At 38.5% G+C, this 144,179-nt stretch overlaps 1 protein-coding gene and 1 long non-coding RNA gene across 4 annotated transcripts; both read right to left on the bottom strand.

The window, feature by feature from the left end:
* Positions 1 to 9,338: 9,338 nt before the first annotated feature.
* On the bottom strand, positions 9,339 to 117,414 carry TDRD3 (tudor domain containing 3). Of its 3 annotated transcripts, XM_030475583.1 has the most exons (15): positions 81,445 to 81,451; positions 80,751 to 80,761; positions 67,361 to 67,447; positions 64,540 to 64,605; positions 56,714 to 56,874; positions 54,478 to 54,619; positions 49,700 to 49,771; positions 49,038 to 49,187; positions 48,183 to 48,323; positions 46,798 to 46,954; positions 46,326 to 46,451; positions 37,773 to 38,611; positions 35,629 to 35,754; positions 20,015 to 20,151; positions 9,462 to 14,290 (listed from the first exon to the last, which is right to left on the bottom strand). In XM_030475583.1, exons 1-14 carry the CDS (start codon positions 81,449 to 81,451, stop codon positions 20,032 to 20,034), a joined length of 2,205 nt encoding a protein of 734 aa, XP_030331443.1. In that variant the 3' UTR covers positions 9,462 to 14,290; positions 20,015 to 20,031. The 3 variants fall into 3 exon arrangements, with proteins under 3 accessions (XP_030331444.1, XP_030331443.1, XP_030331442.1); XM_030475584.1 differs by lacking the exons at positions 80,751 to 80,761; positions 81,445 to 81,451 and adding an exon at positions 117,163 to 117,404 and having other exon boundaries at positions 9,339 to 14,290; positions 64,540 to 64,601; positions 67,361 to 67,445; XM_030475582.1 differs by lacking the exons at positions 80,751 to 80,761; positions 81,445 to 81,451 and adding an exon at positions 117,163 to 117,414 and having other exon boundaries at positions 67,361 to 67,445.
* LOC115603607 lies at positions 58,198 to 60,611 on the bottom strand. Its single transcript, XR_003989906.1, has 3 exons — positions 60,601 to 60,611; positions 60,419 to 60,422; positions 58,198 to 58,283 (listed from the first exon to the last, which is right to left on the bottom strand). It is a non-coding gene; the product is annotated as an uncharacterized LOC115603607 (long non-coding RNA).
* Positions 117,415 to 144,179: the final 26,765 nt, after the last annotated feature.

The following is a 144,179-nucleotide window of genomic DNA, read 5'->3' on the forward strand; positions in this document are numbered from 1 at the left end:
ACATCTGAAGCACCAATGTCCCGATGTGCTGCAACTACCTGGCCATAGAACACTTCAAAAGCTTTCCAGGGTTTCATCTTATGAATGTGACCTTTTCTCCATTTTGACTCATTCAAAAAGCGTATTTAGTAGTTGACAAGAAACACCACCTGCAAGTGCGTTTCGAGTTTATCAACTGTCACATTTGAAAGAGCCAAAATAATTCTTTATGTCAAACTCACTGCTCTCTCAAGTTTTGATTACAGATACCCATGCACAAATCACCCGCCTCAATGCCCCTCAGCCTACCTCAGGACTTTATCTACCAGGCCTCTGTCCACAGCTACAAGTTGCTGCTCTCACAAAGCCCCAAGAGCTGTTCTTGAAGAAACACCAGCCTGGACTTCATGGACCATTGCAGAGCTTAAACTCCTCCTGCTACACTGGGCCATGTCACCTTGCAGGCTCACCACTCCTTCCCTTCTTTCTGAGGTAGGAAAAAAGCATGACCAGCCTATGGCAGGGATAGCTTCTAAGCTGCTGGCTCTCCTTATTGAAGGAGAAGGTATCTCTGAACTTGCTTCCAACAACCATATGGGGAAAAGATGCTTAGCCGGGGGGGAGAAATAGATGAGAAGGTCTCAATGTGTAAATTCCCTTTTCTATAAAAAAATGCCTCTTCTGGTAGTCTGCTGCCTAGGTACACTTTCAGCTCAATTTCTACCAGTACTGCTGCCATCTCTAGGCCATGCATCCAGTTTTAACAATCCCATTTCCAGACTCTGCTTGGGAACACCCAAGAGAATTGCTCTAGGGTCACTTATTTTGCTGTCTTTTCAGAGAAAAGTCATCTCTGGTTGCAGCTATGGGGTTCAGGAACTCTCTGTCTCCTTAGCCATTCCCATAGGGCTAAAATCTGAGCAACTGTATCTCCTGCTTAATCATCTCCAGCCTTCACAAAGGCTTCTTATCTTAATTTAAACCAAATTTTAATAGTTATGTAATCCTAAGCATCTCATGCTTCTCATTAGTTAATGATGTATCCCCAGATGAGTAATCCATTCCAGGGCTAGTTTATAGATATCAACAGAAGGAAGACTTTAAATTATCCACTGCTGTGAACACTCCCCCATCTGCAACAGGTTCCTGTGCCCTTGCACCCACTTCAGGTCTCTGTTTCCCAAGAGCTGTAAGGCAGAACAAGAACTGCTGATACAATTGTTACATAGGTCAAGAGTTACTATTCCTGTCACCAGACACTTATTATTCACTGCCCCAGCCATTTTGATTGCATTTTACTCTGCATAAATTGGTTCCATTTCCTGTTAACCACTTCAGTAAGAAAAGTTCCAAGATACTGTTTTTTCCACTCAAAAAGAGGGATGAGGGCAGGGGGGGAGAGAAGAAGAAAAAAACTCTGGGATTCCTACAGCTGGTTGCTCAGGACAATGTCAAGGCAGTTCTGAGTATCTCCAAGGATGGAGATCCACAACTTCACAGCTGTGCCAGTTATCAGCCACCCTCACAGAAAAAGTGTTTTCTGATGTTCAGAGGGAGTGTCCTGTGTTTCTGTCTGTGCCCATTCGCTCTGGCCCTGTCAGTAGGCCCCACTGAAAAAAAGCCTGGCTGTGACCTCTTTGAACCCTCCACTCAGATATTTATATACAGTGATAAGATCACCCATGACCCTTCTCCAGGCTTCACAGTCCCAACTCTTTCAGCCTTTCCTCATATGTGAGAGAGATGCTCCAGTGCATCAGCTTCTTTGCCCTTAGCTGGACTCTCTCCAGTATGTCCATGTTTGTCTTATACTGGGGAGCCCACAGCTGGACCCAGCACTCCAGGTGTGGCCTCTCAGGGCTGAACACAACTGAAAGATCACCTCCATTGACCTGGTGGCAAGGTTTTGCCTAGTGCAGTCCAGGATACTATCAATCAGCCTTCTTTGCAGCAAGGGCACATTGCTTTGCTTCAAATGACACAACAATGCACTCCAGATCTCCCTTCTCGACTGTCAGCCTCCTTTTTCTCAAAGATTACTTTATTCAGAGCTTACCTCACCTAAATGGAGAACTCTGAGACTTCTAAATTGAAAATAAGCACCTCTGGGCTGATTGCAACCAGCTGTACCTATTTATGACAGTCAACAGAGCCATTCACGTTTCCAAGGCTCATACAATATGTTCATATACTTTGTTCCACAACCCTAATTCCCTTCTATCATACATGTGAGGAACAGACCTGTAACAATCTCCTCCCCAGCATTACGCTATTCTTAGTAAATGGCTGTATCTTCTGTGAAGTTCAACAAGAATGCATCTTCCTCTTCACATAAATATGGAGTTTGCACATAGCAAAAGGGGCAACGGTAGAGAGCGAGCAAAGCAGAAGAATAAAGGGTGGCAAGCAGGCAGGTCCAAGCCCAGCACCAGGGACCTTGACTTCTCTCACCACAGAACTTAAGGTCAGGTGTAATCCTCACTTAATTCATACAAGAAAGTGAGCCTCTCTCTCTCTCTCACACACACACAGTCTTTCACACTCTTTCTTTTTTCATAATGCTCTCAGAAACTTCTCCCTTTACGCAATCATCCTTGCTGTAAGTCTCTTTAAATCATAATTGCATCATCTCCCAGTTCTGGGGGGCTCCTTTGCCACAGGAATTCCAGGGATATGGCTCCTATTTGATGAAATTCTTTGTATGTTTGTGTTCCTATATTTTATTTTCTGTCAAATTAGACTATGAATTTACAAACACTGTGATCTCTGTGTGTGTCACATTGGGAATTTGGATCTTAGCCCACGCACTTGCCACTCTCAACCTTAGAGATCCCAAGTGTCTACGCACTATTTGACCTAATTTCCAGTCAGTTTCTTCTTTTCCCCACTCTCTCTGTGTACATATGACCCTTAGTCACACAGAAGAGCCCTACGCATAATAAAACAATGCACTACTGAAGCCACCAGCACTGTATTAAACCCAAGTAGTTTCAAACTAATACAGCTGCATGGAGAAAATGTAAGATTACTGTCCTATTTTCATGGAACATATACATTCTTTGATTTATCCTTTCTGTATTTGCATTGTTACCTACTACAGAAGCAGGGTTGAACAGCTTTATTGTGAGGTGTATGGTCTAGTCCTTTCTCTGGTTGCCTCTATCAGGAAAAGACAATGTGTGCAAGGTGCTGCTTTGAAGGATGTGATACAGAGCAGCAACTGAGCCATTAATGTGTAGGAGTACTACTGAGCTAAAAAACTACCTTTCTGTATGTCCTCTCCTGTTCTTGAGAAGAAAGCCCAAAAGTTATTCCCATGGACTTGCTGACATTTTGAGCCAAAGAGAGAAAGTAAGCGTTAGTTGTGATAAGCATCATGCTGCCTGGGCAAAGGAAACAAAATCATGTATGTTTTTGGTATGTTAAGCAGCAGGGTGATCGAAGTGCATCTGTACATCCCAACTTTCTGTTCGAACCCAAGAACTCTATATGCTGTGTTCCCCAGACTAACAAGTATTGCCATGTGCAGATATATACACCTGCTCGTTGCCTTGATCCTGAGATGACTGTGTTTCTGAAAAGAAACCAAATTATCTGGTAGGGGAGAACCCTGGTAAGAAATAGAGGAGCTGAAGTTGAGCTCCAGCACATGGCTGCTATGGCCACTTCACAGAGCAGAAGACTATGCCTACAGCTGAAACGGGTATGCAGCTAGAGGTACTAATTAAACATCTGGAAACTCATAGCAATTTGTGATAGTCATATTGATACAACCAACTTATCCAGTCTTTTCTTTGTATTACTCAGTTTCATTTGCATGACTTGGTTCTGACTTGAAAATTTATTAAATTCTCTCCCTTTGAAAGCAGACAAAAAAGGTAAATTAAATAGAAGGTAAGGCTTTCCCTGCAATAGAAAAGAAAACTTGAACAGAGAAAACAATTTTTAGATGAAAACAAGAGAGACAATGAGAAGAGCAGTCCTCTGCTGTTGAACCTCACTCTATTTTATAAAACAATAAAAATACAGATTAATAGATTCCTTGTGCAATGAAAATGGAAATAGTACAGCTATATTTCCTCCTTGCAACCCATTTAACCAGAAACTTCTGCACTGTTCTGCAAGAAGTACCTTTTATCTAAGGACAGAAAGAGAAGGGGTGTAGAGGAAGGCACATTATTCAAACTGTGTATCAATCAGTCCTGGAACTAATAATACTAAAGAAAGAAAAACAGTCTTGGAGTGAGATATACTTCTCTATTGCTAGAAAAGACAGAGATCTTAAATACAGGGTTGATCAAACAACTAGCAATTACATTGGACTATACTTCCTTTACATCACTTCACAAATAGAGTCAGTGGGTTTGGTTTTGTTTGCTTGATTTTTTAAAGAAAATAAAGTGTTCTATGAAAATACATAGCGACCACTCAAACTGAGACCCAAAAGCAGTATTATATACCTCAGCTGGACATACAGACATTCCATTGCAGGTACTTACTCACCATTTTTTCCATTATTGCCTGCAACTACCATCTTGCCTTTCACAGTAAGGTACATCACTTTAAGAGGTTAAACCATGATGGAAAGCCAGTTAGCCTCCACTGCTTCATCTCAGCTTTCAGGCTAACAACTGGCTCAGTGACATGAACATGGGGAGTGGGAAGCAGAAAGTTCATCAAAATCTCTTGTAAGACCCGCCTTGTGAACGCTCAACTAGGACATTCTGCCCCACAACAGAAACAGCCAGGGAACGTACAGCCTCCAGGTGCAACCCAACTGCGAGTATAGTCTGTACCAACAGCAGAAGTCACGAACCACCATATACTTCCAGCGTCCCTGGCTGGACAGTCAATGGAAACCACACTGCTAGAGCTTCTTCTACCTGGAAATCCACAGAACTCTCTTAAAAATCTGAGCACTTCACTCCATCAATATCAGGTTGCTTATGATAAATTTATGTGAGAAAATCCAAGCTCTCCTCCCTAAACTCACAACCCTACAATCAGTCACCTCCACGTGAATGCTTTAAGGATTGTTTCTTTGTTGCCTGGAAGATACAAAGTCTTAATCACTGGTTAAAATAAACAGAGTGCAATTTTAGCCAGCATGGACAGAGGTGTGACACATTGCATTTATTAATGAAGACAAACGTAATTGGAATCAGAAATAAATGCAGTTGGATTTTTCTTATGGTTTTGTACCTTCCATTTCAAAGAAGTTTGCTCTAGAAGTCAGATGCTTTTACAGAAAGCCATTACAGAAATGTAACATCAGAGGTAAAAAGGAAATTGCTGTTGCCAGTCACGTTCATCTCCATCATTATAAGTAGCATCTGCTTGAAATTACCCCTAATGAGCAAGCTGTATTCTTAAATTCCTGCACAATCTGAAAAACTTTGATTTAGACATTTTTTCATTCAGAATTGGAGGGATTCAGTTTGAAAGATTGCCTGGATATTTCTCAAGGTAATTACCAGAGAATCACAAAACTCTGTCAAGAGGTGCTAAAAATCCAAGTAATCACCATAAGCACTTTGAAGAACATCCATCAGAGACAGCAGCTTAGGTATTCTTAACATGAATATCACTGAAGAATTAAAATCCCGTTTTTACTGACTCCAGAAAGTCCATTAATTCCCCTTCCCTCAAAGACAGAAAACTGCAGAACACTGTGTTGAGGCATTTGAGGTAAAAGCTATGTATTTGCCTGAATATAAGTGCTTTCTGTCCAAATAAATATGATTGCCCCTTTCTTCTACACGTGGAAATACGGGCTATCCTAAGCTCTCACATTAATACGACTCAGCTATCAAGCGCAAAGGGATTTTTCTCGTTACATGCAGATTCAGTGGTATTCATTATGCAGCAGTCAAGTGCTGTCACCCAAGGAATTTTAGGTCTGGATACTTCAAAGGGATCCAGGATCACAATAATTTTTCAGGTTTCCAATGTAACAGTGATCGATTAAGCATTTAAAAATGGGAGCTTTGCTGAAGACGCTTCCAAATAATGAAACCTTAACTGCATGAGGAAAATAAGTCATGCAACCTATAAAAGACTTTGCCATTATCCTAGCTCAGCTGTTTCAGGGGTGTTAATAGGAACAGGCAAGATTCCTTTCCAGTTCCTGGAAACCATACTTCTTGGCAGTAGGCAATGCATACATAAAGACATATGTTTAGTCTTCTTAGATATTTATAATTATTCTAGTCTTTAATACATACTGACATAGAATGGTTACCGAGAACAAGAATGAACACCATTTCTCAATTTCCTACGTATCTGAGGGAGAAAAATAAAGGAATTTTGTGTTTAGATGAACCACTCCCTAATTAAGTATTTAAAAAGAAATTGTCACACAATGCTTCTCATACGAACATTAATTTTGAATATTATTTTGTAAGTAGATTAGAGATAAAATATTTCTGTATTTTATAAGCTGATATAGTGAATCTGTCAGCATTGATAATCAGTGACGCTTTTTCACTGTGTTTTGAGCACAAACACAAACAGAAAGCTCATTTCAAATGCTTTATTAGAACACATTTAAAAAGCTACAAAGGCAAGGAGGAGCCACCAAAGGGCAATGCAGGAAACTGGTTTAGTTTGGTTTGGAGTTTTGTGGGTTTGGGGGGGAGGGAGGCTTGTTTGTTTTAGGAAAAAAGTTATATATTTTTTACTGCATTAGAGAGAGAAATGTGAGCAGAGGTAGTCATACCCACCATCTGAGGCAGGGTATCTTCTAACACTTCCTGAAGCTGGTGAGCCAGCCTGTTTCAAACATTGCCCAACAAGCTCTCAAGAGCAGGTCCTTACATTGCTCGTATGGCAGAGGACATGGACACATGATACAAGGACAGGAATAAAAATCATTCTACTTTGCCTATACTGGTACAGTCATAGTGTTTATACTACTGTAATCTGTTTCCCTGAAGGGAAAGGGAATGACTCTTTAAATGATCATACCTCTTCCAATAGGAGGACTTCTACCAGTATAATTAGCTCAGGAAGGAAAAAGTATACTCTTACATCATCTAGGCAGAGAACACAATGTATTTTAGGCCCAGGTTTACCTGTGCTAAGGAATTTATGAAGAACTATGTTCTATAAATAGTTCTTCTTTAAAAAAGTAAGCACTGCTAGGCTCTGAGTCATGCATTTCTCTAACAATGTAAATATTAAATGACAGGCTTTAGGTGAATGAACAACGATCTTATCAGCCACACTTAATGGACCACAGCATTATAATTTTATCTTGTTCATTATGTATTACTTGGCTTTAGATAAATTGGAAGTACTTTTTGATTTTGCCAAGCACAGCTGAGGTCCCTCCTCCATAACTCCTTCAATTAATCACATACAGATGTTGACTTTTATGTCGTATTTTGGGTTATTTATCTTCACATAGCATATCATAGTTTATAATAAATGAGTTCACAGTATAAATCTTCATGTAAGGGAAGTTTTAAATATGCTAACAACTTTCATAGTTTATACATTCAAGGAAGCAGCTAGAGGAACTGGACCAAAAAAGGCTCAATAAATGTAGACTCTTAAAATTAATTCTCACATAAATCCTCAGGTGATGCTTTAATTCTGCAGTCCATAGGCAAATATTGTGGAAGGGACATATTTAAAGTGATGGGGTAATCTAATAGAAAATAAGATGTTCCAGTCTTTCAGATTACTATTACCAGCACAGTCTATTCCAAGTTTTATGGGATAAACAGATACATGTTACAGCTCATGCTAGTAACTACTAGCAATAAAACATACTCATTGAGAGCAAGTCCTGGAGGAAACAAGCATTTATTTTTCATTAAATGGGCACTCCAAGATATGCCTACCCTTATAATTTGTACATTTCTTGGAGGCAGTTTGGAGACCATGCCAGGAGCAACCTGTTCCTCAGGTCCTGCTGCTGGGAATAGACACATTAGTTCAGCTTCCTTGTTGCCAAGTCCATGCTCGTCAGACTTCGTTAATCTTGTGCCGAAGGGTAGCCCTGCTCCTGACACACATTTCTATTCCACATCGGAAACACAAGTAGCTAGCACAGAGATTTCACTCTGACAGCATTTGACTGTTTTGCTTCTGGGTCCTAACATATCACACAACATATCACTGTCAGCAAATGGCTTCCCTGTCCTATTTCAAAGCATTCCAAACATCGTTTTTAAGATGAAGTTGCTTCATAATGGTAGTATCAACAACATAATAAGCAACCTCTTCTTCCCCAGGCTCAGTTACTACTGTCTGAGTGTGTGCATCAGGTGTGCTCCACTATCTGCCTGTCCTTATATTTAGGGTTGAGTTTAACAACCAGTCAGGTCAACACCTTGTCAAGAAACATCAGCAGGTTGACACAAAACTCAGCATCTGCTAGCAGAGCATTGTTTTGTTCTATTGAGTGACAGTCACCCAGCATACCAGGAGTATGAGTCAAACTATTTTAGAAACATATTAGAGCAAATTCACAGTAGCAGCACTAGATCAACCAGTCTTAGAGACTGTACAATCCAAGTCATTCTTTCTATCACAATTGCATCCTTATATTTGCTTTTAAGAAATGCTTTTTAAAATAGCTTATTTTTGGATCTTCCTAATTTTTTACAAGGTGTCATGAATGAGTGGTTTAGGGTCACTCAAAGAATCACCAAAGGTACTAGCAAAAGAGACTGAATGAAGTGCTGGGGTAAGTTGTTTTCAAATGCAATTATTCAATACCAGGAATTGTTCAGCTCTTTAATATTTGGGAAAAAAGCCAAATTCCACAGCCACAGAGTGCAAAGGTTCTCGCTGATCCACATAGCAAGTTTTCACATTTCAAAACTCTTGCAACTTTCTTTTTAAAGATGTGGTAGGCATCAGCTTCTTGTTTTAAATTTGGTCTCATTTTCAGTGTTTTATGTACAGCTGCAAGAATTTATCTTTTATTTTCCTTTTAAAAATGAGAGTTCACAGTTAAAGCAACTAAGTAAAATGGAGCAGCACATGCTAAATTCTGTTGTCGTTTCCCCAGCTGTACTACACTGAAACTCAGCTATATATCCTATTCCTGATTAATATCAGCATGACATGTCTCAACTTCGCCAGGTACAATACTAAAGCAAGTTCTGATACACATTTTAATCCAACCAATTGCAGCAAAACAACCACACTGTATCTGGCCATCAAGAATATCTGTTACTGGGAGCACTTGATCATAATATACCTAAAGAGACTGATACAACAGGAGCAGTGAAATGTTGGAGTAGATCATTTGTCTTATTCCATCAATTAAACTGGGATGAAACATATTTAATTAATAGGGGGAGAGGGGAATCAAATTATCAAAGTTATACATTTAAAAAAATCAATTTTGAAGAAAGCTATTTTACTTACTCAAATAGCACATGGAACACTGACTTTGTATATGCTATGCTAGTCCCCCAGTACAAAACCCCCACTATTTGTGGCATATCAAAATGATACAGCATTCCTTATTTATTCTGCTTTTTACTTTATTATTATTGTAAACAAACCAAGTTCCTTTGCTAAATAGCTACAGAATAATCAGGACAAAAGGGATGGTTGAGACTTAAGTCTGTGCCCAAGCATGTAAGATTACAACTATTTTAGCAAAGGCATAACAATGTAACAAAATATAATTGGGTTAAGACTGTTTTGACTATAAAACAAATCCAAAATATTATGTTCCTTAGCCTTCGCAGTTTACAAATATATGGTATAAAATCAAAGCAAAGCATCCAAGCTCCCATGACATACTAAACTGCCTGAAAATGACATGAGTATCTTCTGCACAATACTTACCTATGCATCTTTTCTAAGATAGAAATAGATTATTCAAGTTACATGACATATTACAAGGCACTATAATATGACTGCAAACATTTTCCTTAGAAGCAGCTGCAGAATTCTTTTTCATGCCATCTATAGTTCTCTGTTGCTATTATACAATTAATCATTTGCCTTCCCACAGTTGAACTCATGTAAGATTTATTTTTAATGTATACTAGATCCTGGTTTCATTCATACCACCATGATTTCCAGATTATAATTATGTCCATCAACAGCCCATGTGTTTGTATGGAAACTGACTTTTTATGGTGTCTCAATCTTGTGGGGAAAATTAAGTATTGATGCAATCGTTTTACTTTTTAAATTATTTGGAACCATTCTCAAAACAAAACAGTAATTTAAAGCCAGAACAGGCCAACATAAGGAATTGACATGAGATGAATATCAGAAAAACAAAAAAAGTAATGATGAGTCTCTACAATTGCTTTGAAGAATACCACAAATACACAAAGCTTTTCATATGCATGTCACGCTATAGGAAGGTCAGTGACTACATGTTTGGAGTACCTTCCATAGTTTAATATCAGGTGTGCTGATATTAGCTGCTCTCCTGAGAGCAGCTAGCTGCTCTCCTGCAATGGTTGCTCTGTAACATTTCAGAAAGAAAAAAAAAAACAAAACAAAAAAACCGGCAAAACCAAAAAACAAGAGAACACCTCAACAGTCGTACAGTAAGTAGAAACCTAAACTGAGTTAGCTGAATTGTGCAATTAGCCATTCTCGAGGCTTATACAGTTTTCAAGAAAGTTACGATTTTCCTGGAGTTAGATCAAGTTATGTGATCAAAGGACAGTCAAACTAGGATTCTTCTTCAAGAAAGCATCTATAGACAATTATTCTGAGCAATACATTCTTGTGTATGCACAAAAACACTGGAGACTTTTCTGTATGAAATCTCCTCCAACCATAATGCTGGAAAGGGACTGCTTACTCTACACTGCCAGATTCTTTCAGCTACATGGCTAACATGGGAACAACCTTCATTAGCTAGTTTTGCTGTTTGAGACTTCTCTTGCAAAGATCTCTTCAGATTTAGCTCAGACTAAATCTTTATCTTCCATTAAGCTTTTGCTCATTCTGTATCTAATGCCAAGTGCATCTCATGGATAAGATTTGTCCTTCCTGTGATATCAACCATTCACCAATCAATGACAATATGAGTTGTTAATATTGCCTTGGAAGGCCACATTTTCCACAAGTTTTATCTGCATAAGGCTCAAGTCATTACAGAGAGATTCCGCAGAGACAATTCCAGCAGTATTTCTTGGTAGAGTGACCTTGACAAGTGATCCTCAAAATGCTTTGTACAGTTGTTGCCAAAGACTTATTAACACCTGTTAGTGACAAAAGGAAAAGTTATATTAGTATATATATAAAATATGTGAATATCTATAAGATGGTGTTAGTCCAAGGAAGAATTTTAAATAAAACCATAACAACTTCAATCAGATTTTTTATAAAACTCTGGAAACATGCAAGGTAAAACCAGAACATTTCCACTGTTTGTTTCAAAATGATTTTATATCTTAACAATATTAAGGAAAAAGAATATATTCAGTGACAGGATTGCCAATTTGGCACATAACTTTTAGAATAATTTAAATCAGAAATTCCAGCTTTTTTTTTTTTTACTATTATTTATTTCCTTTAGGTAAAAATGTTATATACAAGTCCATGGCAAGGAAAACATCTCCTTAGAATTGAATTTCTAAATTCAAGACAGAAATTCTCATAAGCTGCATCTATAACCCTACTAGGCCACAGACCAGGGATCTACTGATTGACAGGTCCAACTGGCTCATGTCCAGCTTGCAAAGAGCAAAATTTCCTTGTGACATGTTTGTCTTTGAAACAGCTGGTGAAGAACACTCCGGAACAGAGTCAAAAATCAAGCTAGCAAATAAATAGTGTGGATGATCAGGATCCAGTGCTCCTTATCAGCCTTTTTTGTTTAACTACACTGATGTTGCCCTACAAAGTTCAGGAGCTTGCTTTTGCTGTTGGTTTTGACAAATCAGAAGTTAGCTTTCATATCAAAGACCTACCTAGTCATGGTAACATTTTCTGAACATAAAAGGTAAATAATGTTGTTCTTGTGTATGTAAACTTTACTATATTATAACTCACAAATAATTATAATTGTGGTATTGATGGATTATGCAAATCAGTAAAATAATTTAAATATATATATATAGTTTATCATCATGTTGCTTCCAGATATAGAAATCAATGAGCATAAATATATGAATTCTTGCTTTTCAGAACAGGTTGACACAAATGGTTTTTATCTACTCAATCACTGGTTCTTCACATCCTAAACAGGCAGAGCTTTCAAAAGAAGTATTTTTTCAATCAAAACCAAACCAGAAAAGAATCATAAAACACACAAAGACAACATGTCTTTTCAAGAAGACTCTCCACATGTTTGCTTACTTTGGCTTTCCAGTTCCTCAGCACCAGTGAAAAGACCAGGACATGGTCTTCACTGTTTTACAAACAAAACCAACATTCTCAAATATATTTCATTTGTCTACAGACAGCTGTACAAACATGTGGTAATTTCAGAATACCATAACCACTATAGAGGAATGCTGCACTCTATTTCCATAATCTCAGAATTTTTATAAGTAGGCATTTTTTTTTACAGTTCACTAAATCAGATGGCACTTTTCTGAATTTTAAGATTAGTTCACAACAAGAATGAAAGCTTAAAAGAACATAAAAGTTACTTTAATTTCAGAAATTACTTTGGTACACTGACTATAGGGTTCATTTAATGCACAGTCTATGTGTAAACAAAAATCAAAACTGATTCTTAAGAAAATGCCATGGCTGCGCACTGCTTTCTGAAGCTGAATAGCTGCCCTCAGTAGTTTTCGCAATAGTTCTGGAAGTAAAGTATCCAACATCCAATGTATTAGATCTACAATTTATTTATTTGCTGGTACAATTTAGCAGAACTGACCAGGATGATTTGTTATTTAGAAAGTGATTTCTAACTGAAATCTAACAAACTTCATAGAATTTGATGTGTGTCACTTGATAGTGAAGAGCTTCAACATTGTGCAGCTCATGTTTTAAGCTTCCAAATTTCAGAATTATTAGTGGGTTGCATTATAATTCTTAACAAGCTGCTTAGGATCCATTACGGGAGCAAAACATTTGGTTCCTTACTATTCTGCAAATATTTGTGACTGTAAGATTTGACTGCATTCGTACAGTAATACACATTATGTACTGCAAATACATTCAATTACATCTTCATTATAAAATAAACCAGGTTCTATCCAAACAGAGTATTGTATGAGCCCTCAGAGACAAATTCAGTAGAATTGTGCAACTTAATACCATTAATATATATCTCGGGTAAAATTCTGTCTTTACAGAACTACCTCTAAACATACGTGCTATTTCAATGTTACTTAAATGATCAGAATAAAGCTTAGAAGAGATTTGCATGGTACAAAGATCTTGAGTGTTTCTGAGTTAAAAGAAATAGGGAAATTTCAGATATTTGTCATAATCACATAAGATTCAAAGATACAGCTTAGAATAAGTAGTTTGACAAAGATTCTTTCAAGCACCAATGATAATTGAAAAAATCTAACAATATGAATCAATAAAAGCAGAGTTTCAAGCTACAAGAAAGAACCTGTTATTCAACAGGTTGCACATGTGAGCACGTATACATATAGTTACGTTTAAAATACTCCTATGCATCATTTGGTATTTCTTGTTTAAACTACTTTGCTGTACTTTCTAGAAATGTTTCTATTTCTGTAATATAAATATTCCTAAAAAGAAAATATTTACCTAAAATTATTTAGAAAATTACTATTGAAATTCATGACTTTTTCTTCCTCCCCTTTGACCTTTTAGTCACAGATCATGAAGAACATAATAGGCAAATTTGTTATTTGGCCTTCAGCAACTTTAGAAAATAAACACAGAAAAGAGTCAAAACCTATTCAGAATTTCTCTGTACAATAATTAGCTGTAAATTTTTAACATGGTTCACTAATGCTACTGAAATATAAATTAAAGGCCCAATCCTGTCTACTTTTGAGAAAATATAAGTTTTAATTTTATTTAACTAGAAACAATATTAGAACCAAAATCAATTCAAAATGAATAAAAATCATGATACATTAGTATTATGTAACTAACAATGAAGGCTCAGTAAAAAGAATACAAGGCAAAGAATAGAATAGTGCACTGTGGTTTTATTGATGGCAGCAATGACAATTTGCCTCTTTCATATGTAAAAAGTATTCAGCTTCATATAACTAAGAACTTTAAAAAAGTCTCTTGTGTTGTCAGGTCCAAATTCCTTCTGCTCACATGAGCTTTCTTTGTTCTATCCTGTTGGTTGGAAAAAGCCCGACTTTCTTCTAGAAGTCTTCAGCAAGTTGGAGCTGCCAGTGAATTTCCCCTCACCCCAAGAAGGTTTCTAAATGAGAAAAATAAAATACAATAGATAAGCATAAAACCTCTCTGCTCTTTGTGCAACATACACTTTACTGTTACTTCATTTTCTTCCTCCAAAAGAGCAGATATCTGCTTTTCAGCACTTACAGAGATAGAAGTCTTGCAAAGAATAAATCAGAAGGCTGCACTTCAATACAATAAGTATGATTGGTTTTATACAAGGAAAGAACACTTTCTGGCAATGACTTCTCACAGAAATGCAGTTTCTCCATTGCTAAGGAAGGACTTTAATACAGATTTTATAGCAAGTGTGACAAGGTGTAGATTAATTCTGTCATGGAGCAAAGGAAGACCCAAGAAACAGATAATAACCAAGCACTCAAAAGTTCACACTTTTAGGTTCTTTCAAGCTCTTCCAAAAGCTATGAGCCTTCAAAACACTCATTTCTGATTACTTGTTCCCCTTCTTCTTCATACAATCATGACATTCTATACAAGAAGTGTAAGCTCAGGATGTATTTTTATTATTGTTCTAGTCTAAATTCTTGTATCCTGATTCTCTAGAAGTATCTTATTTTACAAACCTGTTAAAGATAGTATTTGACTCATACCCTAAACAACCTACAGTGGGTTCAAGGGCTCTGAGTTCAGTGCTCTGATAAAATTCTGTGTTAGTGTTTTCTACCTCACATTGCTAGATATTCATAAAAGATCATTTCTAGGTCAACTGCAACCACAGTGAGGTACTGATTACCCCATACTTCTGTTACTTCACCTTAACATGACTTCTTTATTGCTCTGCCTTCAAAATAAACACCAGTTCAAGACTTCCTGCAAGTCTGTAGCAATTTTTCTTAATACCCGAAGCATAGAACAGTGTAGCAAGAAGGTCTTCAGAAGGACAGAATCACAGAATGGTTTGGTTTGGAAGGGACCTTTAAAGGTCATCTACTCCAACCCCTTTGTCCTGGTTTCATCTGTGATAGAGTGAATTTTCTTTCTTGTAGCAATGAGCAGGGACGTCTTCAACTATATCAGGTTTCTCAGACCCTTGTCCAACCTGACCTTGAATGTTTCCAGAGATGGCGCATCTACCACCTTTCTGGGCAACCTGTTCCAGTGCCCCACCACCCTCATTGTAAAAAATTTCTTCCTTATATCTAGCCTGAATTCCCCCCTCTTTCAGTTTAAAACCATTATTCCTCGTCCTATAGCAACAGGGCCTACTAGAAAGTCCCCATCTTTCCTATAAGCCCCCTTTAGGTATTGAAAGGCCACAATAAAGTCTCCCCAGAGCCTTCTCTTCTCCAGGCTGAACAACCCCATGGATCCAAACTCCACGTACAAAAAAAACAAAACAAAAAAACAAAAAACAAAAAAACCCAAACTTGAGCCTCCTCACACTTAAGACCCCATTATCCCCAGCTAAAACCTGCACAACTGCAGACATAGATTATGAGCTAGTATTTGTCAGTACTAATTCCAGATTCACAAGGGCAACTTCAACACCTACGTGCATGCTGAAAACTAATCCAGGAAGCAGAATAGCTTCATTTCTGCATTGTTATAATTGTGCTAGTAAGTCCTCTCTGTCTAGTGATGTAACACTGTACCGGTAGGTCTAAGACCTTTTGGGTCTGCAGTGGTGGTATGTCTGCTGCATGGACCTAATATTTCATCTTTGAGATGTCCGTGTGATACTCAGTATGGCCAGCAAACTTCACGTTTATAATTGTCTAAGTTGCCTTTGAAAACACAGCACCTTGGAATTTTAAATATTAAATACCACAATATTAAAATTCTCCAGAATGTATCGTTTTATAATACAAAATAATCATCACGGGCTCTCTGTCTTTTTAGGGGAAAAAAAAAGTTACTTTACATAATACAGGGGTACTCCCCCTCAGGAATAAAGGGTGTCATTAATCATCTGGTAAAGAGGTAAAGCATCCTTCTGTGGCAAGCTGTGGTAAAATTTTGTCTCAGTGGATCCCTTAAAACTTCCCCTAATAAATCATGTCTAACATGATATAAAAAACTTCAAATAAGAACAATATACCATGCTCTCAAGAGCTCTAAGGAATAAAAAGGAGTTAAAAAACATAGAAATCCACTTCTAGGAACTGACATTCATTATTCCTGAACTTTTACATGTCAAGACATTAAAGCTACACTGTTGTACAAGTCTGGGTAAGCTCAAAGTAATTTAGACAAGGAATATGATTGATTTTCTGTCTACATTTAAAATCAGAGAAAAACCAATACGTTCAGCACTTATTTTTGGAAAAGCTTAATAGATTTTCATTACTGGTTACTCTCTTCAACCAGTACCTCATTAGGTCAAGTGTAATGCATTTCAAAATGCAACTGAAGTATAAGACACATGGTAGCATGAGATATACAATGGGGAGCTATAAGCCATACCTGATAAATATATGCACCACAGTATCACAACAGACACCTCCTCACATCACTTTACTTATCAAAAAAAGCAAATGAGGGCAGCTACACTGGACTCTACATGAGCTTCAGGAAGCAAATCTAGCAGGTGAAAGCCTGTCTGTACAACACAGAAAAAGTTTCTGTGTTGTTCTCTACAATATTTTTATCCTCAAAAAGACTGGCAATAGAGCATTCTCAAACTGAAGAAGAATTTTTGACACTGTTCAGAGATAACTGCAAATGCCACACTCCTGAGGAGAAAGGAACAAGATGTTCAGTTTTCCAAATGTTCACTAGAACACAGTGGCAGAGGAAAAAAATCCCTATTACGAATTCTAGACAAAATAAAGGGTTGTTTTGACTGGAACTAATACAGTTTAAGTAACATCATCCAACCTCTATACAAAAGATATGTCTTGCCTCTTTATTTCCTTTTTCTACCTGAGTGATCCTAGTGTTTCAAGAATCTAAGAGCAACTGAATATCTTGACAACTTCTTTTTGGTGTTTACATCCAATAGCTGTTACATTATTTTATGGTGAAATGTAGCTGAGTTTGACACTGGAAATTTTCCAAATACAAGCCTAAACCTGATAAAGCGGCTAATTAAAACAGCTAGATTTAGCGAATCATTTTGATACAAAATACACAAATATTCTAATGTATTACATCTTATTCAGCTAGAGATACTAACTCCACTTACTTAAAGTTCAAGATAAATCAGTTATGGCAGCCAAAGAAGACGGCAGTGAATGTTTTGATCTAGAGGGATGAATCTTCCTATCAAGCAGTAAGTTGTATCTTCTTATAATGAATTGCTGTTTACAGTGATGTCTACTTAAGGTATGTATAACTCTTACAATATTTGCTATTTGTTTTGTAGAAAATAAGGTACATAATATTCCAACAGTTAGACTTACAGAAGTAGCCAAAATTTAGCAGGTTTAAGCTGCCACCGATTGTACATTGACCTGGTTTAATAAATTCAGGTTTGGATGACAAATTGGCACTATCTATATTGAGCAGATGCTGAATTAAACAGTCCTGGGCCAAAAGAGGACAGAGAAAATACCTTGTTTCATCAATTGAGGCAGAGAGTTTTAAATTACGGTGAAAAAAAAAGAGGATATATCTGCAAGTACTTTCAGTAAAAGATGTACTTTTTAAAGCAAAGTAAGTAGTTGCTGAAAAAAATATATTTAGCTGCATGACATATTTTCCAACATATATATATTTTTTTTTCCACCCGGATGAGAAGAGGCCATTGCTACTTGTTGACAAATGCTTTTAGATTTATTTAACTGACAGGTGACACCATTTATCACCTGAATCTAACCCCTTTACTTAGAGATGCCTGACAGAAAACTAAAGTATTTGAACCAGGGCAAGGGAAGGACTGTAACTATGTAATTTTTTTACGGTTTTGATACCAAGGATGCTGTTAGAATCGTCAAAGCAAGGTATAAGAATACCTGCAAGGAACAACCACCCATGCCTTATAAAGGTTGATCCTTACTTGCCATCACTCTCTCTGGATGTCTGCTCCCCCCCCCGCCCCGTTCTTCCCTCCCTCCCCCGCAGCTGACCAAGGCTAAATACAATTTTCCAGATTTATACTGTAAAATTAAGAGAAATGCCAAAAATATTATCTAAGGACAAAAAAAAACCCTCTCTCATTGCTGCCCGCACTGAGCACATTTCATTCGGTTGATCACACTGACACTCCTCTGAGCCAGCTGAGCTGGTTTAGAACTCTGCTCAGGGCAAATGCCAGAATTATTTCTGAATAAATTACCTGATGACATATTTATTGATAGTGATTGATACACATACTTAAAATAGAAAATTGAATGATAAAGGCAAAAATAGCATAATTATCACCGTGGCTAGAGCCAAGAATAAATTTTGCTCATATATTGCCAGTACTCTCCCAAATGAAAAAGGTATTTTAGCACATGATCGAAAAGTAAAATCATGCATTATTGTACATCAGAAATACCAAAGCTGCAGAGATCAGCAGCACCTATTAAACCTACTGACTGTGGAGGACTGGAGCAAGGAAAGGAACTAAAAAGAGCTCCATAAAAAAGTAAACTGGCTAGTAGAAAAAATCAGATTCAAGACAAAGCCACACTGTCAATGTACACCAAATAGCATGTGGCTTTACAAAGCCTGCTTTATTCAGGATTGAAAATTAAGGATTTAGAAGATCCCAAAGTAAAATGAGAGCAGGACAGCATACTTGATTTCTTTAGTAAAAGAATTACAACTGTTTTATCTGGCTGGACTTTTCACATTTCTGAATGTGCATGTGTGGTGTATGTTTTGAGGATGATATATAATCCCTTAATTTCTGCTAATTAAAAACGCATATGTGCATGTATACCCTCAAGATTCAGAGCAAAGTAAATATTCTTAGGCCTTGTACCTCCCCATTCAATGACAAGGTCACAGATTTTAGGTTTTAGTGTTGCCCATTCTCCTTCCCTCACTAAGTAAAAAAATAGAGTATTCACAAATGGCTCATAAAAAGCAGAATATGGGACCTTGGACAGAGACAGACAGTACTAAGTTCAGTAGGGACTGCAGCCACTTATTCAGAGAAGCAGCTGATCCAGTGTAAGTGAATGAGACACTACTGCTCTCAGGTGAAAAAGTAACAAGTAAAAAGCTTGCTCAGATGATTTCAGTCCTTACATAAAGCAAAGTTTAAAAGCTATTTGATGAAGTGTTTCTATTGCCTTCCCTCTCCCCACAGCTATATCAAGCCTCTTCCTACAGCCACAAAATCCAGAGAAACGCAGATATCCAACTTGTATTGTAAGTAAACCAATATCCCTAAAAAAATTTAGAAGCAATATGCCAAACATATCTTTCATGTAGGTGACCACAATAAGTGGTTTTTAAAACTAAAAAGATAGAACCATAAACTTTCACTTAAATGATAAGACACTGATTTAATATCAATAGTTCTTCGTAAGTGTAGCTCCTTATAAACAGATTGCCACTATTAAAACAAAGTAGGTCATACACATGCTGTTGCTTAATACATTTTTTTTTAAGTGATAAACAAGATGTTTGTAGGAATTTTAAGTTGTCTGTTTGCTTGTAAAATGGTGATTACAATAATTTATTTATTCAATATACTTATTACTTGCAATGCAATACTGATGATTCTTAAACAGCCAATTACTGGCAAAGTTGTAGAAAGTTCTCTCACAAACTTCACAAAGTACAGAACAATCCAGATCTACTTTTCTTGAAATCTAAACCCGTAAATAAAATAGCAGTATCATATATTTACCTTTTATTTCTTATTAATCAGTTTCTAGCTCTTGGAGGTTGATAAAATTGTTGAGTAGGTCGTGTGGACCGTCTTGGCTGACCATCACCTCCTCTGCGGAATTCTAGAGTTTGCTCATACGTTTCCTCTTCATCCTCCTGCAGGTATACAGCATTGTTTTAAATGGATGAGTGGGAAAACACATCATACATGAGTAGGCATATACATACATACACACACAACACAGACACACACATACACATGTATGAATGAATTCATGCATGCATAGCAACTGCTGCTTCTATGCTGATGACCACTTTAAAATAAACGAGATAATGGGAGTGGGTTTTTCAAACTTAGGAAAGCTAACAAAAACAAGATAGAGAATCTCAAAACTCAATCCCGAGGGCAGCAGCAGAAGTTATTAAGTATTTGCAGAAAAAAAACCCAAAAGCATATATATTAAAGCAAAATTATTTTCCAAGAGTCATACAGGCAACAAACTCAAGAAGTGAGATAACCTCGATAACCTGCCAGAGCAAGAGAAATATCAGCTTTGGGGAGTTTAGAAATGTGTGTGGAATGAAATATAAGAATTGGGAAATGGAAATGCAAGGAACAGCATCTGACAATATGCAGGCTAAAAACACAGATCTGAAACAGTGGATAAAAATCTGTGATGCAGTAATAATGAAAAAAGCCTACAAGTATAGTGGACAGCAATTTAAATATGAATTTGCTACGTGCAGCAATCATAAATATAACCTCTGAATGATGAGAGGAGAGGTAATTACATATTTGCAATAGTGCATTCAGTCCTAGGCATTTCAATACCAGAAAGGTATTGACAAATTACATGGAATTCAGAGGAAAAAAACAATAACAAAAATCACCAAGAGATTAAAATAGCTACATATTTACATTGGTCAAGAAATACTGAAAGGAAAAACATTCATCTGATGGAACATTTGAGTGTGGTACACATTAAAGTCGAAGAACAATTTGAAGAGCACTAGAGTTGATAATGAAGAGAAATAGGAGATAAAATTATAAGCTGAAAAAAATAAAAGAAGTTTTTGAACCTGAGTATGATTGTCAAATGGTGTCTCAGGGAAACAGTTATAATTTCATTTCTCTAATATTCTAACACTACACTATAGCAGACACCAGATCTAGAGGGAACACGCTGTGAGAAATCCTCTTTAGGAAAAAGTACTGAGTATGTAACTCTTAATTCCCTTTCATTCACGACATAGGAACATACAGGGACACAAACCAAGAACGTTGAATGATTCATTAAAAGTTCATCAACAATTTCAATACTCAGGAACTGTCTTAGAGTGCAGCACACATATAACAAAGAGTAAGCAAGCCACAGCAGTAAAATATTTCACTGTAAGAGACACAAAGGAAAATCTGCAGCCTAACTTTCTGTTGTAAAAAGTCAGATCTTACTCAGAAAACATCTCTTTCTGAATCAGCTTGAGTATCAATAAACATGCATTTTTAAAATAACAGACAACCACATTCCTTATAGTAAGGTCTCCTATTTATAAGGCATGTCTGTGGTCATAGCCATATTTCCAGAACAACAGATTAAGCCCTACTACAGAGAGTCTGCAATAGCTGTAGAAGAAAACATATTTTCAACACAATTTAATACAGCCTAATTGACTTATATCTTTTAGTTTCACTGTAGCCAAAGGCTGAGAACCATGGAATCCTGCCATGAAACTTTATTTTCTCAGTGTGTCTCTTTTACTGCTTGCGGCACTATCAATTCCCTCGTATAAAAAGGTTCAGAGACATCAATTACCCTAAGAAAAAAAATAAAAATAGAAAAGGCTGATCCCTTCTCCCAAGTAACAAGTGATAGGACAAGAGGTAACAGCCTCAAGCTGCACCAGGGGAGGTTTAGATTGGATATCAGGAAAAATTCCTTCGCAGAGAGGGTAATTGGGTATGGGAACAGGCTGCCCAGGGAACTGGTGGAATCAACATACCTGGAAGTGTTCAAAAATAGTGTAGAAGAGGCCCTTAGTGACACGGCCCTTTTAGTGACATGAGGTAAAGGTTGGACTTGATCTTAAAGGTCTTTTCCAACCTAGCTGATTCTGTGATTCTACGTCTAACCAAAAAAACCCCCCACACCATTTGCAATACCATTAGCCCTACTACAAAGCCTCAATTTAGTATATGAAGTAATATCCCATCACTGACAACACAAGCTGTACTGGCATCAAAATATTAAAAAGCTAGATGCCCGAAGTGGTCTAAATACCTCCAGCTCTTTCAGTATATTGCACAAAACATGAATAGCTGAAAACAGTTCCATATTATTTGCCAAAAAAGTAAAGATGTAATTGCAAGTGTTCTTAAAATTCTTTGCCAAAGCTTCGCTCTAACATAAAAGAGCTTATTCTTCAAGAATAAACTGATGAACTTTCATGTGCTCAATATCTGGATTTTTCCAAAACTAGAACACTAAATGGCAAATATGCATGATTGAAAATACAGCAATGCATAGTGGTGTTTTCAAGAGACTGTAGCAAATTAGACATGAATCTTTTCTTTGTAACCTTGGTAGTCTCAAAAAGAAAACATAAATTAAATAGTTCAGTGCATCACATCTCACCCATAATAGCCAACCTCTGAGGATAAGTATATCAGAGTAAGTTTCTAGAGCAGCAAATCTTCATAAAATCTCAACATTAATGTTGATCCTTTGAATTCAGTAAAATCAAATTAAAACTAGAATTTGTCTTACAAATTCTTGCATACCTATTCAGGTGCAGTTGTCTTTACACATAGAATTGAAAAGCTTCAGATACATGTCTTTCCAATTCAAGTATTTTTATTACAATAGGCAAGAATGAAATGTGAAATCACATTTCTTGAGGCTTGGAATGAAATGAAGGTGAGCAATGCAGCAGATAATAATAAGAACGAATGAGCAACAGACACCTTTCAACTGTTCCCTCATTACTCTCTCCGCACAGTAACACCCCACGCAGTTACCAATCATCTTGTTGAAGTCTGCCATCTTTACATCAGATGACAGATTATCATTTGTTTCTTGGGCCTTATATATTCACATTTCACCCTAATTGGATCTAACATTCTCCAAAAGAACAATTTGCCAAGCCATATCTTTATTAAACGTTGTTTCTTGTTTTCAAGTAATGGCATTTCCTTTCCTCCACCAGTTCTTGGCCACTGAACCTTAATCCATCCACCTCTGTTCATCTTTCATTCTTTTTCTATTGCTGTTTTTTTCTCTTTTTGCTGATTTTTTCCTGGGTTCAGCTTTACCCCAATTTACATTAAAATCTCTCCACCCCATGCTCAAAGCTGCCATCCCTCTTCTGGAACAGCATCCACCCTTCATAGACAAAACTTAAAATGTTCACATCCTTTATTTTTTTCCCACTTCTTCAATGTAAAAACTTCAGCTGTCTGTATTTCCTCCATCATAACTCTGCAGTTAGTTAGGCCACGCATCTTGCCACCAACTCTATTTTTCCATTCTTCCTTGCTGTTTGCTTTCAATTTATCACTTGCTTGTGACTCATTATAAATTATTCCATTTCCTACTTCCTTATCCATTTAAGATCTACATTACATTTTATAAAGCAAAGGCGGCCACAAATCTCTCTCAGAGCATTCTCATTCTTCTATTACCAGTAGAGGTTTCATATCAGTACACTACTCCAAAAAAGTATGTATTTTATTATCTCCATCCTTCGGCTTATTATTCATTATTTATCTAATATTCCAGGATCCAGGACTGAGTTTTCTAGTACTTGCACAATGCCTACCCTTGGGCTGCGTACCCTGAAACGAAATGATGCCACTAAGCACAACTACAAAAGATAGCAAAACCTGGCAGATCCATAGGGAAGGTTTACGAAGCAAACAATGGAATGCACAAAGAAACTATTGCAGTAACAGGTTGGAATGACACAAGAGAGGGTGGAGGATGTCAGCCTTCTTTTGGTATTTAAAAAAAAGATTGTGAACAGGGAAGCACAAGTCATTGGGAATTTCGGCTTCTCCTCAAAATTTTGCCATAAAAAGCTGCTGTTACTTTTTGTATTTTCATTCCATCACATAAGACAGACAGAACTGAACAAATGGGAATATATGCACACTCAGTGCTTTTATTTTGGACTAATATATTTCAAAGAGCCTGTACCACCATCATACTTTACCAGCTGAGCTTAGTGAATCAGTAACTTCAGTCCAGCCAAGTGACTACCAGCATGCTTTTACATTCAAAAACCAAAAATCAATGGATTTCATTGCTGCAGAATAAAGCTATGTTAAAATACTTTAACAACCAATTTACTCTTAAAGTTAACAATATTAGAGCAAATTTAGATTTCATTAAAAGCTTTCTCATTGAATTTCAATTGCAAGACTTCTTTCAGTGCATTCAAAATAACCATTTAGGAATTACTATTTTTTTTAAATGCAGTCCTTGAAGTGAATACTTTTTGTATAACTTCTGAGAACACTGAATAGGTGGATGACAGTAAAAACCAGGACACAAGTTATGCATTACACAAATGCTTTACTGAATTTTCTGCTCATATTTAGGACACAGCTGCAAGTCACAGCTGAACAGCTCCAAGTTTCCCACCTACAAACTAGTTACCTCTGTCTATTCCTGCTTCTGAACAGAAAATTCTGCTCTGTTCACCGGGCCCTTCTGCTAAGGCTTTTCGGTTATAGCTCTCTGTGAGCCATTTAGGGATGAGCACCAGAGTCTGCACAAGGAGGCATAAAAGAGTAGCATGGGGCCAGGAACCATGGGACAAAGAAGAGACAGAACACAAAGAAAGAAGATATTTTCCATTTCAGTAGTGTCAAACCACTGTTTCAGTTTAAGCTGCAGTTTTAACTTCAGCGATGTACTCAATGCATGGAAAAATTGCTGGACTCAGTACAAAGAGTACTTGCTTCCTTGCAAAATGAACTTTTCTTTCATGCACATTTCAGCTCCCATTTCCCAGTGCAGATTTAATGCCTCTTTGTGTTGCCCAGTATGCTGGCAACAGCTGTCTCCTGTTCTTCACAGACCAAGCGACCTCTTGTTTTCCAGGTTAAATTCCTTTCTCAAAACTTACTTCTTTTGCCTAATCCTCCAGTGTTGGTCTCCTTCAGTACTTTAATCTTTGGGGGTTTTTTGCAGTTTCTACTTACCTGTGCTTGTGTCAATCAAAAATAGATGTAAGATTTTCCAGAAGTATCAAAAAACAAGAAACCAAACAGAAGCCCCAACCATATTATGGCCATACTGAAAAATTCACATTTCCAAGAAAAAGCTAAACTTAAATATTTAAATTGCCATTTATTACATGTCTGTATCTATATAAAAAAAAAAATCATTGGCTGAATTGTCTACAGTATTCCCTTAAATTTTTACTTTATCTGAATACCTAAATAGACTATAACACTATAATGACTAACAGTAAACACAGTATTTTGTGAATAGCAGTGTTGTCATTTAATTAAAGTACAAGTTTTTAAGTTATATGATCTTGGAGTAGCTTTAGGGCATATTTTCAAAAATTGCTATCAAATAAGGTGTGAAAATTCCAAGTAAAATAGAAATTACCAGTAATGTAGATTTTTCAAGGAACTTAGCCAAGTACTAACTTTGTGACAAAAGCATTTTTGAAGTGCCTGTTACAGAACCATTCAACATATTTGCTCTTGGTCAATTTTCTTCACAAGTTATGCTTGTTACTTAAAGTATCAGTTCCTCTCACAGAATAATCTTCTCAGAGAGTAATCTTTGTAAGCCTGAGGATGCTCACAAGGGTTTTTTCACAGCACACAACACATATATATTAAATTGGGCCTATGGCCATACCAATTTCTGAGTTAAATTATGGGTGAGAAGGACAAGTGGGATTCAAGGTCAGACTGCTAGACCTGCAGAGAGCTGACCCCTCACTGCTGTCAGATACTTAATATCAACTCTGTGTGTAAAGGAGTGAGGATAGCATTACATTTTTAGGAAAATATACTTCTGGTATGCTCACACAGGTAATGTAAGACATTGCACTAGTGTTTCACTGATGACTAAAAATACACATAACTAATTGTAAATATATCAATCAAAAATGTTACTTTAAATAAATGTTATAAGGTAGTAATCATATGATAAAGGTGAAGGTTTTTAATTAATCTTTTAATATACCATTTAGAATTGTATATTTAGATACATAATTATTACTGTTACTTAACTCTTGCCTAGATCTTTTGCACCCTACAATTTTATCTTTTGTAATGAAGGAGGCAGCTATGTGACACCCTTAAATTTACAAGCTACTTCTGACAATTCATTAAAACAAACTTGCTGTAATATCATAACCCCCCTAAAAAAACCCTAAACACCCCCCCCACAAAGCAACTGAAACATACACAAACAATATTTTTCCTTTATTTATCCTTAGAAAAAGGAACTGATTCTTATGAGGGTATGTCTGTCTCCACTGAGCACACATCAGCCACAAATAAGTATATTCCTAACTATAGTGTGTAAAACTAGGTGGCGCGGAGCTACACTATAATATCTGTTGTTTTTTCATTCTCAAAATAAAAATGTCTCAAAATAAAAAGGCTTAAAAATAAGCCTTCCCTAGACAGTTTCCTTTAGCATCAAAAATAAAATAATTATATCTTTTATGCTTACTTTCAATAAACAAACATCAGAGGTCAAATAATTTTACATTTTCTTGGCCAGGACATGGACCTGTTTGAGCAAATCCAGAGGAGGGCCACAAAGATGATGGGCTGAAGAACCCCTCCTATGGAGTCAGGCTCAGAGAGTTTGGCTTGTTCAGCCTGGAGAAGAGAAGGCTCAGAGTACCCCTTAGAACAGCCTTCCACTACCTAAAGGGGGCCTACAAGAAATCTGGAGACGGGCTTTTTACAAGAGAATGGCTTTAAACTGAAAGAGGGTAGGTTTTGATTAGGTATTAGGGAAAAATTCTTCACTGTGAGGGTGATGAGGCACTAGAACAGATTGCCCAGAGAAGTTGTGGATGCTCCATCCCTGGAGGTGTTTAAGGTCAGGTTGGATGGGGCCTTGAGTAACTTGATCTAGTGGAAGGTGTCCCTGTTAATGGCAGGAGGGTTGGAACATCTTGAAGGTTTCTTCCAACCCAAACCATTCTGTGATTCTATGAATTATATTTATGTCACTTTTTCCTCTGCTAAAAACGTAAGTTGTGACAAAAGCTGATGAGCTTCAGAAACAACATAATGATTTAAAAATTGGCTAAGATAATATGCATCCTGAGTTTTGAGCGAAGCAATAACATTAGATACCAAGTGACAGAAACCAAGTGACAGAAAATTTGTAGATTCTTCAGAGAAGAATAATCATGGAATGAAAATAGATGGATGGACAAGGAAAAGAATTACATGCTTAAAACTGAGACAGCTAGAAACAGCACAACAGTTAACTTGGAATCAGACATTTTTGTACTTCATTGCTATTCTTCAGCTCTGAAAACAAAGCATTAATTTGTTTTCTAAATAGACCACATTCCAATTACATTTCCATAAAACTAGGATAATGTAAGCCTGGGGCACGATTATCCCACAGACATTTTGCTAGCTTATCTATTCTGCTTAAGGGTATTGCACAGGTTATTCATACTTACAGTCATTCCCTGTGGCACATATTAAAATAAATGTGCAACTCTTCTTGTGAGGTTTGTGCTTGAAATAATCATACTCTCCTGCAAGCTGTCACTATATTGTCAATACAGAAAAAATACTGAATTTCAAAAGTTCCTTAAAAATAGTTAAGCCATTCAAACCATATTCCGTTAGTAAAAGCTTCTTCAAACTGAGTAGTAGCAGTATCAAACTACAAATATTTAAAGGTTTCTTTTCAATAGTTTCTAAAAGAAAAGAAGTGAGATCTGCTATATGAACAACATACAGCCACAGGACACATTGAGTTTTCTCAATTCAGCAAGAAGAAAGCCACAGACTGGAAGTGGAAATGTTTTCAACAAAGCACAAATTTAACAACATGAAATCAGTTAACAGTAACCACTGTAAGGAGTTACATGCCATAAGGAATAATGTTACTATGAGGAGTAATTGTGCCAGTTTTCAGAAAAAAGCCACTAAGTTAAGGGTCCATCTCCATCCCCCCTCCCACATACAACTGCCAGCCCTTCCCTCACCCAAACATTTCTTTTTTTGTTCGTTTTTTAATAGTTTCCTTGCACTAAGTGCACTCATAAGCAAAACCATACACTTCCATATGGGGGGCCATGGGGAATTATTTGCTGTATTGCTGGACTTCTTGGATGTAGAAAATTCTGCCAGCAAAACCTTCAGAAATAAAACACTAAGTGATACTACGAGAATTTATCTATTGCTTTGCTGTTAGGGCATGAAACCACTACCAAAACCTAAACAGGGAAGCACTGAGTGACATGTTAGATGAAACAGAATGCACTGTGCACACACTCAACTCATGACAAAATTTGCCATGCAAATCTCTGACATCACACACAAGTGTACATCCAGTAAATAAATGCCTGTGAGATTTCACTTGTGAGTGACCAACTGCACAAAGTAAAACTAGAAAGTAAAAAACATGGCAAAAGGTCAACTGGCCAAGGCCAAAGGTATGAGGTTTAACAAGGCAAAGTGCCGGGTCCTGCACTTGGGCCACAACAATCCCATGCAATGCTACAGGCTTGGGGAAGAGTGGCTGGAAAGCTGCCCAGTGGAAAAGGGCCTGTGGGTGCTGACTGGTGGCCACTGAACATGAGCCAGCTTGTGCCCAGGCTGCCAAGGCGGCCAACAGCACCCTGGCATGTATCAGAAATAGCATAGCCAGCAGGGCCAGGGAAATGATCATCCCCCTGTACTTAGCACTGGTAAGGCTGCACCTCGAATACAGTTTCTCTCGAAATAAACAACCTAAGGAGCCCATATGCAGTCTCCAAATAATGAATTACCATTGTATGCAATTACATTTAGTAACAAGGGCGTGGGAAGAAGGAGAACAGTGCAATGCTCAGAGTAGCCTGCTTTAACTGTCACAAGTTGTTTCAGTAACTACAAGCTCCAAGAAGAATGTGTCCTTAATCTGATTGGTACAGCTGGCAATCGTTTGCAATGGTATTTCATAGTCTGAGGAAATGCTCAAGTGGAAGACTGAAACATATTCTGTGATGCTTAATGATACAGACAGAAAATTGAAAGCCATTGTTTTATGCCCACTTAGTATAAACTGCCTCCTCTCAACTGAGATTTGCCTGCTTTTAGTTTATTAAAAAGTAAAATGCAGTTCTTTAACCACCTTTAAGTGTCAGTTATTACATTTCAGCTAAGGGCCAGTAACTTTCATAGGAATATTTAAGTTGTCATCATCTGTCTATATTCCAACACGGATACACCAAGCTAAAGTCTGAAAAACTATGCAGTTTCTCAGAGGACAGAGTTGCTGAAGAAAAATACCTAGGAGCAGTTTATCAGGACAAATGCTTTCCACAATGCTTGTCTCTAAATACTGCCTCTAACAAAAAGGCTGGGAAAATAAATAAATCATATAAAGAATTATCCTTACAGAACCTGAATATTAATTCTGAACAAAGGCAAATATGACAGTGCTCTGCAAAAGATGTGACAGAATTTCAGGTAACATTTCCACTAAGTAAAGATTTGTCTTTAGTAAGAAAATTAAAAAGTTTAGGATAGACCATGAAAAGAAATTTTTCAGCCTGGCAGGACAGAGGCAACTGAAATCACCACTTATTGGTGAGATGAAAAATAAGGCACAAAATCTACAATGTTTTAATAAGGCAGAAAGATAGCTTTTTGTGGAAACTTGATCTACACTGGTAACTTTTGAGATTAAAATTAATTAATAGATATGCACCACCACTCAGGAAGAAGGTTAGTCCAAAATACTCAGCCTTCATTTAATTCATTTAATCAGTGAGTAATTAGGAACTGTAAAATTACTCTAGAAATTTTCCTAACAGTACAGAAGCAACAGAACTGAAGACATCAAATTCTTGTCTGATGCAACTATTTAGGGACTTGTTTTCTACAGCAATCTTAGAACTGTTCAAGTAGACCATACAGTTCTCTTAAGATCCTTGTTTTCAGTATAGTCAATGAAGAGAGAAGCTACATAAGAGATCCAACAAAGACACATTGATCTACTGCACCTACTTAATTATTCAATCTGAAAGACTTTTGCTTGATACGCTACACAAAAGAATCACAGTATGATGCTAAGGCCATCCAGGTCGAAGAACCATAAAGAAATGGCACCCAATCCTTCAAGTATTTGCCTGTGATAAATCAAGATACTGGAATGGGTTCAAAACCTCCATAAAATAGGCAGATAGGCAGAAGTCCTCTCTAGCTTAAAGAGGCAGCTGTAATCCTTTAGTGGTTTTCACTATTGCTTTTTACATGGCTGGAGAGAAGTTCAAACACATTCAGAATACTCATAGGAGTTTACTTCTTCATTTACGTGAAACAGGGGACAGGCATATAAGACAGCCCTGAATTATAGTTTAAGATAATTCAACACCTGTAGAAGCTCTTAGGGCACTGTGAGGTACAAGACAAAACTTTACCAAATTTGAGTTCTCAAATGTCTGCTGGTGTGAATTAACTGTAATCCCAAACCCTTTGCTATGTTCTTTTCTCAGCTCATTCGTTAATGGAGGAATGAGTTGAGGAAAGCTGCAGAGTGGATATTCAGCCTCCACAGAACAAATTACAGAAACACCAGGATTATGTATATATAATACTTATACCTTCATAATAATTTTTGCCTTTGTACCTCTTTAGGCAGAAAAAACAGTGCAAGATATAGGAGGAGAAAACTAAGATGAAATAAAAACTTTGTATTAGTATTTTTAAATTAATTAAAGATCTAGCTTGTTTTGAAAGCAAGCAGAATACGGTCATAAGATGTATAGGTGGAAAAGCTACACTATTTCTTTCACATAATAACAGAAAACAAAGAAGAGAAATCATAGCGTAAATGGCAGAACAAGGCCTATCACATGACTAAGGAAATGCAGAATGGAAAAGGGGAAGGAAGGATGCGTCTTTGGGGGAAAATGTCACAAGATAAGCACTTAAGCTACATATTTTCATAATTTATTAAGGAAAAAAATCCTGTAAGTTACAGAATAAAATTAAGACTTAAGAGTTTAAAGTATTATCTTAATTTTATTTATTTCTTTTCCCACAGCAGAAACTACTCAGGGAGTCAGGGAGGCCCCTAATGTTCCATGCTTTTCAGCTGTTAGTGTAATCTTACATATTTTACAAGAAAAACCAAGCAGTTTTTATTTCTACAATGACTTTTCAGTGATTTCTTTTTCCACTGGGATTATAATATTTTCATTAAGTAGCCCCAGCTACATTGAGGGAAAAGTATTGTAGTGTTACATACAAGATACTTAGATGAACTCTAAAACAGTGGAAACCACATGTAATTTTATTATTAAAAATATTTCAATTGCATACCTAAAACACAGTTTGCAAGCACTAAGAAAAAAAACCACAACCCAACCAAACAACAGTTTTAGTGTTATTACATATATTTATATGGGTATTGTATGTGATTATTGATCTACCTGACCTTTTTGATCTACCTTATGTAAAACACAGCTTTATCTTCTATGCTTGTAGCAATCAGAAAGATAAATAGCAGCATGCTAGGTGTCAGAGGGACTGAAAACTTGCAAGGACTGACTCAGGCAAACTGGATGATGGACAGTATACAATCAATTATCAAGGAGTCTTAAGATCACCTAGTAACAATTTTTCCATTAAAGTGGAAAGCATAATGTATCCTGAGAACATCAGGCAGATTCAATCTACGGGCAAGAGAAAAGTCCAGATGGTGACCTGGAGGATGATCAGCGGGCTGGAGCACCTCCCGTATGAAGACAGGCTGAGAAAGTTGGGGCTGTTCAGCCTGGAGAAGAGAAGGCTGCATGGAGACCTCATAGCAGCCTTCCAGTATCTGAAGGGGGCCTACAAGGATGCTGGGGAGGGACTCTTCCTTAGGGACTGTAGTGGCAGGACAAGGGGTAATGGCTTCAAACTTAAACAGGGAAAGTTTAGGTTAGATATAAAGAAGTTCTTTACTGTGAAGATGGTGAGGCACTGGAATGGGCTGCCCAAGAAAGTTGTGAATGCTCCATCCCTGGCATTCAAGGCCAGGTTGGACAGAGCCTTGGGCGACGTGGTCTAGTGTGAGGCATCCCTGCCCATGGCAGGGGGGTTGGAACTAGATGATCTTAAGGTCCTTTCCAACCCAAACCATTCTACGATTCTGTGAAAACAAAACAAAACCAAAACAAAACCAACAAAACCAGAACCAAACCCACAAAACTTGTACCAATGTAGTCCAGTTTATTATGAGACAGGAGGAGTAGAGAACAGAATGTTAACTAGCAAGGGGTGAAGAAAAAATAAATTATATTAAACCTAATAACAATGTAAATAATTATCATTAATTTACTATTTTTGAGAATTATAAAGGTTGCCAAAAGTAGACCAGAAGCTCAGGTACTTAAACAATAGGTCATGTCATCAAAATAAGGTCACAGTGATATTTTGTCTTTTTTTTTTTTTTTTTTTCGAGTGACTAGGTGAGCAACTTTGGTTTTCTTTTTTCTTCCTCCCAGAGGTTTATTTTCACCACTTTATATTTGTTGGCAGGAAAAAAAAAAAAAATAAAATTCCACACAAGTACCAAAAAGTGTGTTGGAGAAAACTGTAAAAAAAAAAAATCATCAATTTTAACACATAGATTAAATTTATGCCTTTAAGTCAATTCACTAAATCTTTCCTTAACATCAACAACTCTTTCAAAAAGGAGTCTGAAAAAATAGCAGTATTTGGACATCAGAAACCACATACAGTATATATCTATATTAGTAACAAGTATTCGGTACAGACAGCTAAGAAAGACTATCTGGAAGTTACCTGGAAGGTCTGAAATAAAACTTAATATAACACTTCTAATAAAACAAGGTCATTGTTGCTGATAACATCAAACAGTGAAAGAAAAGTAATTACTGCAGTCAGTTTAAAATGTTTTGTTCTCTTGTGAAGAGGAAATATCACAAAGTTACTTAAATCTTATGACAAAGGCTTAAGCATTAAGATCCTGCCCCTCTACTCTGCTCTTGTGAGACCCCACTTGGAGTACTGCGTACAGTTCTGGTGTCCTCAACATAAAAAGGACATGGAGCTGTTGGAGCGAGTCCAGAGGAGGGCCACGAGGATGATAAGAGGGCTGGAGCACCTCCCGTATGAAGACAGGCTGAGCGAGTTGGGGCTGTTCAGCCTGGAGAAGAGAAGGCTGCGTGGTGACCTCATAGCAGCCTTCCAGTATCTGAAGGGGGCCTATAAGGATGCTGGGGAGGGACTCTTCCTTAGGGACTGTAGTGGTAGGACAAGGGGTAATGGGTTCAAACTTCAACAGAGGAAGTTTAGATTAGATATAAGGAAGAAGTTCTTTACAGTGAGGGTGGTGAAGCACTGGAATGGGTTGCCCAGGGAGGTTGTGGATGCTCCATCCCTGGCGGTGTTCAAGGCCAGGTTGGACAGAGCCTTGAGCCACATGGTTTAGGGCAAGGTGTCCCTGCCCATGGCAGGGGGGTTGGAACTAGATGATCTTAAGGTCCTTTCCAACCCTTACGATTCTATGATTCTATGATTCTATAAGAACTTCATTTTGCATTTGTTGTGTGCTATGTAGATTTATGTACTAATACAAACACTGAGACAAACAAAGTGACCAGCAGTGCTCAGCTTAAAAGGCAAACCCGAGTATCAGAGCATGACTCCAGTGGGCAATTAAGAACTGCAAATACATAATGAGGATGAGGGTTAGCATCCAAACACAAAGAAGTGAAGAGCAAGGTCCTAATCAACTTTCTCCTGCAAAAATCCTACAGCTGCAAGGACCTTTTAGCAACAAAACTGTGAAACTTTGGAAAGAAAACATAAAGATGCTGTTTACTGTGAAGATGTTGATTCTTCCTATATAATTATCTAAATTCAGTTGTTTGAGTTTACACTATTCACCTAGGCTTCCTTGAGAAAGGTATCCCTCATTTCTGAATGGACTGAAAAGTCCTTGAAAAATCCTTATTTCTCCCCAGTAACAACTGAGGAAGCCTCAATGACTAGATCAGGATGAAGCACAATGTTAGAACTATGCTACTTCAGCAGCAGAATCCCCTATCCATACATTGTTCCACCAAGTTATGTCATCTTTAACAAACTAACTCTGAAAAGAAACCAAACCAACCTGGGGGGAACAAAAAGTGGTCCCTCTCATTTGACTCATCCTGTGGTTACATGACTGACAATCCAACATGGAAGGAGAGGGAAGAGGAAGACCACGAAGTTAGAGAGAGGCAGAAGAGACAGGAAGAATGGCCACTGCTTCAGGCTGGCACCTCACTACTAGATCAACTTATTCTTAACACCCAGCCAAGTTCTTAAGACTGTGATAACTAACTTTCAGAGGGTTTAAGTAAAATAAAAGCTGCTCCTCAAGACTGTAATCCAAAGCATGAAAAAAGGGCTGATTATTAACCCAGAAAAAGGGTCAAAATAAGTACAATCATACAATAAGAAACTAGCACCCTTCAGCTCAAAAACCAAAAAAAGTAAATTTTCATAGACGCAGCAATGCACCAGCTGGGAAAAGCTTCAGATATCTTTTTAAGTACAAAAAGGACATCTCAGAGGCCATTAAGGACATCTGAGAGCTACGGGCAACAAGACAGGTTAAAAGACCACTCGCAGTAGTTGACTGTTCAGCCTCTGCAACAGTAGTAACGTGGCCATATGACCCAGAGGTCAGAAATTAAAATAAGCACAGTCAACCCATCATTAAAGGATCAATATGCAAATACAAATACTTTTTGTGCAGCTCTTCATAGCAAGAGTAAACAGCAAAGAATTGTGCACTCCTGATTTTTTTTTTTTAATCAAAATGCAGTTCTATTTCCATGACATTCACAAATAAAGCCTTCTGAAATTTCCAACTTCCATGAGGCTAATACATTCTGAACCTCATAAAATAGATTGAGGCACACACCTCCGCCACAGCATTTGGCAAAGAAGAAGTAATTGAAATAAGAATAAAATCATGATACAAAATAAAATGATACAGATGTCTATTTTTAGCCATACATAAGTAGCAAAAACTTTCACAAAATAGTTTTTAAAATACTGTTTCCTTACCCTTACAGAACAACATGCAATGTACATGAAATAAAACAGAAAACTGTGTTGAATAGAGTAAGTAACACCTTTTAGAGAGAAAATATGCATAGAACTGTTTGGCTGACAGGTCAATTATTCAAACAATACACTTGAAATGTATTATACAAGAAGAATACTCCATGATAGTACACTTTATGAAGTTCCATATAGAAAACCAAAAGTTGACATTTTGTCCGTGTATTTGCTTAACTATTTTCCACACATGCAATTGGCATTCTTTGCATGAGTAGGTATTAGTTTCTGCAGGGTAACATATTTTGTACAGACTGCATAGTTTATATTTTTTAATACAATTTTTTATCACATACCCATGTGTCTGCATGAACAGGCCTGATGTTGCTGAGAAGCACCTCTTCATAATTTCCATAATCACAGAATTTAACAACTGCAGTTGTCCCAGAAGAATGGAGAGCTTCAATTTCTGCCCGGTAGAACTTAAAAGAGAAATTTTCAAAGGTCATAAAATACTACCTGAAATATCACAAACAGCTTAACAACTGCCTTTTCATATATATACATGTGTGTGTGTATGTGTGTGTGTATATGTGTGTGTGTGCGCATATATATATTTAGTCTTAGTATTATACTTTGAGTAATATTTGTACTAGTTATTAAACTAGTACTAGTTATTAAACTTCCATATGGTAGAGTGCAAGGACATCGTAGAATGTATTTAGAATACTTATTGAGAAAATACGCAATTTATCAAAGTAGACTGAACAGTTAAAAGACTTGTTTTAATTTCTCTGAAAGCACAACAAATTCATCACTAACAAATGCTACTGTATACAGGGAAGTGTTACTGTAAGACTTTTTCTTAAAAATACACTTATCACCAAGTGTCTATCAGCCATCTAGACTGTACATACTAATATATACCTATTTTAACACAATGAAATATGATAAAAATATGATAAAACTGCCCCTTCAGAGTCCTTTTTCTAAACACTTGATTTTTTGACATTTATACAAACACAGATCAGCTTTCTTGAAGACATTCAATCACTTTTATGCTACTGAACACAAAGAAATTACTGCCTCCTAATATGATTAAGCTCAGTACTATACTTCATCATCACATTTCAAAGCTGTCCTAGATAGGAGCAGCAGCACTTATAACTACCAAAAAACCAATAACACTCAAAAAAACCCCTCTTCTAATGTCATGAACACTTTTCAGGTAGCAGTCTGGCATTACCTCATATCTACTTATACATTCATGTTTTCCAGAATTTCAAAAACTCATCTCATAGTAATGCAAATGTGCTTCTGAAAACAGGAAACAATTCCACAATTTGCCATTATATTTCACACTAATCCATCCATCCAAGCTACATATTCCTATTTTAGAGAGCCAATACACTATATGTTGCCCCATCAAAAATTCTGCATGCCTTATTATGTTATAGTCACACAAACAAAAGACACAAAAATAAAGTCATGCTGCTGAGCTAACACTGTCTACTTCCTGTAAAAAAGACACCCCCCCTAAACATTAAATAAATAAACAAAAAGACAGAAAATGGTGTGAATAAAACCTATTCAAAGAAGAATATTTCAGATAGTTCTCAGATTATCAGAAAGGGTCAAAAACTGAAGAAACTACCCAAGAAGAGTGACAGAGAACTCCTGAACAGATAATAACATATCAAAAGAAGAACAACATCAAACTTTCCTAGCTAAGGAAAAGATGAAAGAAAAGGGTCTTGCTGCAAAAGAAACCTTATTAACAGGAAAAACAGCTAAAGAGGAAGTATTTAAACTTTCAACAGGAAAACAAAACTACCATGCAGCATAACTCACTTGTTCCACAAATCCTTCAGCTAATAGTCCACTCGTGATAATAAAAAATAAGCCTTTTGCTGTTTCCTTTTTGTAATGATTGAAATAAAAGAGGGATTTTTATCTGTGGTTTTTTTTTGTTTTTGTTTTTTTGTTTTGTTGTTTTTTTTTTTTTTTTTTTAAACAACCCCACTGCTGCAGACTCTGGCCTTGCCTTGCACTCGTATAGGTTGCACACTGACTTATTCTAGAAAAAGGCATTACACATCTACCATTACAGACTATTCTAGATGGCACAGAAACCTTCTATTGTTCCTTGGGAAAGAATATGAGCACCAAGATCCATACTCATACCCCCAGATTTTCATCACTTAAGTCAAATGCTTCTGTTAGGAGCTCGGTCATCCTAAACTCCCCCTGAATGAGAGAAACAATCACCTCCAAGATGACTTAATTTATGCACTTAAAGCTTCATGCAATGAATATAAGCGACAAATCTCCTAAATACAATTTAAAAATAGAACAAGAAATTAGCAAAGAAGCAAGCACACTAGACACCTGTGAACAAAGTCCATGTCTCTGTGCTAGCACCATAAATACCCACATGTATGTATGTAAGAAAACATTAAAAGGCACAAATTGAGGTACTTCTCGTTTTGCAAAGGCATACCTTGTTGTCTTCCCAATAAAGAGCCAAACATTCATCCCCTGGTCTCCAACTTTTCCCATACTCCACATGAATCGATGGTTCTAATATTTTCTCTGGTTTGATGGGCCCAGATCTCCTTTTGGGACCGGTGTTGTAATACAACATTTTATCATCAAAAGATGGGATCATAGTGGGTCCTGATGACTTGATAGGTCCTACTCGTCTACCTTTCTGATGATGCTCAGTATCTCCATTTGGTACAGCATTAAAATTATCAGTTCTACCAGGATTTTGGTAATCATTATTAACACCAAAATGTTGCTCACTTCTTACCATAAAGGCTTCACTACTTATTGTTCGTGCTTTCCTATCACAAAAATTTTCTGAATTGTGTATTTGGTTTTCCCTTTTCCCACGTTTCTGGTTATTGTTGTCTGTAGTATCTTGAGCAACAGAGTTCTCCTTGAATTCTGTGAACGACACCCCTTTTCCTACTCTGTTTTGCATATTGTTATCCCTTTTTTTGAAAGTAATATCACTCTGGTGAGTGGCTATGGGATAACCCAAATCCTTTGGCCTATCATTTCTAGGATAATGTCTGTCACTTTTATTTTTTTCATCTGTCCAATGTTCTAAAGAGCTGTGCCTTTCGGGACCTCTGTTTCTTGGTAACCCACCACTTTCCAAAGCCTGCCTTGAATTTTGAATATCCCTTTGAAAACGAGGGGGCTTCTCATTCCTTGGTTGTCTCATGTCATTGCGAGAAATGTGTCTTGAATGATTCTCTTTGATGCCATTCTGTTCTGTATTCATAACTTTATGCTGTACTTGATGTGGTGGCTGAAATGGCAATTTTGGTTCTACAAAGAAAAAAGTTATTTCAATTATTAACATACTTCACACAAACATATTTTAGAAATAGCGTTTCAGGCCCTAACTGATAAAGCAACAGTATTATTTAGAAAAAGTATGCAGTATTTACCTTTGTGATACAGAAATGGAATGGTACACGGAAAATTTAGCAGAGACATTTGAGCTGTAGTTCCTAGTTATTGGAAAACATACACTACTTTGGGCTATACTTAGAACCAAACCACCTACCAGTATGAGAAAAGCTGGGCATACATTTCCAGGAGGTTACTTATTTCTCCCTATGGACATCAATAGCTCGCTTGAATAAAAGCCCTTTAAGACAGAAAAACGTAATTCCAACATGAAGAAAGGAAGAGGGAGGAAAATGAGGAGAAAAAAGGAATACCTGAACTGAAACTTTCTGTAAAAATAACTTGTTAAAAGCTATTCAGTATAAAAGACAAAGGCAAGAAATAAAAGTGATAAACACAGCAGACAAACCGTAGATAACGGGAATAGTAAGACCAGAACTCAGGAGACCCCGATGAATGAGCCATAACAAACTGCTCAAGCATTACTTTCAAGATATTCAACCAGGACTCTAACTGATGAGAAGAAAAACAAGATTATCACGGATCTCATGAGAAAAAGCAAACTTGCTAAGGGATGCTGGGAGGAGGGGAATTGTGGGGGTCTCTGAAACTTCTTATAGAATTGGGGGTTTTTTTAGGCAAACGTGGAATTTTTAGCGGGATGTTCAGGTGAAGAGCCAAAGGAGGGAAAAGAGCAAGATGAATCCAGGAGGAATAAGCATGAGAAAATAAAGAAGGATGAAACAGAACACCTGCAAGCAAGCCAGCCCCTGGTCAATACACTTGCCAGGCCAACACCTGCATGTGATCACTGTACCCTGTCTCTTGTCCTTATTGAATTCTGTTTCTAAATATCTTCTCTGTGATTAAGTTCTCTATTGTGTGTGTGAGGGGACATGTTTTAAACCTGCTGGTAAACCTGAGATAGGATAGCTGCTAAGGTGGAGCAAGAAAGACCTGGCAGTTGAATACTGGAAAGACTATGGGTCTGAAGACCAGCTATCTGAGAGACCACAGGTCTGGGCTCAGATACTGGACAGACCTCAGTAACTCTGCCCATGTAACCCTCCTGCAAATTTTCAGGTTAGGCAGCAAGCTGAACAAAAGGTGGGTACCAGAGGTAAACAGTCTAGGGGCCATGAGAAACCCATGTGAGTATGTCCATGGCTGGGTATGAGATCTGCTAGCGGACTTTGAACTTGATTGAAAAGGAAAGCATAAACCCATCAGAGGGACTCATGTTTATATCACAGAACAGTTTGGGTTGGAAAGGCCCTTAAAGATCATCTAGTTCCAACCCCCCTGCCATGGGCAGGGACACCTTCCATTAGACCAGGTTTCTCAAAGCCCCATCCAACCTGGCCTTGAACACTTCCACAAGGGATGGGGCAGCCACAACTTCTTGGGGCATCCTGTTCTAGTGCCTCACCACTGATCTTTAAGGTCCCTTCCAACCCAAACTGCTCTATGATTCTATGACGCTACCATGTAAAAACAACTAGGGGAACAAAAAAAAAAGCCCACACATCACACTGGTGATATGACTGGTTTACCTCAAGCATTAACTGTTAAGTTGGAGGACAGAAATTCAAATCTGAAAGCATAGAAATGTCCTGTCTCTTTGGGGATCTCTGGGGCTGGGTCCCTAAGAGTTTTGGGGTGTATCCTTCTGCTTGCAATAAATGCTCACTTTCCACTGAAGTCCTATTCTGAGGGACATCTGCATGAAGATTTAATGAGACAGTATGAAAACCTCTGCCAAAGAAAATTGTTTGCAAACCCTCCTACACAGTCAGTACCTCTGGTTGTCACTTATCTCCTGCAGACAACACTGGCAATAGAGAATATAAGGGTAGCTGCTACTAAATTAGGCAAGATGCTCAGATACAGAGTGTGCAGAGGCAAAGAGTCCATGTGATACTGATATTATACAGCATCATTCAAACCACCACAAGAGTATGAACTGTAGTTATAGGTTGCACATTTGAAGAAGAAAACTGACAAATGAGTTTGCTGAGAAGAGAGAGAAAGCAGTCTGGGAAAAGTCTTTGATGAGCAGCTAGAAAAGCTCTGGGCCAATGCTCTAACCAAAACCATCATTTTGTTTCTTACAGCCTACCCCATTTAACAACAAATAAATAAGTATGATTAACAATTTGATCTTTACTTGAATCTTTCAAAAGCTTTTGTGGCTTTGGATCCTGAGCAGATGGAAACACCAGCCTGTTCTCAGTCCCAAAGAATTGAAGAGAGGAAGTGTCTGAGACATGCCTGGTTCGCAGTATTTTGTCCATTATTTCTTAATTCTACAGTCAGAGCTCTTGGCACTGTTTTGTTCTCCTGATAATCCTTGTGTTTACTTATTTAAGCTGGCAAGAATGGATGAACTGTTCCTCATAACAGAAGAAAAATAAGATGATGATTAATGGAAAAATCTTTTGTGTTCAGTAGCAGAAATAATCCAAGTGCAAGCAAAGGCGGATAGTTGACAGCAATTTTGCTTACTATGTCTGTTATCTCTCACTGTCAGCAGGTTTTTCTTGCCAACCAAAACTCAAAACTACTTAATTTCAACACGAAAATATTTTCATAGGTGTCACCAACCACTCACACTTAGAAAGAAGTATAAAACTATGGGTTTGTGTTAGTTCTTTGCATATCATTTAAATCAAGTATGTTTAGTATACACTATGTTTTACAACTAAAGAACTAGCAGATAAGGGGAGACAGGTATTTAATGCTTTTGACAGCTAGAATTACTTAACATTTCATTAACTGTGAAAAAAGGAGATGAAACAACTTGCTTTCTAATAACTAATTCATACTTCTTAAAACTAAACTAAATAAATAAACAAACATACATTTAAAACCCCCCAAAAGTTTAGCATGCTGTCTTATCTCTAAAAAGGATCAGAAGTACCTCCTAAACAAAACACAAAGGTATTTCGATTCACAGATGTGTTTCTTGGTCTAAATCCAACAATGAAAAGGTACCAAATCAGAGCTAACAAGTTAAACAACTGTTCTAGGTTCCTGTTCACAAACAGAACCACCTGCCCTGGTTACTGCAAATCCAGAAGTGAATTTAGAAATTCTCAACAGTACCAAGGCTTCAGGTGCAATTAGAAACACTAGATGAGAAAGCCAGGGAGAGATGCACAGAGAAAAGCAAATCAATCCTCTGCGTACTTGAGATGAAAAAAAAAAAAGAAGATGATTCTTCTTTTCAGACACTTTCTCCCCAGATCACGTCAGTAAACCTTGAAGAAAATGTGGCATGACACAGAATTAAATAAATATTTATCTCAGTTCAGCAAAACTGCCTTTTGTTTTCGCTTCTGCATAGACTGTCAGCCCTTTAGAAGAAATTACAGTTTGCTTGAAGTGTACAGTAGTCTAATGCTCACGATAATGATAAATATGGCCATTCCAGGTAATCATATCCATCAATGTAATAGTAGGGGTGTGCTCATTTATTCAAAACCACTATCCCTACACAAAGGTCAGCTCTCTGAATAGCTAAAAACAGACTGTGATTTTAGAGATATGGGATAGGAAGGGGGCAGAAATACTGCAGAACAATCAATCTTTGGTTTATATTGAGTGGAGGCTGTACTACGCTACATACAAATGCAGAAAAACCTGCCTGCCCTGGCCTTGCTTAGTACAGTTACTGTGCAGGAAAATCGATGAAGAGACCTTATACTTGGCTATGTAACATTACATATTTGAGTTGTTTCTAGCAGTTTCCCTGGCTTGCCTTTCAGTTCTGACCACTTCTTTTCTAATACTAAGAGAGAACTACATGTCTCTACTGCTAACAACTGACAGGAGGATCAAATGAAACAAAAAAGCAGCTAGTAATTTACATCTTGTTTTCTGCAAACACTTGGATGCAGGCTTCACGACTTACGAGAGTTCACAGTTTTAAGTATAATCACCACAGATACACCAGCAATCTGAAAGCACTGTTAACACTCGTGTCATCTCAGTTTGCATGGAACTTCAGGCAACTAATAATTAAGAATTTAAATGAGATTATTTTCAACCACAGAGGCATAAAAATGGCAGAAAAATAGCACTTTCAATAAATTATTTTTAAGATGTGTTTGAATTCATCAGACTGCACAGGTTTTTTTTTCCTCAAACTTGGCAAAGAGAAAAAGCACTTCTAAAGAGACAAGAAGCCTGCAACTCAGCAAACGCCTGTGTACTTCTTGAAAAATCCATTTGAAGTATACTCTGCAAGTTAAAAATAAAACCTGGCATAGAAAGAGAGGCACGATCCTACAGGCTGGACACATTCAGTAAGAAAACAAACTAACAAAACAAAACTGAGCAACCACTTTAAAACCAATTGACTTCCAAACACCAGACAGTAAAAGAGCATGCATTATTACTTTTTCAGAAGGAAAATACTTCAAAGTTTTCAAAAAATAATCAGAACACTTTGTGAAATCTTCAAAATGCTAACAAGTTCTTTTTCCAGAGAAGCACAACTCAGGAATAGTACACCAGATTGCATATTGATCATTCGGATAACACTAAAAACTGCAACATACTGCTAAAAAATCCACAAACCCAAAAACCCTGTGTGTCACGTTAGGAAATATGCCAGAACTGTTGGCAACTGAAAGAGTACAAAGCCTTTACAAAGTTGTCATAGAATTACATTTTTCTTCTTATGACATTTATGGGTCTTTTTATTTTTATTTAAGAGGGGAAAACCACAAAAAAGCAAAGTATATTTACCTTTCAAACACAGTATGCTAATATAACCTTTTTTTTTTACTCACATACCACTATGCTTTATTACACTACAGTATGTTGGCTGCATACATGTACTAAACCCAAAGGATCATAAAAGTTCCCCTAAGCAAACATTATCAACCAGTAATATCATTTTAAAAGAAGCAAGTCACTGATATCACAGTTCTTGGTAAATTTCTTTTACTTACTTAGTATAAAACTACTGACAATATGAAAAGCATATATCCCACAGGAACTATTTCTATTATTTTTCCTTTAAATGTCATTCAGTCACACATAAAAGCCTTCCCTAATCTGCCAATACAAGCACAAATCTTAACCAAGGAAAAATCAATGTTTGTAATGTGAGAGAAACATACTACCACTGTTTTCATTTCTGTTCACTGTAAAAATCTGAACTCACCTTTGGTAAGCAAAATGAGTTGCCAAAAGATCTCTCAAGCATAATTCCCTACATATGCTTTTGAAAATGAGATTGTATTTATTACCTAAATGGTTTACAAAATTGTATCAGCTAATGAGAATGTCTGTGTTATTAAATATATTTTAAATTAATATAATTTAATACATTTTACATTTCTGACAAATACAGTGAATACTCATGATATAAACATGTGATCTACAACTAGCTGCATTTCATAAAGCAAGCTATAAACTTGTGGCTACGCACCATAAACAAATGATAAATAACATGCATAAGAAACGGAACTCTCGTAACTTTTTTGTTCACTTTCTACAAACTGTTTTAGTAAGACCTAGACCCAACTCAAATATAAAACAATATTTAGCTATAAAATCATTTATTTTGCAGGCAAAACACAACAAAACATTGTTGCAATGAAACTCAACCTAGGTACAGCAACAACATAGTATTTGCTACCAAAAGAACTGTAAGCTATCAGATTTATAAGCAAATGCCTTTCTGTTCATAAAAACATAAACCTTATCACATCATAAAAACGTTTAGTGAACTCTAAAATGGCTCACAGCGCATCTAATTCTACTACCAACAGCAAAAGAACCTGGGGTTTACTAGCACGTTCATTAACTCCTGAGCCCATCTGTTGAGCCAAGTTTTCCAACAAAGCTTGTATCCTTTTTCTTTGCTGCTCTTTCCTCTTTTTTGGACAAAAACATCCTTAGTACAGCTCCAAGAACTGAATCTCTAGACTACTATGTTTCCTTCCACCTGAATATGTTGACCTTTAGTTGCTGCAGGCTGCAAGAAATATTCACACTAATGCGAAGTGCTTATGCAAGTAGCAACTGTAAGCGTGCAGCTTCGAAGCTCGAAAGATAAAAAAGATAATAAATAAGAAATATGGCATGTATTCAATGGAGAGTGGATAGTCCTAATAATTCTCACAGAAAACTGGGGTTTGATGCACTGACAGAGTCTACATGGCTTCATGTTTTCTAATTCAGTAATGGCTCTCAAACACAACTAACCTTAAATTCACTGCTACAGCAAAAAAGGACAGATATTTACACTTTTTAAAAAACATATAAAGTACAAACAAAAATAATACATTTAACAAAAAATCTCTCACTAGACTAACCAGAGTGATGGGGACGTTCTACCTGTATTTCGGATGCAGGTGCCTACTGACATTACAGCCATTCATACCTTTCCCAACAGGGCAACTTGTTCACTTTCATTTACTACAAGCCTGTTTTCCACTTTTTCCATATTACCTTTTCTCTTTTTATATCCCAAATCCAGTGAAAATACACAAAGCAAGAATTCATTATTAACAGTCGATGATGACTGCTTTGGAAATTAAGTTAAAAAAATAATTACATACAAATGCAGCCATTCCTTAAATGCATTCACTCCTTAGAAAGCTTAAAAATATCAAACAATTCATATAAACTACTATGACCTTTTTTTCACCCTTTATGAAAAGTGTCATTTTGTAGAGAGAAAAAAATTACACCTCTATCACAAAACCTTCATGTTAAATAATGGAAGCAGGTATTTTCATTTCGTGTTGGCCACCGAAACACCTCCAAGGCCAAATCCAAAAGAAAAAAAATGATCTCCATTTATTACTCAGTTTACCATGAGTTTTACTTTAATATTACATCAGCCTATAGAGACCTCAGGGTGTATGGAGTTTCCTCTTTTTTCTTTTAACGCACCTGTTAAAGTTTCTGAAGTACTGCCCGATTTAGACCTAAAACAGACATCCTGATACATAGACTACATTCTTGTATGGCTTCTTCAGAAAGAAAAGTAACTAAAAGGACATTAAAGAAAAATCCCAGGTCTTCTGGATTAAATCCAAGGGACTATCTGGCTTCCCTCTTTCTAAAATCCTACCTTTCCCTCAGTCCTTAACAGTTCTTAAACAGGAAAACCAGGCGAAAATAGCTGTGTAGAAATTTACAGCAGCCAAAAAGTTGTGGTTTGGTTTTGTTGTCCCCCTCCCCTCCCCCCAAGAGAGGGGCAATACAAAACCAATTAAGGTTATCACAATTACTAAACTCTTCATTGGGCAGCATGCCAAATGTGCTGCTTACTGAGGAAAGAGGACTGAGGTTATTACCTTTTATTTAATGGACTTTCATGTTGTTCAGAAGTTGTGAAAGTCACTTCATTTCAAAATTACTGACTTTTAGACATCTAAGCCTGAAACAAACACTCCAAGCTCTTCCATATACAAGACAGATGAACAAACCACCACAGTTTGATTTATTTGAGCTTTCTTCAAGGAGAGGAATTGCCCTCTAGCCTCCTCGTTTTTACACAGCTAACTGTGGAAGAAGTTCTAGGAACCATCTTTTAGATGACAAAGATAGGAAAGAATTCCGCTAACACATTCCAACTGGTTGGAATACATTAATTTAAATAACTTACCCTCTACTGTTAGAGTACCCATTTTGGATTCCAAGAAATCAAACAGTGTGCTTGGTGCAGATGGCCTGGCATTTCCTAGCTCTTCTTCATCTTCAGGTCTAATTCGGCCTCGGCCCTTCCCTTTACCTGTAAACATCAAAAGTTACTTTGTGAGTGGGAAATAAATTAACAAGAAGTGTACACAATTTTTCATTTGGAAAATGTTTTTATTTTCTATTAAAGAAAAAATGTATGGACAAAATAGATATAAACATTTTCCATTTAAGGATATTCAAATCTGTGACTTCAAAAATTTTGATAAGAATACAATACACAGAGGCCTTTTCCAAGTATTTGCTTTACATTTGTGATGCATTCTAACTTGCAGGAAAAAAACATGCAGATACACCCTTTTATAACTACATTAGTAATCCACCATATACAATTCCTTTGCTTGTAAACACTGTTTTAAAGATCTCTTTGCATGTTTTACCTCTAGGTGGTGGCCCCTGAATGGGTTTCTGTTTATTGTTGTTCAGAAGAAAATTTAATGCCGCCTCTAGGCTATTACTGTTATCCATAAGTGCCTGTCTTGCTGCTTCTTTGCTGAAACCCATCTCTGTTATGTGTTTTAGAGCCTTTTCATCAACCTGAAATAAACAGTACACACAGAACTAATCATAAGATACAACAAAGACTCTATAAAACCATCAGATTTGACCTTAATTTTCATTTATTTTTAACTGAAACAGTACTTCATATTTCACTGATGGTAATTATTCCAGTCTCATGTAAGATCTTCACATACGATCTCTCTTAGGTCCAAACAAATGGCTAGTAGAGGGGTTTTTTTTAACATTATTATTATGATGATTTTTAATTCAAGAGTTTTCAGTTCTCATATTATGCAGGTTTCAAGCACTAATTCCCCTAGCCTACCTCTTCCTTCACTGCACACTGGAATAGGATGACAGGCTGTAATATACTCTCTCTGAGATGAAAACTAAAAGGTATCTCTCAAAGTAATACCAGTATAAAAACTAGTCATTTGTTTCTGCTTGAACTCTTTCACAAATTTTACAGACAATACAAAACCCGGTTATATATTTCTTTAAACATGAAGAAAATATAATCACTAATGGTTCTGTAGAAGCAAGCAAAGAAATACAATCAATCTGCTTCCACAGAAATACAGGCTTTCTTATTCTAAACATCATAGAACATGATGACAAAAAGGTAAAGCAGGAATCACAGAGCATTCATTACAGAAAATAATCTTACATGTACACTGTGCTTTAAAGCACTCAAGTGAGAACTGCCTCTTCTAGTGCAGACAGTCCTACATGCACTAAACATGAAATGGGACTAAGCCCTCTGTCCTTTCTCATCTGATACCCAAACAAACGATGCCAGTTAATCATTTACTGCAATAACTGTAACCAAATACATTCTTCATCGGAGTCCCATGAACATTCGTTATCCATTGCTTTAATATCTTAAAATCTTTACTTATAACTTAAGCAGATTTTCTATGTATGCTTAGTGGGTTCATATTTCCTTCTTCTGAACAGCACCTACATATGGTAAATGACATAATGCTAAGCTTTGGTAAGTTGGAAGTACTGCCATTTTACAGTGCAGTAAAGACAAGTTTTAAATTTTACTGGATAGGATAACATGGGTTTTGCAAAATTAAAAAATTAACACTGATACTCATAACAATCTCAGTAATGTACAAAAGCACTTTAAGTATTCTAAACAGACTTCAAAACAAATTGAAAGGAAAGCCATTATTCCTCAGGATCTTTTGGCTTTATTTTTGTTAATTTGGTTTTTAATATTACATGTTTAAAGTTCCTTTTAAGTCTTCTACCTTACCAGTTCTCGGTAGACACCTTCATTCTTTCCCTCAGGTTTTGTTATCTTCTCTTTCTGGAACAGTTCCCTGTTTCGATTCCCTCCAGCACTCACGCTGAGATTACTTCTGCTACTACCACCACCTCCTCCAAATGTCTTGGTCTTCAGATAAGCACAAAAAAAACATTTCAGTAAACAGAACTTAGGAAAATAACGCTTAATATTTAGCTAGTAGAAAAAGCACAGTAAATTTGATGCAGCGGTATTTTTCATGATTATGCTTTGCATCAACAAATAAAGCATTAATTTATACACATGCATTTATTATGCAGGCATTTTTTCCCCTATGCCCAAATGAGCCTGTAAAAAGAGGACATAATTCTAGGTTTTTATGTCTTACCAAGCAAATCTGAAAAATAAGCTAAAAGGAAAACTGAGGGAGGACATAAAAACTCTGACACGTTAGAACTAAACTTCCTAGCTGTTCTTTCAGACTGCATGAAGGGAATTATGGGGGGTTGAGAATTGTAAAAAGCAGATGAAAATTGATCACATGTATTTATTACTTAAATCTTGTTAGTTAAATTGTAAAAAAAATCTTTAAATAGTGGCATCAAATCAAAATCATATCTACAATAAACATTATGATGCGTTTAATTATTTGCTTTAGTAAGAATATACCCATCAATCCAAAATGACAACTTTTTGATTTATCTTTTTGAAGATATGTCAGTAGAATTATAAGCAGACAAGCATCAGAAAGCATTTGCCATTTAAGAAAGAAATACTCAAAATAACACGAAAGATAAGTGGAATTATCATCATGGAATTATCTTAAATCATAGTAAGCAAAATGCCATACACGTGCATTCTAACCTCCTTGCTCTTTGCTACTTCTGCAATAGCAGCTGTTCTCTGCTTCTCAAATTCATCATTGTCCACAACAGTTTTCACAGCATTTGTCATTTGCAGAGTCTTTCTGCGATCAAGGTCTCTGCTGTCCACTTGCGCATGAGATGAACATTTCTGAAAATGCAAAAGAAAGTTTTAATTAACTCTTCTGCCTAGTCTCATTTGAAAAAAATAAAGTATTATTAAAGTTAGAGTAGCACAACTTTACATAAAGAATATGATTGCAAAAATGTACACCTGTATGTCTTACATCTGTATGTCTTTACTGAAAACACACTCCTCTGGTCCACTAAAAAGGCCAAAAAGAACGAGTTTTACATTTTTAAGCTTAGTTCATGATGTAGTTATTATGATTCTTGTAAATACCTTTGGCATTTAAGAAAGGACTATGTTAGCACCTAGAAGGTCAGACCGGAAGAATCCAAGGCTCCACATATTAAATAATAATTTTAGTTTGAAATTAAGAGAAAAAACGTTAAATATAAACTGGCATAGCAAAGGGACATTTTTAGATCCAAGTCATCATGATCTAAGGTGTTTTGATAGCCTTTATCTAACTGGAACCAGGCCCTGTAGGTATCACGATACAGTTTTTTTATGAAATGACAAAGACAAGCATACTATACCTGCCCAAAAGGTACAAAAGGGGGAGGGCCACCTTCTGTTCCGATGTTACTCCTATTGTGTTTTGCTAAACTCTGTAAAAGAAAAATGGTGATTGATAAATTGTAAACATAAAACAGATTATATGGTAAATGTCTCTATTTCAGAATGTATACGAAACCTGCAAGATGAACATTTTAAGCATTAAAAACTAATGATAATACTTAAAATCCTGAGGCACTTAAGGAAAAGGTTGGATGAGGGGCAGGAAGATGAAGATAATTATGAAAATTTGCAAAATCAAGCACTGGCACAGGTTGCCTGGGGAGGTCATGGGGTCTCAATCCTTGAAGATATTCAGAAGCTGCCTGGACGTTGTCCTGGGCAACCAGCTCTAGGTGGCCTTGCTTAGGTGGGGATGTTGGGCCAGATGACTTCCAGAGATCCCTTTCAACATGCCATTCTGTGAAATTCATGAATCCGTGAAGAAGCAAATCTCGAAAGGATAAAACAGAATACAGCAATTCTAGATGTGAAGGCTGTGTGCAGGCTGTGTGTAGGCTCTCTCTAAAAAACACCTCTTTTTGCCACTGCTGGAAGCAAAATACTGTGCCAGTAGGAAATTTCCTATACAGCCTCATGAAAAACATGGTACATATACTAAACTGAACAGCAGACCCTTGCACTGCAAAGACCGTAACAATGAGACTAAAGATTACTGATAGGTACTATCTATAGAACAGAAGTACTCTAAACGCTCAGCCACAATCAGCGACCTACGCCTGAAAACAAAGCATCCTCAAATAATACAGGTTACTAGTCACCAACAACAGAAAAAAGATGAATTTGTAAAACACTGCATTAAAATATCTGGTCATAGTTGATACACTTTTTCTTTATGAATTGGGACAACAGCAGCAACCTGCAAGAAAACGAAATTCACTGAAAAAACTGACATTTGGTTATGTGTTCATTATTTCATATTACACAGCAGTATTTGGTTTCAGAAGTGGAAAAAAGAAGAACAGGTCCTTAATGCTGCTAAAATGCTTCAAAATTGCATTTCCTATAATGAATCTGTTTTATCATCTTCATTACTTATTGTCCCTTTTTTCCTACTGGAGAGTCATGCATGATTACATACATCATTTACTACTTCTCACTGGCAGAGAAAGTTTTAATTACTTAAGGCTATATATGACATTTACTTATATATTTATTACTCTGAGGTAAAACTGATTTAATTCCATCATGTGAGATATAGTATAAATGTTAATATGCTTTAAGCCATTAGACTATCAGAGAATTTCTTAAAATTAGTAAGAGATTCATTTGACTATCAAATCAAAAACTTTTGGTCCACTCTTTGCAAGTTAACCACTTTTATTCAGGAACTAGAGACCATTTTCCAAATAATTTATGGTTATTAATTCTTTTCAAGGGTGATTTAAAAAATTAAAATTCCTTTTCCTCATGCCTTGGAGCAAAAACCACTAATAAAGTAATTCAATAAATTATTAAAAACAAAGCACTTAGAAGTGTAGGAATCATAAAAATTTTCAGCTTTAGTTTCAATCAGTTCGCTTAGAATTATGACCTAATCAAGAACTAATCGCTGTAGCACGCTTATCATACCTTCCAGTACCTAGTAAGTGAAGCAGCAGAGTACAACAGTAATTTCTTGTCCAACCTGCTTTGCTTCCCCAGGGTATACAGACCCTCTAGGTCTAATAAACCCTACACCTCTTTTTGGATCTAGAGAAATGGAGGCAATTCTGGAATGAACTCCAGCACTGAATCAGATTATAATAAAAATATTTATACCATAGCCTAAGAACTTGAGCATTTGATCAAAGTTAATTCCTCATGACCCCTAATCAGGAAAAACATGGTTAAGTTTAAGGTCATCTTTTGTTTTTCCCTTCCCAAGTCAGAATCAAGGGAACACATACAAGAAAAGCTACTGCTCAAATATGTATTTTGGCAAATAGCAAAAAAGCACTTCAAAACTGCATATTTACTAGCATTTAGCTACATGGATTTTGAATCATTAACAATTTATTGCATGAAATTCTTATCCAGAATGGAAGACCTCTGCGTCATGGTAAGTAACAGCTTTGGCACTGTCTTCTCACGTAGTACGGTCTGCTGAGAAGTGAGAACAACTGCTATGGAAATTAAATTTCACTTTCTACAAATAAAAGCAAACTGGCAACAAGAACACTATTTTTTAAACTTACAATTAAATTTGCTTATAGCACAGCAGTAACTACCATTTACAATGAACTTTGTTGTAAATACATTTAGTATGCTTCTCTTACCCTTTCTGCTGTATTTGCATTGTGACAGTAAAAAAAAAAATTACCTAGGGGATCTCTTAAGAAACAAAGGTTTACAATCTGAAACTGAACTCCTAAATATTACATACTATTATACCTTCACATTTCTTTCTAATATGAATTATACCTAGAACTACTCCATTTCCCCATCAGGTACTCTCAATATTTAGACTCACCTCCACGAAACAGAAGAATCATTAAGTATACAGAGAACTTTACTTTTAGTTAATCTGCAATTTCACAGATTCTATGTTTTAAAAATGTAAGGGCCTACACTAAAACAGTCTCACCAATCATCTCAGCAACATTTGCTTCAGCTTTCGTTTCACATATTGTCTGATATTTTGATCAATAGCAATACGAAGTACTCTTCCTTCATAAGAAGGATACCAGCAATATCTCACAGAGACTGATCCTCACTGATTGAAACACCAGTCATGACCAAAACATGTTGTCACTCAAATATCTTTGAGAGTTGACAATAATCTTATTTGTCAACCATTCTCTTCTGTAAAGCTTTCTGAACAGGACAGAAACATAAAGTCCATGAGAAAGCTGCTATCAAAGTACATTTGGCTTCTATATACCTGTTTGAGCCCTATCTGTCTAGCTGTCAGTCCAGATATAGAATTGAAAGTACAATTTCCAGTGGCCATGCTTCCCCTGTCCAAACTGATCTCTTGTCACCCACAGCTTTTCTGACATGACCACATTCATGCCGGGAACCTGAACACGCTCTGTGAGCTGGTCAATGAGAAAAAGAAAACAATACTCTGGCAAACTGTAACATGGAACCAAAGAATTGAGGCGATAGCAACAAGCAATAGTTAACTTTCTGTATTTTACCTTACCAGAGTAAACGCGTGAAAACTTCATTACCTCTCTTTTAACCATATCGCATAAAGCCAACAGAACTTGCTAAAAAGTGCTGAAAGTTGTTGCAGTCAGCAGCACGCCAATGGTTATTAAATCGTTTCCTTCTTGTAAACAGAACATGTCTGAGTTATTTCTTGACACTGACCTCGAAAACAAATTAATATTTATAAAGCCACATTTATTTGTCAAAGCCCAGATAGAAGAAACATGAAAACAGACTGTCAAAAATATCACCAAGAAAGCTAACAAATTCTACTGACCCTTCTCTTACGAATTAGATGGCATTCTTGAGAATGCGTTAGTTCTAAGTGTCTCTCTTCCCTCCGATCAATCTTAAAACTTAGTGCCTTTTAACTGGAGAGAGAACTCACACGACTTCATACTAAACATGAATAAAAACAATAAAAAGGGATGTTTCTGCTGTTGGACCCAGAACCTTCTTTTTAAATAAACAGGCAACTTCATTTAAAACCAGGAATGTTTGTTTCAGGGTTGTATTTTTGGTTGGTTTTGGGTTGGTTTTTTTGTTTGTTTGTTTGTTGTTTTTGTTTGGGGTTTTTTTTGTTTTTGGGGGGTTTATCTGTTTTGTTTTGGTTTTGTTTTGAGTTTTGGTTTTTTTGGGGGGGGGGGAGTTTGTTTGGTTTTTATTTTAACAAACTATTTTCAAATATAAAAGCACAAAAGATATGCCAAACAGAATCTACTAGAATGGACACTCTGTAACTCAAATGTTCAAATAAGTTTTGGCACAGTTTGCTCAGATCTATAAAATACAACCAAACAACTGTGCCAAAATCAGCATCAGCATCAATAAAAGCAGTACTTTACACAGAAACGACCACTGTATTCATAAGCAGCAGCTCTGTTACAGACAGGGATGTAAAACTGCATGGTAGTAGTAGTGATAGCTTATCTGACAAGTACTTGGAACTGAAGGTAGCAGGGTAACAACCTTCCTGCCCTAGGAATTTCCACTCATTTGGGAAAAAACATATGAAAAAGTCTTCCTGCAGTAACTTCTATTCTATTGGGACAGGAACCAGGGTAAAACAGAGTAAAGGGTCTTACAAGCATTTATGGCTTATTGAAAGATTTTAAAACCTCCAATTTTGTCTTTCTAATCAGAAATGTACTCAAAGAACTGATGATATCTGCAATGCAAAATTCATATTTAAGATTACCAACTTCAATGCTTTCCACACACTTACAATATTCTTTTTTGTCTCAAAATATATAGTTTGCAGATGGCAACTGTAAAAGGCATAATTTTGTAATATTTTGATACCAAGCACACTGTTTAGGAAAGCAACAACCCATGACTGCACTAAAATAAATTTAGTACATTTGATTAATGTTTTCAGTCCTTGCAGAATTGGTTCCCATACAAAGATCATTTATAATTTCTTCATTTGCAACATTACACATAAGACCAATTCACATATATTTGGCTGCATTCCTAAAAATATTAGGACAGTACAGCGCTAAAATCTTATCATATCAAAGTTCACAGTCAACGCATTAGGCTTGATGTCATTAAATGTAACACACATGCTGCAAGACAGGCATTTCCAGTGGTGTTACCTCACCCTTTGTAATTCCCACTTTTCTATAAGATGCTCCACTTCACCTCCAAGAACTGCTGTGTTACTGTCATCCAACAGCAAGAATCCATTTCTCACTTCAACAATTCCTGAAAGCTTAATTTTTGTTCCAGGTGGAGTGTTCAGGCTAAAAATAGAAACAGAGCCAAATATTTAATCTATTTCATAAATACATCTATTGATACTCTGCTACCAAAACCATATACAACTCTAATCCTACTGTACTTCTAACATTGTCATATTTCATAATAAAAAATTAACATCCAAAACCTTTGCAATAATTCCTTCAATATGCACAAAACTTTTCAATAGTTTTATTGGAACACTTCCCATCCATTACATGAAAATGCCATACTGCAAATTAGATTCTAACAGAGATGAATGTTTGCAAATTGTCTGTTTGGTTAAAATCCAATTTAACAATACCAAACTAAGGATGTGATTTGTTTAGACTAAAAGAAAGTATCTTAAAGTCAGTTGTCTAAGCTCCTCATCCTAGGATGTATTTATAGTTAATAAAGGATCTCCAGATGGTTAATCATCTAATTTTAGACATTTAACTTCAGAGAAAACAAAGAACTGTTCAAAAAGAAGCTTCCCATACATTACTAACAGCCAGGACTGTACCAGAATAAATATTAAAACCATGCATCTTGTAGTGCTGCTTCTCTCATTATCATCTAAAAACATATGGATGCTTTCTGTGGTCAACTCCCATGAGGAGGTACCTTACCTTCTTTTCATGTGAATCTACTCTGAAAAACAACAGCAGCTGCATAAAAGAATCACACATCTCCAACCCGTAATTAAAATATATGACAAAGCAGCACAATCTGGAAACTGACTTTTCTTGTAAGAAACAGGACACAGTTATAATCTTTCAACTGAGACACAATAACCTCTTTATAATACACTAAGGTTATTGCTGCAATCACAGGACCATACCACATGGTGAGGAACATTCACAGAGGAGTCAGTCCATTTCAGCACTACTGGCATTAACCTTAGCAATATTAATGGATTTTTGGTATTGTTCTGATAAAAGAAAATGAGATCAGAAAAAACACACAAGAAAAAAAATTAACATTATGCAAAGAATGGGAGGGGGAAACCCTAGTAATTAAGAACTTAATTTTAAGGAAAACTGTGATTCTTACGTACTGAATTCAGTACTATGTACCAAGACAGTACATTATTCCAGATTAAGAGTTCATCTTCAAACCTGAAACAACCACATGCAACACAAATTTTCATATTTGAAAAGAAGCGCTCACAACATTACTACAGAGTGAGGAGCTTTCTGACATTTTTAAGCTTTTATCTAAAAGCTTTTAAATTATATCTTCTGCTTGGCATTCTAGGTATTTTGTGATCTAGAAATCTACTTACACAGGAGCCTGTTTGCCTTCCTCGTCTGTTCTCTTTACAGTCACATAGTAATATGATATTTCTAAGTTTTGCTTGCTCAAGCTAGAATTAAAATATCATTAAGTGTTCTACCTTTTAAGACAGCACTCTAAACTGCAAGCTTGCTCCTGCTTAGAAGGAGCAGTTTAACAGTAAAAGATGACATTCAGAAATGACATATGTATTTCTATCTAACTGTTGCAGCTGCAGATAAAGAGAAAAAGAAGATATTTTTTTAAGTCGAAGTAAACTGAAGTGAAAAGCAAAGCACACCATGACTCCAGAGACTAGACACTGGAGATAATTTTCAGCATCTTCATTACCAAACAAAACCAAAAAAATACCAAGTTCAACAGGAATTAGCTCTCTTACCCTTCATTTTTAACTGAACAAATATTTACTAATTCAACCCAAGTTGATGTCTTGCCCATGGTAAAGCAGCACTAGTTTCATTAACTTAGATGTGCCAGACCTGTGACACTCCTGCTACCAAAGTCAGGCAAAAGATCTGCTACTACTAAAAACTGGGAATTTAGCTCAAGTTTGCACACATCCAAAATGCTGTATGCCCTGTCAACTCGGACTCAGCAGATGGCTGCAAAAATCCACTTTCTTCCTTTATGTACTTCAGCATAAACAGTAAAGTACATTCATATACACCTTCGCACGCTGAATTTAAGGTTCTCCTTTAGATAAGGAATTGAGAAGGAAGCCTGTTATGTCAAGTAATTTTTCCACACATTACTAAGGACACTTTCGTTATTTTAAGGACATTCAAGCATCAAAGTAAAAGTTTATTTTCAAAGCTGTTCACCTTATTTTTGACATGCTACTGTATTCTATAGCTGTGCAGCTTGTGTGTCCATCGGTCATCTGTAAACGTAACATTCTGGGAGCAGCCTGAGATTCTTCATTATCCTTTGGTGCAGCAACATTACGTATTTTCTGTATTTGCAGAACACATGGCCCTTCCAGCTATATATGCAAAACAGAAAAGACAAAACTGTTAACACCATTAAGCAAACTAACTGTAATATCTAGACACACTAACAGATGCCCCCAAGCAAAGGAAAGTGTAACTTGACCAGGCAGTCACGTTCAATTTCTATCACTCATGTACTGTATGTTCTAAAGCATCATCAAAACGGCTTTTTCAGAGAAACAGTTGTGATGCTTCTCTGTGATACTGGCTATGGAAGAGAAGGGAATGAAAAGACTTGGGGGAGCACACAAGCAAACAAAACCACAGATACTGTCACTTCCAGCATCCTATGGAGTACAGGTAAGACTTCACATGCTGTACTGCACGGTCTCATTGACAAAGTGTTCTAAAGAAATAAAAAAACATCTTTGAAGACCATCTGGTTGCATCGAAGTACATTTCAAGTACAAACTCTCTGTAAACACTAACCAGAAACACCACTTCCTCAAACAGTGGTGCAATCAGAATGTAACAATCTCAAGAGACATCGCTATCTGTTGGTTACCTAAAAATGCAGCACATCCTCCTATACACACCACAGTTTATGCTACAAAAAAACCAAACAAACCCCAAACCCGACCAAACCAGTGCATCACATTTCAGATACAGCTTAGTACAGTCATTCTTATCCCCCCTGAGAAGTAAAACTGATCTCTAGTAGCTAAAAAACAACAATAAAGAAGTAGTGCATGTTTCATCTGCTTCTTCCCTTTGAGAATCAGAATAGGTAGCCCAGAACATAAAATGAGAGCAGATAACCAGGAGCTGAAATGAGATAAATTAGAGGATGCAGAAACAGGAACTTTATTTAGGATGAGAACAGAAGAGAAAGGAAAGTTGTGAGGAAGAAATTCCAAAGTATTCTGGAATACCAACAAAGCATGAAATTCTATTAACGGGAGGAAGAAAACAGTCACTAAAAGGAACAAAAGCAGCACTCTACAGAGTTCACTTCTTAAACAGTTTTTTGATTTTGAGACAATAGCCAGTAATAAAAACTAAAATTTTGATGAGATTTTCCTATTCTTGACACTTTTAAATAAATTTAAAATTCGAAGGCACCTGCATTCTTTATGACTTCAAATCAAACCATGGAAGATACAGTATTCTGGATGGAGGATTTTTCAAAAGCTGAAGATTTGTTTATCTGAAATCTAGTGAAACTTGAAGCTTTCTTATCTTTTTCCTTCAAAACTGACTATTTGAAGAGGAGAGCATAAATAAGAACAACAGTATTTTTAGCAAATGCTGAGTGAACCTTATTTCTTTCAATGATAATTAATAATAATTAAAAGACCAACTCGGTTTCTCATATGAATGGAAATTCCCCCCCCCCCCCTTTATTTCAACAGAAGCAAATCTAGATAATCTAATGTATAGTACGAAAACAAGTTCCCCTCCTCTACCAGTTAACTTCAGCAAAGCTGAAAAAAAACCAAAAACCACACAACTCAGTAATTCTCTTTTAGATTTTTTAAGAATGATGATTTCTATAGCACTGAATGACCCACAGTGCCACACTTATGGGTTGCTTCAGTAGAAGTCTACTCTGGTCATGAATTAACGCTAAGAGATTTAACACTATACAATGTGTTCAAAGATGAAGCACTAAGCAACTGAGCAGCATTTCTAGTTAACCACAACTAGGTTTGCCACTCGTCAGAATAGTAACTTTCCTACGATGGCATTTTCCTTCGCAAATATCGAGTAAATTCTAGTTCTAAGTACTTGCTTTTGGTTTTAAACAATTGTTTGGTAGATCCCTTACAAGATCAGGAGTACAAACAAAAGAGGGCTAGGCTAATTATGAATATACACGGCAATATGTTCAGGGGTTTGTGTCTACAGTGTCAAGCATACACCACAATAAAGCAGAGCTGCACCGTTGTTGGACAACAGTGTCTGCTTCTTTAACAAAGAAAATTACATGTCACTTCAAAAAACAGTGCAAAATGAGAATGGAAGTGTGTACTTTTCTTAAACACACACATTAACACCACAATTATTTTAATGGACTTAACCAGGACCTTAAGTATCTACATCTCCCAGGCCCAGCTCAGCTCATTTTCCCTCTCATCACATAAAATGAGCACATGGTGACAGGAGGGGAAAAAAGTCAGTATTCCCACAGAACAAGGCCAACCATCCCTAGATTCCAGGTGAATCCAGAAGACTGCCAGTACTTTTTGTGTGGACTATTTTAAAGCGTCATTGTGAGAACGAGGATGGGAAAAAAATAATATAGTAAATAAACAAAAATAAAGTCAGTTACGGTCAACAGGTACGCTTACACATTTAATCAAGAGTCAGCCAATCTCAAACCTCTTCAGCACTCAGGTGCTGAATGATATATACAAAAAGGTGAGACAAGTTTTCTTATCCAACAAAAATTTCTTGTAAATTATCAAGCACCCCAAGTAGCAAGGCTGGTTATATCCTGACTATAATGTTGTGAGTTGCCTTCCATTACAAAAATGCAGCCTTCAGTTCCCTTACTAACACTTTGAACACTTCCAAGAGTAATGTTGAATAATATATCAGACAATACTTACATCACCTAGGAAAAGGAAGAAAGAGAAAACATTTCAAGACATCAGCCAGATAAATTTAATTATTTCTAAAAAAACAGACAATGTTTGGCTTGTGATTAAAGCAAGTTCTTTCTTTCAACACTTCTAGAACATGTAGCCTTTAAAAAAAGGGACTGCAATTTGACAACACTGTAATAAAATCTGGAATGAAGGGATATGTGATTTGCAAAGATAAATGGCTTTGTAAAGGTTTGTACATTTTACAGTGTTTTGTAAAGGTTAATGGCTATTCAGCATACCAAACAGACAAGAGTGAAAAAAGTAATAAATGAAATACACAGATACAGAAACCCTAACGGCCTATCATGAAGACCCAACTTCTTAAAACACTGACTGATGGTGTAGTGTAATTCAATGGCCCATCAAGTCTAACATTTCTGTGCATCTCGTGGAAAAGACCAAGCTTACCCCAGCATGGGCACAAAGGCTAGACACAGAAAGGCCACAGAGATGATTAAGAGACTGGAGAATCTCTGCTGTGAGAGAACTGAAGAATGACAATGGGCACCAAGTGAAACACAGGAGGCTCCAGCTGTCTGGACGTTACCCTGGGCACCTGTGTATAGGTGGCCCTTGAGCAGGGGTGTTGGATCAGATGACCTCATCAGGTTCCTTCCAACCTCAACCACTCTGTGATCCTGTGACTGTTTTCTTGCATACAATCCCTGTTATTATTTAGGTAATGCCTTCATTCTTAAGTAGTACTGTTGTAGCTTGTTTCTGGACGTAGCTCAAAGTTATTAAAATATCATTCACCCAAGTCTAGTGAAGTTTATAAGCTACTTCAACATGAAGAAACTAATTTAACTACTTACATGACATCACACTCAGGAAAAAAAAATATCCCCAAGTTAGAGATAAGATACCCAGTAGCTGGCTAATAATTTTCAACAAGTTTTGCAATTATAGCAAATAGACTATATTCTACTGGTTTCAAGACTGTTACTGCACTGTCTTCCTAAAGGCACTGCTTGGACACACTCAAACTGGTCAGAACCCAAAAACTAGTCAGCCTCTCACAAAGATTTAGTTTATTACATCTAACATATACTTTTTCCATATACTTTGTTCTTTTACAACCAAAACAAAACCCACCACCAAAAAAACCTGTAGGACATCAAAATCCACGAAGAGACACTGAAGGCAACAAAGCAAAGTTAGTTATATTAAACTAATGAAACAGAAAGTGGGAAGCATATGAGTAACCTTAAACAGGAATTGGAAACATTATATTTTAGTTATAATAATATATATTCACAGTATATAACATATTATTATATATAATATACATATAAACATACATTAACATATATAATATATACAATATATAGTTATATAATATATATTTATTAAGTTATATTTTAACAGCTTACCATCAATCTGACGGTACTCAGAAAGCATCTCTCTGAGCTCAGAAATGAAATCCTTTCTGAATGCTGCTTTGGGAATGAATGTTTCCATTGTAATGGAACACAAATTCTCAAAAGAAAACCAGTTACGCCTTAAGCATAACAACACTACTAAATTATACCTTATAACTTTATATTCTTTTCATTTTTATTCTATTAATACTTAACGTATATTTATGGTATATAGTCATCTAAATTGAAATGGGAGAGTAGAGCTTTTTCAAATCCTATGCAGATGTGGCCATCTTGTGGTTAATGCTGGTAGTATTATCTTTTTCTTAAATCAGTAGAAAACACAGCTATAAATGAGTGAATAAGACATTTCTGTGTATTGCTGACTGAAGCTGATAACCACCTATAATGGTCAAATACCCATGTTGTTTCACACTGGGTCGCTATGCCAGCTTTTATGCAAATACTTGCCTATTACACTAATACTACAAAATAAAGTTATTTTCTATGCAAGATGGAAATACATCATATGTTCTCAAGACACATAAATATTACTGATCCTAGTTTTGGATGAGAAGAACAATAGCAGCATATAATTTCTGTCTCCTGAAGCATTTCTGAACCACAAATGACTACTTTCTACTAACAGATTATATTAAGAAGTCTCTCCTGCCCCAACTGTACTTTTTACTTGATTAAAGCAAATCCTCTCCTTTGTAAACATGTAGTTCTGTAACATAAAAGCTAAAATAGGAGCACTTACTAAGTAGTCAGATTTGCTTTATGTTACTCAAAAAAAAGTAAATACTACAGTTAAGCAAAGATTCAGTACACTATCTAATAGTCTGGGCTAAAAACTATAAATAGGGGTCACTCCCAAACAGACCTCTTCTGTGCAATCATTACTTCCTTTCAAAACCCAAAAGATTATAATCTCCCAGCAAATGGTCAGTATGTGTTTGGGTTTGGTTTGTCTGGGGTTTGGTTGGTTGGGATTTTTTTGTTTGGTTGGTTTTTTTAGAATTATTTTCTAACGTCTATGATCCAAATAAAGACGGTTGACTAAAGTAATTAAGACCAAATTAAATTTTACTATAAGTTCACATGTAAAAAATCCTGGCTCCTTAACAATGCTGACAGAACTAAGTCCCTAGGATTTAACAAGTACCATTTGTTAAACAAACATTTGTCTTTAACAAAGGCCACTAGGGGCCATAGTTTTCTTCTGTCCTGCCTGTTTCCTCCAGCTTCTTGAAATCCCTGCTGGTGCTGCCAACAGTCCCCACCCAAAAGAAGAAAAAAATACTCTGTTCCTCTCCATATTCACTCTTTCATCATTGAAAACGGCAGAATTCTGTAAACACTGATCTCTCTCAGCTATGCGACAATCTGGGAAACAGAAATAGCTTGAATCGAACAAACTTTCAGAAAGAAAATTTGGATTGCACTGGATTCCTGCAGCAGTCCACCTCTGACTGTAAGACAGTCCCATGTGGAAATTTACCAAGCTTCATGCAGTAACTGCTCCTTTATTTTTATTTAGGACCCTACATATATACTGTTTTGTACTGCCAGTAAGAAAACTGAGATTCCTCAAAAGGACACACAGTAACACAAAGCGGAACATACACCGAGGGGAGAGCAACAGGTTTAATGGGGATCCTTGAAAATTAAACTAAACTACATTTTTCTCACCTTTTCATTTTCTGAGATGTTCAGTTTTACAAAACATAGATGTATTTGTGTGTGAACAGGTGCAGAAGGTTTTTCCCATGAAAAAAGGTAGCTGTTATCTCGCAGGTATTTCAAAGCACTAACCACCACAGTTCTCAAGCACGCATCCCTCGTTTTAGTGCAGAGGTTTTGTACTTTGTGGAAACAAATGGCCCAATTGCACCTTCTCTAGTTTGAGCTGAGAAACACGAAAAACATGACTCAAGCAGCTAAACTAGAAGCAAAGATTTTAAAGCATGTAAGCAGATTCTCATACATAACGTCGATCAAAGCTTTGAGGAAATTAATGATACTTTTACCTTTAATTGACAACTGGAACTACACAATGATAACAATAATTTAGGAAACATTATCTCTAAAGGAAATGGAGAAGTTAATAGGTATATTCTCAAGTTATGACTGAAAACTGAACATCTACCTCTAAAGAAATCCTACTATAATGTATCTAAACTGAAAAAACACCGTTACCATTCAAATCACTTTGAACTAAAATCATGTTCCAACAGCAAAACAAAATAAGGCCACACATACAACCTCAATACTCTCGAGAATTACATTTAACCAAATACATTTGGACTTTGTCAATATTACATGATCTGAAATGCAAAATTCAGTAATACTCCAACTAAGCAACTAAGAAATGAACAGTTCAAAACCAGATGTCATAAAAAGCAATTATTTTGCTTGCTTTCCATATTTCAAAAGCAGGACACTGAAGAGGAAGAAAAATATTAAAACCATAGATACTAGAAACAGCGAAATCAAATTCTTTTAGGTGGTAAAAAATTATTTAAGCACTGAAGAATCCTGAACAGCATGTTATCCAGAAACCTAAAGAGGTAAACAATCAGTTTCATTAAATACCACCTTTTTTATTTAAGTTATATCTGCAAAAAAACATAGGTCCTCATAATAAGAAATAAAGTTACTAAAACTTTACCCAGAAAGTTTATCAGCAATATGTTGCATGCACGGACTGCTGCCTGGCTAAAAACTGTGATCCTGCAATACACTATCTCTCAAGTGTTCTTTCATACCTGACAATAATGTTGGGGCTGTTGTTCCTGGAGAAGCAAGCCAGTGTTTACAGCAGTCACAATTCCATTTAGACAACAGCATCAGCAGAAAAAACAAATCCCAACAGCTCTTAACAGCTTCTCTCATCAATCTTGCTTTCTTAGAACAAGCCAAACCCATTCTGATTTATCATTGTTTGAATTTCAACAGTAATGAAGTCTGCTTCCCCAGAACTTTCACATCAGTGATACAGTCAATATGTGGAAGTTAGGGATAATGATTTGAATTGAGAACTACTACTAAGTTTAAAATAAAACTCCTTCATTTATCCACTCTCTTAACTGCATGTAAGGAAGAAAGCAGGAAGGGTGTACTGAAGAGGCCAAACTTAATTTTTATCTAAACATACAACATATGTTAAAAATTTAGCACATCCAAGTTTTGAGTATAATACTATTTGCAGCATATGAAGTGTTATACTATCTAACATGGTTTATCCACATAACCTGTAGGATACACAAAATTACGTAGAGTGTCTAGCTATAACGATGCATTTTAGTAAGTAATACAGCATCAACATGTATCACTATGTATCATAATCGTACAGCTGCTTTGCTCTACCCCTAAACCTGCTTTGTTGCTCTCACAAGAATAAAGGTGGGGAAAAAATTAACTTCTGATACTATGCCAAGACCAAACAGGGTAAATGACTTTTGAGTGAGAAATTAAGTCACTAGGATTGTCTGCATTTATTTAAGCATTTCAAAGTTGAGAAATAAAAAAATTAAGAGTCCTCTTTATGAAGCCTAGTGAGCAAACTGAGATGTTCATATATTTATCCTGTAATTTGCTCAAACATTGGTTTTTTTTGTATGTGAAATAATCACAAAATCAGACTAATGCACCACAAAAGGCTGTCATCACACAGAAATAGTGAAATAAAAATATTGTCTACCTTTTCCACCTTTCCACCATTGATGTCACTAGGGAGGAATTTCTTGCCAATCGTTCTTAAATCTGTCTGAAATTAATACAGAAGACAAGAGAATATTAACCTAAAACATCCTGTTTAAAAAAATAATCATTTTAGAATAGGAAAGAGAAGGATGTTTCTTCCATAATGCCAACTATTTACAGATGAAGAAAAACAACCCATTAACTGCATATGATGAAAAAAATTTAACAACTAAAAGTTCACAGAAAAAATCCTTTTGTTTTTTAAATTATATTCTTGTTCTAAGCACATTTTCAAAAATGATTAAAACAATAGATTAAACAAAATTACTAACTCTGAGATTTAGTAGAGGTAAACTTCACTCTCCATCTGGCACTTCAGAGAGAAGCATTTTTAGTTTGTCTGCTCTTGCATGCACAAATCCTTCATGAAAGGTTGAGATGATTTTTGCAATTATACCTACAGTAAAAGCTTACATTGTATTTTCATTAAATGCTTTTTAACATAAATATCTGATTACTTCTTTTGGAAGTCAGGTAGACAGCTGCATGACATTATTCAGCAACTGTGCAACAATGGCCACTGACAACATTGAACTAAAGAATTTGTATGATCAAAGAAACAAACGTCCACAAAAGCACTTTCCTCACCTAACACTGTATGGACAAGTATATCAATCAGGGTGATGTGTGACAAGAGGATGCACTGGATGGCTAGAAGGCGCAGTATGTGAAAATAGGAAATGGAATTAAAACTAATTAAATTTTACACATTAGGTTTTTAGTGCATTTACATATATGAAGAAAAAAAATACAGCACAGCAGTGCAGCCTAAACCAGCTATGCTTTCTAAACTCCACTGTTTGAAATAAGTCTGCTGGTTTTAAATAGAACATGCTGGTGCAGATTACTGTACTGAAGCAGAAACCCCTCCTTATTTCCTTATTTCCTTATGATCATAAACACTTCCAATAGAAGGGCTAAATGTAATTACTACTAGAACTTAGGTACACTAACTCGCTATTAATACATGCCAATGGACTATTGTTCCGTCATCCTAATCTATAACTGAGAAGCACTATATTTTAGTATTTAAAACATTGTAAACAAGTGGTTTGTTCTGTTTTTCAGCAAGAAACACCGGTATCCTACAAATAGAAAACTAATTGTAGCGATGCTCTTTTAGTGTATTTACTCCAAGTATCTACAGAGTGGATAAATGCTCAACCCACTTTCAAGATGGCCATAGATAGTGATACGAAAGCACATTCAGTTTTCAATCTAAGCCCACCTGAGGGAACTGATCTGTCAGTTACTAATCTCTGAATAGCACACAAGCTCCTATAAACTGTTCCCACATATTCCATATCCATACAATTGACGAGTCTCCAGCAAAGTGCATTGCAATCACAGCAGCAGCAAGGGGGGACAACTTTTAAAAACTCTTTGCAAGATGTTATACAAAATAAAAATATTTGAAGGACTGAAGATACATTTATGTCTATTTCATACTTATTTATGCAATTCACACACAAAAGAAGGTCAGTGGACTTCTTGGTTTCTTCTGTCTAAAACATGTCTCTAGCAGACGAGGAGAGAATTTGTGAATTTATATGAAGTGGAATCTAAACTCTCTGTTATCCTGTTGTTCAAGCCACATTGCTATTCCCTACTTACCCAACAGGCAGCTTAATCTTCTGGGCATCAAAACAACTGACTTAATGACAAAAATATTGATAAGCAATTAAAACTGGCTTTGGAGTTATTTTATTTTTATTATCTACCAAACAAGCACAAGCAAGCACAAATGACCATGTCGGTACTTGTTCCAGCATATAATTACATGCAAGGTAATACCCAACAATTTGGAAGTATTTTATTTGGTTTTGTTTGTTTGGGGTTATTTTTCTAAAGCAGTAGTGCATTCTCAAATACATATAAACATACTACTACAGTCCAGAAACAAATGCTTACCCTCTGCATGTTTTGTATTACATTCTTTGCATTTCTGCATTATAATTTTGCTTTTCTTTTTTTCAAATTCATTACGTGACCTGGTGCATGCATACATATGAGTGATCAGACACATGCTTTAAAGAATAAATGAAAGGAGCAGAGAGGATACTCTTTTCAGAATATCCTCTTAAACCAAAAATGACTCAAAGATCTCAAAGATGGACAAAATAGTTCCTTAACAATTCTCATTCACAATTTCATTAAGAAAGAATACTTTTCTCTTAAGTAATCTATACATTGCTTTTCCCATTGGAACTACATATATTTAGTAGAAAGGATGAAGTTCACATAAATCTATACACAGTGCGTAAGCTTTAAAACTTCAGAGTATGGATGACTGAGAGGTTTAAAACAAAGAAAATGTAAAATTCTCAAAACTCTCACTTGTGATAGAATAAATTTTTAAAAAGAACAAATAGATGGATGAAGTAGCTGCCCTTGTTTCATTGTTACTGAAAGGGAGCAGGCTTACTAATGTTTACCAGTGATGTTAGTACACAACATTTCTGATTTTATTACTGCTTGTACTTTGACTTTAGATTTACATTTCATAAGCATAAGAATATTTTCCTACTGCAAATTATGTTCATTTTTTCCTCCTCCAGGTTTCACAGTTTGCAATAAGTGTTATTTCCAAGTAAAATTCACAACCTATATATGCAAGGCAAGAGATAAGTACTGTCCTATATGTTAGTCACACAGATAACTGTACACTTAATTAGCCACACAAACCTACACTTCAGCCATTAAATATAACATTTTTAGCATGATTTGTCAGGAAAAAAGTTTTCACAGTCATAACTTACATTAAGGGCAACTAGGATAATGTCATTTGTATTAACTTTTTCAGAGGAACTTATGCAAGCTTCAATTCCTTCATCTGAAAGATACCTGTTCAAGAAAAAAAAAAAAGTATTAGAATATCACATGATGTATCTATTAGGCAAACGTTTTTCCTGTATATAAGATTACTGTCTTTAGTTTGTATCTTTTGTACTGGTGAAACATAGATTTAAAAATACATGGGAAATGGCTTCATGTAATCAGTTTCCTTACACTGAGATAAGACTAAGATTTCTTCTTCCATAATTTCTAAACAAAGAAAACCAAACCAATCCAAAGCTCTACTTACAAAGTAACAACCCCCATCATACCAATTATTTCGAACTACACTCCTCATGCCCACTCCCCGGAATTAAGAGAACCTGGTTTCAAGATCAGCCATTTGGCCTTTACTTGATTTAAGTAGCACACTTTCATTCACTTCACTTGCAAGGAAAAAAAACAAACCAAACCAAACTGAAAAACACAATCCCACACACAAAACAGAACACAACATCTGTTTCTAAAGAGCAAGGATGTACGGTTAAGCTTTAAAGGGCTGGGGCACATAACACATAACACTGTCATGCTGTATAAAGTATTCTTTAAAAGGAATACATCCTATAGAATGTATTCTTGCTTGCCTGGACTACAAAGAACATGATAAAAATGGAAGCATATTACAGAGCATCAACAGTCAAATATGGTGAAAAAGTTTAAATAAGAATACAAAATCTCCTCCACCATCACATTTGGAAATGGCATTTGTGACCCTCATGGTGGTACCCTGGGATCAGTTTCTTCTTGCAAAAATTCTGTGGGCATACAATAAATCTGTTCATCTGAACAATAAGTTAGTTTTAAATGGATTCAGCTAATCAATTCAAAAGGGTTGATGCATTCTAACCTCCAAAACAATTTTTAAAAATAATAATAATTTTAACTTAAGTGGTTGGAAATTGTGGTACTTGTTATTCATTTTGCCTAATATTTTCTATTTGAAGCCCCAGTTTTAATTTTTATATAGCTGGCAATCTGCCTTCTCTGCACAGCTCTTCATTTTATTTAAATACATGACAGCAATCATTAAATAATTGGTATTTGCTAAATATTCAGTCTGAAACACAGTACTTGCCCAAATAACATTTAAATTACTGCCTACCAAGAAATCACCATTCCCCAACGAAGAATGATTTAAGAAAGCTTAATACACATTAATGAATATTAAAACCAAATATTCCTGAGTGCTCCAATAAAAACTTCTTGTTAAAGAAAATAACATCCACAATTTAACATATAAACAAGGCAAACGATTTGAAGAAAAGCATACTCAACAGGCCTTTTTAATGCTGAACATCACCCTCTCCAGCCCTGCCAGTGTTCCCAGACTACTGAATGATCTCATTTGTGCTCTAACCTGACACTTGATGGGATCTAACTGTTCAAGTCAAACACTGACATCTAGCAAATCGAGGGAACAGACCACCATCACCAAAAAAACCCCAGAAAACCAAACCCAAAACAACCCAAAACACAGATACACTCAACGGGAAAAAAATGCACATATAAAGACATAAGAAGAAACAATCCTATTTTTTATATAAAAGGCAGATGCTTAAGAGTAAGGTGGTGAGATTTGGTGGCTTCCATGGGAATGCAGGATTTCCCAGCTGAGTAGCTCTGAGCTCAAGTACTACAACGTAGTAGTTCAGGTAACTACTGTAAATTAGCAGATCTGCTTAGCTGGAGTCAGAAGGTAAAGTAGGACAGCATTCCCGCTCTGTGCCAGAGGAAACTAGAACAGATATATCCCACGGGTACTATCCTGCTCTCAAGGCTTCAACTGTGGTTTAATTACACCAGAAGACTTCCTAGAAAGAGCAATACTTTAAACTCTACAGGTTTACCTTCTGCCATCTTCAGCATAAAATTGAACATAAATTCAACAGCAGGGGTTAGGGAGACTACAAAAATCTATAAGCTGAGTTTTAGACTGTCAGGCAAGTCATGGGAAGATTCCTCCTCTTCTGGTCCTAATGTAAATGAAGTCATTCTTCAACTCTACTGAAGCTAACAGGACTGCAGCTCTCCTAAAGAGTTACTCAGCCTAGGATTTAGATGCAAGCACTACCACTTTCCAGCAAGAAAAAAAAAAGTTTTTAAAGACTGAATAAAAAACAAACTGCCCTGGAATTAAATTTTCCTTATATAGGATAAGATTAACTCTGCTATCACAAAATTTGCTGCTGAGTCAAAGAATCATAGAATGGTTTGGTTTTGAAGGGACAATAAAGATCACCTCATTCCAACCCCTCTGCCACAGGCAGGGACACCTTCCAGTAGACTAGAGTTACGTTTTACTTTATCACTGCAAAGTGAAGATGCAGTCACAGCTGCCAAAATTCCACTCTGCTTTAGTAAAAAAAAAATCAGTTTATAACTTTATATGTATAAACTTATACATAAATTTTCATTTTAGTTTGTCTCACTACTTTGGATTTTTTTTGAGACAGAAGGCTAAAGAGAAATCCACCGGAAAAGACTATTCATTTTTAACTTGTGCTAATATAAGCAACAGCAGTTAGCAAACACATTGCTGACTGAGATCTCTGCCAACGTAACAGAGGCACCAATCATGAAATGCCACTGGGGACATCTATTACTTTGATTTAAGAAAACACTAAAGCTTTTCAGCAGAAGACTGATTAACATGGTTGTTAAAACAGTCTTCAAAAAAGCAGAATCTGTGAACAAAGTGGGAGGGATGTTTTATAGCTTGGGGTTGGTTGGTTTGTTTTTTATAGATATTTATTACATGAAAGCATAAATTACTTAAATGCATAAGAGCAGAATCAAAATTACTTTCAAGAAAAAAGATCAGATTAACAACTGTGTCAGCAAAACTTTGCTAAACAACTTCAACAGAGGAAAAAACGAAATTAGCAGAGCTTTCCAGCAATACATCAGGTGTTACTTTTGTGCAACAGGATGTAAAAGTGCAGATTTCATCAGAAATGGTCAGAAATTGGTCATAGAACAAAACCAAGAAACACTGCACACCAGAATTAGCCAAAGCTCAGATTTCTCCTTCTTTAAAAGAAGCTTGGAAGTAGTAGTGTATATCCAGTCCCTCTTTCCATTTTGCCCTAATAACTGTCTTAGATTATTTCATACAGCAACAAGTACTCCAAATACAAGTTTAAATTTTCTTTACAACCTTATAGAAAGTTCTTTTTTTTTCCTCCCATTGTCTGTATAGTCTCTTATTAAAATTATCTAAGCTTTAGTTTTGTGTATTTCTTGCTACAGGTTCACATATTATTTAAGAGGAAAACCCGCACACACAAAAAAACCCAAACAAACCCACAAACCAAACAAAACCACCAAAACACAACAGTATTTTGTTTTAAAATAGATGCACTTATATAGACACAAAAAAAAAAAAATACACCTATATCTCTCAAGTATGAAAAGGGTGTTGCAACAGGCAAAATTAATTCTTCAGATGACATAATCCTTTCCCCTACAACACACAGATTAAGTCTGAAATTCTTTTTCCAGGCTCTGAAGGTAACAGAGGCCCCTTATCCATCCACTTTTAATAGTGGTATATGGCATGCTGAAGATAGGAACTTTACAGCATAAAGCCACTCAGTATTTTTGTTCTCTGTATTAGATGAAGGAAAGAAAAAATCTGACCCTGAACAAAAACCTCCTCTGGAGTCAAAGAGAACAGCCCTGCAGCTGTGTGTCTATTCTATTCATGTAAGGGCCTCACAACATCTACATTACCTGTTCTGCCCATTTTGCAAAATATCACAACCTCAGATAATGAAAGGTGAACTACAATGTGATTCTGATATGTTAATCCAATACATTTCCTACTGCCAAGAGGCAGGAAGCAATCCTAAACCACCCATGAACAGACCACGCTGCTGGAAGCAGCTCACAAGCTCCCCATCCCCAAGAGCTACCTGGCAGTGCTGTACAAGCAGCGTCCTCACCAATTCTTGCTCTCCAGTCTCCATCCCAAGCTGTGCCCACCTTCTCTCTAAAAGCCAGGGGCACAGGGAATAACCTGGCACAGAAATGCTGAGGCCACAACCCCTAAATTCCCCTTTGCCCTTCCCATACACAAACATTTCAGAATTACACACTTTTGCTTAAGGTGAAGTAGCCAATAAATAAATGGTGAAATAAATGGGTCAGAAGCATAGAGTCAGAAGCAGCCAAGCCCCACAAAGCTAAGTCGTCAAAGGCTAGCCAGAGGTGACCACTGACATCGATGAGAAATTACTTTCTTAACATACAATGCAGATACTACTACCCTGGAATATGAACCTGAAAGACTTGAAAGGAGGCAACTATGTTCCAACTGGCCACTTAATTTTTGGCTTTACCCACCAAAATCTTACGCATCCATAAAAGATGGTTATATTTTTTAGGAAAATAAAAAATTTAAAAAAGTTTAAAACCACCACCAAAAAAAAAAAAAACACCACCAAAAAACCAGGAAAAAAAAAACCAAAAAACCCCCCCAAAAAACCCCACCAAAAAAAAAAAAAAAAAAAGACAACGACCAAACAAACTCCCTCCCCCACCCCCCCAAAAAAAAACCAAAACAAAAAAACAAAACCAAAAAAAACCCCAAACAACAAACCACCACCACACACACAAACCCACACTGACCTTCCTTCTAGGAGGACTGGTAACTAGAATAACATGCATTGCAAGCACCTTTGGTTTCCAAGGAAAAAAGTATTCACTAGACTTCTTTCTTGCACAGGTTTTAAAATAATCTCAAAAGTTATAAATCAAAGTAATGTAGACAATTCAATTGATTTTAAAGGAATTACAGCAAGTAATGCTGCATGAGTCACATAGGGAATTTGTGGCCTTAGAATATTAATACAAATAAAAAAAAAAAAAGGATAAATAAAGTCAGTTTACAACCAAATGGGCACAAAGCTGCTGCAAATGGTTGAGATAGTTACTTGTGGTGCATCCTCCTGAGAGAGACCAGTAGGGAGAGGAAAACAAATGCTTCTACTGCAGTTCTTCCACATTATGTTTGCTGAAACCTGAGGGATCTCTCACCTATTCCTCCCCGCCTCCAGCTCTGCTCATCTGAGACATATAGCAGTACAATCCTCTTAGCAACAGCTTTTGTCAGAAGAACATCTCCTACAAAGTACCTAGATTCTTACTTTACCTTCAAATGAAACATTAAAACAAAGCCATTAGTAATGAATCAGCGTTTTCTGTGAACCATTCACATAAAAATCCAAATCTGCAATTTTTCTGTCAAAATGTTCTCAATAAGCTTCTGTGAAAAACAGATTTCAGTAATTCTTCCTTTGTAATACACATATTACATCAGCAACAGGCAGAGCTGTTTTCCCACCACTCCTTCAGATAAAGTATGATATCAATTTAATAACCCACTTTTGCACATTATAGGTGTGCACATTCTCCTTTTCAGTATTTCCCATTGCTAAGGGCTGTAACTCTGTAGTACCAATCTCAGCTGCGCTTCTACTTACCTCATTTTATCTTCTGCTTTACTTCATCAAGAACAGACTATACCTGACAGGGCCTAAATCTGTACAGACAGATTTCTGTACTGCTACGCCATTACCACCTCTGTCTGAAACACTGAAGAAAATCAGTGATATCAAGAGTACATACATTTTCACTTGTCTACTCTATACTGCTGGATCAAATACTTCACCTGTAGACAAACATGCACATGTACACATACACATACACTTTAATAGGTTTAAAATAAGAGCTTTACTCTAGAATTAAATCCACCAGGTAAACAACTTTACTAATAATGTTTATTTGTCACAAACAGGTTTCTTGAAAAGCATGTTTTCCTCTATTTGTAATTAACAGTTCACGCACAAACACAAATGTTCAATCTTCCAGCCTTTTATTATCTCATCCTCCTTTTTTTAGCAGTCATCTGTAATTTTCTCCTACCATTTCTACAACTCACATTTTATTAAGGAGAAGCTTTATTTAAGGAAAGAATAAAAGAAATTAGCATTAATAAGCATGCTCTGTAAAATTTACACATTTCAGATTCACAGCTCTTCACAGAATCAGTGATATTAGCAGAAAACACAAGAAGTTAACAGTACTTCTTGTAATTCAGTGCCAGCCTACATCTTACAGTAGATTTTATACAGCTATTTTCAATGTGTGTATGCAGAAATCGGAATGTTCCTTCTATTACTTCGCTAAGAAAGCACATTCATACAATCATGCCGTACAAAATGGAAGGGGGGGGAGGAAATCGCACAAATTTATCATACTTGGTTACTCCACAAAAGAAGAGAGAACAATTTTAACAATAAACCAAAGTGCCACTTCAAAGAAGGCACTAGTAGGAGACCACCACTGGATGTCAGTATTGTTCCATAGCAGACCCACTGTACCTCCTGTATTAGTTATTTTAAAAACTCGGGAGTTCTCTTACTAGGGTTTCAAAATGTTCCGCTGAATTCCGTTGTGTAAAGGAATTACACTACAATGTTGCAAATATTACTGAAGGGCTATCATTAAAGATGATAAAAAAAAAAACCAACAACCAACGAACCAACCAAGAAACTCCCCACATTTTAAAACATTATTATGCTGAACATGAAAATCAGATTTTTAAGGTTTCTTCATACCCTATCAACTGCATAACAATACTGGGAAGGCAACTGACATTGTTCATCCCTTCAATGAATTCTAAGATTAAAGAATAATGTAGTCGTATACAGACTACCAGACAAAATAAAATATGGATGGATCTTAAGGGTGAAAAAGAATAGAGAAGATTTTAGACAGATTCAAGAGCCCTGCCAAAATTAGGGCCAACTGTTCCTTTATCCACAATGCAAATGTCTGTAAGGAATGATAAATGTAGATTCAGTGACATTCTTGGCAATTTTAATATTCTCACACCCAGAAAAGTGATGTTTTTCTTAACATCCAACCTCGCTGCATTGTTTTCTCTTGCCTCTTGTTTTCTGCACATCCATGGAGAGGAGACCGTGCCCTTCCTTTTTGCAATCACATTTAAAGACTTAATTCCTACATCTTGCATATCTTGCTCTATATCTTGTACATTTGGTGTATATTCCTCTATATCTTGTACTTCTATCAATGATTATTGCTATCCAAGTGTATTCTTGTTCTCCTATCACTTTTCCAACTTGTTAACAACACTTTGAACTCTGACCCTGAGCACTCACAGCTTTGCATTCCTAAGGAGCTTTGTCTTGTGTTTCAGCTCAGTACTTCATGCTCAGGTGTTTAATGACAGCATCAAATAAAATTTGACCTACAAGATGCTTTCATGTAGCCTCAGATTTTGACAGTGAACCATCCGCAGTCATTCTTTCTAGTACAGTCAAACCAGTTTCATAATTGCCTCACAGGAACTTTATCTAAACTTTTTCAGTACTTCCAACTCTTAAAGATGCAAACCCAAAACGTTAAAATAAGAGAATGCACTGTATTGTATCACTATTAAAAACTCACTATGTTTTAAGTCGAATTATCATAGAATACCAGGTTAGAAAGGACCTCAAGGATCATCTGGTCCAACCTTTCTCAGCAAGGCATGATCTAGACTAGTCCCAGTATCCTGTCCAGATGAATCTTAAAAGTGTCCAACACTGGGGAATCCACCACTTCCTTGGGAAGATTATTCCAGTGAATCATAGAATGGTTTGGGTTGGAAAGGACCTGAAGATCATCTAGGTCCAACCCCCCCTGCTATGGGCAGGGACATCTTTCACTAGACCAAGTTGCTCCAAGCCCCGTCCAACCTGGCCTTGAATACTTCCAGGGATGGGGCAGCCACAGATTCTCTGGGCACCCTGTGCCAGCGCCTCACCACCCTCACAGTAAAGAACTTCTTCCTAATGTCTAATCTAAATCTCCCCTCTTTCAGCTTAAATCCATTCCCCCTTGTCCTATCACTACATGCCCTTGTAACAAATCCCTCCTCAGCTTTCTTGTAGGCCCCCTTTAAGGGCTGATTCTTCTCACTGTAAAAAATTCTCCTCTTTGTGTCCAACTGGAATCTCATCAGGAGTAACTTGTATCCATTACCGCTCCCCACCTTTCTTTCCCACGTGTCTCCTTGTAAAAAGGAAGTCTCCATCTTCTTTGTAGCTACCCTTTAAATACTAGAACATTATGCCAGCAAAAACCTATTTGCACCATTCAGAAAGCACACTGAGAATTACAAAATTTTGGTTGCAACTACTTAAGCATTTAGATGAACAGACATGAAGGTACTTTATCTTTAAAATGTTACCGACATTCTTAAAACTGGTGCACAGCCACTACAGCACCTCAGTTACATTGGCAGTTAAACTTGCATCCCAGCTACCTAAATTTTCACTCCTGGGGATACACGTCTTCCTTAAAGGCAATCTCCAACCCAGGTCAAGCTGAAACTCCAGAAAGGAATTCATAAAATGTGCACTTCCAAGCTCACATTCTCACGTTTAGCTGACAAAATCTAAGGCCTAAACCTCTCTCAGATGCCTATGACACTTGACTTTCATTAAAAACACCAGCTAAGAAAGCCAATGTGTTTTAGAACAAAACAAACAGAAATAGTAGGGTTGTACATTATACAGTAAAAGCAGAATGTCTGTCATTACAGCCCCTCCTCCCTTTTTTAAATGTGGGGAAGTTAATTATCTAGCAGTAAAATCTATTTTGTCAGTGAAATCATGACCTAAGGAAAGCAGAGTAAACAGTCACAAGGGGAAGAAAAATAAAATATAAATGCGGTGCTTTCAACAAAACCTTAGCTTCTTCCTAGGTTACTTCTACCTGAAACTTTCCGTAGGAATGGGATAAAGACCAGTAACTTAGCAGCATTATAGTCCTAAGCATATGCAATACCAAACACTACAAAAATTATTTCATTGTGTAAGCAATACTATTTCAGCATCTGATAGTGAGGCCCAAACACCCACTGTGCTTCTCCTTCCAGAACCTCCTGCTCTGCACTCAGCCCACCCCGCTCTGTTGCAGAGCCAGGTCCTTCCCCTCCTACCAACACTGGAGAGGTGAAGGGTCTGGAAGTAACTGCTCTCCCGAATCAGCAGTAGTTTTCCCCTCTCCTGCAGTAATACAGGAGAGGAGAGCTGCCTTATAGCTGGGTCAGGAGGGTCCGGAGGCAGGATTTGGTGGTGAGAAGGCTTCTGCTAGGGGTCAGAGTAAGAGGGCACCCCAGCACTCCCTGCAGTACTTCAAATGCTTCAAAGTCTGTATTAGTGTCATGATTCTCCAGTCACCTTTATTCACCCAGCTTCTTATCCATTTTCAAAAGACAAGAACTACTTTTATACAAAAGCTTGAGTAACCAGTGATAGTTTTAGAATTATTCTTTAACACGTTTGACATGCAAACAGAAGTATAAGTCTATTATTAGGTGAGCCTGACAGTCCATCATTCTCTCTCACACCTCCCTAGACCCACACACCACTCTTTTTTCATTATTGGCACAATGTATTGCCTTTTTTTTTTCCCCCTCCAGCCTCCCTGAAATTACTCTGTTCCAAAAATTAAGTATCAAAAGCAAGTTTTCAGCATATTCTTCATCAAGTTTTTATAAAGAGAACACGCATTTTAAGATATTTTAACACTTTTTTTAGGGAGGTGTTTATAGTAGTACCTCCCATAGTGTGATATGTAGTGTGACATGTTTTTTTGCAAGTCTATTTTCTTCTAAAAAATTCCTGCTGCTGGGAATGCAATTATTTACTTTTTTGTTTTTAACACAAAAAGGTTTAAAACTGTATCATGAGACTGGCAGCACATCTTTCACAAGCATTTCACAACAGAAAAAAGTAAGATAAACTTTGTGCTTGAACCAAACATAAAACTTGTAACACCTTTACAGCCACATTATCCTTCTCCAATAATGCAAACATCAAAAACTTCAGGCTCTATGCTTGCTCTTTCCTAAATTTCCAATATATTTCACTCACCAAATACTTTATCTAAACTATGTAAATAATACTATAACCAGAATAAAACCTTGTTTTTTAATCTAAGTTCTCAACAAAACAACAGAAAATAATCACTTGTAAAACCCTGAACCAGAGTCAGAAATCCTATAAATTAGAGACTGTCTCATCAGACAGGTCTCCAAGAGGCTGGTTTCAGGACACCCACTGTTCTTCTCCAAGCAAGAGACTGCAAAAGGGAGAAATGTATGTGGAGAAGCCTCACTTGAACAGAAAAGGAATTATCAAGCAGGGTACTCTCTGAAAGGGCTGCACATCTGTTGAATTTACTTCCTTATGCTTTCAAAAAGCTCAAATTAGATGGCCTTCACCGAATGCTGTAATGCTCATCTCTCTTCACTGGCAGCTGTAAACAAGGTAAGAAATCACTGAAGAACAGAATAAAAGCTGCAAATTAAGTTGTCAGATGTGCATGTGGCAGTTTTTAATACATTATACAGCTGCACTTTTAGGGTATTGTTTGTGATATACTTTTAAATTGCATTAGCAGCCCTGTGAGTATGTCCAAAGATAACTACCCGCAAGGCTTACATATCTTCAACTTTAAAACAATTCCAAAAGCTGCTGATAAATAATTTGACAAGGGGGTTTACATTCAAAAATTATCTAACAAAGTATAAATTTTCGTATGAAAGATGTCAGAATCTGAAGTACTTGTTAGGAAGTACAAAATGAAGTGATTGAAAGAATGAAAGAGAACAGAATTTTCACCAAATAAAAGACCGCAATCACCAGCCGCTTAACATCAGTCTGTAAGGAAGTTTTGCCCATCTCACCCAGGAGTCTATTTTTTAGTCCTGCATGAACACAGGACACAGAGAGGGTAATTTTCTCTACTGGAAGTAACCAACCGAGTTCCATAACCCAAAGGTAATCATCAATCTCATCAAAATGCAGACAGAAATCACTTATTTCATCGCCATGTATGTGAGACCAGGAGTGTCCGAGTCAAGCAGAGAACTCTACTTTGCTTCAGTGGCCACATACCATCTTTTTATTGTGGAGATTAAAGTTGTATGTAGCTCTCATTCCCCATTTAGATAGTTACAGAGAATCTTACAGAGAGAGAAGAATGAGTTGCTATCAAGTTCAAGAAAACAGCCAAAAGCTTGGGAAAAATTAGATACTTAAGATACTATTAAAAAAATCTTTTTAAACTGTGAGGAATTATTATTTCATGATTAAAAAACCATGTTTCATGACTCTGAAAAAAAGTTCCTAGGAAGTCACAAAGCCATTATTACTGATGACTTAGACAAAACGGTAAAGGGGTACTGAATTTTATATTTAAAAGCCAAAAATTTATGGACATGCTTCAAAGGAAAAATTAGGCTAATTATACTGACCAAACAAACAAACAAAAAAAAGTTAAAGAAAAGACTGAGCAAAAGTATTCTGGAGGATTAATTTGATAAAAGCTCATAATGAAGACATTTCAAAGCACATGCAAGAAACCTGACAGATGACAAGGCTACTAAATGACTGAGATGCAAAAGGATCGATAAAGAAAAAGCTGTAATATGCAACCTTTTTTTTTTTTTTTTTTAAACATTTATTTCTAAAAACTACATCTGTACAACAGAGATCTGGAAGGTTTCCAAACTACAGTTATTGTTGAAGTAAGTATCTAAGCAAGGTTCTTGAGCTGGTATCACAACATAAAAAGTCTTAGAATAAATACAACAATAACAACAAAACCCACTGGGAACAGCGGGTATTCACCCAAGAGCTCTACAAAAGCCAAAATACAGAAAATACAGCCAAAATACAAAACTGCTGATGTGCTTTAAATGAACACCTCTTCAAGAAGAATGGAAAACAGCAAAACATCATGCAGTATTTTTAAAAGGAGCAATTACATGAAATCCTAGGAGTTCTATAGACCCATATGAAAAAAGCACATAAACTATAAGACAGACTAGAATTTGTAGGCTTGTGAGAACCCTGTGAGCTTTCAGATGAAGACGATACTTCTGGCAGATAGATGTCCCACCCACAGCTATTATACTTCTCTGAACGACGAAGAAAGCATGTGAAAGAGGAAAGGAGGCAGGGAGTAGGGGGTGGAAATAATGGTGTTGAAATAGTTTTGGTAGGATCCTTCACTAAAGGTTCTTAAAGAAACTGAATTGTTAAGGCACAGAAAGAAAGAAGAATCCTTTTTCTCACATATTAAAACACGGTAAGGAGGGATATGAATACAGTGGTTCCTCTTCTAGAGGATTAGTTAACAGTGGATATATCCCACTGGTTTGCATTCCATACCAGAAACGTTAAGACAAAAGACTGGATAGCAAGGTGGCAACTGGTGATGATTATCCATGGTTCTAGATGACACCAAAAATCACTGCGCCCTGTGACCATAGGATAAGACATCGGGTGAATTTCAACATTAATAAACACAAACTACTGCTCAAGGAAAACAACTGTAAGGCAACATGCACAGTCCTGAGCTCTAGCTCAGTTGTCATTCATGAAAAGTATGCAATCACATGGTTATTTTCTGGACACTAACACATGGCTCAGTAGCAGTCCAAAATACACAAAGAATACTAAGATCCATTTTCTAAACAATATAAGACACAACATTATAGAACAATGGAAATGAAATCAGACTTACTAGGCAACAGTGCCACTGTACGTAACTTTCAGTTAAAAAAGCTGAAAATTATGAGTTGTTTTTAATGTAGACTTCCACCACAGGTCACACAGTGAAGCACAGAGCCAGGTTCCCCAGAGTGGTTGGAGAACCTCCATCCTTGGACTTCTACACGACACAGCTAGGCAAAGCTACAGCTGACCTGATCTAGAGTCCTTTTTGGAGCAAAAGCTTTAATTAAGATGACCTTCAGATATGTCTTCCAATCAACCTTTCTGTTATTTCAAGAACTCAATACAATTTGCAACTGTACGTGAACATCACATTTTAAAATGAAAACATACAGACTTAGTTTTAAATAACCTAAAGTTACGCTGCCTTCAATTAATGCATTTTACTTATATTTCCATGTTGGGTTTATATACATATAAATATATATTTACTTTTGCTTCCATGGCTTTAAATTCTCAACTAGAATTACGGCACAATTTCACAGATGTTGCTGTTGGCCCTTCAGGTGAGTGTTCTGTTTGTTTTCTTTCATACCATGCAGCAAAAGCTATTTAGCTTCTATAAATTGATTTTGTAATCCTTTAGTAAATAATTAACACATACATTTTACACTTAAGTACAAAAGAAATTTCAGGTCAGTTGCTAATACTGGTAAAAAGAGATAAAGTTGCCAAATCCCAGTTCAGAATACATCTAATACTGTATGTGGTAGGTTTTCCACCTTTCTGAGAGTATAAACTGTTGCAGTTTGTACTGCTGCATCATCATAGGTTCAAGAAATATGCCTTCAAATGTTAAAATTCTTTTAAAATTTAATACCATAATTTACTAAAATTTATAAGACATGCACTAAACAGTTGATGCATATGTGTCCTCTGTGTAACCAAGCTGATTACATGACAGATTACAGAGCTCAGCTTTCTATAAAAAGCCAGACAAGAATTAACCACGACCAGCCCTGAGCATATACAACGCAACTAATGAAGTAGTAATTTACTGTACAGGAACTCAGGATGTATTTTCATCAACTGATGACTTGAGAAGGAGTTAAGAATCAATAATGCTCCCTATGCTGAAACACATCTGCAAGAAACTATCACATAGATGAATGCAGGCAATTGAATCTTCGTGTTACTTATCGATTTGTTGTCCCCCCCAAACAGTCACAACTACAAGTTGTGTTATATAACCAGTTTTAAGAATCTGAATGCAGTTTTGCAATTGGTATTTAGGGATTTTATTTGGCTGAATTTTTTTTTTAAGGTCGCTTTGCTCAATACCTGGCAGGTATTCAGCAATTCATTCCAATCTACCAACACCACCAGTCACCCAAAGATAAGATTCCACCACCACTTAGTTGACTAAATGATAGAAGTCTGCAGTTTGATGACACAGAGCACCCCTAAAACCACCATCTTTGATGGCTCTAATTGGACTTCAGCACTGAAAAACTTGACCAGATATAAGCCCTTAGAAACCATTCTCTTATTCAAGACAGGCACAAAAGAAAGGAAGGATTAAAATTAGGATGTGAAGAAAAATGACAATAAGGCTATCGAGTAATTAAGAATTACCAGCAGTAACCTGATGACATAAAAATGTCAAAAAAAAAACAACCCAACACTTTGATTGGGTGTAAAATAGCATGAATTTTAAGTCATTATCTTGCTGTCAAATTTTGGGTTGCCTCTTTATAAGCATATATTTGTCAGTATGTAGTTCCAGAACCACCTTGGTTATTTCATTTTTAAATCAATTTAGTACTGTTTCTCTATTCCTCCTGCACTCAAACTGATGTTACTGCCTTCTAAATTCATGTAATTTATAACTATGTTTTTCCAGCTTGTAAAATGAAGGTAAATACATCAATTATAGTGTTTATGTTAAATTATTATTGCAAGGTACAAAGTGAGGCGGTGATGCCTCCGGCATTCCAGTGCATAGAAAAGCCAAGTCTACCATCAGACAACTAGTTCTCTGCCAAAACAAAAGGAAATATTTAAAAGCTTGAAACACGAAGCATGGCAGCAAAAAGTATATTGCATTAACCATACCACAATTCAGACAAAGAAAAAGCAGCTCCAACAGCAACACAAATACGAGTTAATCACCAATTTTTAACCTCATAAAATAATAACTGTAGTTTTGTTCTTGCTTGAAGTCCATGACCTGTTTTTAGATATACTTCCTAATCATCAAAATCAACATTTTTCTTTCAGTCTTTCTACCTCAAAGCTAATACTGGGAAAGTAACTGAGTTTATCATTAACATCAACTAAAACGTTCTGCAAAACTTTATACATGCTTTGAGATTTCACCTTACCAATGACAGCTACAAAGGCAAGGATCTCTGTAAATGATCTCCTTTCTATCCTGCCTCCTTTTTGTTCATTTTGTCTTCAAATAGCAACATTGTAGGTATAGCCATTATTTGTCGACATTTTAAATTAACCCACGGGGGTGGTGTGTTTCGTCATTTATCTAAAATAACCAAAGCCATAAGATAAACATGCATAGCACTTTTAATGGCAAAAGGGTTCATTTCTATTTCTTGTCCTTCCCTGTCTTCCTTCTCCCCAAGGATCTAAACAGTTTTTACTCTCAAACTGAAGGACTGCAGAAAAAAAGTAAGCTGATCTCATGTAATTATATACAAGAAGGCATGTAAGATACCAGGGCTTTATGACTGAGATATGACAAGACAGCTTTCAAATGGACAGTTCACAGTATTCTCAGAGAAAAGACCCATGATACAAATACACTTCCTTGAAAGTACACCATTCTCCATCTTACTGCAGTATTATTACACTCACATATATAGGATTTATGTGCTAGCCTATAAATCCTATAGTAATTTATCTACTCGACACCCTTTTTCTTTTCAGTATTGGTCGCACATTAATCCTACAAGCAAAATAAATTTACTCAAACATACTTCGTAGAGGTAGGTCCAGAAGTAGGTGTAGCAGTCAGGTGTACGTTCCTTGACCACACCTTGACCATTACTGTCCTTATTATAGACAGCTATGAGAAGAAGAGAGCATAGTTTTTAAATCTTTAAAGGTTTGACTTTGCCAGGCTTCTCTTTTTAAACTAAACTACCCTAACTCTTTTAGCCCTTCCCTAAAAGGTCATGTTGTGTTCTGGTTTTCTGCTTAGACTTCTTTTTCTCTCTTCCCATCTCCTCACCCACACACCTTTATACACTGCTGCACCCAGACTTCACACTGCCTCCTGCTAATGCCTTACAACGCTGACCAAAGTGAAAGATCAGGTGTCTTACAAATACTATGCTTAATTAATAACAGTTGCTTTCTGTACCCCAATCAACAGCATGATACTGCATCATACTCTCAGTGGTATATAATAAAACAGAGAAAAAGCTCAAAGTATTTTTCTGCAGAACTGCTTCTTGTGAACCCTATGATATGCAGGTCACTAGTCCTACCTACACCCACAAAATAATCTGCGTTTAACCTACTGAAATACATTGCCTTTATTTCCTTCCACTCCACACCCTTTTCCAAGTTCATTTTAAATTCTGAAGACTTGCTGAAGCACTTGCAACCCTTCAAGTTAGATACTGTCTCATACTTTAAGTAATCCCCCATTTTATAAGCAACTGTGTCTGCTGTATATAAACTACATTTTCTCTTAAGTACTTAAAAACCCCGAAAGCTTCATTAAAGATACAAAACAGTACTGTTCTTTCCTTGTCTAAACTTGTCATGCCTTGTTTCTTAAATTTGTTTGTGGTACCTTGCCATCCTATTACATTTGTTTAAAAAAACACTGGAAAACTATTAAACTGTTTACAGAGCACAGCGTTAGCCTGAGTATTTTAAGATTCTCATTTTTGCAGGGAAAAAAAAGTATCTAAGGGAGCAGTAACAATGGCTAAAGCTCATGAATCCTTTCTACCAGTGTTTTTCTACTGCCCCGTTACATAAGTGTGAATCATTCAATTTTACATATAGAGAAAAGCAGGCATTTTGGAGGTCATCTTGTTACCCAACGATAGGCCAACAATTTTAACCTAATCCTGGATGGAGACAATCCAGATGAAAAGATCAAAGTGAGAAAGGAGAAGTACTTCATTCAATAATACCTTAACCTGTTCCTTGTACATTTAGTTATTGTAAGTGGAGACAAAGAATTTTCTTCTTCTGGGAAGAAAAGCCTATTTTCACATAATTAAAGCGAGTTGGAAGTGAGGGGAAGGAAGGGAACAAAAAAGAAAAAACAACCACAAAACATTTACTACCTTTTTTCTCTAAAGATTTGTCCCACTGTTCAAATTTTGGAGACCACCTGGTCATTTAAACTTTCCTCTGTGCTAATTGCTAGTGGCTGGACCACTATACTATCTAATAAGCTATCTAATAAGTCCTAGCATTCAAGTATGGCATCTGAAATGTAACTGATGTCAGCTTGTAGTATGTCTTGCAGTATTTACAGTCCTCACATGACATCCTGGATCACAGGTCACAACATCTTTCATTTAAATGTTGGTAGTTACCACTCATGTCGTATGTCAGATGAAAGTGAACATGAACTGTAACTTGTTCCTGCACATGACACTATTTCAGTGATAGACATCTTACTGGTACTTCCATACTCAATGACTCAGTCATGCAGAATCTTAAGGTGGAAAAGAGATTTACTTTCTACAAGGGTAGCTTCTCTCAGACATTGCCTCACAGTAGGGAAGCTTCTCAGCAACAACTGCTGGAGGCATTAATTGCGTAGTTTGCATGCAAGCTATCTAATACAGGCAGAGTATTCCTATAAATAGGCCAGATTTGTTCCCCAGAGACAGTGTACGCTGATTTGAGATGGGTTACAAAGGTTAACCTACGCATGATTTGGCATCAGAACTTGCACGCAGGCTATTCTTATTGCGGGATGTCAGCCAAGTGGTTGCTGGCAGCATCTTACAGCAAAATTTTTGCTATGACGAATTCGGGTGGCTGCACCAATACAATAGGGAATAACAAACATATCTTTCCCAGAGGGCAGGAGAAGGGAGGAAAGGAAATGATGCCTATCCATAGTAGTGAAATTCAGGGCACAGATGACCTGGAACCTCTCAGTGGCAGTCCAAATCCTTTATATGGAGATGTGGTATGCTTTGCCATCAAAAGAGCAGCTTGCAGGTAGTTCAAGCAGCTACAACCACCTTTAACTACAAAGGGTAAATTCACCCCCTTCCCTCATTTAACAAAGCGCTATATTAGTGCTATAAAATACATTAGCTTGTAAACACTTTTTAAGCTTCTTCAGCAAATCAGCACATTCCCCCAATCCCAGTTCCTGCAAGTTCCCAGGAGGTGACTGGTTTTTATTGGAAGTACAGGGGTTTGACAACCTTCTTAAGGTACATTTGTCAAGTTTTTTATCAAGATGTGTGAAATATGCTGGTTCTAACCTGCCCTCTTGCAGCCCACAAAGCAAAATGCTCACTTGTTAGCCCAACCTAAGTAAGAGCAAAGGGCTATTCCTATTCTCATCCTAGTAAAACTAGAAGGGAATAAACTAAAAGCAAGTTAATTTTCAGCATACTGCAACAGCTTTGCATTGCTGGATATGCACCTGTATACTGATGTTTACCTGCCTCTGCTCAGTACAAGATAACATCATGCCATGCCAAAACATTTCAGAACATAATTTCCCAATTTTACACACAGACATAGTATTCATGAAGATTTATCAGATTCCTAAAGACAGAACACACTAAGCATAGGAGTATTCATATTTGAGAGGCTCGACATATAGAGAAAAACTTCCCAGACAAAACTAAGCTCCTGTACCACAGAAGCAATTCAAATAATCAATAAACAAACCTCTCATTCACCAAGAAAAACCTTTTTCATACATCAAGTAACACACCTCTAAGTCTTAGGCACAATCTTCAAGGAGAGTGCCCCTACTGCCACCTTTTCCTCTCTTTGTATACTTGGTGCTAAATTCCCTCTCCCCCCACCCAAGAGATATGAAGTATACAAGCTTAGCTGCTGAACCAGAAAAACTGCATTGGTCTGTGTTTACCTTACATTTTGCTCACTGTTAAAAACTGAAAGGATTCTGAGCCCAAAAGTTTTTTCACTTTTTCCAAATTCATTACCTCTTCCTTTAATTCCTATATTCCATTATCCCCTCCAACCACTTACAGGTTACTATAACTGTTGTTGAAGACACTTACCTCTCCTGATGTGAAAACACATCTATGATGACTACCATTACTAAAGGTTAAAAAAAAAAATTTAGACACACACACACACACACACATATATATGGACGATAACAATATAAGGTTTCAGAGCATTAAAAAAGTAAAAATCATACAGCATGAAGAAAAACAAACATAGCTCCTTTGTACTCAGAACTTACACTGAGATGGATCCAAAACCAGGAGAAACTATCAGACAGCAAAAGGTCCTTACTGTTATTGCCAGCCAGGAAGAAGAGTCTTCAGTGACACTAAATAAGAATCAATCCCCTCTTTAGGAAGGGATGTAAAGTGTACAACAAATCTGATGTCTCAAAACGCAGAGACTGTAAAACCTTAGATATATTTTAGCAAGAAAACAAAAATTTTTAATTTTAAGTCAACACTTACCTTCACCTGAGTTCCCCTGCAAATATTCTGTGGTATGGGGAAAAGACACAAACGGGCATCCCAGCAGCCAAGCAGCTTTCAAAAGCTCTGAACAACTACATTTCTCAGCCTTTAATGCTTCTCTGACATTTTGATACTGCTAACTGTAACTTTCAGCTTCACATCCAGCATTCAATACGAAATCCAATTCATTTTTACATAATTACATCTGAGATAATTCAGAGCACTGGTTGAAAACTATTACAGAATTAACAAAAAAAGATTTTTGCTCATTGTTGTGACCCTGCTTCCACCTGTCACAACCCTAATTCAGGTACAAAACCCTGAGTTTCAGATTTCCCTATATAGAGGTTGAAATAGGAACTACACCATCAAAGTATTTGCCACAATATAATTCAGACAACTCACAATTTCTCAGGAATTATGAGTTTAAGGATTTGTATCTAAGGTAGTCACAAACACAGCATACCTTTTCTCTATGAACTTTGACAGTGTAAGCATCCAGAAGGTTTACCACTAAAATTATGCCTGCTTAATTAGGACTGAAACTCTCATATTTAGTCTTATATTCTTTTCTAGAACTACAGGAGAGAAACAAAAAATATCAAAATCTAAGCAGTAAGAATGAACTGCAATACACAAACATAAGTATGTATTCAATTTCCAACTAGATATTCCTACATATCTGCTACTACGTTAACAGCGTAACATCACTCCTGACAACTCACAGCATGGTGAGCACAACTCAGACAACTCAGCGAGCTACAAAAAACTTTGGCATAAGCTGTGGTGAGTGTCACCAAAGCTGCTCTATCACTGCCCTCATCAGATGGACAGGGGAGAGAAAACATAACAAAAGGCTCGTGGGTTGAGATAAGGACGGGGAGAGATCACTCACCAGTTACCATCATGGGCAAACCAGACTCTGACTTGGAGAAATCAGTTTAATTTATTACCAATCAAATCACAGTAGGATAATGAGAAAATAAAAACTAAATTTTAAAACACCTTCCCCCACCCCTCCCTTCTTCCTGGGATTACACCTTTACTCCCAAATTTTTTACTTCCTCCTCATCCCAGCAGTGCAGGGAGACAAGGAATGGACGTTGTGGTCAGTTCATCACACATGGTCTTTGCTGCTCCCTCCTCCCCAGGGGGAGAACTCCTCACACTCTTTCCCTGCTCCACTGTGGGGTCCCTCCCATGGCAGACAGTTCTCCATGAACTTTTTCAGTGTGAGTCTTGCCCACAGGCTGCAGTTCTTCACAAACTGCTCCAGTGTGGGTCCCTTCCACGGGTGCAGCCCTTCAGGAACAGACTGCTCCAGCGTGGGTGCCTTCCATGGGTGCAGCCCTTCAGGAAGAGACTGCTCCAGCGTGGGTCCCTTCCACAGGTGCAGCCCTTCAGGAACAGACTGCTCCAGCATGGGCCCCCCACGGGGTCACAAGTCCTGCAGCAAACCTGCTCCAGCATGGGCTCCTCTCTCCATGGGGCCACAGGTCCTGTGTGGAGCCTACGCCAGCACAGGCTTCCCACGGGGTCACAGCCTCTTTCAGACATCCCCCTGCACTGGTGTGGGGACCTCCATGGGCTGCAGGTGGATATCTGCTCCACCATGAACCTCCATGGGCTGCAGGGGAATCGCTGCTCTGGTGCCTGAAGCACTGACTTTGGTGTCTGTAGAGTCGTTTCTATCACATGTTCTCACTCCTCTCTCAAGCTGCAGTTGAGTTGCCATTGTGTAGGGTTTTTTTCCCTTTCTTAACTATGTTATCCCAGAAGTGTTACGACCCTCGCTCATGGGCTCAGCCTTGGCCAGCAGCGGTCCCCTCTTGGAGCCATCTGGCATTGGTTCTATTCAGACATAGGAGATGCTTCTGGCACCTTCTCACAGAAGCTACTCCTGTAACCTACCAGCTACCAAAACCTTGCCATGGAAACCTAATACACAAGTTGTCATACTTCAAGTCAAACACACAAGAATTTTAACAGGGCATGCTGCATGGTTTTTACCAAATTAAAAAGCCTATGTTGAAAATAAATTCATTTACCAGCTAATGGTAATGAAGAATTCATGTAAAATATTTCAGTTCAGGCTGAAGATTTTCTATTCCCCACGGAACCGTAGCATCAAAATATTACAAGAATACACCAAAAATTAAGGTATTGCAGTAACACAGATCTTGAAATCTCCATGTGGTTAATTTAAAGAGCTCTCTACTAAGGTACCTCGTAGTACTGAGACACCATCAGATTCCAGCTCAGATGCAGACCAGATTCTCATGAGTTGTGTGTCCTACCTGCCAGCCCTTAGGCTCAGCCAGCATCAGACACCTGCCTGTCAGGTAACATAACATAACTGCAGAACTTGGCACTCAGCTCTCATGGCCACCTGCCTTCTCTGCTTACAATGAGAAAGCAAAGCCTCTGCCACAGCTGCCATCCATAAAAGAGGGATAACGACATTCCTCTACCTCACAAAAGCACTGAAGGGAAAATTGAATTTGAGGTAGGATGCATTCAAAGACAAAAAGTGGATATTTTTATGAGCAAATTTAGAGTCTTTTTAATCAACAATTAAATATTGAATTGCCGAGGTGAGTATCGCCAGAGAGAACGCCTTTAACACCGGAGCGGGGGGAAGCACAGCGTCCAGGAGCCTCAATTCGCAGCGGCAAGAGCGACCGAGGGAGTCTCAAGCCCTCAACAGGCCTTGCCCAGGAGCCGGCAGCTCAGCTGACGCGAGCAGCTGACTCACAGGGGGCGGCGCCAGGAGTGACGGCACCAGCCCTCAGTGGGTAAAAACCCATCCCAGAGAGCGCGAGCGACCAAGGCGGGCAAACAGGGCGTGGCACGGCAGTTCGCGCGGGCAGCAAGCGGGATGGATGAGCACTCGCCTCAGGACCAGGGCCCGCTCTGGGAGCTCTGCCCCGGCGGTGGCCAGCGTAGGCACCCAGACAGAGCGGATGACAGAGGAGGAGTGTAGACCTCGGAGTGTAGAAACTGCCTCGACTGGTCTCTTGAGGCGAGGGTGCGCAATGGACAGGGCTGCACTCGGTGCGCCCTGGTGGAGGTCCTCCTGCAGCAGGTGGCTGAGCTGCGGGAGGCTGTTGGAGAGCTAAAAGATGCCAGGGAAGCTGAGAGGAAGCTGGGCTGCTTGCTCCAGGCCCAAACTGTGCAGGGGCCGCAAACGTCCAGCATTGCTCATATAGGAAAGAAGGAGGGCAGCAACCCAGGAAGCTGGGAATTAGTCACAAGAAAAACGAACAAAAAAAGGAGGAAGAGGACAATTGACGACAAGGGGCTTCCTCCTAAATCTGATGTCCCCACCCAGAACTGCTTTGCAGTTCTGCAGGAGGCTAATGAGAAAGCACCCACCACACCTAATGAGCATCCTGCTGATGCACCAGTAAAGAGGATTGCTACTGGTGCCTCCAGGAAAAAGCGGAGGGTCATAGTAGTAGGGGACTCTACTTTGAAAGGCACAGAGGCACTCACTCATCTGCCAGCCTGATCCAGTCTTGAGGGAGGTGTGTTGCCTGCCAGGGGCTCGGATCAGGGATGTTGCTGAGAGGCTGCCTGCTCTAGTAAGTCCTGCTGACTATTACCCCTTTTAGTGGTCCATGTGGGTGCTAGAGATATAGATAGCAGTAGCCTGGAGAACATTAAGAAGGACTACAGAGCCCTGGGAGAGGTGGTTAGGGGCTCTGGAGCTCAGATAGTTTTTTCATCGATTCTCCAGGACAAAGGGGAGGACCTTAAAAAAGCTAGGCGCGTTTGGCAGGTTAATAAATGGTTAGAATGCTGGTGCCATAGTCAAGGGTTTGGCTATTTAGAACATGGGGCTCCATTTGGGAGGCCAGGTCTACTGGAGGCTGGTGGAGCTGGTCTGACAAAGAAGGGGATGAGCTGTTTTGGTAGGAGGCTTGCCAGGCTGGTCAAGAAAGCTTTAAACTAGATGTGTTGGGGGAGGGGAGCATTGATCCATCCCAACACTCCCAGTCAGTTGCCAGCACCTGTAATAAGTGCTTGGAGCGATGTAGAGATGTTCCAGCTGCCCCAGCCATTGAGTCGGCTTCATTTGGAGCTCAGCTAAGGTGCCTCTATACAAACACCTGTAGTATGGGGAACAAGCAAGAGGAATTAGAGATGTGTGCAAGGCTACGGGGATATGATGTCATTGGTATCACAGAAACATGGTGGGATGGCTCCTATGTCTGGAGTGTCAGAATGGAAGGTTACAGGCTGTTTAGAAAAGACAGGCCAGGCAGACGGGGAGGGGGCGTTGCTATCTATGTCAGTGATAGGCTAGAGAGTATGGAACTCTGTCTGGGGACGGGTGATGAGGTAACAGAGTGTTTGTGGATCAGGATCAAAGGGAAAACAGCAATGGGGGACATTACGGTGGGGATCTGTTACAGGCCGCCTGATCAAGAGGACTCTGTGGATGAAGTGCTCTACAGACAGATAGGAGCAGCCTCACGCTCGCAGGCCCTTGTCCTCATGGGGGACTTCAACCATCCTGACATCTGTTGGAGGGACGGTACGGCCCGGCACAAGCAATCCAGGAGGTTCCTCGATTGTGTGGAAGACAACTTCCTCTTTCAAGCAATAGAGGAGCCGACAAGGAGAGGTGCCATGCTTGACCTCGTGCTCACCAACAGGGAGGGACTGGTTGGAAATGTGATGCTCCAGGGCAGCCTTGGCTGTAGTGATCACGAGATGGTTGAGTTTGAGATCCTCAGGACAGTGAGAAGAGCATGCAGCAAGCTCACTGCCCTGGACTTCAAGAAAGCAGACTTTGGCCTCTTCAGGAACCTCCTTAGTAAGGTTTCATGGGATACAGTCCTAGAGGGCAGGGGGCCCAAGACTGCTGGTCGATATTCAAGGATCACCTGCTACGTGCTCAGGAGTGTTGCATCCCGACTAGAAAGAAGTGCAGCAGGAGGGCCAGGAGACCTCCATGGATGGACAAGGAGCTGCTGAGGAAACTTAGAGGGGAAAAAAGAAGCTTATAGAAGGTGGAAGCAAGGACAGGCGGCCTGGGAAGAATATAGGAGCATTGCCCGGGAAGCTAGGGACCAGGTTAGGAAAGCTAAGGCCCAGCTAGAATTAAGTTTGGCAAGGGATGTAAAAGATAACAGGAAAGGATTCTATAGATATTTAGCAAATAAAAGACAGACTAGGGACAATGTGGGCCCTCTCCGGAAGCTATCAGGAGAACTGGCTACCATGGATCTGGAGAAGGCTGAGATTCTTAATGACTTCTTTGCCTCCATCTTCACCAGCAAATGCTCTGACCACCCCACGAAAGTCTTGGAAAGCAAATGCAGGGACTGTGAGAATGAAGACCTTAGGCCCACTGTAGGAGAGGATCAGGTTCGAGACCATCTTAAGAACCTGAACGTGCACAAGTCCATGGGACCTGATGAAATCCATCCACAGGTCCTGAAGGAGCTGGCGAATGAAGTTGCTAAACCACTGTCCATCATATTCGAAAAATCCTGGCAGTCAGGTGAAGTTCCCGATGACTGGAAGAAGGGTAATATAACCCCCATTTTCAAGAAGGGGAAGGTGGAAGACCCAGGGAACTACAGACCAGTCAGCGTCACCTCTGTGCCTGGCAAAATCTTGGAACAGTTTCTCCTGGAAAACATGCTAAGGCACATGAAAAACAACGAGGTGGTTGGTGACAGCCAACATGGCTTCACTAAGGGGAAATCCTGCCTGACCAATTTGGTGGCCTGCTATGATGGAGCCACAGAACTGATGGACAGGGGCAGAGCAGTTGACGTCATCTACCTGGACTTGTGCAAAGCGTTTGACACTGTCCCGCATGACATCCTTGTCTCTAAATTGGAGAGACATCAATTTGATAGATGGACCACTCGGTGGATAAAAAATTGGCTCAATGGCCGCACGCAAAGAGTTGTGGTAAATGGCTCGATGTCCAGTTGGAAACCTGTAACGAGTGGTGTCTCTCAGGGACCAGTGTTGGGACCAGTCCTGTTCAACATCTTTGTCGGCGACATGGACAGTGGGATGGAGCGCGCCCTCAGCAAGTTTGCCGAGGACACCAAGCTGTGTGGTTCGGTTGATACGCTGGAGGGAAGGGATGCCATCCAGAGGGACCTTGACACGCTTGTGAGGTGGGCCAATGCCAACCTTATGAAGTTTAACCAAGCCAAGTGTAAGGTCCTACACCTGGGTCGGAGCAATCCCAGGCACAGCTACAGGTTGGGCAGAGAAGAGATTCAGAGCAGCCCTGCAGAGAAGGACTTGGGGGTGTTGGTTGACGAGAAGCTTAACATGAGCCAGCAGTGTGCACTTGCAGCCCAGAAAGCCAACTGTGTCCTGGGCTGCATCAAAAGAAGCGTGACCAGCAGGCCGAAGGAGGTGATCCTGCCCCTCTACTCTGCTCTTGTGAGACCTCACTTGGAGTACTGTGTACAGTTCTGGTGTCCTCAACATAAAAAGGACATGGAGCTGTTGGAGCGAGTCCAGAGGAGGGCCACAAGGATGATAACGGGGCTGGAGCACCTCCCGTATGAAGACAGGCTGAGAGAGTTGGGGCTGTTCAGCCTGGAGAAGAGAAGGCTGCATGGAGACCTCATAGCAGCCTTCCAGTATCTGAAGGGGGTCTGTAAGGATGCTGGGGAGGGACTCTTCCTTAGGGACTGTAGTGGTAGGACAAGGGGTAATGGCTTCAAACTTAAACAGGGGAAGTTTAGATTAGATATAAGGAAGAAGTTCTTTACACTGAGGGTGGTGAAGCACTGGAATGGGTTGCCCAGGGAGGTTGTGGATGCTCCATCCCTGGCGGTGTTCAAGGCCAGGTTAGACAGAGCCTTGGGCCAGATGGTTTAGCGCAAGGTGTCCCTGCCCATGGCAAGGGGGTTGGAACTAGATGATCTTAAGGTCCTTTCCAACCCTTACTATTCTATGATTCTATTTGAAGCAACACAGTTCTTATACCTCATGTTCAGAAATACTGCAAAGATCCCACACACAAAACCACACTCCTTCCTCTATCTTCTTCCATGTCCTCCAAGGAAAAAGCACATGAAAAAGCACATTTATTTTATACACAGTGATTTATTACATCTGTTGCTATAATTAAAAACATAATTAGAAAGCAAAACCAATTAGTATTGTCTACCATGGTATAAAAAGTAAAAATATAAAAATCACTGGACTGTATTATACATCTATCTTACTATGGCTAAATAACCCAGAAAACAAATACTCCTTTAAAAAGACTCAGGTAAAAAGGGACATTTCATGAGCTATCACAGACGCCGTGAACTGGGCCTCCAGAACCGAAAGACGAAGCACACACCAGTAACTCATCCAAACCTCCAGAGCCTCAAAGGCACACCATAAGGTCCCACTTAAAAAACAAAAATATATATATAAACATTCAGGTTGGAAAAGATCTTTAAGATCATCAAGTCCAACCATTAACCCAGCACTGCCAAGTCCACCGCTAAACTATGTTCCTAAGTGCCACATCTACACATTCTTTTAAATACCTCCAAAAATGGTCACTCCACCCCTTCCCTGGGCAGCCTGTTCCAGAGCTTGGCAACCCTTTTGGTGAAGAAATTTTTCCTAATATCCAGTCTAAACCTCCCTGGGAACAACTTGAGACCATTACATGCTGTCCTATTGTTTGTTACTTGGGAGAAGAGATCAACACCCACCTCACTACAATCTCGTTTCAGGTAGTTGTAGACAGTGATGAGGTCTCCCCTGAACCTCCTTGTCTCCAGACTAAACAACCCCAGTTCCTCAGCTGCTCCTTGTAAGACTTGTACTCCGGACCCTTCACCAGTTTCTTTGCTCTTCTTTGGACATGCCCCAGCATATATATGTGTGTGTGTGTATATATGGGTATATATATTTGTGTATATATATGTGTGTGTATTTTATATAATATGTGTGTAAAATCTACACAGCTAGAAACAGGTAAAAGCAATCTGCAACTGAACAGGTGCCATCTGAACAGTTCTGATGAGATTCAGTGACCCTCACTGCAGAGGTTAAGCTAGATACTTGAATCTGAATGAGTCACTCTGCTCCATTTGTATTCACCACAGCAATTTGTCTTTCTTATCTTGCGAGTCCTAGCTTAGAAAGAGATGAATGGCCTTCTGGAAGTGATTATTTCTGTAAATTTAATGGAAACTTAAGAGCAATCAGCTCAACAGAGGCATCTACATCTCAGACAACTAAATTTGGACAGAGAATTAAACTTGTGTCTACTGTTGGAGCATAACTCCAGGGTTACACATTCTTGACAACAGGCACCAAGACAAGAGCTATACTTTCCGAAGCACAAGCTAAGATTTACCCAATATCGACTGCAACTCCAAAACAGGCTTTCAGTATGCCAGAAGAGATGAAGCCTCTGCAAAATATGCAGAATCAGAATGCTAGGGAAAAGAAAATTCTCTCCTCAGAAATAACAATTAGAAGTGTGTGTGTGTATGTATATATATATTATCAAAGTCTTCTGAGAATCCCAAGAAATTCCCCCATTTCTTCCTATAGAAGAACAAGTCCATCTCAGAAAGAACTATATGTGTGCTTCCTACTCTTTTCTCTAACTAAAAGACAGAAACAGCTACTACACAGTTTTATAGAGGACTTGCCCAAGAAGCTAACGAATCATTTTACCGTCCTCCACCAATGACTGAATTTGTTGGCTCACAAAAATAACCCAGACTGATCTGGATGATTTCAGGGAAACTGCACTATGTTACTTTTACACCTACAGCACTGATGGCTGCAATAGATTCCAGAAGCATGTAGAAGGGAGACAGTGAAAGTCAAGACATTTAAATGACATCCCTTCTGGAAATCACCATCTCCAAACACACAGACCTCCGCAACTCACAGCCAGCAGCGCAGCTATAGACATAAACTGCTTGCATACTCCAGTCTTGAATATTTTACCACCAGAATGTAAATGACTGCCTCAACATTAAAGAAACCCATGACAAGCAAAAAATGCACATAACTAATACCTCTGAATGTCTGTTAATGCAAGTGTCTTGTCAGAAAAAGAAAAAGCTATTATTTTTTCACTAAGAGGCACCATCCTAAATTTCTACTTTGTGTAACTCAAATTTGCCACAAGCAGTATGCAGCCAGTTAACAGTAGTGATAATGCAAATTCTTACAATCTCTGCTGTTTTATCCTACGAGCACCACACAAAAATTCGTCTTTCTCCACTTGATTTTACAACTGTACTTTCATATAATTCAGGAATAGAAAAATAAAGCTCTCAATAACTTATCCGATGGGCTTTATTTGAAAATCTGCAGGTTTCTTTCAAAAGCTAGATATTACTACACAAAAATTGTATTAAAGACACATGAAGGTTTCAAAGACAATACTAGAAGAAAGAGAGAAAACACAAACATTAAAGGTTAGACTGAAGTTTCATAAACAGTCTTTTTATGTGTATTTACACATTCCACTTCAGGCACAGGCAAATAACACGCACACTCATTTTCAATAGCTACTACTTGCAGTCCACAATAAATACAAAAGTATGCCACCCTTAAGATTTTTTGGTGGTTGTTATTGTTGTCAAGATATTGTCATCAGAGAATCCAAGTGAACAATATGAAATACTTAAGGCTGCTTTCAAGAACTTTAGTAAGATGAGATGACATTACCTTCCTTTCACAATATGGAATTAAGTATAGTTAGATTCTAGTTAAAAGTGTCACATGGACAAGCATTACCTTTGAATGCCCTCCTTGAAGCAACCACACTTTTTATTATTTTGTCTGAGTAATTAGCATTTTCATACAAATTTAGAAGCAAGCAGTGAATGTGTGATAGTCATAAGCTCCACACTTCTGAAAAATCCCATCTCCAGTTTTCCTCATCACGCTGCTTCCACCCCTGGTCAGAACTCCTACCTTTTCACTTCTCAGCCTTCTGCATCTGATACAATGCAGTCCTCTCTCAATCACTGTCCAGAAATAAGGAGATCTTCACCAAAATGTTACATAGAGACTCAATAACATCTATGGGGAGGCAGTAAAGAGTACTGCTCTAAGTGTGCTCAGACAAAGCAACTTTACATCTGGCTTGCCATTTTTCTATTCTGCCAACACCAAGCTGAGTGGTGTGGTTGACACACCTAAGGGAAGGGACACCATCCGGAGGGGCCTGGACAAGCTCAAGAAATGGGCCCGTGTGAACCTCACGCAAGGTCTTGCACATGGGTCAGGGCAACCCCCTTATCAGTACAGGTGAGGGATGAAGGGATTGAAGGCAGCCCCATGGAGAAGGACTTGGGGTTACTGGTGGATGAAAAACTGGACACGACCCAGTGGTGTGCGCGCTCTCAGCCCAGAAAGCCAGCTGTACCCTGGGCTGCATCAAAAGGAGTGTGACCAGCAGGTCAAGGGAGCCAATTGTGCCCCTCTGCTCTGGTGAGACCCCGGAGTACTGCATTCAGTCCTCAGTACAGGAAAGACATGGACTGGGTGGAGCAGGTCCAGAGGAGGGCCACAGAAACGGCCTAGAGGGTGACAGGCTGAGTGATTTGGGATTGTTCAGCCTGGAGAAGAGAAGGCTCCAGGGAGACCTTATAGCAGCCTTTTAGTACTTAAAAAGAGCTTTTAAGAATGATGGGGACAGACTTTTTAGCAGGGCCTGTTGCAGTAGAGCAAAGGGGAATGCTTGAAAACTAAAAGCAGGTAGACTCAAACTAGAAAGAAGGAAGAAATTTTCTACTATGAGGGTGGTGCAACACTGGCACAAATTGCCCAAAGAGGTAGTAGAAGCCCCATCCCTGGCAACATTCAAGGTCAGGTTGGGTGGGCCTCTGTGCAACCAGATCTAGCTGCAGATGCCCCTGCTTATTGCAAGGGGCCTGGACTAGATGAACTTTAAAGGTCCCTTCCAACCCAAAGTATACTTAGATTCTATGATTTTACTTATGTCATGATGCCAGATATACATGCTACAAAATTTCCTCATGACCTCAAAGATATAGAAATATTTTTGATATACCAGAGCTCTTTAATTCACACTGAATACAGGATTTTTTTTTTTATATAGTCAACAAAGAGATTAAATAGAAGGCATTCCCTTTTCCCCTCTCTATATTCCACTGACAAGCTGTAAATGCCTACCTAAACAACTCAGTAAAGGCTTCTGTCTTGCCATACACTCAGACTATGCTTACCCTTTACAGCCAACTATTTATTATGTCTTTACAGATTTAAGGATCCAGCCAATGTCTGCTCAAAAATAAAATATAAAAACATATATTCCTCGGGAGACCATTTTCACATCCCTCTCCACAAACAAGACTGCTCCCATCTCTTTGACATTACTGATAACTCTTTGAAAGATCAAGAGTCACCGCCTGCACTTGGCAAGACTATTACGCTATTTACTACTGAGAAGTTAAGAGAAGTTAGTGATTTGACAACAGCAAATATGGGTTTCGGGAACAATGGTCAAACAGCCATATGACTCACAGTGCTAAACCCATAAAGCTGCTTTGTCCACACAAATTTGATCAGAGAACTCCCTTTTTACTCATGGACTCTTTCCTGAACTAGGCATCTTCTAATTCTTCCACAACCAATACAAACACTTTACTACGTGTTTTGCCAAACTTCACACGTGTAATCATATACCCATGTCATTTGAAATTTGATGTGTAGATATAATTCCTGAACTCTGTGCTAACCACTGTAATCATGAACTTCAGTGTGAAGTCTCACCTCACAATAAACTCTATAGCAACATGCACATCACAAGTATTCCTCATATGAATCAAATTAATTCATTCTGCTCTCCAGTCTGAAAGTTTTAATGGGTCTGAATTAACTCAACTCCAGCTCCATCTTCTAGAGGCAACCTGACAATACATCATCAAAACTTATCTAACATTAAGTGTGTTCGCGGCTCCACCTATATTTACCAGTAAGGTGAGATGGAATAATCTGTGAGCAAGCCATGGGGCGTGAAGGGGTGTTGTACACTAAGACTTTGAGGTGTTCTGCTCCAACCATTAGCAGCATTTACACACTGCAGCTTTCCCTTGACCAAAAAAAAAATCTCTTTAAACTGTTTATATGACTGAAAATTGCAAACTTCGGTACAACGAAATGCAAGGAACCCAGACCAAAAATGGTGACAGAGGTGAAATGCAAAGATGAAGAACAAATTGGGGGGCGGGAGGGGAGACAAAACAAGTGAACTTGTCTCTGCTTTGTTTTTAATACCACTTCAACCAAGACCAGTCAGGTTGCTGCAGTATGATGTTCTTTCAGCAGTATTCCGACAGGATATCCAGAAAGAATGGCACAACATGAAGTTTGTCTCTATTGTCGTAAACAGGTAACTCAGACAACAGCCATTTTGTCAGGTATCTTGCTGCTCTTTTTACATTTTCTCATTTTCCCTCCTTTTAGCCTTTTTGGGGGGGGAGCGGGGGGTTTGTTTGTTTTTCTTTTCTTGCTTTAAGAGTTATTTGACTAGAGTTAGTATGTTAGCAAATGTGAAAACGTGGCAACAGGAGACCCATGTTCTTGTTATCTATTTAGTGTATTGCAGATTGACTGAAACTTAGAATTACCTGCAATTCTGTCATCCTTCATTAATACCTGCCCCTCACCTTGATAGTTCAGGTTCTTTGTGCTTTCAATTTTAACAGACAGTAAAATTACAGCCTACTTCTGCCTGAAGTATTAAAAGCTAAACACCCTAGTACACACCCGCTCTTGATCTCTGAGAGGTTAGGGGAGGAGGTGGTAGCGAACAAAACGAATGCATCAGGATAAATAGAGAAGTTAAGTTCTGTTTTCTGATTCCCAGGGAAAGGAGAACCGCATGACTAACTCAAGTTACGACAAGTCATGGTGCCTTATAAAGTGAGGAAAAAGTAAAATCTGCAAAGCAATGCTTAGGACCATCATCTTCCTTATTTTTAAGACATTGCCTCAAATCAAGATAAGATTTGCTGAAACTTCAATTTTCTATGAAGTCAATGTCCTTCAAAAATCATCCACTGATGCTCTGCAGGATAATCATCCATCAGTAACGATATAAACCCTATAAACCAAATCATAAAAGAACATCCCCCTCAGCCTTTTTTATTTTGGACAAGTTCTGATAAAATCCTTTCTGCACCTGTTGAAACTTTATCTGCCTCACAAGACTTTCAAAAAATGGTCACTCCCAACCTATCTTGAATTATGAGCTTAGTTTCTGCTTCTAAAAACATGAAAGGATTAAAAGCATTTTACTGCAGCTGCACATTCTCCTACCAAAGAATAACCGCAGTGGGTAATTGTACAACAAATAACATCATGTACAAAAATAAGAATTCAAATCACAGCACTGCATGAACATTAGCATCTCTCCACAGTTTCTGTAATAGGAATCTGAGCCTTTGTCAACTCCTCCTGTTGAAGTTTTTCCAAATGTTAAAATACACACAAAGGAAAAAAAAACCCACCCAAACTAGCTGACTGACTCACTAAGCCTCAGAAGCAATTTGCCTGAGATGCTGAAGCAACTCTAAAGGAAGTTTGATTATTTATAAAACATGGAATGACATCAAAGAAGAAAGACTTTCACCACCGTGTATATTAGGGATTCACAGACAAAGCACTCTCCCAGAGGAGGCAGAATGTTCCAGTCCCCAGGGCCTGAGCTGGTATCCATTTCACCTATGCTGAAACAATCTCGCTGCTGAGCTAATGAGCATAAGGAAGAGACAGACACTTCTGCCATATTTTTCCTCCTTCCTTTCTGTATTCAATACTTGGAGAAAGCAAATACTTCGCAGATTAAATAAATAAACCATTTTGTACAAAGTCTGATTTCTTCATTTTTGTTTCAGCGGACAAAACCAAAAGTTTTTAAATGCAGTTGAATTCAATTACCCTTAGAAAGCAATGATTATACATTATGCAGTCTGTCTGGCAGCCCTGTCACACCGATGAATTCTAATCATGCAGGCCAATTTCAGCCAAATTTGACAGAGAAACAGAGGTCTCAAAGACACCGAGTTCTACTAAGTTTCACAGAAATGGGCTGCCAGCTAGAAGCAAGACATACAAATTAACAGTAGCATTGTGGAAAAGGGAAACAGGACTTGGCTCTCATCCACTTTGAGCAGCAGCAATCAACTGGTCAATTGAGGCACTCGCCTAGCTCCAAACCAGCCATAACACATGCTGGTGCTTGCCAAATGTAGAGGGATGTGAGAAGAAGCCAAATGTGTTCTGGGCTAGGACAGACCACAAGAAGGGAATGAAGGCATGATAGTACACAGGCATGAGAGAGCACCAAGGGCACTGGAACAGGTGATCACAGGAGTCAAAGGAGAAAGTTTACGATGAGTTCACTTTAGGAGCTGAGGGCACAAGCTTGAAGACGACCACACTTTCATATTTCCATAGCTCTCAAAAGCTTATTTTCAGGTTGATTTTCATTTCATCAGAGTAAAGTAATCATTCGATGCTATGACTGAAAACCAGACTGACTAATGCAAGCTACTTTAATGCTTGCGTTTATGTCCTGATATGCCCATTAAGTAATAGTGAAATCAAGTGTGTGTCGCAACATTTAGGAATAATATTAAGGTAAAAAAGTACACACTGAAATATACATCTTCATAACACAGAAAAAAAAGAATTCACAGTATATGATAGGGTCATGACTCCAGTGGATGCAGGCAGACAAGAACCAGCTGAGATAAGACATCTCAAGAAATAACCACCTCTCAGCTGAGAAGCAGTCAGATGGAGAGTGTCATCAGTTACAAATAACAAACCAGGTATATCACCAAGCTAAACCCTTTTATTCTGCATGCTTAACAACATAGGAACACACCCACACCCAGTCGCTAAGTCTCACAGAACCCTATGCAAGCCAAGCTCTCTCTCCTAACTGCAAATGACTGTTCACACTCTTACACGCAATTTATCATGCATTATATTTAGCCTAATAAGCTGTTAACTTGCAGGGGGGAGGGGAGTACAGAGTTGAATACCACATCTGCATCACGTCACCTCAGTCATTTGGTACTTTCTTCAGGAATGACAGAGATGGAATGATACATACCTACAAGGTATCTCCCTTCATTTTTATCTTTTTTCGCTTGTCCTCATCAGATCACTTCTTTTCCTAAACTCTCCCTCCCTCCGCCTTCTGTCTGTCCCTCTTTTTTTGACAGTAACAAAGCTGATCAAACATACAGAACACCTTTCTTCTGAAGATTAACTACAAAGAATAGGCTTCTTCACCATGACAAAGATTGAAGAAGGAATTTAACATATCTATATGGTTGCAAGTGACATTAAAGAGATAAGAAGGGATTGGTTATTCACTGTCTTAAAATTAGCAAGTGCGAATCTCAGCAAACTTAGGAAAAGGGTGCTTCACACAGCATATAAAGTTGTTATTCACTGCTTTGTGGCTGCTAAATTTTATATAGGTTCAAAAAAACACTGCGGAGATCCAGAAACTAATCAAAAGTCTATTTAATAGAAAGGAAAACGTCCAGCTAAGGAAATTGCTAAAAAAAAAAACAACCCCACAAACAAAAAAACCCCCCAACAACTCAATACTTAAAATCTGATGAAACATTCTGAAACATCATCTCTGCATATTGTCACACTCTCGGACTTCTCTACAGACATCAGTTTTTAGACTTGATTAAAGGCACAGTACTGGGACAGAAACTTTGATTGACACAGCAAAGGAAAGCACGAGATCATTCACTATAGAGACTGAGCAAGGAATGATGTGGATGGGGAACAGAACAATTTAAATTTCTTGGATGTGTAGAAAGTTAACTCAAAATACCACTTCCGCATAAAATGAAAAGATCTTTCATCTTTCGTGTTAGTCTCCAGTTCATAAATCTGAGAAATCAGAAGTTTAAGTAGCTGCCAGACCAAAAAAGGCATTCTAGTAATGGTTCTTATTAAGTACTTCCTATATATCACATTTTCTATAATCAAGTAGTACATTAGTACATTAGGTTTTTTCAGTACACATCAGCATAGCTTTTGCTAGCATAAGCATGTCAAAATTGTATTAACATAACCACTTTACAGTTTAAAAGAGATGCACAACTTTTCATCATGGAAAACAGAACTTATTTTCAATTTTTCTTTTGGGGAAGGAGGGTGCAGGAGATGACATGCTAGTAAGTACTGAACTAGGTATGAAATACCACCTTAGCAGTTCCTTGGCCAAAAGGAACATCACAAAGCTCAAAGATAAGCACTGATCCATACTCCTTCCAATCACTAAGGCTGGGAAGCAGCTGGACAGAAAGCAGCTCTGTGGGTTCACGGCAAAGAATAGGGTGTAACACGTAACAACATACTGGGCTGTATTAGCAAGACTGTAGCCAGCAAATCAGGAGTTGTGGTTATTCTCCTCCTCTCAGCGCAAAGACATGTCTAAAATATCATGTCCAGTTTCAGGGGTCTGTGTTATGAAAGTGTGTTATGTGTTATGAAAGAAGACCCACAAACTGAAGACAGGCTACAAAGATGCTTTGGGGGCAGGAGCCCATGTCATAGGAGACATTGAGAGCATCATTTTTTCTGTCAAGTTTGTTCAGCCTGAAGAAGAGCAGGCCAAAGGGGGAACTCATTCCCCTCCACCTGTCCCCACTATCTGAAGGTCATTTAAGAAGACAAAGCCAATTCTGAGAGGCATGGAATGAAACAATAAAGTGCAAGAGTCACAGGCTGAAACAGGGGAAATGTCAACTGCACGTAAAGGAGAGGAAAAGTTTCCCAAAGAATGGCTAAGCACTGGAGCAGGCCACCTTGGAGATATTCAGAGCTCAACTAGGCAAGGCCCCCTAACTTCAGAGTCTGCTCTGCTTTGAGCAAGGGCTGGGACTAGGATGGCCTCTCCAGAAGTTGTCCAGGAAAACTTTTTTCTTCAATTATATCTTGAGTATCTCAAAAACAAAGCAAAACCTGGTATCTTTGTAAGAATTCATTCCCAAAAATGCTTTCTTGAAGGAACATTATGTGCATCTTTTTTCCAGTACAGATACTTAAAAGTCAGCTTATTGAGACTGGAATATGTAATATGTAATACATAATATTCATACATATGAGTAACAAAAGGTAGTATCTTTAGTAGATCAAGCATAATCTGACAATTTTTAATCACCTTATTTAGCTTATCAACTTTACTCATGAAGGAGACTATTTCTCAGTAGTTCTCAATTCAAGCTGTAAAATCTCACTTTATTACCACACAGAAACAGCACTGAACCATAAAACTACAAAATGAAACTTGGAAACATTATTAACTGGTGTTTTGTTATTAAAGCATGTCTTCCATATCAGTGTCAAAGAGCCGCACCACTACTGCTTCGAGACACTTCGTATTAATTCCAGAAATAAGAGAAGCTTAACATCCCCATTGCTTGCTGACTCACAAAGCAAGATGCTAAGTAAATGCCTTCAGCTGTACTTGAAATATTTAACACAGAATTTTATCACCAACACAAAGTCGCCAAGAATAGCTGGTAAGTACTGTTCTTACAGAATCGGTTCGAGTATTCCAACTAAAAAAATACCAACTTTTGAAGACACCCCATGAACATCCTTCCCTCCTACACATCAAAATTGACAAAAACAAACAAAAAAAGAAGTTACAACCTGCTCAGAAGACAAGGATGAAAGATGAGTACTTGCTACTGAAACAAAAAAATGTATAACTGAAAATGACAAGCAAAAAATAATTTTTTAATAGCTGTGATCAAAATACTAAACTGTGCTGAATACATGTGTCCCTATTACTATTATTGCATAATTTTAACAGAGCACAGCATATTTTTCCATTTAGAGAAGTTATTTTCAACCCTGCAGAAGTGTCAGGTTTCTTTTTATTCTATCATATGCTAAGAAACAGCCATTTCTACAGACCTTTAACACTAGATTTATAGCATATTTACGAAAAAGCACTCAAAACAAGCAGCATGAAGGCATGCACGCTCTTGCCATGTAGAAGAACACACAGTAAACTAAGACATGTTTACAATTAATTTGAAAAGCTCTACAGCTGTGGGATCCTCCTGTCACTCCAGAAATCAAGGTTCTGCTCCTTGATAGCTTAATGGCATCAGGGTACATTGTGCACTGGTGTCTACTACAGCCTTACACTCCTGTGGCTCTGACGTGCCAGGCCATCTAATCCATACAGTTCAGTAAAGCCAGTTGTCCCTCTCCTCCACCTGGATGGAGGCAGATGGTCCACTTGCCCAGGTGCCATACAGCATCTTCCTTGAAGGGATACTTTCCATTCAAGCCTGACAGGAGACACCTCCAGAGCCTGAGGGCTTGTGCCCCTTTTCCAATCGCTTTGTCAATGCCCCCTTCCCTACAAAGGGATCCCAGCAGTTTGGCTTCCCTACCCTCTAATTTCAGGCTACTAGCCCCATTATCCCGATATATCACTGTCACTTGGATGATGGCCAAAATCTTTTTGCCTATCTTGCAGCTCAGTCAGGGATAGGGGTCAGGTGGTTACCACCTCATTTATGAATTCTTCCTCCTCCCTGATCAGCAGTTGCCTCTATTCTTCCTCCTGTTCTCATGACAGCCCAGCTAGTAGTCTGCCTCTTCCACTTCTTCCTCCTGCTCTCTCTTAGAAGCTCCTTCATCCCCTACTAAATGAGCCAACTTCTGCTTCCAATATTTCTTCCTGTGCATAGGGGTGACTGATAATGGCAGGGGTTAGTTCTTTGGTTCAGATGCAATGCCTTTTGCTGGGGTTTGAATGGCCGTAGCTTTGTCATCAGATCCAGAGACCTTCTCTTCCCCTTGAGGGTACTGAATAATGTCGAGCATGAGCCAGGCCCCAGCACATTGCAGTGATCTGTGTCTCTCTGAAACTGCCAGGATGACAGCATGCTTTTTCCAAATACTGAACTAGTTTTTTGAGATTTTGCATTTGTTCAGGGGTGAAGTTCCAAACCACTGGAGGTGCCAGCTGTCCTAGGCACTTGCCCATACCATCCCACACACTCTGCCACTCATAACTATCCAGCTTAAGGGCAGATCTCTAGATGGTATTCTTAAATGATTGTTTAACCCTACACAAGACTCAAAATGCATTCAGGAGACATAGCAATAGGAACATGCTGGTTTCAACTTCCCAAGGATATTCAAAATAATTAGGAGCAATTGTAATTAGCCTGGAGGAGAAGGAGAAGATGTAGGAAGATGTCTCCTCCACTGATTGTCTCTCGTAGGACAAAAGGTAAAAGGTGTAATTATTACTAGTTCCCAATAGATGGCTCCCGAAGTACAGAGATGACGGCAATGCTGAGCACAAACACCAAACTAGTCTCACGACCAGCAGTTATTATAAGCCAGTGGTACACAGTACAACAAAATTATAACCTTAACACAGCTCCCAGAGGCAATAAACACCACAACAGGAACATAAACAGCAAGTCAGGTGCTACAACCCTAAGCAGAAGCACAACAACTCAGAGAGAAAATATATCAACATTGTGACCAGCAACTATTAAACTAATATAATGAATGCTTATAATGAATTTGGTTTAACTCACTCTGGTCTTATCTGTTATGTCAACCCTTCATGCCCCATGTTGAGTGCCAGAAAGGAACATCATGGTTTAACCCAGCAGGTAGCTCAACACGACACAGCCACTCGCTTGCTCCCCCCTAACCCTCCTTCCCAGTGGGACGGGGAAGAGTGGAATAAAAACCGTAGGTTAAGATAAACCACAGAAGACAGTTTAATAAAACAGAAAAAGAAGGGAAGGTAACCACAGTGATAATAATAAAAGAATTAGAATACACAAACCAAGTGATGCAGAATGCAGTTGCTCATCGCGCACTGACCAATGTCCAGCCAATTCCCAAGCAACGGTCCAGGGCCAGCTTTCCCACTAGTTTATATGCTGAGCATGACTCCAGATGGCATGGAATAACCCTTTGGTCAGTTAAGGTTTGCTGCCCGCCTCTGTCCTCCTAGCTTCTTGCACCCCACAGCCTACTCGCTGGTGGGGTGCAACTACTAAAACATCCACATGTTATCACTGTTATTCTCATCCTAAATCCAAACCACAGCACTACACCAGCTACCAGGCAAGAAAACTATCCCAGCTGAAAAAAGGACAATCAGCTGCACATGAGCTATAGAAGTCTGATTCAACCACTGACCTACAGACAAGTATAGGTCTGTAAAAAAAAAAAAAAAAAAAAAAAAAAAATGAAGGTGATGAGCCAAACTACCATGAAACCAAGCTAGGTATCCGTAAGTGCAGTTTGAACATGGAACCAGGGGCATACTTCTCCTAACTGGTAGTATGTTTTGTTAAAATGCTTGTAGCTATAGAAGCAATGTCTTACTAGAGCATATACTTTTTCAAAGCTACCTGAATGTCTCCAGACAGGGAGACTCCACAGCCCCCTGGGCAGCCCGTTGCAGTGCTCTGTCACCCTCAACATAAAGAAGTTCTTCCTCATGTTGAGGTGAAACTTCTTGTGTTTTAGTTTCTGGCTATTGCTCCTTGTCCTGTTGCTGGGCACCACTGAAAAGAGTCTGGCACCCACCTTTGAGATATTTATATGTGTTAATGAGATCCCCTATCAGTCGTCTCTTCTCTAGACTAAATAGGCCCAGCTCCTGCAATCTCTCCTCATCTACACAAGTATTTCAATGTTGAGTTAACATACTATATTATACAAAAAAAAAAAAAAAAGAATATAACAGAGTGAAACTTCAGCAGATTGCAAAATGTTAACATGAGTCTCTACAACTACTTAATAGAAGAGATCTAGTGATAAGTACACATAGTGTTATCTAGCAGTAATAGCAGCGATGCAAAAATGTCAAACTTTTCCAGGTAACACAGAGATGTGCCCAAGATAACCTCACTAAGTCTAAACTTTGATAAGATAAGCTTTCGGCAAGCAGCACTGCTGTAATACAGCAGATGCTAGAAACAGCCCCTGCAGTCAGAAAACACTGGACAAGAACTCTTGCGTGCTTTGCTCCTTGAGAAGATTTGTTACTCCATGATATATAACAGGCCACAGCAATTCGAAATACAAAAGTATTTCGAAGGTTTTCTTTCTTCATCTAATGAAATTCTTTATTCTTCTTACTCAGATACAGGCTGTGAGTACTGTTTCTCACCCACATTTCTCCAGAAAAACACTGGCAGCCACCCTAAAGTGTTAAAGCGAACACAAATATTGTAAGGCTGGGGCCGTGCCAAAGACACAGCTACCATGCCACTGAGAGGATCTTGAAGCTGTCTGAACACACCATGGCTTTTTCTCCTCTGGCTTTTCTCAACGGCTCCTTTTCAGACATGACACAGCACAAGAAGCTCCTAGCCATTCCTGGAGCACTGAGACAACAGGAAAGAAAAAGCCTGTCTTGACCACTCTCCCCAGGCAGTGCTCTGTCACAAAGCAGCGACTTCGGCAGTCTGTTTGCTAACTAAAGAGTAGGTCTTCACTTGCTGTCAGGTAATGTCAGCGCTCCCATTTCTAACACCTTTGCCACATTTCTCAAAGTGAAGGGCTCAAAATTATGCCAATGCAAGAACGCCCATCATTCTTCAATTACTTACCAGTGTTGCAAAGATTATTTAAACCAGTAACTTTCTTTTTCCTTAAATCTGTGAAGCAGCTCAAAGGTTGCATGAGTCCTAGAGTTGTCCAGTCTTCTTAAATTCTGACACCTCACAACTATGAATTACATTAAGTACATAAAATGTGATTAGAAACTTTCACATACCCATTCATCTCCCAGAGAGCCTTTCCTTCTTTCTGTCAGCTGTATTAGAATCACTGTTATTGGAACTAAATATTCTCCTTTTGCTCTAAAGAAGTAGAAAATGTACTCATGAAAACATGAACAATATGCACATCTTGGAGAATCAGTCGTAAATTTCTTTTAATTATGTTATGACTATCACAGAATAAGCAATCTATAAAAAAATAGCCAGTGAATAGGATATTTAAAATCCAACATTTCTAAGCATAATTCCACTGAAGCGAAGCTTCAGGACAACTTCATACTTCTACATACTTCTACATGTATTGTTTACATCAAGCAGTATTTCATCCAACAGTTACACTTATGTAAAATATGCACATATAAAAATCTACTGAGTATCAGTCTGTTATCGGTATGAATGACAAACACACCTCACTTCAAAATCACCAGCTACCGTCCCACCAGCTTGCTGCTCAGGGATTCGGAGTCTGGGGAGTGTGAGCACACAGAGACTTGAGAGAGAATAAAAAACCCATTCTGATTTCAGAATGCAAAATCTTTGCAAAAAGGTTTTCTCCTGCGAGCTGTTTCATCTATATCCAGCATCTACTCCAAAAGCCTCAGATTTCCACTGTCTAGAATGTATAGTCTTCCTGACTCCTAATTTAGATCTCAAAGAACACACAAGTTTAAAAGACATCTCATTTTACTTTTGCTCAAATTGTAAGAGATACTGACCATCACTAAACACACTGCTGCTTTTATTAAGCCGCTCTTCCATTGGGAAGTTCATATGGGTTTGTTGGAAAAGGCAAATAATAATCAAGCATGTTGCTATTCCATCCTACCCAAGTCCTTCTCTCAAATCTCCACCAAAATCACCTTCTTACATGCTCCGCTTACACTATACTCAGAAGCAAAATTTGTGCGAGGGAAGAAGTAAATGAGCACAAAAGAGTCAGTCACAATAGTGTTCTAAACTCTACCCAATCTACCTTGTTTAGGTGATGATATCTGTTAGTTTACCAGCAGACAAATTGCTAGAAAATAGTATGAAACTCAGCAGACATCTCCATCTCAAAGAGCAGGTCAGTCAAAGAGCATGTGAACAAAAGGAAGAAGGAAACTACTACATCATTGAGTCAAACCTATTAAGTAACACTTGTCCTAATAAGTATTTGCATCTCAAAAAGTAAGTGGCTTCTGAAACAAGACTCAATACATTCCAAATCTCCAAGGACTCCAAAAAGGAGAGTAGCTATGGAAAGCCTACACACTCCTACAGAACTCATTGACTGGAGAGAATCAACCCGAGATATAATATCAGGAAAAGCAAGGCCACTGAAAAGGTGGGTGTTAAAAAAAGGTCTGTAACAATTTAAAGGACTTTCAGCTTTAGATGTGTTACAAGTAAACTAAGCCTTTTTCCTTTCCTCTTTTTTTTTTTCTTTCTTTTGTTGAGTAAAGGGTTCACAGTAGCAACAACTTCACTCTCAAGCTGCAACAATTCTATAAATCAAGGACAACTTGTACTAGCGCTTCAGCTTCCTAGCAGATTATTCAGAGAAACCAGCAGGTGAAGTCTGTCTCCCCAAAGATGATGCATAAATCAGTTTGAGATCTGGCATAACGAGAGAAGGAGTCTCTCCCAGCTACTAATGGAAACCTGAAGGCTGAGCTGCAGTAAAGCAGTGGAAATCACAGCTGAGGCTGAGTGCATAGGGCACTGTCACACTTGTCTCTTCTCTGTCCTGTTTCCGACAGACCTGTTAATTTCTCTTCAAATTCCCACTCCCTCTTCCCGCACCTCCAACCACGAGGAGAAATCCTTTCTTCAGCAGAACTGCAGTGTGAAGATATTTACATAACAATGTAAAAATAAGAACATAAATCGTGCTTTTACTTATGCTGTCCAGGTCTATTTAACACAATGCCCTTCTTTCAAGGGTGGCCAGAAGCAGATGATTCAGGCCAAGAATGTAAAACACAGCAAATATCTAGAAGTGTCCAGAATAATACCTAGCTTTCAGCCATTTTAGAGCTTGTAGTCCAACTTGACTGTGAAGTTCAGTATTCAGTGCATCCATCCCTACCCGACTTTGCCTAACTGCAGTTTTAACCTACTTATATTTTTCTGCTCCACAATATCATGCACCAATAAAGTTCCACAATTTAATTACACATTGCTTGTAAAGCTACTTCAGTTTTCATCAGGTAGCAGATTTAATTCACTGGGTGGCGTAATTCTTGTCTTAAGAAAAATAGCTACTCTTGCTTTCTAATCATTATTTCTGTATGATCTATGGATTTTATAGACCTCTATCACCTCTCCTCCTATTGTTCTGTTTTCCAGACTAACGATCTTCATCTTCCCAACACAGAGAATCTTCCACACCGCTCATCTACTTTTTCACTATGAAACCCTTGCTGTGCTGGGGTGATCACATTAATGCACACTGTTATTGATTTGGACACACCATTGATACACATAATGCCCTAGCAATTACTTTATTCTTTGTGAACATTTCCCAACAACTTTCTGATCCCGTCTCTAAGTAAGTAACATAAGCAGATTTAGAGCTCATCACTGTGCAGACAGGTTTGCATTATTTTCCCTGCATGACCATCATTTGGCATTCACCAAAACTGGACTACACTTGCATGTGAAAGCACTGGGCAATGCTATCTTAAGATCTTACTGCAACTACCCGATCAGGTTAGATTTTACCCATCCCTGTATCATCGAAGCATAGAATAGTTTGGGTTGGAAGGGGCCTTCAAAGGTCACATGGTCCAAACGCCCTGCAAGGAGCAGGGACATCTTCAACTAGATCTGGTTGCTCAGAACCGCATCCAGCCTCGCCCTGAATGTCTCCAGGGATGGCACATCCACCACCTCTCTGGGCAACCTGTGCCAGTGTTTTACCACCCTCATTGTGAAAAATTTCTTTCTCACATCCTGCCTGAATCTCCCCTCTTTTAGTTTAAAACCATCACCCCTTGTCCTATCACAACAAACCCTGCTAAAAGTCTTTCCCCATCTTTCTTACTGGCCCCTTTTAAATACTGACAGGCTGCAATAAGGTCTCCCCAGTGTCTTCTCTTCTCTGGGCTGAATAACCCCAACTTTCTCAGCCTTTCCTTACAAGAGACTGTTCCATCCCTCTGATCATTTCTGTGGCTCTCCTCTGGACTCTCTGCGACAGGTCTGTATCAACAAACTGCTGCCACAATACTATCATTCCATAAGACTGTTCTTTAACACAATGAACCCCTGGATCCCAGCAGAAATCCACTGGCAACATTTTTCCATCATGAAGCAATCATTTATTTATCTAGTTTCTCATCTTTTAACCAGTTGTACCAATCCACAGGATAACCTTTTATCCTTGGCAAATAGGCTTTGACTTTGGTCCTTGGTCAAATATTTTACCCATTTTCAAACGAGCCTGCTACTAGCTTTGGCAAGTGCTGTATAATTTTAGTGTTGCAGCATTCAGTGACCAATAATCTTGCAGGATTTGGTGAGTAAGAGTTCTACTTTCATCTTATGTACTGCCTGAAGACTACATAAACCTCAGTGAGTTCTCTCCCTTCAGTTTTCTGTTCTGCAGATTGAGGGGTTTCAAACATGTTAGTCCCCTACCTCCTTCCATCACCTTGTTTTAGCTGTCCTTCCTTGCACCTTTTTAATTATGAATTGTAGCCCTAAATCTATTTCTTGTAAAAGCTGAGACAATTCCATCTGATACCAGTCATTTTTAACACCCTGCATCTCCTTTAAAAAAAATAAATAATAAATAAATTGTGTCTTTATTAGGTTTTTGGGGTGGTTTTTCTTAACAAAAGGTAAAATGCTGGAACTTTTCTGCTTCTCCAGAGTGAAAAATGACATAAAGAACTCAAGTTCTAACTACCCATTACTGATGATCCAGCAAGAGTGCAAACCAATCAGAGCAGCCAGTAATGGATACACCTTAACAAACAAAAAAATCCAGTGATGCGGCATTTTGTTTTGTACTTTGAGATTTCAGGGTACCAACCGAACTTCACAAAATGACAAGCACCACAAAAGGAGTGTTGAGAACCTCAAAAACAGATGCATCTCTCCTGTGAATCACTGTGTTGTCCTTGTGTCTAAGGAACATCTTGTATCCAGCCTGGGCTTGCTCCGTATGCAGGGACCAATTTCAGCTGAGCTTTCCAAAGACATTTCAGTGAAACAGCAAAAGAACATGTAGGAAAAGTAGATCATCTTGCAGGATCCTGGAGCTGACTACTTTGCCAAATGCCTGCTGCACTCTTAGAAAGAGGTGTTAGATTCACCCCTGCGGGCACTTCCCTGCGTTCCCAGGCATGCACCTGCTCTTGCTTGGATCATATCACATGTTTAGCCCTATAAGAGAGAAAGTCTGAACAGGCCAATCTAAAGTTACCCAGTATGCAGCACATTACTTGCTGAAACACCCAAAATTCAGTTTAGAAATTTGGTATGCACCAACCACATATTTTTCACTTACAAAGTATATAAAACCAAAATCGCACAGATATTAGGGTTTTCTCATGGATTACTAAGCAGTATTCTTTTGTTTCCAAACAACAAGCCAAATTCCAATTCCTCTTCATCTCTGGGAATAAGTTTTCATAGTTGGAACATTGTTTACATAATTTGCCAAATATGTGAAGTTTTACAAGACTATATATATTTTTGCTATAGACTTACTGATTTTTATGGCATTATACACTGCAGTGAAAAAGAAATCTGTACTACTTGCAAGGAACTCACATGCACATTTAGTTGTGCTAATAGATTCTTTAATTATCCAGTTTGCACATCTTGCTTTCCCACATTCAGAGATCAACCAGAGCCAAGATCTGCAGGACCACAGGCTAAACCTGCTGCAGGACATGGCATATTGTTAATTTTTGACAATATATAGACATTTCCAGGTAATGAATTCCCAAGTTCAGCAAAGACCTAGGACACTGAAGAGGTCCTGCTTGTCATATTCTCTTGTGAAATGCCACCTGACTTCCAAAAAAAACCCAAACAAATAATCCTGCTGCAAATGAGTGAGGAGTGTTATGCCATTCTCATTGTTTACACAAGGAGGATGTATTCTGCAGTCCTTCTGGACTTCAATTCTAATTAGAAAACTCAATTCAATAACTCAGGTTCTATTAAGGTCTATATTTTAATGGAACACTGGTTCCAAAATTAATGAAAGTAACTTTAACAATACAAAAAGGTAACTCTCTCTGCCTCTTAGCCTTCTTCCTCATGAGCATCTGGTAATTAAATAAAAAGTTAACACAGAACTTCTGTTCCAAGACAGACTATCTTTTTCACTGCAATGTAATACAAACACACCTTATCTCAAGTCAGAGTTAATCTCCCACTCCAAAGTCCTGTGTAGTGCATAATGAAAAGAACTACCCCCCCAAAATGCACACTTTTAAAGAGAGCTGCAAGGACATCTCTTCAGAAAAGCTACAGTTCTGTACACAAACTACAGGAGTCTTTCACCCATTTACATAGAAGCGTAGAATGGTTTGGGTTGGAAGGGACCTTAAAGCTCACCTAGTTCCAGCCCCACTGCCACAGGCAAGGACACCTTCCACTAGACCGTGTTGGCCCAAGGCTCTGTCCAACCTGGCCTTGAACACTGCCAGGGATGGGGCAACCACAGCTTCTCTGGACAAACTGTTCCAGTGTCTCACCACCTCTACAGTAAAGAATTTCTTCCTTATATCATGAAACCCCACTCAAAAAAAAACCAACCCACATTCTCAGCTTTAGCTACCACTGTTACATTTACTAAGTAGGGTCACTTCATCTTTCAAAAGCTGGTAAAAACGTAACTGATATACTGAAACAAGCTTAAAAGGCAAACATTACACATTTCCAGGCAATTTTACAACTGATGACTCTCTCACAAAACCTAGTCGGGAAAAAAAAAAATAAAAAATATCTAACTACTATTCTATATTAACTACACTGTGTTACTGCTTTACCTGAAAAATAACCTTGTTTTGAATTCAGAATTATAAAAAAAAACCCCTGCAGAAATTCACATTAATGAGCATATATATTAACTCTCTTACCTTTAAAGATTTAAGAAAGTTATAGTAAAATCCAATCAGTACAGGCAGTACCTTACAAGCTTGCAGATTTGCTACTATGGAAGAAAAACAGTTTCTGTCTTGGTTTGAAAGGCCAAACGGTGCTTCTGCAGTTTAAGTGGGGACAGATTTTAACATATAAACTCAGCTTCGTCTTTGTACTAGAAAACATACCATTTTGACACGAGGTGACAGCAACAGTGACAACCAGTTTGGTGCAGAACATGATTTAACCACCAGTGTAGTCAAGTATAGTCAGAAATATACTACTTTAAATATGACTGAAGGCTTACTCATACACATATTAAATAACTTTAAGATCTAATAATATTAGAAAAGTCACAAGACCGACAGCAAAAGAGTTAAAAGCGTCAATGTCAAGGTTATTATTCTTTTCAAAGTGCACAAACACTTAGCTAAACAAGATCTCTGAAACAAATCTCTTCCCTCTCCAGCACACATTCCTCAAAAGTATATGCACTCATTTCCCCTCTTTCACACTACCCTTGCAAAACATCTAGGTCAAGGCATAAATTCCAGTGGACCTGATAATCAGCCCATTACTTGCCCAGTCATCTTTCAGTCTCTGTCTTTGGCTCGTACCCTGCAGTACTGCAAGTGTAACAAGCATTTATAGACATTTAAGAGTATATGCCCTAAACGAGAGGGGCAAACACTGCAGAATAACAGATTGTTTCAGAGGCACCTCATATCTGTACTGCCAAAACCTGAAAGCCATTTACCAATTGCACTAGTTCAACTAACAAAGCAGTAAAACAACTAAGAATTGAAAACTGCGTGATAAAACTTTGGATATGCAATAGAAACAAGAGAAGAAAAATATGAAAATAAAAATCACTTCTATGGAAAGGTCTCTCCTTCTCAGAGAAGAATAAGTATGGAAGGGGAGGGGAGTGAATTTCAAGTTACAGGCAAAAGTTCCCTTTACATAAGCTGATGTTATGCAAATTAGCATATAATTATGATCCTTTCAATTCACCAATAACCAGGAATCACAGGATGAAGGCACTCAAAAGCGCCCAGAGGAAGGCAACAAAGCTGATGAAAGGGCTAGAAGGCATGTCCTGCGGAGGAGCAGCTAAAGACTTCTGGTTTGTCTAGTTTGGAGAAAAGGATGCTAAGGGGCGATTTCATTGCTCTCTACAGCTTCCTGAGGAAGGGAAATGGAGAGGGAGGTGCAGACCCGTTTATTCCTCTGGGATCCACTGGCAGAACACATAGGAATGGTTCAGAGCTGCACCAAGGGAGGTTCAGACTGGACTTCAGAAGCATTTCTTTACCAAAAGGGTGGTCAAACACTGGAACAAGCTTCCAAGAGAGGTGGTCGATGTCCCATGTCAGTGTTATAGAGACATTTGAAAAATGCCCTTACTAGCATGCTTTAGCACTTTTTTTTTTTTTTTTTTTTTTTTTTAGGTTTTTTGGTCAGCCCTGGAGTGGTCGGGCAGAAGATGGACTGATGATGATTGTAGGTCCCTTCCAACTGAACTATCCTACTCTAAACCATGTGACTTCAGTTTTAATCTTTTAAAACTTAGACTTACATCAAATCACAGCCCAGGAGAACTGCGAAGTTAAACAGCAAAACAGAAATATCCCCACTGGAAGTAGGAAACTTCTTGTCAGTTGAGCAGTTTTTCCTCAATTACAGCCAAAGTAAGTCATTTTGTGTTTCAGTAGTTAGCACCACTGAGCTGTTGTTTTGGTGAAAGATTTCTAAGTAGTTAAAGAAATAACACATGACTACTGAAGTGCCAATAACAAAAAAAATAAATAAAATCAACTACCAAAAGTGCCAAAACACCTCTAGACTAGCAAATGAGAGTTTGCCCTCCATACCTGAAATGCACAACCTATTGAAACACATTGTTCCAAAACAGACAGGATGCGCCCAACGATTGGTACTGTATTGAAAATACATATACCTGGGTTCAAGCCTCATACGAGTCTTTCGCCTACTTTAACTCCACTTTCTCCATCTTATCTTACTTACCGGAAGGGAGTACGGGATAATTAAAAATAATAACACTATCAGCACGTGCCACGCCTCCTGGCATCTGGTCCCACCCGCACCTAGCCGAGGCAGGCCCCGGCAGAAGGCAGGCAGGAGGGGAGGGAAGGGAAGCAGAAGGAAGGGAAAGCTGGCAGGCCGCAGCGCAGCCTCCGCGGCCCCCTCAGGACCGCCGGCCACGCAGCCTCTGGGGAGGCCCATGGCCCCGCCGCTGGGCGGCCTGCCCCGCGTGGGGAGCTGGAGTCACCCCCTTCACAGGCCCACCAGGAGGGGCCGAGAGCTGCCTCCCGCAACGAGCACAAGGCGCTCCCGCTCCAAGCGCGCCGGGGGGCGGCACCCCCTTCCCGGAGGCACCGCGACCGGCTCCGCGCCGGGACTCGGACGGGGATGTCCCCTCACCGCTGCACACTTCAGAAACTGGAGAACCCCTAAGCCCCAAACCGCTGCTGGGAGGCGCCCCCAGAGATGCGCTTGCCGCCGGCCGTGGCCCGCTCCCCGGGGCCTGGCGGCGCGGTCCCGGAGCAGGGCAGGCCGCGGTGTAGCCGAGGACGCTCGCACTTACCAGCCCGCCTCACAGAGCGCCGCCCTCGCCTTGTCGGCCATGGCGCCTCCCGCCGCCGCTCACCCGCACAGCTCCGGGGCGCCGGGCCGGAGCGGCGGGATCAGGCGGGCGCGGGGCCGCCGGCCGCTATAGGGAGCCCCGCCGCTGGGAGGAGGGACGCGGGGCCCCCTGGTTCCCCCGCCCCTCAGGCCCTCCCTGGGCGCTCGGCCGGGCCAGCAATCTGGCGGAGGGGGGAGGGAGGAAGGAGAGGAAGGGGCGGAGGCGGCGCAGGCAGAGACGAACAAAGCCCGCGACCGGCTGGTGCGGGGATGAGGCAGGCGGTAGGGGAAGTTGGTAGCGTCATAGCGGGGAAGGGAAGGAGTGAGGGTAGAGGAGGTGCAGTGTGGGCTTTGTTCTCTTTGGCTGGGACTGCTCCGTCCGGCTGCGGAGGGCCTCACACCGCCCTAGAAAGGGCCTTTGCCGCCCAGGAGCGGGGCCAGGCTGGCGGCCTGCCTCCTTGTAGCAGCGGGAAAGAGTTTGTTTTAAAGGCGTTTCGTCTGTATATGATATTACTGCTAGTAACGTCCAGTAGGAAGGGAGTCTCCTCCGTGCCCTCAAAATGGGTGTTATGGATGGGGAGGGATGCTCAGTCTTTAGAGTGATGAGATGTAAAAAGCTGTTCCTTTATCTCTTTAATGTCTTTTCTTTGTTTAATGCTTTGCCCCAAAATGCGAGGCACTGATGCGAATGTTTGTGATCTACGTTTTTAATGGGAGTTACAGTTTAGAATAGCACTGTTTAGTTACTGCTGCTTTAAGTGTCCGGTTACCTCAGGTTCTGGTAATGGGCAGGGTGAGAGTGCTTTCCTCTCTGTCTTCCTGCGTTTGGGAAAACTGCCAGGAGGTGACCGTGAGCAGGTCAGGAGTTAAGAAAATGCCTTCCTGAGTCTTAGTACACGGGGCTCTGCCTGCAGGCGAGGGCAGCTACCTGCCAGAAGACATAATTCGTGTCAGTGAGTCACATCTGGCTGCTTCTGTAACCCACTGGTGCCAAATGTTAACTGTTTTTTACTGCGCTGAGGTTTCGAAATCCAGCTACCTGCTATGTTTATCTATTAAAGATGCACTTTTTTTCGTGGGTCACTCTCATCCTTGGGGTATTTCAGTTTCTGTGCAGCATAGTCAAGTCACAGTGTGCAGGTTTGGGGTTGGTTGTTTTTTGATACCCCTCTCCCCCCCCTTGAAAAACCTCTCTTTGCTATACCAAATAGAAATCACTCAGGAGTTTTACACACAACCAGCTGTGATTTCTGCTGTGCTGGTCAACACTATTTGCCTTTTTTTTTTTTTTTTTTTGTCATCGTCTTTTTTACTATGTTCTTCTCATTCATTTTATTCTTTTGTATTTATAGATTGTATACTCTAGGAGAAAGGTTTTGTCATCAGTTCATATGGTGTCCTGTGTAGCTGCTGCTTTTCAAAAAGGTACATATCTTTTTTTAAATCAATAGTTATAAAAAGCTTTAGAGACAAGAAGGAAACAAACCCCATATTGTTCAGGTTAATCTGAGCACTGCCTAACATTACACATACCCTTGAAGTTTTTCTGATCTGGAGTCTTAACAGAAAAAAATGTACTCTAGCCCTAAAATAATGAATTTCCGCTTAAAGTAGAAGATGGACACATGCACAATGAGTTCCCACTCAGGGGAATTTAATCCTTGTGCTGGTCATTAAAAAATACAAAATAGCAGAGGGAGCATTATTAATTGGGAAAGTGCAACAGTGCATTTTTTTATGCAAGCTCATAAAAAGCAATCGCTAGCACCATCTACACAGAGTTCAGTAAACTGAGCAAACCTAGCCAGCTGTATAGTTTATGGATCGAATAACCATATCACTTGTTTGGATTTTCAAAAGTTGCGGTTTCCCATATGATGACAAGACTCCCTATGAATACGAGCTACCAAAGGAATAACGTCAAGGAGAACTAACTAACGTAAGAGCCCTGAAATAGACCTACTGTATGTCTTGTACCAACGAAACTCTTAAATTAGTGCTGAGGAATGCCATAAAGTTAAACAGAAGAGCCACACTGAAATGTTGCCAAGTCCCACCCTTGTTGCACACTTAACAGCCATAGCAGCTGCTGACATGGAAAAGCACCAGCAAATAGGTAGAAGTGTAGTGCCAGTTCAGACACTTACTATGCAAAATAAATGGGAATAAAAGCACTTTGCATTTGGAATCTGACCTGGCTGCACATTAGATGGTCAAGAAAAGGTCATAAACATTATCGTGACTTGAAAAGGGCTGCCCATAGAACCAATTAGCAAGGGATGGAGAATGACCTAGGAGAAGATAATGCAAATTAGGGACTTTATGCAGTACATCATGTTAGTTTAAGACATGGAAGCTTTTACTTACTTAAGTCTTCATCAAAATCACCAGACAATTATACCAGCAATTTATGCCAGCATATGGCTAGCTGTTGCATCTCATGGCACAAAACCATCTATAAAGAAAATGTAGTACTCGGTGTTGTCCTTCTTAAAGGTCTGCAGGCATCTGTTCTAACAAATTCAATATATGCAAGCTGAGATATATATATTTATACACACATATCCTTCTGTACATGAGAAGTCCCCATTAGTACATGTTTCTCTGCTTACAGAGGGCACGGCCCAATCTTTGCTGTTTCTAGCTGCTGTTGGCTGTGCTGCAGTGAGCTAAATAATTAGCTACACTGTAAAACAGGACATGATACGATGCCTACAGGGCAGTCAGAAAACCACAAATTGGAGAGATAAGACCCTCTGTACCTCTATAATGATAAAACATTCTTAGAGTATATCCTCATTGCATTTAGAATGAACAACATGGCTGAAGCTAATGAGCATCAGAGTACCTGAGCCTGTGCAGGGACCGAGCCCAGACTCCAGCACACTTTGAAGGGGCTCTGCGCCTCCATAGCTTTCTCTGAAAAAATGCGTGTTACTCAGGATGAAAGAGTGCATCCATGTTCACAAAATTCATGTCGACTAATCAGAGTCTAGTTTGATATACTTCACTGAAGTTGAAAGGCTCATTCCTTTTTCTCTTTCCATGCACCTGTTTCAGAGTGTTAGCCACAGAAAACTGTGAGGTTAAAAAACAAGGTCTGTGAGGAAGTAATACTCCTAAGTGTCATATATAGCTTCAGGATAATTTGTGATACAAAATCACTTTTTGTAGTACCTTTGAAAGATGCTAATACTTGCTGAAAAAACTTTTAAAAAAAAAAAAGTCATTTTTAGTCATTGTTATGGTTTGCACAAAGGCATCTCCACACGTGACTGCTTCACAGTCCTGTTTAAAGATGCTACTTATGTGAATAAGCTATGTTAAGTTTTAAGAAATGCCTCAAACAATTATTCTACAAATGACACAGAGAAGTGTCGTGGAGCAGCGAGGGCCAGCTGCATCTCAGGGGAAGGCAAGCTAGGAGTGAGGCGCAGCAACCTGGCAGGCAGGAGCAGTAACCTCACCATAAGGAGCCAGGATGTGGAGTGGCATGTCTAGGTCAAGATCAGGGCCAGAGATAGTGGCCAGAGTCAGACACAGCCTCTGTGTCTGTCCCAGCACAGCCAGCGGGACAGAACAAGTCCAAGCTCAGCCAGAAAGCCATGTCTGAGTCCAGGCGAGGATGGAGGAGGTACAAGCCCAAGCACAGACATAGCTGTGGCACGGCTGCGTTATAGCCCAGGTGAGGGCTGGTGTTACAGCCACTAATTAAATGTAGCTCCCATGGGAAAGGAGAGGCAGGATCTCACTGTTACCTTCTCTGCAATAGCTCTCACTGGCAAGAAAATTGACCGTGAACTTGGCCAGCTAAACTCACTGACTCAGCTAACTAATCTGCTAGAAGGAGTGTCGTGGTTTAAGCTCAGCCAGTTACTCGGAACCACGCAGTCGCTCACTTACTCCCCTTCTTCTTCCTCCCCCCACTCCTAGAGGGATGGGGAGGAGAATGAAAAGAATGTGACTCCCACTGGTTGAGATAAGACCGGTCCAGTAACTAAGGCATAATACAAAACCACTACTGCTACCACCAATAATAATAATGATAAGGGAAATAACAAGGGGAGAGGATACAATTGCTCACCACCCGCCGACCGATACCCAGCCCGACCCGAGCAGTGATCTGGGCCTTCCGGGTAACTCCCCCCAGTTTATATACTGGGCATGACATGCTGTGGTATGGAATACCCCTTTGGCCAGTTTGGGTCAGGTGTCCTGTCTCTGCTTCCTCCCGGCTTCCCCTCCTCCCTGGCAGAGCATGAGACTGAAAAAAGTCCTTGCTCGAAGTAAACATTACTTAGCAACAACTAAAAACATTGGTGTTATCAGCGTTGTTCCCAGGCTGAAAGTCAAAAACACAGCAGTGCACCACCTACTGAGAAGGAGAAAAAATGACTGCTATAGCTGAACCCAGGACAATGAGGATGTGTTCCAGGCCCTGAGAACCAGACAGTTCTGCTGCTGTATTAATATGTGAGGAGGTCTGATGAGAAACATAATCATTTATCAACAATTTGTCCCTGAAAATAGGTTTCTGAGTGTTTTAAGCAGGAAGGGGCTTAATGGTAACAGCATTCTGAATCATCCAAAACCAGGGCATGAGACTTAACAGCTTACTCTGGAACATCTTTTACAAAGGATTTCAGCTTTCAAGGAAAACTGAAGAATTATCTGCATTATCTGTATTTCTCCTTCAAAGAAATAAAATGTGTCTAGTACTTTATGTCTTCAAAGTGCTATGCATGGAGCTCTTTACATTTTAATAAAGTCTTCTTAAATCAATATGTTTGTTTCATTAAGTTTTAGATCTATTAAATTTTCTGTTTAGATATCATATATATGTTCAAGGTATGATGTGGCTATTTTAAAAGGTAGAGGGGGTAAATGGGAAAAATTGCTTACTAAGTCATTCTATGGATGCTAACTGCAAGTATGCAACAATAATGCCTGATAATGTAAGTTCAGACCAAGGTAAGTAGTAAGGACCCCTCATCTGTGCTGTGCTTTGCTTCTAAGCTGTATTTAATTATGCAGTACAACTTGTTTTTCTATTACATTCAGATTATTAACCAACAAAGTTTAAAGCGTTACTAGTTACCATTTTGCTTGCATATCCTGTATTTTCTGCCTTATTTGTTAGAAATGCAAGAGGCTGAGAAATTTAATTTAGGCAGCAACAAGCTCCTGGTTTTTATTTTAGCAAAGAATAACTAGATTTCTTCACAAAATCTGCATGTACATCACATCATCCAGAGACTGAGGGAGGCAGCCCCTCCTCTGGAGTGCCAGGTAATGACAGGCATGAAAAGCAGTTTCCCTTGATTGCAGCCAGGGTGACCTGAGACAACTCGATCTATGACAGAAAGATTATTTCCACAATGCTCTGTAATTGTAAGTACCTAAAATGTTTGGTCTTCTTGAGCACCTTTGTTAGGGCACTGGTGAGGCAGTGAACAGGCAGAACTAGCTCACAGGGCAAGACAGCAAAAGCCAGTCTTTGCAGCAGCCCTAGAGGTTCCACATGTGGCTTGATTCATCCTTGTTGCCTTGATTTCCTGCCAGCCTCAATCATCTTAGTTCAGCAGTGGGCTCACAGAACTGGGGAGCTGAAACTGTTCGTGGCACCTGCCAGGAATGGGCAAGAGCAGAAACCCGTAACACTCGTGAGTTACGGCATCACGCACCCCAACCTGGTGTGCTGAAACCAACAACAGCAGGATGGAGACCCTGAACGCCAGGTTCGATGGGAGGTCCCACAGGGACCTTGGCTTGGGTTTCAATTTGGTTTTTTTTTTTTAATTTCTGTAGAATATGCTTTCTTCATTGCATTATCTGAAGGTAACAGGTCATCTTATTGACTGCGAAAGCAGGTGATCCTTACCCTGGATCTGTAGCAAAAAGTAACTGGACCTTGACTTCTGGTCACTGCATGTGTAGGAGTGTGCTGTGGTTTCAACAAAAGTATCTATCTTTTGGCACCCTGTGAGAGACCAGGTCCCGATCTGATCTGGCTGCAGTCAGAAAGATCAGCTTTAGTGCATGTATTGTCGCACTTCAACCAAATGTGAATGTTTTCTCTGTTTTATCAGAAGGGGAAGGACAGTAGTCAGCACTTTTTCTCCTTATTCTTCTTCTATTATGGACTTCCCTAAATTGTAGACAGAGCAAAGATGGCTGGTTACTACAAGTGTTTCATACTGGGGAGGTGTTTGCTGGGGGTGAGGGGTGAAGCCTGACCTGTTCTGACTTGATGCAGTCAAGCGGCTGTCATCTGTTACGGCAAGTGGAGAAGGATTTGACTTTTCACAGAGTAAAGAGAAGAAGTGAAAATTACAGAAGTAGTGATTTTTTTATTGGGGGAGAGGAAGGAGAGGGGCTTGGAAAAGAGCAGGATGAATGAAAGAGACAAAGAGGAGGCACATTTTGAAGCCTGGAAATTGTTAAGAATAATGAAGTTTTGACCATAATACCACCATATTAGTACCACTATGGCCAAGACTGCCATTTTTGTCAGGCTGCTTTGATTGATGTTGTCACCTGTCTGTCCACTTCTAGAACCCTTCAATTTGACCACATTCCCTGCTTTCTCTTGCAAATCACGAAGTCCATGGCAGGCCATGGTATCCACGCTGGCATTATGTCAGTCACGGAGATGGCATTACTGCTGTCAAGACAATTACTGGGGCACTGTGGTTGTCAGGGTGGGGGCATTTATATATGGCATGATGATGTTGCCAGGTGTGTGCATGGCAGCTTATCAAAATGTGAACAGTTCAGCTCTGAAAGTGCGAATGAACCACTGCAATGATCACTAGGATACACGGGATCGCTAAGTACAGCAGAATGTAGTGCCTTATAATTATGATGCTGGAGGGTCCCCTCCAGGGCCAGCAGAAGGGCTTGTGTTTGCCAGTGATACTGGCACAGCTCAACCTACCGGTCCTCTGGACACTGAATTGGTAAATAGCCAGGGAGCAGAGGATCAAACAGCATATGGCTTTGCAGACTTTCACTGGGTTGCAGTAAACATCCCAGCCCTGAACAGCTGTGCCTTGTCTCTAACAAGATTACTTTTAAGAGACTGATACCTTCTGGACTGGATGGAAATAAGCATTCTGCTGTCAGGGCTCTGAGTGCACTAAGAGGATCCGCAGTCTCTTCCTCCCTCCTTGGGGTTTGGCTGTCCGTGCTCCATTCCAGCTCTGATATGGTGCAGCTGCAGCCTTGGATCATGCTGCTGGGGAAAGAGCTGCGTGAGAAGCAGCTGTGGGAAGCCTCATGGGGACCTCCTGCCCTTTGCTTGGGAGCTGTGTTGAAGCTCAGGCCTCCACCCTTGAGACTTGCCTGAGGTATGCCTCTGCCTGGCTATGTGCCTTGCTGATCCTGAACCACTGATGTGACTTGCAGGCTTGACCTTGCACCTGCTTCATCGCTGCAGATATGTCTGATAATCTTGAATATTGGCTCACCAGCATGGTACCCGCTCAGGCGCTGTGGGATTGTGCCCATCTGGGTGGGATCACTGCCCTACCTGCTGTGCTGTTGCCCAGGTAGCTTCCTTCCCTTTTGGGGCAGACAGTGCTTGCTGCTTTCTGAGAGCTCCTACCCCAGAGCTATGTGTGTGGTCTGTTACAACAAGAAATTAGTGTCCCATTGGCTGTCAATTCATGTCTGAAATCAGTATACATGATGTAACTGAACAAAATTCAGTAACAGTGGAGACACTGCTGAAGGCCAACTGCTATCCATACAGTCACTCAATGTACGCGACAGCAACAGTGCCCTCAGGTAAAAGGAGAACAGGTAGGGAAAGCGTGGTCCTCTCTGCAGACTTCTGCTTTCCTTATGCTTTCCCTGCCTTTTAAGTTGAATTTGTCATAGTTTGTCTCAGTGATACTAATGAACATTGCTGGGCTGAACTGCTCATGAAGGGCTGCATGGTGAAATTGTGGCATATGCATGAGAAGATGAGAAATGAGTTAGGGAAAACACTTGGAGGGTCTTCCCAGATGTGCTAAAGGTCTTGTGGAGTAGGTGTTGTGCAAGAGAGCGCCTCACAGTGTCAGGTAGCTCTCAGGTTGACATAAAGTACCTGCAGTGTGGGCATGGATGGAACACCTTAGAGTTGCCTGTCCAGCCCCATGGATGCCGCTGTTAAAACTAAGTCCTTTCCTCTAGGGTAGGGCAACAACACCCAAAACACTGGAGATGATAGAAGCCTGTAGATCAACCCATCAGAGCAATACAGGCACAGACACCTGCATAGTACACGAACAGAATATGACCTTAACTATAAACATGGCTTAGATTGGAGAGCACAGCTGTGCAGAAAAACAGTGACTACCTATTACGCAGCAATATGCATGGCTATGTAGTAACTCTGTATATTGGGTTTGCTATTATTACTATTAAAAGCCATAAAGTTTTAATTTTGTATATCCACAATACTAGAAGACATCATCCCTATATGAACAGTTTGGGGCATAAACGATCCAGCAATCTGTGTCAACACTTAATTGCAAGGTGTGAGAAAAAGATCGAATAAATAAACATTGTTTTCTCATGGAAATCTAAAAAGATTATTTTCGAATTACAAAAGATTCACTCTCTGGTTTTCCTCAAGTGCTGTCGTATGTTTGTGTTTGAGGAAAAGCAAGTTATTGGAAATCTATGCCAGGCTCCAGCTAAGCAGTTGACTTTCTATCCATGATTGAATACACACTAAACAGGCAAGAATGTTTCTGTATTATTTCCTGGCAGTGAAAATATACTCTGTCATGCATCTTTCCTATTCAGATGTGGCAGCTTTTGCCGGCTACTGCTTTTCCCCCGTGGTCTGCAGGCCCAAACCAGTGCAGTTGGGAAAAATAAATTAATTTCTTAAGAACTTTCAGTAAGCAGCAAAATCAACACTTCTGACAATCAAGTGCAATAACTGGGCATGCTATTTGCTGACCTTCACTTATGAATGATTCAATTGCTTTCTTTTCTGATTCTGCTTTTATTTATATGTTTTTTCTGACTGTTGATTTTAGTTATTTTTCTGTCCTCAGTGCTCCTTGTTTCCTGTCGGTTAGCAAAACAACCAGAAGCCAAAAGAGTGTGAAAGAATCATCTGATCTTCATAGTAGGTTTTTAATATTTCAATAGAGAATTGGGCTCTATATTCCAAGTAACTACAGAATTATGAAGGGAATTACAGAATTACAGAATCATCCTTAAAGCAGCCTTACATATTTTAAGTTATTAAAAGCAAAATAGTCTCTTTCCAGCTATATGTTTCAGCTAACTTTTAGGTTAAATTCTGATGTTCTGAAAGATGAAGAATGAAAAGAAACAGAAATGCTAGAGCCCTGAAGCAATTTCTCATTATTGGAAGTATACAGTTTGAACTTCCTTGGCTTGGTATTATTCTGAGTGCCTAAAATATTTCACATGGAGTCCATATAGCAATGGGCCATAAGAGCAAAGGGAAGACCTCCAGAGACTGAAAAAGCTTTATAGCCCTAAATCTTCAAGCAGGCTTCCGTTGCCACAGTTGTTTAAAAAGCTGCAATTCCTTTGTACAGTATGGAAGCACAGGTTCACTTTTTCCACAGCCAACAGAAAGAAAAAAATTCCTGATTCAGTTCAGAAGCAAATATACATGCTAATTCAGCAACTACTCTATGCAGAATCCAACAGTTGACAGGCTGGAGGCACAAATATGCTCCAGAAAGCACAGTGCTGTCTGGCAAATTAGAGAACCATTGACAAATGACACTCACCATGCAAAATGAGCAAGAGGAGGAAAAAGAGAGAAATGAGAGATAAGAAGAAAAAGTTCTAGGAGAAGACAATAAAAAATTAAGAGAATAAAGAAAAGTTTGCAACAACTGGGCCACAGCTCAGAGCAACAGTTTGTGCTACCTGTGACAACTGGAATTCAGAGCAGCGAAATCAGATGCAATGAATGAAAATAATTTCTTACCATGAAGCAATGATGCATCAAGTAATGCTGGTAGTAAGCAAACCAAAGTAGACACAACATAAAAATGTTCAGAGAGGTCATTAAGGACTCCCTTTTATCTCTTATTAAAAATTGCATGCGGGGTGAATACAGTTTTTATAAGTTTATATTTTTCCTTCATCTGGCCATGAAATCAGAAATAATCAGTACTCTGTTCCACCCTCTATAAAATTCACTGTGTCATTCCTTTAATTATATTTACATATGCTTATGCTGTGGGGCTAACGTGTGAATCAGGTGCCCAGCTGAAAAAGAGGTGAGTTGGAGAGAAGAGGTGCTGAGGTTTTTACTTTAAAGTGGATTTCTTTTCTGATCTGATTCACATTACCGTCCTGCCACCACTCGTGCTGGCATAGGTAGAAATTAAGTCAAGCACAGATGCTGGAGACAGTGTATCATCAGATCATTGCCTCCCTGGAAAAAAACAAACCCATTATTTGTGGAGCAGTGTAGCTGCAAATTAGAGGTGTGAGAACACATGACTGAGGGGCATATGAAAGGCAAATGTGAGAGGGACAGGAAATGTAGGGGGGGAAGCATATGGAAAACAGCGGGATGGGGAGGAGAGGAATAAAATGTGGTAGCAAAATCTTGACCAACTTGCTGACCATTTTTATAGAGTTCTGTTGGGTTTATCTGTTTTCAGATTTTCTGCAATTACTGCTGTAAGTCTCAGGTTTTCATCAGCAGAACACAAGCATGGGCTAACACACTCATATTGCTAAAAATGAAACGGTTGTTTTCCATCAAAGCACAAAAAGCAAAGCAGCAGAGCAGAATCTACCAGCAGTTTGTTATCTATTTCAGTGCTTGCAACCACGTTTGCGTAGCCCTGTAAACAGGGTGGCCTGCTGTTAACAAATATTGCTCGAAGCAAAACACTGAACACTCTGAAAGAACCTTTTATACCTATTTTACATATTTATTTCCAAACATTTCCTGGGCTCCAGTTAATGCATTAAGGTGCCCAATCCTCACTGGCTGCACAAATCAGTCTTTCACTGACGCCAGCAGTATTACCATGGCTACGTTATTAGAGTGGCTTAACCTGGCAGGTGGCTTAGCAAAATGCCTAGTGCTGAAACAATCCTAGCACTCAATCTATACTTTTCCATCAAATAAATTACTATATCGCATGCTCTGTTGTCCAGATCGTGGTAGGGCAGGGGTTTTGTTTTTTTTTTTTATTGTTAGGGTTTTTTCCTGGATTAAAAAAAAGCTATTCTCATAATTTTTCCACTTATCAACTACAAAATTGCTAACAAAATACCTTTATTCACATTTTTCTACATCTAAAAATCTTATTAAAGTCAACAACCGGCAGGAAAGGGGGGAAGAAAAGCCTTCCATGAACCACAAAAAGCCAATGTAATATCTATATTTATAACTGCATTTAAGGTTGGACTTGAAGTCTAGAGGCTGGCCAGCTTTTAGTTGTTTGAGAGGATCCTTTGGAAGTTGCATTACGTATTATCGTTTTTTAACTCATGGTTTCAAGGCTAAAATCGTGAAGCTTTGCAGATGGATTCAGCTGTAAACAGTTGTGATTGGCAATACTAGAATCACTCCATCATGGTATGGCAATATTTTGCTACTAGGTACCCAGACCAAGTCATTCACATACAAATTGCAACAGGTTCTGTAGGACTTAAAGCAACGTGACTTTGTGAAATGACAAAGTGGAAGAATATAGAAATAAAAGTGAAAACATAATGGACATACCAAACTTTGGCATTTGAGCAAGGTACTGCTAGCATTTTTTTGGAGGGAAGGTACCAGGCATTGTAAATCACAACTAATACAAAACCTTAATACCTTAGTTGGTATTATTTTAGCTTTAATTCTAAAGATATTACAATTTTACATGTGCTACTTGCAAAAACCTTGTTTTTTGAAATTCCTGTTCAGTGGGATACAATGCTAAAGAGCAAAGAGGGAATTTTCATTCTCAACACTTTCACACTGCTTGCCAAGATGTGTTTTCTGGTCTGAAATTACAATAATGTAGTAGCTTAATTATAATTACTTAAGGTATAAAAACACCCTGGAGTGTGTCGATGTTTCCTAGATGTTTCATAGATTCATTCATAGTGTTGCCCAACATATTTTCTCTTTCACCTCCAAGAACACTGATGTGTTTCTCAGCTTGTGTGCATCTCTCCTTTCTCGTGCTGATTTCACTGCTCCATTGATGAAGCTCCGGTTGTCTGGTCTTTATAGCATAGCACTCAAGTTTAGAGACTCTGAAGCTTTCCTTAGAAGTGACTCAAATAACTTTTTTCAGTGGAGGAAAAAGCTGAAAAGCCTTCAATATTTAAATGTAAACATAAGTTTCAAGGGTAGTATAAAGGCTTCAGATCTCTTAACCTTATTCATCAATTAACATATCTGCAGCAGCTGGGCTTTGATCCATATTTCAAGAGAACAGCAATGCTGCTGATACAGCATTTCCAGTCCAGTCACAGGAATACTGAGGCAGTTTTCGGAAGATAGTTTAAAAAATACTCAGTTGACAGGATGTTTCTTCAGGGAACCATTGACTGCATTCTCAAACTGCAACAGAACCAGAGATAGTCTTCATTTTAATTTCAATATCAGGAATGCCTTAAGTCATGATCACAGCTAACCCATTTTAATGACAACCCTGAATGTTTAGAAACTCTGTCTACTCAGTATACTTCTGTGCAGAGAAACAAGAACAGATGGATACTTCCTTAACACCTGCTGCTGTGGGAGTCTTTTGAAACACTTGCAAGTAAGAAGTTATTACTGCGATAAAATGTCTCTGGTTTATTTGTTTAGAGGATTTCTATAGAACACACATACAATTTATTTTAGGTTTTTCAAGTTAGGTTATGCTTTTGGAAAGCTGAGGAAGTAGCACTTACTGAAAGAAAGCTTATTTCTATGCCTCATAAAAAAGGGTTTTAGGGTATTAAATTGAAGATTTACTACAATTTGTTGAGTAAGGAGGCTGAGGAATGCACATAGTATGCTACTACAGAAGTGATGGAGTAGCTCCAGGGATGAAGAGCCCAGTCCTGAAAAGCAGGAGGAGTCCCAAGGAAGAAGAGAGGGCTTCTAGAGGAAATCACAGAAAATTGAAGCCTAATGCTTTTCTGACTAGGAACATCACAGAAAGATGACATGCAGAGATTTTAGCTCATACTTGTTTTAATAGCTTCTCATGGGTGATTTAAATGTTACTCTGCTTCCACATGTAGCCAAAAGCAGAGAGAAACTTTATTTCTTAGGTTTGGAATGCTCTTCTTTCTTTGTTCTATTCTGAAGCTATATGCATTGGTTTTATTTGTTTTATAGAATTTCATATGCACTAGATTCAAGATATAAAATGTAAGTTCAAAAGATCTGGAAGTGAAATGTTATTAGGGATTAAGTCCACCTAGATTATTTAACAGGTTTCATTTTCACTATGCTTAGTGGTCAGAAATTGCCCTAAAAAATCTAGTTATTTACAATAGGAGATACAACCCAAGATGCCTTAAATAGCAAAAGAAGACAATCTAACTTATGTCCAAAAAGGAAAAAAAAACCCATATTTTCTTCCTCCTGCCATTTTTAGAATGGGTGTTGCAAAAATGAATGCAGGTGATTAGAAATCTGGAAAATGGACAGCATGATAGTATATCTGACACTAAAGCAAGTTATTTCTTCCACTCCAGGCAGCCACTGGGGATTAACCATGTACCACATCACTCTGGTTCTACTTTACAGATCCACAGAGTTAAAAATTGAGATAACTATGCAGTCAATGAGCTTTTGCATAATAGAGGTCACGATACCTCACCCAGTAATTCCTGACCTATAATTTCTGACTGGGCTGGAGGACATCCCTTAAAAAGACACAAAATCTTAATTTAAAGGCTTCACGTAGTGATAAATTCATTAATTCCCAAGGTGAGCTGTTTTGATTGTAAATTGCCATCATGCAAAAATGATGTACATTATTTTAATTTAAACAGATATGTATGTTTGTTTGTCTTGCAGCTACAGAACTTGTATATGTTGCCTTACTGATTCCACAGTTCTCTGATATAAATCTTATCCCAGTGTACGTACTGATAGACTATGATCAAATAACCACTGACTTTCCTGTTGGCTAATCTTATTAAATGAAACTCATTAACCTATTTTCTGGCTTTAAGGTATGATTACCAAACTTTACCAAATTAAAAAAGATTCAGAAGAAAGCTACAACTACTTACTTGCTTTATATTTTTAAAAACCAGGCAGAAGAAAATAATGTCATCTCTTACTCATCTCTGCACTAATGCCATATATAAGCACACAAATACACCCTTCAGTTTGCTTGTTAATTTATATGAGAAGCACAGCAATTAATTCAGACACTTTAGATATTAGGTTATCCTGACAATTTAAATGCATCTAGGATAAATCTTGTAATTTGTTTTGGCTCCTCTGTCTCCTGAACACAAAGGTAAGTTTGCTATATGTCTAGGACTTGAATTCGAAGAGCTGAACACTATATGGTGTTTAATGTACAAGTTTAGATAAATTGTTTATCTGCTCTGGGTGATTAGGACCTGAAGTACATGACTTATGAGGAGAAGCTTAAAAGAACCGAGTTTGTTTAGCCTTGTGAAGGCTTGTGGGGAGGATGTTGAATACAAATGCCTATTGAGGGGTGTAGGGAAGATGAAGCTGTACTCTCCTTGAGGGTGCACAGTGAAAACATGAGATGGAGTGAGTGCAAACTGAAGAAAATTCAGATAAATAAAATACAAAGAAAATTCAGATAAAATATAAAGAGAAAGTAGGCACCCAGAGGTTCCCAGGGAGGCTGAGGAACCTCCACCCTCAAAATAGCCGAAACTCAACTGGACGACCTGAGCAACCTGTCAAACCAACTCTGAATGGGGGACTGGACCAGGGTCCTTCCAGAGAGATGTTCTTTCCAGACTAAATGATTCTGACTCTGTGATTAATTAGTTAGCTCTGCTCGTAGTATTCAGTGATGGGACTGAAGTGATGCTGTAATTTAAACTTGAAATGCAGACCTTTCTCTGCAGACCTTACGTGATAGGAACAGGGATTTTTTTCGGGGTGCTAATTCATACAAATAAAAAGGCTGTTCTGGGGACAAAAGCTGAATGGCCATCTCATCCATCCACTGTACTTCTCTAGGACCTCCTTGTTTCTCCTGTATGAACTAAACTACTTCACTTTACACCCCACGCTGTTATGGTAAACTACCATCAATTTCAGTTCTTCACAATAGACCAGTTCCTCATATGAGACAATGCTGTAATTTCCAGCAGTGTAGTAGTAGCTGCTACATAAAACACTGACTTCTCCCTGCAGCAAGTGGAGGGCAGATGGATAAGAGGAAAAGGAAGCACAAGCAGAACCAATTCCTCAATCAGGCGTCTTCTTTTTTGCTTTCATTGCAGCTAAAAATTGGTACAAAAAGTTATGTACTTGACAAAACTACAAGATGTGCCAAAGCTAAATGTTATTGAGCTTGCTTATCAGACATGATAAGCAATGGAATGTATATAATACAGTTAACAACCTAATTTGTACCTGTTGTGTTCAAACGAATCATCCGATTATCTTAACATTCTTTTACACTCCGTTAAACTAATCCAGTGAAATACACATACATAAGAATTATGCCTTTGATATGATCAGTAAATTAAATTAACTTGACTCCAGGAAGAAAAAGATAAGAAAATGCCTGTCCTTACAAGAAAGGTCACAAACAAAGAATGGGAAGAATGCACATTTAAAAATTCCAAAATATAAAGAAGTAATGGCCACAGGGATAAGGGACCTGCCGTTTCTGTAAGTTTATGTCTTTCTGATGAAAATCCTTTTGCTTGGCACTTTACTGTATTTCAGGTTAAAGTCACTTTTTGCTTATATGTTCTGACTTGATATACCTAAAATGCTCCACTTTTATTGCAGAAACCAAACATACTGTATTGCAGCAAAACATCAGAAATAAACATGTTAATGGATTAAACTACAGCTACATTGGCCAATGTTTCACAAATATACACATCTTCCTCCCCATTTTCCTCTCCAGTTTGAGGCTCACACCAAAGTCACGTCCCTGTATGGACAGGAGAAGACTTCAGAAGTCAATACTCAAAACATGGGGGAAAACGGAAGATGAAACCAGGCATGAATGAGCACTACAGGTTGCTCATCTAAGACTGTGGATATGGAAGAAGTGTCTTGCACTGGGGTGACAGCCTGGGAAACAGTTGTTTTCCATCATACTTTTTGTGTTAAAGAATATGTCTCCTTCTGCTATTTACTCCAAGATCAAATATAATTGAGGAGATGGATGTGCAAAACTCATCTCAGAGCTTTTTACACCTTCTTTTTCCAAAAGCAAGCTGTTTATCTTAGCTTTCAAAAAGTTGAGACCACAACCTGGACATTTTAAGTGGCGCAGCGATGACCTGGGAAAGGGTACAGTTAAGTCAAAGTCAGGCAATTCAACTGAAAAAACAAGTATTTTCTGCAGAGGGAGAAATATCCACTAACCTTAAAGATTATCAGCGGTGACTACGGTGAGGTTTGTCAAGATAACGTCTTTGAAATGTATCAGTTTCAAAAATAAACCAAATAAAAACATCTTTCTTCCACTTTTTGAGTGGAAGCGTGATTCACCTGCCAGCATCCAGCTTGAGCAAAAGACATAAACTTACTTAAAGTCTGTCTTTTTGAGTGTTTCTGCAGACCGTCTCAGGTGTTTAGATTGCAAGAAGGTTTTTCTTTAGCTGAGTAGAACAGTTTGTTTTTCAGGCTTGGCAGATGATAAAGTGATCACGCCCAAACAGCATTGCTAGGAGCCGCCTTTTGCTACCACACCTCACCCACACCTTCTAAGAGTCTTGTTCAGTGACTCACTTACCCTACTGCTACACAGTTCCTCCCTTTCTCCTGAGAGCAGGGAACAGCAGTGGTTTCATTTTTGGTTATTCACCTGAAAGCTCTTTGCAAGTCTATTGCTACTTGTCTGATTTGCCTCCATTTTCTTAATCGAAAACTGAGATTTTTGTTCATATAATGCATGATAGTGTGCGGGCTTGCCTTTCCACTGTATCTGTCTGATGAAAAAAGTATGTGCAAATAGTTGAATCAAAAATTCTGCAGCCACAACAAGATTTGTAACTACAGTACCACTGAAGCTGTGAAACATATGTATGTGTATGTGCATATACTTGTCCCTGTCTTCTCAAACAATAATTTAATGTAAAACTTTAAGTTTTATTTATACATCTACTCAAAGCTCTAGAGTAATTACTGTAGAGTAAAAGGAAGGAAAAAAAAATAAGAGATGCAAATATTATAAATCTTGCTTTATGTTTGGGGGCTGTACTAAGCATAAATTGCCAGAAAGCTGCATCTTGTGTTTGCATAGTGTTTATCAGCCTTCACTATTTATAACAGATGGAACTAGGGCTTTGTGAATGTTTCTATTAAACAGTAAATGACACTGCAACATAAACACAATATTGCGGAAGTTTGGTCTTGCAAATTAAGTTCTACAACCTGGCAGATAGCTTACAAATTTTAAATCATCTTATCTTCTGTTCCATAGAATACAACTATAGCAGATACCCGTTGCCAGTAGCTCAGTGACGGCAATGTTGTTGCTGCATACTCCGCAATACAGTAAAGGGAGGATAATACTGGTAATTCCACAAGGGCCGTTGCATGGATTTCATGAGGCACTATCACTTATGAAAAGAAATGAATGGTCAACCAACAAAGGCAAATCTCTCCTGGCAGGAGAAGAAACCTCAGTCTGATTCTGACTCTTAGGCACTTATGCACCGCCACATTTCTGGTCAGAATAATTTTCCAAACTGATTTTGTTTTAAGCCAATAGACAAAATAATACCATAATCACAACCATCCCACACTGAACAAGTGGCCATTGCTGATCTATCTAGCAGAAATATCCTCTTCCAATGAACAATGTAAGCTTCCAAACCTCTGACTGGCCATCTTCAAATGCCATGAATAATTGTTTACTCATTTATGCGAGTGTTCTAGCTGATAATCATCTCCTTATCCAATTTCCAATGTATTTTTTTTTCTCACAGGCTGAAATGTCTTTCCTTCTGGGTCTCCACAGTTAGCCATGGCTAACCCACCACACCAGTGTATCATCTCTTTATCACCTCTAGTCTGATCTCTATCAAATAATCCATTCAAAAAGTCACAATTATAAAAAATATGTGCATGCAACTTTGCATTGTCTAGCTAAGCCCATGAAAGATTTCATTGCCATTTTGTGGGTAAAACTGGAGACTCTAGCAAAAGACACATCTATAAGCCTTATGCTTTTTTAATTTCTCAAAGGTTATCCTCAGTAGTTTCCCTTATTTCTCATATTTCATTACAGGGCTGGGGTGGAAATGAATCCCATTACTCTGAATAACTTTTAAAACACAGTTCTTGTTCAATTTGTAAGATGTATACATAAGGTAGTATTTATCAAGATGTGAATATGTAACCACAATGACATTAATATCTTGTCCATGGGTCTCTGAAACATTGCTGGAGCATCACTTGCCGAGCAGAGCTAAGGCAGTCTTCTATAGCTTCCTGCAGCTCAGGCTGTCTGCCATTATCTCCTCCAATTGAGCATGATTACATACACAGCTCCACCTGGCATTCTGACAGTTCAAGACGTCAGATAGTGATAAATTTATACAGGGCTCTTAGATTCAGGAATCAATATGTTAAAGGTAGTACGGCTAAACTTTGGAGCCAATACAAGCTATATCACTATAAGATAATGCAAGGAATGCTGCAAGTGGTATTAGATATTTCAACAACATCCAACCTAAGTACCTTTAAACCTTCCAAAATATTTACGGTATTTGGAAGTGCTTCTAATGAGTCTGAGACACATGTGGTGTCCAGTCAAGTGGAATGCCCATGTAGCCATTATGAACACATCTGATCCATAAAAAATCAGGTGCCTAACTGACCTTATGTGACCTGTGTTTTGCCTAGTGACACCTAATTACTTCAGCTACCAGATCTATAGAGCAGCTTAATAGACTTTAATTTTATTTTGAGTGAAGAATCAGCTCCATTAAACTTCTATCTAATTTCAGAATAGCATTAAACAAATCTGGCAGCTAAAAATCTGCCAAGATGTTTTTCTTAGAACAGTTGGGGTTTATACTTTTGAAATTGCCTGTGGCTGTTCATAAGATTTTTTTGAAAAACAGTTCTTCTGTATTTATGATAGTGGCTCATCCATTGGTACCAACCAAATCCGAAAAGTTCAACATGATGCTGAAAATGAAGTTACAGTTTGTAGCTGAGTTTCTTAAAAAAAGGTTCTGATTTCTAGATTAGAGCACTCCCCATGTCTTTGTATTTCAGGTTTAAGAATTAATTTTTGCCTGTGATAATTTTTTCTTTCTGAAACTCGGCATGAAAGCTATGATATTATTATTAATCTGTACACACTCAAGACTATCTTTTCCATTGCCCCAAGTGCCATAAAATCATAGGAGGTAAATACCTCAGCTGAAAAGCTTAAATTAAATATTTTGTTCACAATTCAGCTATTATTCAGGAAGATGAATGGATTATAACTGTTTGGTCTTTACCTGAAATAGGGTCACAGATTTTTAAAAGGTGACGTGGTTTGCAAGGCCAAATATTTCATTCAAGCCAAACAAGGAAACAGTTAAATTTCTGATTGTTTTACTAATGGCAGACAGCAATAGAAACTTAGAATAGACTATTTCAGTTAGAAGACATCTATAATGATCATCTAGTCCAACTGCCTGACCAATTCAGGCTGACCAAAAATTAAAGCATGCTACTAAGGCTATTGTCCAAATGCCTCTTAAACACTGACAGGCTTGGGGCATCAACCATCTCTCTAGGAAGCCTGTTATGGTGTTTGACCACCCTCTTGATAAAGAAATGTTTCCTCCTCTGGCGTGACATTGAACAATTCCCATGTGCCTGGTCAGTGGATACCAGAGGGAAGAGATCAGCACCTCCCTCTCCACTTCCCTTCCTCAGGAAGCTGTAGAGAGCAATGAGCCTCCCTTTCTCCAAACTAGACAAACCCAAAGTCCTTAGCTGCTCCTTGTAGGAATTGTGTTAAAAGTTTAGATTAGGTGGTAATACATGACTTGAGTTGAAATTACTATGTATGCATGCATGTGCATCAGAAGGAAAACACAGGAAACAGCAAGGGAATTAATTGTTGTAGAAGTCAGAGAGCAATCCAAACCAGGGAACTTGAAGTGAAATGTTATCTAGTGAAAGATATGTCTCCTGTTTCCTGTTTTCCACCATATTCAGGAAAACAGGATTTCATGTACCTCTTTCTAAACTAAACAAGATCATGGCAAAGACATATCTAATTGCAAAATCAATTTCAGGGTTGAAATAAACAATCTGAAAAGTCTCAAATTGCTTAACTTCTCAAGCTATGCCTATACAGAATTGTGTCTTGCTATTCTTCTTATTATAGACCAGTAAGAGAAAACAGAGTATAATTTCCAAAATGTTATAGTTTGTGCATTGCAAACTAAAAGAAAAAATACGTAGATATTTGTGAGGCATTATTGCACATTCATTTAAAGCCAAAATGTACAGTTTGTAACTGAAAAGTAAATTGTTCTATACTTAAATGTTATATTTTTCTTATGATCTACCCCAAGCAAAACAGCAAAGCTGAGTCGTCATAAGGAAGCCATTTTGCCATGCAGAAATGGAATATTTTTCATTTAGTGTTATCTTGATCATTCTATGACACAGCTGTTTCTTCTTACATGATTAATTTTTAATTTTTAAAATTAATCCTGTCAGAGATAAAGGAATAGAATAACTTCAAAGTTTATGTTTTCCTTCTTATCAAATGAACATGTTAAAAAAGAAAAACCACAAACCACCCAAGCTCCTGAAGAGAGAGTATGAAGTGTGCAGGGCACTCTGCTGGAATATGGTGAGGGGGAAGCCTTGGTCCTTGCGCTCAAAGTTGCTAGTATTTTTAATCAAAGATGGTCTAATGTAAAGCATACATGTTTGAGGAGCCTGGTCTGGAAATCAGAGTTCTCTTCCTTCTTGGGTGACTGCCTTGACTACAAACCTTTATTTCGGCTTTGCTTCTCTCTTCTTCCACATGACCCTTGTATTCCTACCTATAAAATGATGCATAAGTCATGACTTGATGATGTCTGAAAATTGGGGTATATTTTGGGGATTTGGGTTGAGTCAAAGGAATGCCTGCCTATGTGGGGATTGCAGTGGAGCATGAAGTGACAGGCCCACCACCAACAAATTTAACTGCCTAGAGGATTAGACCAAGGTGGAATGAATTGCTGTGGGTGATGAAGCTGAGTTTTAGCCTGATTTAAAAAGGATTTGGCTGGACTGGATTCTTTCTGATCATGGCACTGTCCTTCAGATATACTGGTTGATGTAGGCAATCACTGCCCTTTTTCCATAGTTATGATCTTTTTATGATTTGTGTACTATTAGAGCAGCCGAAAAGCCAGTCTGCCCCCAAAATACGAAGTGATGAGCTGTGTGCCTTAGAGGTGTTGCTGAGACAGATTGACACTCCTAGAGTACAGCTGACCCATCTGTCATAGTTTAAACCCAGCCTCTATCCCAGATGAAACCAGAACACCATCTTTTGAACAAAGATTTTTTCTAGGCAGTGTACTGATGCAGAAGCCACAGCAAATAGTCGTGTTACAGAAAAATAATACTGAAACATCATTGTTTAAATGTCTCCAAGGCAAATGTCACCTGGTTTGGCATCTGGAGGCCACAGAGCTCTGGATATGCTGTAGCAATACTTCTGTGCTGCTTCTGGTGGCAGGGAAACAGCCCTTACGTTTCCCTCAGGAAAAGAGGGAACAGCTCCCAGGCAAGCTGAGACTGAGAAATTACATATCTCTTTACTTCTGCTTTATGACTTTTGCTCATCAGAGGTTTCCTATTGCATCAGTAGTGAAAGATAGGAACCATATTTAGGTCTTTTGAGGTCTTTTCGAAGCCACCCACCTCCTCCCTGCATTAGCAGCACAGACATCTCGCATGCCTCAGCTCTCTGCCATTAGTAAAGGCTGGCCCTCTACTTCTCAAACACCACGAAGATGTAAAGAAAACAGCCTAAATTTGCACCTAAGTTTCTCAGTCAATGAGATGGAGACTTCTGCATCAGAGCACTGCTTTGGAGTATGATACCCAGGCTCAGATTGCTGTGCACTTTTAAAGGTACTTCAACCCAAAATCAGCTGTGTCCAGCAAGCAAAAATTTGGTTTCTCTTGTATTTTACAGTAAATGACTACAAGCTTTTTTTCAGTGTCCAAAACTGAAATAGAGTTTTGTTTCAGATAAAATATTGTAATGAAAATAAAACCCAGGGATATTCTTTCTGAAGACAAACAAATCTCAAAGAATGCAAAGTGCAAATATTCCAAACATACAATTACATAAACTATTTCATTTTGCAATAAAGCTCAGTAAAATATTAAATTTTTAATGCTCCTTTACCACAGAATATGCAAATTAGCATTTACAAGGATACATTTTTCAACAATAGATGGCACTAGTAATTCCTGCATTCACCACAACATTAAATAATGTTATAGTGTTGTAACATATGCAGAACTAATCATAACTGCCTAAGAAATATATGATGATCAACTCTGCTCTAAAACATTGATATAGATTTTTTCTCATAGTAAAACAGACAGTTATGATAGCAGGAGCAACATCTCAAAAAGATTTTACTACTTACAATGATTTATCTGAATTGGGAAGAAGGAAAATATTCCACTCACTTACATTGGTGTAATGTTCAATGACAAAGAATAAGAAGAGGATTCTGTCTATTAGCACCCATAAAGCGTGTTGTGTACTTACATAGGAGCAGTAGGATTATTTTTACCTTTCATTTAAAAATTAGCAAAGTAATTTTAGACATAGGTCTCCCTTAGGACAGTGCAGAAGTCACTTTCAGGTGGACACAAAGCTTGCTGATGGTTTTTTTTGTGCAACAAGAACATTCCAATTCCTTCAGGCGGGGAACTGCATGGTGTTTTCCTTACAGAATCCAGCCTCAAGAGCTAGTTATTGTGAGGAATACTGCCAACACACCACACTAAGAATGCTGCTATAGCAGATGAATGACCTGGACTATAACTTAACGCAGCCCTAGGTTAGACAACCAGGCTGTTATTTAGCAACCACAGAAGGCTATTAATCTCTGTTTAAGATGATATGTATGCTACATTCCCTATGTTCTTCAGCAAGGTGAAAGTAGGATTGAAATCAGCTGAGTAGGAGCCAGTGAGAGAAGACTACGCACAAGATTTATAAGTACTGAAGCGTGAACAGAGTAGGAGCCAAGTGAGAGAAGACTACGCACAAGATTTATAAGTCTGAACAGTAACAGAGCACAGAGGGACAATTTACTTATGGCATATAAGGATCATGTATTAGCAAATCAGTCTCTTGTGCCTGTGGTTTCCACAACACAAGAAAGTTCTTTATTAGCATGTGGGTTGGTTGAAGTGTCTTTCAAGCAGACCAAAAGAGAAGGAGGAGAGGGGGAGGAATGTGGACTTCACATCAAAGTGGGTATTCATGCTGATATAAATGGTGTAGAAAAACATGGGGATGACTGACCTCTGTCTAAACTAGGTAGCCCATTCCACACAATCTACTTGCTATGAAATGTTTTCCTTAGTACAGAACACCACCAGGGTAGATCTTCACAGTCATTTATGGGACATTATAATGAAACTATTATTTAATGCTTAGGCAATAAAAAACATGACTTCAGAAGTGAGAAATGGTGTGAGGTATCATTATCTCCTTTGGCATTTGTGGTAATTACAGTTTCATGTTACTTTTACCATTATCCCCCACTCACCCATTATCAAAATATGCTGTTGTGCATCACTACTTCATAACAGTTGAATCTCAGTGATTTCCTGGGAAGAAGTGCCATCAGGTGAGTAAGGGAGTCCTGTGTGCACTCTGAAATACAGTTCTCCTTCTCCAAGTAATATAGAGAGTTCCTTCTATGTACCTGTGGCAAATATCCAAGCTTCACGCAAAGTTGAACTTTAGATGAAGTCGGCATGTTTGTAACAGCCAGGCTTAATCAGCCCCATTGTTAGGAAAAATCAGCTCTAAACAGGACCTTAGAATAACCATTTCAATTTCTCATTTAATATTTTCACTTTAATTGGCTTGTTGCATCTTTATATGCACTGAAATCCTAGTACACTAGCTCCTGTGGGAAATAATACTTGGGCAATTTGAAGTTGTTAGCTGCTCTGAACATAGGGGATCTGCTTCTCATTTATGTTACAGTTGCTTTTATATTGCCCAGGCAGTAAATTTGCATTTACACCCAGTAAATGAGCAACCGGAGTAGTGTAAAGCAACTTTATCATGAATGAGAATTAGGCCCAAAGTCTTCCTGAGTTTTTAATAGCAACTCTGTTATTCATCTCAATTGGTAAGATAGAGATTGATTGACAAGCAAATAGCAACACGATATTACCTAGTTTGGAAGGAGAATTGAGCTAGGGATTAGAAAACCCCCAATTCAGTGAAGGAAATCAGACTGGCTATTAAAAGTCTGAAGTCCAACAAACACTAAAGCAGATGGTTTCAGCATACATTTTTACAATAGCTAAGTATAAAGACGAAATAGCTCCCCTGCTAGTTAAAGTATTTCAAAATTATTTACAGATGGGAATTAATGTTAATGAGTCGTGTAGCTAACTCCCTACGTACCATACTGAAATTTACTGCCTCAAGTTTAGTCCCATCAATGCTCACCAGAAGTGTCATCTTTTGAAAATGGAAATAGATTTCCCTTGTTTTACCATGTACGGACTAACCATTTCAATTTCATATCTAAGAGGCTTGAACAGAAGTAGGATAATAAGGGACAAACTAATATCAGAAATGTCCTCAATGTGAAGGTTATTTTAATTGTAAATCCCCATGGCTGAGATTTACTCATAAAACATAACGACAGTAGAAGCATGTTATGGAGAGGATGATATTAAAGATATAATGCAAGAGTGGTTCAGGGGAATACAAGAGCTCTGTTTCTAGGCGAGTGGCTCAAGCCATGTTAAGTCAAAAATGCAGATTTTCAACATTTGATGTTCCTGTGAGGCAGCCACTCACATGATAAAAGTACTAATGCCCACCTAGCTGCACGTGCAGGTGAAAGACTGAGAATATTCTGCCTCTTTCTATCCAAACATATTTATTGATCATTTGCTCAGACATAATTGGGTGAATCTGACCCAATCAAGAATTTATAATAAACAATAGAGAAAACAGAAAACTCCCCCATTATGGGCTTTTAGTTAGCTTAGCCAACTCAGCTGGTAGAACTTTTTTCTTGTGTATGTCTCCTAAAAGTATATTGTTATAGACTTTTATAGACTATTAATTGAAAATTGGATAATATTCCTGACCCTTCAGAAAACCATAGATTTGGGGTGGGGCATAGCTGAAAAATAGCTTTTTTATCAGGGAGGATCAATGAAAACAAGAATCTTGACTAACCAATTAGTGATTTGTGTGTTCTACTGCAAAAAGAAAAGGTAAGATAATTAATTTTTAAGTCACATTTAGAGTGGGCTGGATATCTGATGAGTCAAATGAACAGCCTTGGGTGAGATGCATCTTGACACAGATCCTAACTCAGATCCAGGCTATAAGCAAATGGTGGTATTCCAAGACCTCTTCTTTCCATTTATTCCATGGTAAGGAAGGATATTCACACATGGGCTGCTCTCCAGATGCTCAAATAGTGCAGTGACCTAACTCAACACAAGGGGGTTTTGAGGTGGAATAGAGTCACTGTAACTGCGTTAGCTCAGCTTTCTCCATGTAGCTCATAGAAGAAATGGATTTGGAGAATAGAAGATTTGGCAACAGCATTCATTACCTTATTCATAAGGTAAACTGAATATGTCACATCCTCTCACCCACCACACTTGGATCTAATGACTTAATCCCTTTCCTTCACCTTGGGAAGCTGAGCCAGTAACCTGCAGTTTCAAAGTAGAGTAAACACTATCTTTTCTCCCATTTCACTGTTCCAGCTGCATTTTAACTACTGCTGATTATTTGGTTCAATTGACAAAGGCTTAGAAACCCAAATTTTTACTTAAGTTTAAGCTATAGATATCCAAATAAGTAAGACTGTTTGGAAAACACTGTTTGACCTGTGAGGCCACATTGACTCGATTAATTTTCTTCAAATTTAACAACAATGAACTTACCACCAGTCTGAGAGCCTATTTGAGAGTTTGGGAGTTTGGTTGGTTCTTTTTTTCTGTTGTGATAAAAACCTTCATTTCAAATTTGGAGTACTAAAAGTAGAACTCCTAATGGGGCCCATTTTCCAACAGCCACTCTACAGCTGTACCTTCTACTATTACTTCAAAATTTCTACAGTACCTTTATTGGAAAAAATCAACTACAGTTATCAGAGTGAATTCTAGCAGGTGGCAAAGGTTATGTACAAAACCAATTGTGTTGAAATGTCAGGAGGTGGAAGAGGAGAATGCAGGAATGTGACATATTTCTTCTTGTAATCACAGAAGTGTTTAAATGTAAATAGAAAGTGTGCGTGCCTATAAACTTATACCTTTTTATATATATATGTATTGAAAAACTTTTCACTAACTTTGCCTCCAAGCTGGCTTTGTTCAGAAAAATATCTTGAATAAGTCCTAAGGACAGGATAAGCAGCAAGGCCTTAGTATGCATTCAGGGTTTTTTTCTGCTGTCACTTGCAAGGGGGTTATTACTTCTGTGAATGTATCAGCCCTGCCATTCCCAAGTCTCCAACTAAAGATTGATATGAACATGCTGCCCAACAGAGAGGCTTGGGTTTGCACTTGGAAACGTGGTCCATGCTAAATTAATGCAG

The sequence above is a fragment of the Strigops habroptila genome, chromosome 2 (assembly GCF_004027225.2).
Source record: "Strigops habroptila isolate Jane chromosome 2, bStrHab1.2.pri, whole genome shotgun sequence".
Taxonomy (NCBI): domain Eukaryota; kingdom Metazoa; phylum Chordata; class Aves; order Psittaciformes; family Psittacidae; genus Strigops; species Strigops habroptila.

Bases quoted from the DNA above. Each gene is read 5' to 3' on its own strand.
- TDRD3 (XM_030475582.1), bottom strand. From the start codon at position 117,203: ATGGCCGACAAGGCGAGGGCGGCGCTCTGTGAGGCGGGCTG. The intron at 56,875-64,539 runs GTAGACAATATT...TTGCATATATAG, and splicing joins ATGGTGGAAAGGTGGAAAAG to CTGGAAGGGCCATGTGTTCT. The intron at 49,772-54,477 runs GTGAGGTAACAC...TTTCTTTTACAG, and splicing joins AAAAGTGGGAATTACAAAGG to AGTTTAGCAAAACACAATAG.